This window comes from Strix aluco, chromosome 1 (genome assembly GCF_031877795.1).
Source record: "Strix aluco isolate bStrAlu1 chromosome 1, bStrAlu1.hap1, whole genome shotgun sequence".
Lineage (NCBI taxonomy): Eukaryota > Metazoa > Chordata > Aves > Strigiformes > Strigidae > Strix > Strix aluco.
The window spans coordinates 109,563,314-109,700,992 of record NC_133931.1 but is presented as its reverse complement, the minus strand read 5'-3'; the positions used below and the strand labels follow the sequence as shown (position 1 = coordinate 109,700,992).

Below are 137,679 nucleotides of genomic sequence, written 5' to 3'. Positions count from 1 at the left end.
TTGGGATGCCTGGGGGAGGGATGGAGGGAGGAGCTTGGTTGGTCTTCTGACAGCAATAAATGATTTTGTGATCTCACTGGAAAGACTGTAAAAAAGGAAAAAGTGTGTGGGTGATACTTTTGGAGAATAACCTCCTAATATCAATCAATTATTTTCTTTCTGCTAAAATTATAGTTACATTTATTAAAAGCAAAGAGATTTTTTTTTGTTCAATAATAAATTTATATGTAAAACCATATGAAAGCAAAAGCTGTCCTGTTTCACGTTTCATTCTGAGGTTTTAACCAGCTGAACTTTCTGGCATACATTAAACATTGGCACAAAATTTGTGCTTCATTAAAAGCTTTTAGTTATAAATTAGACCTACATATTACTGTTTTTCATTCCTTAATTTCTATTTTTTATTATCCCCAGGCTATGATTTATGTTGCTTATATCTTACAAAGACAAAATCTCAAAGTCAAATATATTATCTCTTACATAAAAGATCAGAGCCCAAAATACATTCAATATCACATTATGCTATTAAAACATACAAACCTTGTTTGAGCAAAATAAAAATGACAACATTTATCCTCATATCTGAAATTGCTTATATTTATTTAAATAAAAGTTAAGTATAAAGCCTGCAGCAACAGGTATTGGATAGTAACAGATATACATTAATGGTAAGTCCTATTGCTAAGTACACTTATTTTTCTTACAGTTACATCAATAGAACCCATTACCATCCAAAATTTTTTTACTCTTTATTGGGTAGATTCTAAACCTTTCCTATAGTCTTTCCTGATGATAAGAGAGTTACTATGAGTTTTGCTGGAAAAATTCTACCGAAGGAACTACGCTGTCCTTAAAAGCCAGGCAGCCCTAATGCATGCAAACAGAAAAACAATTGTGATCAAACACTTTGCTTGATAGGTATCATCAGAAAGGAAACAACTAAAGATGGTTTTAAAGAAATAAAACGCTAAGTGTTTCGTGATGTAAGCAACTATAAGCCATTTTAAGTTCCAGTGTAAGTTATTTTTCCAGAAAGCAATAGCATGTTCTTGAGACAAGTTCAATTAAGAGAACAGAATTTTAAAGATCAGTAAAGCACCTTTCTATAATGGCACTGTATCCGCTACAGTCAAAAGCAGCCACATTTATAATGCTATACCTATACTGCTGTACCAGCCAGTATCACTAAATACAAAAAAGGTCTTTACCTGGATGTACTTTTTCTGCTGTATCTTCTTCATCAACCTGTCCCTGTGAAAAACAGGGCACACAGAGTAAAGACAGAGTTGGGTTGCACTCCTCTGCCCTTTTTGCATGCTGTAATATCTATCGTCAGAAAATAGGAAGGCATGGAAAACAACGAGATTTTTATCTGTAGCTGTTAAAAGAAAGCCTCAGAACTTGCAGCTAACAGCAAAACATTTAGACAAGTAACTTTTCTTGTGCTACTATGTAAAATTTACTTTCTCCTATTAGGAAGGCAGTTTCTTAAAGCAGTGGGGAGGGGGCAGAAAACTAGCTTTATAGTAAGAACATTGTTTTCTTCCCAGTTTCATTCATTATCCCTCAATATAATGAAAAAAAAAGACCAAAAAAGCTGAAGTTTAACAACAAAAAGATAGTGTTTGTTATAGAAACTTACTGACTCTGTTAACTTAGTCACCATGTTCTTGACATGGATCTGTCTCTTCCATTAACTGCAAAGTATAGCACTCTTTCCTTTTTATTGCAGAGCACAAGACAAATATTTTTTCTTGGTAGCATTAGTACACCACCATTAGTCTAATGACTAAGAGTTTGCAGATGTCAAGAGCTGAAAAAACAGATTTTTGCATAATTAAATGCATTTTGTGACTGTGCTGTAACTCTAAACACTAGATGCTGCTTTAAATTACTGATCAGATAAATACAGTCATTAAAGATATCAAGGCATTTGACAGTTCATGAACACTGCATGACCTTCTTATCCTCAAATTCTATACAGCCGCCTCCTCTGCTAGTTTCTATTGACTGAGAAACACTCTGTGGTATAAACCTAGAAATCTGTGTCTCCTATATTCAGTCAGATAACAGACACACAATGCGTGCCTCTGTCTTACAGGGAGAAGGGTTCATACAAGATTTGTCTACCTATTCTTCCCATTTATAGGAATGAGGCTGCTATTTAAGTTGCTAACAAATTCAGCACAATTTCCCTCCTTTTCCTATCTGACTGGGACCTTCCCTCAATACCTCACTGACCAGGGACACCCTGAAATATGTAAGCCTGAAATTCAGATCATTGAGAACCTAATCCTTCTTCTCACTACATCCCCCTTTAAGATAAATCTGTATCTTTAAGATACTATGTATATAATTGGCTAAAATTGCAAGATGGACACAAGATACCAGATGGATACAAGAAGGAATGGAACTTAAATGTCAAACAAATAAGTCACTATCGTCAACTGATGTATCTGTAAACCTAATTTTGAAATTTGTATACTGATCTATTCAATAGTCTCTCTATTATTCACACAAGACTCATGCATAGAAAGTTAGAGTAAAAAAGTGTTTTACAGAGAGAAAACAAACACATTTATCAGAAATTAAATTAAAAAATCATTACTTTACTTACATGCTAAAAACATCTAGCAACTTCAACCATAATAGCTGGAAGGAAAATTACTCGAGCCTGAGAAAGACATTTCATATTTTCAAAAAATGGATCCTGCAAAACAAAGCCTCTATTGATTCTGATATATCGTTTGACTGTTTTAATTTAAGATTCTCACAGAGACAAATCATGACTGCTAATTACGGAGCTTTTTGCACTTTCTGGTTATGGTTCACTGTCCATTAGTTCACACCAACCACAAGTGATTCTGAGACAAATATGGTGATGCAAATGATCCTCCATTAGGATCAGCAAACACAAACCACTGTTTCACAAAGAAAACTTCACAAAACCCAGAAAATTCAACTGTGCACATACGAGCAAATAGGTATGAACAGAGACATCAAAATACCCTCTTGAAGGCAAAATCTCAATCTCTGGAAAGCAGGGAATGGAAATCCCAGATGGAGCACCGGTATGGCATATTTTTGCCTTCCTAACACATGCAATGAAAAAAATTTTCCCATTAACTTTGGAGATAAAAATAAACAGTTCCTCCTCATTAATGCAACTTTGCAAAATTTGGTAAACCTGCATAAGTGATACCATGACAGACAGAACTTCTCAATAGAAAATCTTAGCTTTTCTACATTAAGAATCTGATCTTCTCTTAAACCCTCAAGTCTGCACACTGCCCTGGAGCAACAGTGCTATATACAAATTTTCAGAGGACAAACCATATTGTTTCCTTGCCTCTGCTCGGAACAGAATTATCCCTCATCAGTGCCTGGGAAAGTTGTTCTGCTTTTGGTGCAACGGCTCTTCAGCTGACCTTCTGCAGGACAGCCACATGACAGCAACATGGAACACACAGATAGAATTGCACAAATGTGGTCCCCCTGACGACTGCATTTGTCATGGCACTGATGCCAAATACAACAAAACTAAGTACACTTTCTCATCTAGATATCTGGAATCTTTTAGGGAAACAAGCTTGAGTGCTTAAAAGGAAGACAAGCTACTTAAAACCATCTTGGCTATGTCTTTCAGGTAAGTATCTTTGAAAAATGTGGTACGGGATAAAACAGTCATCAATTGTACTCAATCATTCAAATAAGAAGCGAAGACCTGGCTTGATCACATCATAAGGACTTACAGATGAATGAGAGCTTTAATAGTGGATGGCTCTTCAATGCAACAAACAGAAGCTGAAAGTCAGATAAATGTGGACCAAAAAAAGGGCACATGTATTTAACAGGATGGACAACTAAGTACTGAAACAACACTTGTGGCCTTCTCAAATATTCAAAATCATTAGTGTTTGATTACATTAGACCTTAATTTTCTAATCCCCACCTAGCTCTATATACACACATACACAGTTTGAGAACTGATAGCAGATTTTCATATTATGGTATTTTTGTATAACATGTATTTAGAGCAGTATAACAGTTACTAACCCTGATGGTTACAGCTCATAAATGGTATTTCTTGCAAGTTTATGTAATGGAGGCAGCTCATTGCTCAGCAATAAAATTTCATACTCCTTGGTAATTCAAGCATTTGCATCACATACACTTGCAATGAAAATTATTTGCAGAGGTTTCTGTTTACTACAGCTTCAACTTCAGAGAATTTGCAATCCTCCCTCCTGTCTGTAACCTAAACTGGCATACAGGGAGAGGCACGCCCACAATTTGGGAAACACTACAACCTCTGACATACCACGTTAAGAGCTATCTCTAAATAATGCACATGTATTTATTACAATGCAAACTCAAATGCATCTTTCATGGGCTGAATTAATTCAGCTGCTGGCCAGAAGCTTCAGGATTCTCCTTAATTTCAAGACCTGGATGAGGTTCCAGGAATGTCTCTTATAAAATATCATATCCCCAGAACAAAAGTAAAATGGGACAGCAGGCTAAAGGAAAAGTAGTGGCAAAATAAATCTTTTTTATACTTGGAATGCAGAATAACTAAATATTTCATATACAATAAAACCAAAACCAACACACACACACAGAAACATATTATACAAAATATCTAAAGGCATGAGTCTGTCACAGAAAAAATGAGGGGTTCTGGCTTACAGACAACTCTGAGATAAACTACGGGTGTACTCCAATCCCTCTTAGAAAATAATCTAACAGTGTAAATAGATGATGTATTTATCAAAATAATAATTTATATGATTGCCATTTCCCTTTTTTCATGCTGCACAATGAAATAAGAAGTCACACAGACATGAAACTTGGTATTTGGTAAATAGCTAATTGGCTTTATAGAATAACAGGAAATAGCTTTTATGGTAAGTACACATTAAATGCATTGTTACACAAAGTAGCTTTCTGCTTAATGACCTAATGTGCACTGCATGAGTCTGAAAATTAGCTTCAAGTTCAAGTTATTCCATCTGTTTCTTTTTAGTGTTCTGAAAAACAGTATTAGTATTATTGAAGCATTTTATATTTCTCAAAAGTAAGATGCTAAGAGCATGCAAAATAATACTACTACAATCTCTGAAAGATTTCCAGCATTTCTGATTAAATCTTGCTAACATAGTTTATTCCTGAAGTCTCACCTTTTATTGTATGGCTCCAAACACAACCATAAAATGAAAAATCAAAGCGCACTAGCAAAGATTGAGCCATTTGGTTTCAAACCTATTTCTTACTGTAGCTCCCTGTAAGATTAAAGTCTAGCAACTGGTAAATATTAAGTAATACTAAAGAGCTTTGCAAATTAAAAACAAACCATATATGCCAGTGAACTAGAACACAGTATTTAGTAGTTAGATTAATGGGAGAAAGCAAATTTAAAGCAAAGTTAATGCTGAAATAATAATTTATCTCCTTTCTCCAAAGCCTCCTGGATTTCAGCTCTGTCTGTCCCTCCTCTCTAGCTAGCTGAGGTAATCTGATTTAACAAAATAGCTTGAAAATTTAGTTTCTTTCTTTGCTTCCAGCTGCCATCACACTGCTTCCATATCTCCTACCTGCAATAATTGGCAGTCATTAAAGATGTATATGTAGTCACTGTTTTGCTATCACATCTGCAGAGCCCTTTGCTCATACATGGCCCAGTTGCGACAGATGCTCAGACATGCCAACTGCCTTAGTGACTCAAGGAACTCTCTCTCACTCCTCTGTGCCAGTGGAAACACTAACTACTCATCCAGCAGTCAAAAATAGAGTGGTTGTAAACTCATTTTCAGTGTTTTTGGTTAGATTTCCACAAATATTTCCTCACTCTAAACAGTGCAAGAAAAATAATGCAGAAAGTCTGGGGATCTGTCTGACTCTCATCTAAAATCACAATTTTAATACAAATGACATTCTGCAGCCTTTCAGGGCTTAATCCAGCAGCACGAGGCAGTTACAGACACACCACTTCCAGAGAACCACAGCAGACTGCTCCTTGTCCACTGTTCTGAGAATGTATTTTTGTGGCTTTTACAGCAGATTTTGGACACAGAGGAGTCTAAAACAGTGAGCTGTATTACTTGAATGTCTTGCTTATGCAGACCCATAGAGTCTGATATCCCAGGAAAATTTAGTCACACAATTAAATTAAATAGGATTTAAGATCACCAAGTTTCACATCCCCTAAAATACAGACTAAATACAGTAATTTCAGTTACATCTGAGTCATGCCCATAAATTATATATAGGCTACAATACTTTTGGCTTCAAGCTATGTAGAACCTACCATGTCCTTTAGGGATTTTTTTCAGTGATTAGCTGGTCTTAAAATGCATGTCTTCTTCCTACCTTGAATTTATGTAGTTCTTATCACAACTAGAGAACCTATTACAGCTTTTCCTGGAGGATCAAAGAGGCCTTTGTTTATGAAAAACATTTTCTACTTCTAGTTGTATAACTGTATTTTTAAAAATGGGGTTGGAAGTGATGTGCTAAAGCCAGCTAGTTCACGCTTTAGCCTAAAACAGCATCAACTCTACTGATGTATTTCCTGGAGATATTTGTCTAGTCTCGTTTCAACAGATGGTGATTACAAAACCTTCCTATGCAACGTATTCCAGTGCTTCACTATTCTCACTGCCAAAAGAGGTTTTTCTTGTGCTTCATCTGAATTTCCTGAACTGCAATCTCAGCCTGTTACTTCTTGTTTCACTAATCATGGACATGAAGATGAGTCTATTCCACGTCTTCTTAATTATTTGAAAACTGCTATCATGTTTCCTTTCATCTTCTCTTCTGTAGGCAAAATCCATCTGAACTTTATATCGTAATTCATACTTCTCAGGCTCCAAATCATTCTTACAGCATATTTCTAAATCCTTTTAACATTTTCTTCGAATGCTGTCACTGTCAAACCTCACAAAGAAGGAATGGAGCAGCAGTCAGAAGCAGCCAGGAAGTTCTACAGCATTCTTGAACCTACCATTACTAAGGAAATATCATCTTTATACTCGTATTTATTACAATGATTATTCACCCAACATTTACATTCTGGGCATTTCCATCTTTACTTCCCTCCTTATCTCAACATCCTGGCTTCACTCCTGAGACCTGCTTCATTCTCCACCACTTCCTTTTTGGCTTAACAGATGTTTCTTCATGCTAATATTGTCAGAAATTCACAATTTAGCTAAAGATGATCAGATTTTCATGGAAATTGAAAAATAATCCCTAGGCTCTTATATACATCATGATCCTTCTATTCCAAACCCAAAAGCAAAGAGCTAACACTGCAAACTAGATCACCTTAGCACTTTCCTAAAACAACACAAACATGATGAAAGGCTGAAAGGTTTACTGCATAACAAAGAAAATCTTACCTACTTTTTTTGCATAATATTGTCTTTAGTTTGGGCTTGATAAACATACACACAGAAACCAGAAAATTATCGCTACTATAATACTCAATTTTTGGCAGTCCTCAGTAAACATGATCTTTGTTGGACTAGGTGATCTCCAGAGATCCCTTCCAACCGCAATGATTCCGTGATACAAAGGGATCACTGTACTTTTTTTTTCTCCTTAAAGTAATGAACTGTTGATGTGAAAGGTTGAAGAAACACCATATTACATATGTTAGTAGCAGCAACTATCCACAAAAAGCTCTTTCATGCACAAAAAAGGAGGAAAAGCAATTTTTAAATTACATAATAATGTAAAAAGGTAAGGTTCTCAGTCCAGAAACAAATTCAATTCTAAATTGAATGTACAAAAGATGATGACTGCCCTTGAAGACACAATATTAACATTACTAAATAAATAATCCATTGGTGATTATTAATAATGAAATGATGATTAGGGTTTATGAATGAAATTATTATTTCATTTTATCAAAGAATAACACAAAAATAAGAATTTCAATATCTTTAAGACAAAACAAGAAATTACTTTAAAGTATGCATGCAAATGATTGTGTTTTGAAAAGAAGTGAACCTCTTAATGGACTAATGCATGCTGAAATGTAGTAAGGCACTTTGCTCAGTATTTATTTACAGAGAAAACTTCACACTGCCTCATTGTTCTCCAGCCCAGAATCCAGTAAAATTACATACTTTATACATGACAGCATCTGAAACGCTTCGATGATTACCATTAGTCTGAAGCCAGTACACAACTAAACTCTGAACAAAAAAAGCCAAGCCTTAATTTTAGCTTTGAAAAAAAAGTTAAATTTATTAAACAATAAACGCATTTCACATTTGTCTTAGGAGATGCCTTAAATCATATGCTTCCCACTGCTGTGAACAAGATAAAATAGTAGAAATACTGCAGTTAAGGAAGGACACTGGTCAAGGCAGATCTCCTTTAAGAATCATACCCTCCACTTGTAACTGTGACCACGCATTCAGCAGTGCTAGGATATGTTTTGTATCAAAATAAGCAAAGTATAAATTAGCAGAAGTAATTGGCCATTATGTCTTCTACTTATGGTTGCAACTAGCATTGAACAAGAATAGTAATACCTGAATGTATCTTTTCTTATCACTTTGCATATTTTTTTCTCTCACAGCAACTTTTTTTTCCGCTAATTATTAGCACCTTTATTGTTCTCCCATAACAAAGCAACAACCAGTATAACAAAAAGGTGTGCGTAGAAGACAGTCCTGTGCACAACTTCATACAGATCCTCACCCAGAACGTGGTCGCTGCAGCAGCTGAACGCTTTTTGCATTAATGGATAAAGTGCCAAAGAGGTATTTAGGAGTTGGGGGTGGTGGGAGCACCTCTGGAAATCAGTATTGAATTTCATACCAACATACAACCACTTTCAGGAATCCTTTTTCATTAGACACAATAATACGATCTTCCCTGTTTCTCTAGGGGAGGTAGTCGAGTCAGTGCTACCTGCTCAGTGGGGCAGCCTCAAACAAGGCACAATGCAGGATCTCGCTTTTAACCACAGACCCGTAAAACGAAGGTGGTTTTACGCAAGGAGAGAAGAAGACACCCCGTGAGCGGGAGCACAGTCGGGGACGCACCCCCCAGCCTTTGTGGGAAAGGGCTGTGGGGGAGGCCGCTCTGTGGAAGACATGGCGAGGGCCGGGCCCACGCCCGGCCCCGCCCCCTCCGCTCGTTCCCCTTAGCGACACCTCGTGCGTGACGGCGGCCGCCCCGCCCCGCCCCGCCCCGCCCCGCCTCTCTGCGCGGGCTCGGGGCGGGGAGGGGGCGGGACTTCCGGGCCGGCTTGCCCTCCTCGGAAATGACATCGGAGTGTCAACATGCAAGATGGCCGCGCATCATCGGCAGAACACGGCGGGGCGGCGGAAAGTGCAGGTGAGGGCTCGGCAGGGCTCGGCGGGGGCTGCGGGGGGGGCGCGGCGGGTCCCCGGCACGGCCCGACCCGGTAGGAGGAGGGCAGCTGGTGGCGGCGAGGCGGAGCGCGGCCCGGGAGAGGGGCGGGGGAGGGGGAGGGGTCAGCGGGCGGGGGTGGCGGGGAGCGGCGGGAGGGCGCCGGGCCGGAGAGGGTGCCCCTCGGGGACGCTGCCGCCCGGCCCTGAGGGGCTGTGGCAGCGGCTGCTGTCAGCGGAGGGGGGCGCAGGGATTGGGGGTTTCTATGACAACGCAATCGCCTCCTTCCCTTTCCCAAGAGCACCGAGGTGAAGGGGAGACACCCACCACCCCCCCCAGTGGCGCTCCCCGACATCCACTAACGTCCATGGAGGGGGGCGAGTGGCTGCCCTCGGTACCGCGGCCTGACCGGCCGGCGGGGAAGAGGTGCTGCTTGCGGTCGGACGCGGTCAGGTTCCCCAGCCCAGAGCAGGCAGGGCCGAACCACCCCGCCCGGCTGCCCTTTCCAGCTCCGGTCAGCGTTTCTTAAAGGAAGACCGTGGCCTAGGCGGTCTGGGGGGTGTAAACCTCCTCAGCTCACCTGAGAGACGATCAGACCTCGTGGTGTGGGCTCGTATGTAGCTATGAGTATACTGTTGTAGCCTTGGTGCAGACTGGAATTACTGAGATATGTGTAACAAGATAAGACTCGTTAACAGTAACAGTCATGAAAATGGTTTCATTATGGTCTCAAACTTTTTTTGTTCTTGTTTGTGGTATTGCCATCACTTTAAACATTTTTACAGCTTTCACTATGGAAAAGATTTGATGCTTTATCAGTGTGCAAAGCTGCCAAGCTCTAGTGGCAATGCACGTTTCAACTGCATCTGTTCACTATGGTCAAAAGAAATACTGATTAAGTCTGAAATAGCATTAGGATCCTTCCAAACAGAGGTGGATTCGGTTTTTGAACACATCTTTTGCATTTATCACACAGAGAAAACATGCACTTCTTTGTAGCCTTTATTGTCTTTCATGGTTAAGATAAGCACTCTATCAGTACTATATAAAGAATTTCCCAGCCTACCAAAAACCCTAACATTTTTTAAAATACAAAGAATCCAAAATATAATATCCTTTTATTGACTTCATTGCCTGTGCCATAAACAAGTTTTTGCAGGGTGTTCCCCTAAGGAGGGGGATTTTATGATAACTAGATACTACTTTGATGTAGTCCTATTTCTTTATGAAGTATTATTTCCCTGAGCAACATTCATCAAAGAGTACGTTGTTTCCTTTTTTACTACCACATTCCTTTTCCATACATTACTTAGCTCAAAAGCTTGTGTTTACAAGTGGTTTTGTGCTGGTTTATGATGTCTTCTTTTCTCCTTTCGTTGTGTTATGTGATACTATTTTTTTTTTTCACTTCGTGTGTCTCAGCCAGTACATTGTAAGTCTAGATCTGCAGAGAATAACTTTGGTTATATTATAAGCATATATAAAGGCCTTGAGTAGAAGCTAGGTATGTTCTTGTGCTCTTATTATTTCATCTGCTTGGTTAGAGACGGGATTTTATTCATGTGATGGAATTCTAAGTGACTGTTTAGCCATCGGCCCCTGCTGGAAAGTTAAAACCACTAATGATTTACTGTGCTTCCCAATGTTTGAGCATTTAAGGTGCGGGGGGGTGGGGAATTTCTTCCAAACCTATGAGAGTGGGGGAAGAGGCTTTTTAAAAAAATACCTCATGGGCATGGAGGAACTTGATTCCTTACATGGCTGAAGTTTATGGAAATTGGAACTATTATTATCTTGGATGCACCTGTTTTACTGGTAAGCAGAACCATCCAAAATAGTTGGTTCAGGGTGCTTCTGCATATAATTGGAGGTTTATAAGAGTTTAATCAGAGTAGATGTTTTAGGCCTCAAAATAAATTCCATGCATGAAGAAAGGTATTTAAATGTAAGTCAGGCATTTGAAATGTCCAGTGGCAGTCTGTTGGTGTTTCTGAAGCTTAGCTGTGTGTGTCTGAAGGCTGCAGGAGTAAGGTTGTCTGATTTGGGAAGGGAGTGGGGATGCAGAGGTGTGTCAGACACTGTGTGATGGGAAGCAGTTTGCCATATGCTGTAGCTTTCAGATATGTTACTGTGAATTAAGCCAAGATATAGCCACTTTTCGGCAGGTGGCTTAAAGTAGCTGCCCTTGAGGGGCTGCATTGTAACTGCTCTCCCAAACTTGCTGCCTGGCCAGAAAAAATTTGTCCCCACACTCAAAACCTATTGACAAAACATGGGAGTTTTGCCATAAGGGATTCAGATTGGCATCTTTCTTATAAAATTACTGAATGATCTTTAAGTCCTTTTTGTCTTTAGGTCTTGTACAGAATAAGATCTATTTGCACTGACATTATTTATGCACTATTACTGCATTATGACAGCAAGTAGAAAGTAGTGAAACAACTTTACAATTAGAGAATATTTCAGCTACTGGTTTTGCTAATAGTGCCATTTATTAAAAGCACACTAGATTTTGTATGCTGTACCTTACTAGATTTTATATCTGTATTATTTTTATGTTTTATATATAATAAACATATTTATAAATTATATTTATTTTATATATAATACTTAAGCAAACGAATAGCCAGTAAGTTGATTCCATTGTAAAAGGATAAAATGAACTTCTTAATCCCTTCCATTACTTTTATTCTAGGTCCTGGAGCATCTGATAAAAATTCAAATATCAGTATGTTCTTAATTTGAAACTCATTATAAGGGATACATCTGGCCTACCAAGACACTAAGGCAATACTTTTTTTTTTTTTTTTTTTTTGGTGATTGAGTGCTGCTTCTCTTATTTTTTTGATGCAATTCATGACAGATCTTGTGGAATCTTTACAGTGATTTTGAGAAATACCAATTTTTTAATGGCTCACAATAGCATTTGTGTCTTTAAAATTTTTCTCTACTTGCAAACAAAGAATGACTGCCATCAGAGCTCGGCTGTTCACTGTTTCCTCCACCATGATGGTGTGGTGGTATTTTTAAAAGCAGATTCTACCCATCTATTAAGACAAAGTCTGTTATAAGACATGTAACGTAACAAGGGTAATAAGATTTCAGGTCAGCTGATACACTCATCCATGAAGGAAACACATCGTAGGTCCTTTAAGTCCTGTAAGAAATTCACTTGGCTTTGTGTGCTGAAATGTATCTGTTGACAGTAGCTTTATCTCTGGAGCTCTTAGATAGTCATTAAAATGATTAGTCTTGATCCATTTAGGGTACTGAATCCCATAAATTCTTTATAATGAGAGTGCATCACCTTGTAATGTTTGTGCACTGCTGCAGTGAAAGATCCTTACTCGTTATGGGGGTTTATAAAAGCTACAGCAGTATAAATGTAAAAGGCCTTGGTCGTTATTAAAATATTTGATATCCCACAAATCTTGCCCCTCCCAGACCATCACAGCAATAAAACGACTATGATCTATATCATAGTCATCATTATCTTTGTGGTTTGCAACTGACTTTGTGAATCAACACAATGAACAAAGCAGTAATGTGCTCTCGGTCTGCCCTGTTTGAAGTGAGTGCCAGTTGGTACTTAAAGGCGTAACTTTCTGGTGACCTTCACAGTCCTTTCCAGGCAGAATACAGTACCTTATCTAGAGCGATAAAGATGTGTATGCTGAGGGTCAGAGTTGAATTTTATCATGGCAATTTCTTCTCAGCCAAAGGCCTGTTGCTTTTATGTTGTTTAGATATGTGTGTGTACACATGTACTTGAATATATACTTTATATTTTTGTATTCGTTTGTATAGTTACTGTATTTGCTAATAGTTCATATATTTCTATACTCAGTGACACTCAAATTTAAAAAAACAACCAAACAAAAAACCACTTTCTGATTTTTTTTTTTTTTTTTTTTCCCAAAAGTAAGAATGTAATGGAGAACCACAGGTGGATTATCAGCAGTCTTCCCCAGTTCATCTTAGTGAACTTTTCGGTTTAGTGAACTTGCCTGCTGTCCACCACACTTACGAGTGTCAGGTCTTTTGAATCAAGTTGCTGATACTGATTCATTTTAAGTTTCCTGTGTTGACAGCCATTTCAACACCCTTTCAACAGAGTTTGTGGAATTCTTAGTTTGTCTCTCTGTGTTAATATATATTTAAAATATTTGAATACAAGCCTGGATGCTTCTGGTTTATACCCCTCTTTCTAAAAGGTTCTATGTGGTATATAGCAAATGTCTTGTGAGGTTATTTTTAGTTCAGCCATGTATTCTCTGTGTCTTGTTCTAGTTTTTTTAATATATAAGAAGTTTATTTCAGTCTCAATGACTGGTCTGCAAGAGTGGACCATTTAACTTTTTGTTTTGCATGAGAGAATAAATTTATTAAGTATGTCCAATGTAAGCAACTGACAGTTACTAGGATGTCATTAGGCCTCCAGTAAGAGTTGGAGAGTCCATTTTTATGCCATAGTCATAATTTTCAATTCATATTCTCTTCATGAAAAGTGGTTTGTCTTATCCTTACCTAACTGCTCAAATAGCAGTATTCATTTGAAATGTTGGTGTGGTATCCAATAAACTTGCTGACCACAAAATAGTTTTCTTTCATCTTAATTTTCTCCCCTTGTGCTTTTAGTATTAGAAATTTAAAAAATAATTTGAGTACATGCTTAATTTGGATTACGATCACCTTTATCATTGAAAAATGGCTGTCACTGTTTCTTCCCATGACATGCAGAAAACGTTCATTACCTATTCTTTATATAATAGGGATTTCTTTTCCTTCTTACTCTTATAGCTTAAATTTTTAAGACAGTTTATCAGGAAGGGTATACTATTCCTTCTGGGGGTGGAAAATAAAACTTCGTAGAATTGTAAGTCTGAGGAGAGACAAAGGTAACTGGTTGAATTCTATGAACAATAGCAGTTACTGCTGGGTAGTTTTGTAAGCGTCAAGCTTTTTTTGTTGTTTTGCTAGCTTTTTTTCCATCAAAGCTGTTGTGTCAAAAAAAAAAAAAGAAAAATAAATGGAACAGTAAGAAATAAGGTTTTAATCCTTTTTAATTCAGTTGTTACAGCAGAGTCATTTTGTCAAGTTTCTCACAGGAAGAAAGAAGAAAGATATATTTAATGTTGAACTGGTACTGAGATCTAGCATTTGCTCTCAGATCTACCACAGACTCATTAACCCTGAAACAATATAATTCCTCTCTTTATCTTAGTTCTCTTGGCAAGTATTGTTTATATTTTAAGAGATGTTTGACTAAATTCATGTGTGGAACTTATTAAAAGGAATAAAGGGCAAATTAAATTTGACCTTCATTTGTACATTTCAGTACCAGTGGTAGTGGGAAATGGTTGTGAGTCTTCCCCTGTCATGTCTTCGAATGAGGGAAAAACAGTGCCCAGTTGAGCTGACAGCTAGAGTTTCAAGGTCTCCTAGATGGAAATTTAAGTTATGCAAATTCCATTATAGACAAGTAAAAATTATTTTACTACATCTAATCTCTATGAGCTTTTTTCACTGCTAGTTTCTGTTAAGAACAATATTTCAATATTTAGTTCTTTATTTTAGCAAGAACATATTTTATCCATTGCATTTTAAGAAATTATGAAACAAATTTAATTCTGTTAAGATTAGTGTAGAAGGGTAACTGCCAATTTCCACAGTCCCATGAAAATATCAATCATATATGAAAAGTACCTTATTTACTAGAGTAAGCCACCATTTGCTTTTTTTGCATTTTTAAAATAGTTATTTATGGCTGTTCTTTACTTGAACTCCTGTAAATTAAGAAAGTAACATTATTGTGAGCAAAAAAACTCCTTAAAATGCTTGGGTGACTAACAGAGTTTGACAGTCTTATTTGTGAGTGGAATAAAGAGCTCTATATTATACCTGAAAATATAACAAATATGGGAGGTGACTGACAGAAGAGGAACAAATCAAAAAAACTGAGGACTTGTCAAAAAAATACCCTGCTAGCAGTGTGGAGAAGCAAGACCTGAAGGGCCCCTGCTGATCTTGAGTCTGACACTGTATTTCAGGAAGAGATTGTTCTCTCTAGTAACTAACATCAGATTTGATTTACTGACCTTTAGGTTTTGAATTCCTTTCATTTGTGTCTTACCTGCTCACACTTAGTGTTTTTAACTGAATATTTTCATTGGCTTTATTCAAAGAATTTGAAAGCACTGTGAATTCGATGGCTGTCCCTTTGCCTTGTGTATTGTATCATGTTAGACCTTGACTTTGTAACATGCTTTTACTCAAGTAGTCTGTGCAGGTCTTCTAGCAATGTAGACATGATATGATTGAGCCCAGGTGAGGAGTTGCACATACATCTTGTTCCCTGCATCACAGGGAGGAAAAAAAAAAAAAAAACCAAACAAAAAAAACCACCAAAAAACTTCAAGTATTTGAAGTGTTTTAACATAACACTGTTATGCGTGGTTGATGGTATCTTCTCTCAGTAACGTCTCTGAAGCTGTGTGTAGGCAGAGACTTGAGCATGGATAGAAAGAATATTATGGATGAGTCTGGAATGGGTGAGAGAAGCCGAGAGTGTTGAAAATTAGGAGAGAATCTGAAATTGGGAGGAAGAGCTGTGACTTTACAAGGACTGTGAGTGGCTAACAAAGACTGAGCAAGAAGTGCGTTAAGGGCATTGGAACATAACATAAATATAGTAAAGGACTTGTGGAATGGTAATGGAGCGTATTAAGGCAGAAGGATTCAGGAGTCTCTGAATTTTGATTTCTAGTGTTGGTCTATAGAGCTGTTGCAGCCATTTCTGAAACATAGGACTGTGTGCTTTCCAGAAGCATCGGTTCTCTCCTGCTCTGCTGCACTGGAATGGGATAATTTGGTTCAGGTATTGCCCACATTCACCAAATGGACCTATCGGTTCTTGTGGTATAGGATCTGAGATGCAATAAAATATTTCTTCAATGATAAGGACCACTGAACATTTTAATTTGTTGGTTTTATTTTGTGTAACTGAGATCCAATCTGGCAAACATTTTCTTTATACTGCTATAATGCAGTTATTGGAGTGAAAAATTGCTTTCAGATCTGTAGCCCAAGAATACTCCTTGAAAGTGTTTTCAAAACACTGGTACTTATGTATCCAAATGATTGGTGCTGCAGGCAGATTGGATTATACCAAGCCTAAAATTTTACCTTGTTGTTCTGATTATGTTTTACAGAGTCCGGGAAGAGGCATAGCTGGCAGCTTCCCCTCCTTTTCGCTAAGTGTGAAGGCTTTCCTCATAGTAATGCATAAACCCTGTGGAAACCCTGTGATCAGGAGAGATGCAGCACAGTGTGAATGGGGTAGCTCTGAAGAAACTGCAGTGCCTTTTAATTGTGTTTACTGAGCAGTAATAATGGAGAGTGCTGTAGCCTTTGCAGTATGTCTCCTTAAATTTCCTTTTAGTGTTTCTGAACAAAACAAATAACCTATATATACAGTACTGTCGCATGCAGAAGAACCTAAAGGAATATTTATCTGAAAGAACAGTAAATACTTGTGCTTATTATATTCGTGGGTAGTTTTTAAAAAAATAGTTTCAAAATAATAGCAGCACCTGAGATAGCTAGAATTTGTATCTGCAGTCTTTCAATGCTTTGTAATCCTTAGTAACCATATCCTCTCCCTTGTGAGTCTGGGAAATACTGTCATCCCAGCTATAGAAACTATGAAACCTACTTAGGAAATGAGGCACAGACTCGGTGTGTTGTCTAAGATCACTCAGAATATCTGCACAGAGCATGGAATTGAACTAAGGATTCTCTGACTCTAAGCTTGAGTTGTAATGATTAATAATCCTTTGGGCTCCAGTTCTAGCACTGCTGATTACTTCTGTATGATTCTTCTCCATTTTCAGGAGTGGGGAAAAATGACTGAGGTGGTGTTGGTAATTCTCAAACTCACAGACTTATTTAATGCTTGTGTAGCTTGTAATATTTTCTATCAGAGAACCTCACAATGATGAGCTTAGATGTTAGGATTTTACGGCCAAGTCAGTATCTTAATACTGTAATTGGATTTGTATAAATGTGTTTTAGGTCTCCTATGTGATTAGAGATGAAGTGGAGAAGTATAACCGAAACGGGGTAAATGCACTTCAGCTGGATCCAGCATTAAATAGACTCTTCACAGCAGGCCGAGACTCTATTATAAGGATATGGAGTGTCAATCAGCACAAGGTAGGTCATGAGGGATTCCTATGTCTAAACCTACTTTTTTCAAAGTTATACTAGTAAGCTGCCTACAGATGTACATCTGATACTGTTTTTAACAGCTGCCAACTACTATGATAGGAAAATCATTTTGATGTTGCTCGTGCTGTGGTATCTCACATAGCTGTATAGTTCTTTCACAAAAAGATTCTGGAATAGTGACTTCAAGCAACTCTGCATTAGGCAACTTCTGATCCATTTGAAGGTTGAAGAGGATCTGATAGTCACAATCTTTTCCGTTTGTGATGAGATCTTATAAACTTTTTTTTTCTTAATTTGCAGCAAGACCCTTATATAGCATCTATGGAACATCACACAGATTGGGTAAATGATATTGTGCTCTGCTGCAATGGTAAAACTCGTAAGTACTTAAATGTTTGGAAACTACAGTTTTCATAAATTGTGTACAAAAGTATATTATCTGCTGCCTTAATTATTTTCCATCTTTTTTTAGCATGTAAAATTAGTTTGTGATGTGTATTGTAAATTTGATAGTGTAAGCAAATGTTTTAATGAAAAATTAAATGCATATATAAACGATTCTTCTTATCTTTTTGAAAATTAGAGTAGTACAAATATACTTTAAAGTAATGTGTAAGCCATTAAAGTTTACTCTGTTCTTTCCAATTTAGTGATATCTGCTTCTTCGGATACTACTGTTAAAGTGTGGAATGCACATAAAGGATTTTGCATGTCAACACTAAGGACACATAAGGTGAAAAATATTATCTGTAAATACTGTATATTATCACTGACAATCTTATCACCTCAACTGGATAATGTTGTTGACTTTTGTTGTTATATTTACTTTATTGTAGGATTATGTGAAAGCCTTAGCATATGCAAAAGATAAAGAACTGGTAGCATCTGCCGGGCTGGACAGACAGATATTCCTCTGGGATGTAAATACTCTAACAGCACTGACTGCCTCAAATAACACCGTAACAAGTAGGTACCTAGGGAGGGGAGGCAAATGCAATGCGTTTTGAGTGGCATAGTTTGTGAGATCAATTTAAATCTATAGCTTCCTGTTTCTCTGTGTAGATAAAAAATGTGCAAGAACCTTTAAGGTGGTTTTAGTATGTAATCAGTCCATTTGTTGCATTATATAATAGCTGAAGATCTAGAGCAGCCAACAGTCATGGCATTTACAACAGAGGACAGGTTTCTCTGCACGCTTTCTCCTGAAACGTAATCTTCTGGTATTCTCTGAAACTTCATAGAGCGTTAGCTTGGGAAGCTTTTTGCTCTTCAACTAACGCATTACAGAAATTTTCCCTCAGGTTATTTGTCAGTGCCTTTTCTGTGTATTATAATTTGGGTTTGCTTTTATTGCATATATAGATGCTGCAAAAAAATGCAGTACAGCTCCTAAAGCAGGACCTGATAGATTTATCAAATTTATCTGTCAGAAGAATAAAGTAACTAGAAAAATTAGATTAAAAAACATGCAGAGTAATACTAAGCACTAATTACATGTGAGATCTAACTCACTAGATATTAGAAGGCAAGGGGAAACTGTCCATAGATTCTGCTTATCAGGGTTAATCCTTAAAGTCATCATCATCTTTTAGGAAGCAATCTGTCCTGCTTCTCTGTCCCAATACAGGCATTATAGTAAATTATGAGATCTTTCCCCATAGAGCAATTCCAACACCGCTTTCTTAGAATAGTCAGGATAGAGCTGGTTAAGTTTCTCTTCTGGGAAGTACGACACCAATCTTCAAGTTCAGTTAGATTTGATTGCTCAAGTGAATAACGTAAATCTGGGTCATCAGCATCCTGGTTTGTATTGGCTGTTTTACAGTATATTTTTTCAGAAAGAGGTCTAATTTGACCACAGCGTGTCTTGCTGCTTGTAGGTAGGTTGGAAAAATAGTACTCAAAGTGTCTGATTTCTTTCGTTTTATACTTAGTGTTTGATACATGTTTAAACACTAGCAGATTCTCAGATGTATGCATTGGGAAAGAGCGTACCATCTTGCTGCACTGCCACACTTGAATTTCTAATTAAGACTACTTGCTTCATTCATACATTAGGAATGACTCAAGAAAAATCTGCAAAACTAAAATTCAGAATTGGCACAACATACTCTGTAGAAATTTCAGGAATATGTGACTGTAAATAAAGAGGCAGGCACACAGTTGTTTTGATGGGTTTTTTGAATTACTGTTTTGGCTAATTCTGAAAGGTGTGTTAATTTTATGGATTTAGTAACTTCTAAAACCAAAGGTGCATCTGTTGGGCAGAACTGTCAGTTTTGCATTTGTTCCTTCTACAGGACTTTTTAATCCAAGTATAGCCTTATGCTGGCATGTCTCTGTAGCCTTCAGAAGAGAAATGGCTTCTAGTGAGCTGTGTTGCACTGCAGAATAGTATTGGGATGACACATGGCTGCATATAACTGAAGAGATTTACCTTATATTTCCCAGAAGTTTTCTTTCACTGAAAGTAGAATTATTTTATCACCAAACTTTGCTGATAACTGTAAGTTATTCTGTCTTCTGATTGAACAGGGAGTTTTTGAAGGAAGAATTTATTTGCTGGCTCACAGGAAAATTTGATTGTGGGGGAAAAAAAGATTTCTTGAACACTGCAACAGTGATACAGAACCTAAATGATTCAAGTGAATCATAAATGCGAGACAGGGAGTACTGAGGAGCTGATGCTTGTTTTGAGCCCAAGATCAAATGGAAGTAGAGACATTATCTCTTAAGATGACACAAATTTGCATTTCCAGAGTTAGAACAGTAATGCTTCATGAGGGGGAGGAAGGGGAAGCAGGAGAGTTGTTTTTCTTTCTTTCTAGTGCTCCCAGCTAACAGCATTTCTGTTAGGAAGAACATGGTGTGTGTCCTGGTTTTCCTCAGTTCTTTCAAACAATTATTTTTTCAGAGTGCAAATGAAGAATGTTCTTGTGCATTAATTTTCTATCTGATTACAGGGAAGTAATGTACACAAGTCAGCATTAAAAGGAAGCCTATTTTAAAAGATTCTCTCAGTCAGCATAGCTGTAACTTAAGTGGAGAGGTTTTGCTTTTGAGAGGTAGTCCCTTCCCAGAAGAGGGTGGAGTTGAGCTTTGCTTTTGTTCTGGCATAAATTTTGCTTCTGTACACTTAAGATTATTTCTTCCATTCCTGATGTCCAGCTTGTGATAAGTCTGTACATTATCCTTTCATAAATTATTGTGGCTGTTGAACAATGTGCTAATCTTCAAGAGTTTTTAGTTCTGCTTTTTGCCTTCAACTATCATCTGGGGACAGTGGAAGACTATCACTTTATTTTGGCTACAAATAATAGATTTCATTTGGAAGTTTACACTTGGATATCCATAGCTAGTGATTAAGAGGACCCTGAAGTAAAGCTGCATAATTCTTCCACTGTGACAGAACATTTATGACATTGGGTCACAAATACTGTGTTAGAAATTCATTTCCATAATATACATAAATCATTATATAAAGTTTCACATTTTTGCTGGCAGTACAGTTTGTTGCTATTCTCAGCCTTTTTAGCATACTGATCGTATGGTTTTGAGACTTGATGAAATGCCTAATGGTGCTCTCTGAATAGATGATTTTCATTTGCTGTGTCTGTGTTTTTCCTGGTTGAGGGATTGGTACTTTAATCTGTCCAAAAGTAGATTAGGCTAGATGGTACAGAATTCCTAAACTCTTATGGTAGTTGTGATGCTGAGGAGTTGCCATATGGTTTTCACAAACAGGGAGGTAGCACCCATGCTGAAGTAATGCATTTCAACACTGCAGTGTAACTTCAGTAATGCATCTCTGCTGAACTACAAGATATATAATGTAAAATTTTACTGCAACTTGGCTTGGAAAAAAACCTCTGTACTTAAATCCAAATGCTATGTATTATAAGATCACATAGAAGTATCATTCTCAAATAAAGTAATAGAGAAGAGCAACACTACCTTGATGGTCTTGGCACTGCATTATGGTGCCAAAAGGGCACCAGGATTGTATTGACTATAAGTCTGAGGAGTTACTTTGTTTTTATGCAGCAGTAGATTAAGACCTGGGATGGGGTTTTTGTAGCGGTATGCTGTCTATAGCCTTTCTTTTTTTGAAGGAACTCTATACATGGGGTGGAATGGCACTATTTTCATGGTTCAAAGGGTATTAAAATACCCTTCATTTTTGAGTAAGTGTGCTTTTCAAATGACAGCATTAAAATTGAAAATGTAAATTTTATTTTGAAATAGCTTCTTCCCTGAGTGGGAACAAAGACTCTATCTACAGCCTTGCAATGAATCAAATGGGAACAGTTATTGTATCAGGGTCCACTGAAAAGGTAAGCAAAAATCTGGTAAGGCTCATTCCACTTCAGTTCAAAGTTTAGTATAAAGAGCCAATTTTATTCATTTTCAATGTCAAGTCTGTAGCAGATTTTGTGTTTTTAATAGTGAGAATAGACACTGTTTTTAAGTGGGAGTGTAAGTGTAGGATACAAATACGTGGCTCAGTCTGAAGATGTATAGATCCATATAGCTTTAATACACAGAAGAGGCAATGAGATCATCTTGTGTAACCCTCTATCAGAGATCATTACATTTCACAGCAAGAGCTGTGATTTTGGGGACACATTACTCAGATGATTATAAAAACTGAAGCAGTTGCCACAGGTAAAAAAGGAGTGGTAGCAGCAATTTGTAAGACCTCTGCTGGATGTAAGAAATGAAGTGAGCTAATAAAGTTCAAGTGTCTCCAAGAGATAGCCCGTGCTCTTTGTTGCAAAGGAAGGTGAAACAGCCTAAAGTCCCCTGCAAGTTGCTTTTTTACCTAATCTAACCTTGAGAGAGTTTTTTTTCCAAGTTAATGTAAAAATAGGATACACCAGGGAAGTGTCCAAGATGATTCTCGGAATCTTTTTACCCACATCACACTGTCCTCTTTCCAGTCACTTCCATTCTTTAATTTCTTAAGAAGACAGAACAAGACAGAACAAATGAAATTAAAATCAAGCGAAGAAAATCACATCTGATTATTAGAGGTGCATAAGATCTAGTTAAGTCTATCTTGTTCTAATGAAATACATTTTTCAGTGATGGATGTCTGCGTGTTCAGAATAAGGGTCAATTTTATGAATAAAGGCTTAGTTTTCTGTAGAGAAAATGCATTGGTGGGAAGAATGATGTTAATGCCAGTTATCCAATGTCTATTTATGTAGGTTCTAAGAGTGTGGGATCCAAGAACTTGTGCAAAACTAATGAAACTCAAAGGGCACACGGACAATGTAAAAGCTTTGTTATTGAACAGAGATGGCACCCAGGTATGTGCTTTAACTTGAGACAAAAGCATTTTACTGAATGCAGAAATGTCATTAATCTTCTTCAATATAATTATTTTATGTCATAGATTACAGAAGGTAGCTTAACAAGTATTTTACTGATATTTAGTGATTAAGAGAGGGAGGCTAGTGGGTGAAAGCTCTGTTTTCTTACTGGTCCATCTAGGTGTGGAGGGGATGGTTTGCATAAAATGTCTGGAAATTGTGACTAGAGTTGTTAACCGCCAGTCTTTGTTTAGCACCGTCTTAATGGAAAAATATAACCATAAGAATTATGAAAGCTCTTTATGGAAAAAATATTTTAAAAGACTTAAATACCTGTTTGATTTAAGTATGATGGTTGTTGCTCAGTGTCTTTCAGGTAGCTCTGATGGGACTATCCGCCTGTGGTCCCTTGGGCAGCAGAGATGTATAGCCACATATCGAGTCCATGATGAAGGTGTTTGGGCTCTTCAGGTCAATGAAGCCTTCACTCATGTTTACTCAGGAGGAAGAGACAGAAAGATTTATTGTACAGATTTACGAAATCCTGATATCCGTGTGCTTATCTGTGAAGAAAAGGCACCAGTTCTTAAGGTAATTGAGTTTAATTCAGAGAATCACAGGACACTTGAGGTTGGAAGGGACCTCTGGAGGTCATCTGGTCCACCCCTTCTGCTCAATCAGGGTCACCTAGAGCCAATTGCCCAGGACCATGGCTTTTGAATATCTCCAAGGATAGAGACCTCACAATCCCTGTGGGCAACCTGTGCCTGTGCTCAGTCACCCTCACAGTATAAAAGTGTAATTGTATTGTGTGTTGTCTGATGGAGTAGTGGCTTGAAGTATGAGTTGATAGAAGAATGCACATTGAGTAACAAGTGTTTACTACACCACATCTTCAGTATATTGGCTTTGTCTCCTAAATTACATCTGAAATGTAATTGTCTGAAGAAGATAAATGCCTGGCAGCTACTCAAAGTATGCAAATTCAAATATTACTGAAACTGAATATGCTTCAGACATGAAAAGTTGGTTTTACCAGACTAGTACAGTTTTAAGAAACTAATCCAGCATTGCCAAGGCTTTAGACAAAAATGAATGTTTCCTAGCAGCAATATACATGCACAGGACTGTGTTAGAATATGTTGCTCATATGTTAGAATATGTACACTTATGGGAACCAGGAGTAAAATTTATCGTGGGTTTTTTGAACACCTAAACATGATGTTTTCTTAGCTGGAGAAAACTGCATGCACGAGTCTTGAGTCTTTTGAAGAGGCTGCTTGTTGGATTTTTTTTTTTTTCCCTCTCTAACTCTAGATGGCATGACCTTGGAACATGTAGGTGTATATGAGATTGAAACAGATACCAGTATATAAGCAATCCAGCTTTCCTTGTTGGTGAACTCTGGCTTAGTATGTTCAGATAAAATCCTGGATATATTAATGTAGTTTTGAAAAAGTCAGAATCTGGGAAATTTCAGTTCAAAATGGAAAACGAAAGCTATGGTCAGCTGTACGAAGATCAGAAGGAGTCTCTAATATCTTAGCTACGTTGATTTGTTATTGTCCAAGAAATCTAACAGCAAAGACAAACGTATAAAGTTCTGCTTTTTAATTAGTACAGACCTTCTTACATTCCCTTTTTAACCACGTGAAGTATCTGAATGCAAAGTAATTCAGAAAACATTCTACTTATCAAACTGTCTATTAAACAAGATTGCATCATGCTAGAAGCAACTTTAAATAGTGGGTCTTTAGACACACTGCATCTACTATTGTACAAGTCCAGAATTTAATTGTTGAATATTTGAAACAATTTCTCTCGAGTTTCAAAAATTGCAGCTTAGTTATTTTTCATTTAAACTTTGTATTTCTTTAGTAAACTGAAAGTAGTGCTGTTTCTGAGATACATCCAAGTATGGGAGCAGGTCTGCACAGAGCAAATATTAATTGAACAAAGGAAAATGTAAGTTAAGCGTGCCTGAAAATGTCTGTGGTTTCATTATTTAGATGGAACTTGATAGATCAGCTGATCCTCCTCCAGCACTTTGGGTCGCAACAACTAAATCCTCTGTGAATAAATGGGTAAGTTATATATTTTACACTCTGTGAACTCAATTAAGTAGTCATGGGATTTGCAGTCTTGGTTTGGGAACTGTTGGACTGTTGCTTGCAGTTTGACTGTTGACTTGCTATGATCTGTAAGCTTCCTTTAAAAAAAATCATAAAATGCTAATATTGAAATTAACCAAAAGACATTCAGCTTTGAATTGCTTCCTTTGCTATCTATTTATGCCACTTCAGAAATAAATTATCTTACTTGAAACTGGACAGTTAACATCTAAATAGCAGCAGTTGTTACAGATAAAAGCAAAGTTTATAGATTATTATGAATGTGTCATTATTTTGTTTCTTTCTTTAGACTTTGAAGGGAATCCATAATTTTAGAGCATCTGGAGATTATGATAATGATTGTACCAATCCTATACCACCCCTGTGTACACAGCCTGACCAAGTTATAAAAGGTAAACAGCTGTTTTCCAGAGTACCTTATAAAATCTGTTACATTAGCAGAAATGGTAGATCTTTAAGACTGGCTCACATGTTTAGGTACTTGATACTATGACTTCAACCAAAACAAAGACAATGTGATTATTGTCTGTCTAGTGTTAATTACAGTTAAAATAGCATTTATACCTTGGTGTTGTCCACACCTTACATAAACTAGTGAAACCAAAGAACAATCACATGTCGTGTTATACAGTTTAATTTAAGGTAATATTAGAAAAAAAATCACTGTAGTGACCTTAATTCTTGTTTGTTTGCTAGGGGGTGCTAGTATTATTCAGTGCCACATTCTTAACGACAAGAGACACATATTAACCAAAGACACAAATAATAATGTGGCATACTGGGATGTCTTGAAGGTAAGTATATATTTTTGGATTAAGCGTCTGTTGTTGGATGACTGATTATTTTGTACCTTTTTAATATATTTTTCTTAGTGTTTGAGATTCCTATGGTAGAAAGTAAGTCATCTTTCTGTCCCAAGACATAATGCAAAGATTGCTTTGGAGGAGGGGCCATTTCTGAGCTTTTCTGTATCTTTGCCTAACATAAGGCCGACATCTTCATTCACCTGAATTCAGTGAAGTATTGACATCTTCATTCACGTGAAATTCAGACCCTTGAATTTTCTTCTGAAAATACTAATTTTGTTTTGATTGGGTTTTGTTTCAGAGAGGGTTTGTAGAGGTCCACGGGCATGTCTGCCTGATGCTGTATGGAATAGCGTAAGGAAGCTTAGCCTGCAAAAGAGAAACCTGTGCTTCAGGTCCGGCTACAAACCCACAGATCCCAAGCGAGTATGTTGACTAGTCTGTGGATTATTCTGGGAGCGTGAACTCACCACATCCCTTGTTAGTTGTCAAGATAGCAGGCAGGAAGGCAGGACTCAAAGGAAAGTTAGCAGAAGGAAGTATGGCTCCCACCTAGAGATACTTGCTCCTGTGAGAAGAGAGACCTGACGTGGCATTTCTTTATCTTGATTTATCCAATGATTGGTCAGAGGAGGGAAAAGTGCAGAGAGAAAGGACTGAAATCCCAGATCAGTGAGATGGTCAGCATTTTCTTCTCTTGCAAAATCCTGTTTGAAATTCTAAATCTTTTTTTCATCTAGAACTATGCAGTGCTCTAGCAAAGATTCAGTAGTGAATTAAGGCGCACTCATCTAACTTCCTGAGTTGCTGACCAAAGTGAGGAAGAAGTGAATTAAATTGGAGAATGTAGATTTGTACTAAAAATTATCTAGATGACTTTTGTGGAAAAGTGAATAGCTTTTCTTTCTTTCAGTTTACAGTTGGTATATATTTAAGTACAGTGTTAGATCTTGGGACCAAAGTCAAATCCTAATGTTAATTTGTACGTTCATTCAATTCTTCTTCTCTTTTGTTAGTAATGCTTTCAGAAGCATCTCTTAGATATGTTTAAATACGTATTCACTTTAGAGATGGCATTACTTGCCAGGTCGAAGTGTCATCTTATGTGTAGGATCACTGCACTCTAAAGCTGAGACTCTTTACTGAGAATCCTGGAAGAAAAGAGGGAGGTCTTCTTACCTGTAGCTATGCTACAGGTACACTACACAAAGCTACACTTTGCTTCCTGTAACTTTTTGTGGATTTTGAGGAAATAAGCTTTGCAAGGTTACAGTCCTTAAGAGTTTGCTTAAAGCACATTTCAGGTTTCAGGACGACTCTGCAAGTGGATTACAAGAATTTGGATGTTAACGGACTTACTTGGGGACCTTTAAAAATAAAAGTATAAAATAAAACAGATAAACAGGAAAAAAGAATCTGCACACAAATTCACTCACTGCTGTTCCCATTGCAGTAGGTGAGTTGAATTTATTGCTGGATTTGCAGCAAATGTTGGTGTTTGAAGAATTGTACTGAAATATTGGTACTGATGGGAAGAAGAATGATAGAGGATGTTAGAAGAGAGCTATCTACTTGGTGATAGGGATAATGTGTTTGTTTAATGTTAAGTAATACATCCATACCTCTCCACTTGGCTTAATGCCACTACCTCAGGAAAAAAAAAAAAAAAAATAAAAATACTTACCACATAAACTATTGTTCAATTTTTTGAGAAAAATTTGAACCTTTAACTTGTGTGTTTCTGGACTGCAGTACTCATGGAGAAATCGTAAGTCGTACTCATTCCAAGTCTATATGAAAGCCAAGTAAAAGCTTTGAGGTGTTGATATGCCTCAATACCAGAATTCTAAAACTTGTGTGTTTCTTTTGGTGTACAGGCATGCAAAGTTGAAGACCTTGGGAAAGTAGATTTTGAAGAAGAAATTAAAAAGAGATTTAAAATGGTGTACGTGCCAAACTGGTTCTCGGTAGACTTGAAAACTGGGGTGAGATACAACTCCTAAATCTGTTGTTCTAATGTCATGTTTCATACATTTTCATGTACTGTTTGTTCAGAAAGGTTTTAGTGTGTTAAAACTTTTGAAGAACAATCATAATTTCTGTGATGGGTTATATTTATTTTGAAGCAAACCAAATTTTAACTCAGTTCTTAGTAATCTGAGTAACAGTTTTTGAAGTTTTCTTCCTCATGGTATCGTCATTTTAAGTCCACCAATACCAATTATGAATTAATACCATTTGGTAAACAAAGTATGCTATCATGCATTTAGAAATTCTTTGGTTTGTATTCCCAGCTAAGTGTAAACAAAATAAATTTATAGACTTGTTGAATACAAACCAACTATTGTATTCTTCTTCCTGGTGATCTTTTTTCAACAGATGTTGACAATTACTTTGGATGAAAGTGACTGCTTTGCAGCCTGGGTTTCAGCAAAGGATGCTGGATTTAGCAGTCCAGATGGTTCTGATCCAAAATGTAAGTTTTAACTAATATTAGTGTTTTATTGAGACAAAAAAGCAGAATAAATTCCAGTATTTATGTTTCAAAATATTCCAGTGCCACATATGTCAGTAGCTGGTTGGATTTTAGGGCTTGTTTTCTTGGGACTAAACTCTGCAGAGAATTCTGCAATGAAAATGTTTGCTTTTTTGTGAAACATTCCAGTCATGTTCAGGTTTTCCATTTAACTTAGTTTTAAACCTTCAAGAAGCAAAAGGGAAAAAATAATATTCATAATCTCAGAACCATTACCTAATCTAGAGAACGTTACAGCATGTGAGTGGTCCAACAGTAGTGATTCTAAAACCAGCTTTTTCTGAAAGATTGCAATGTATATCTCTGAGATTATGATAAGTAGATTTCTGTGCCCATAAAGAGTTTGGTTTGGGAACAGAACAACTCAAACTTTTAGAAAGTTTTCAGCTGTGGATCAAATGTAGAATAGATGCCAACAGTTTTTGCGTAACTGAAGGGAGTGTAGTGATAGGATGAGGCATAATGGTTTTAAACTGAAAGAGGGTAGATTTAGATTAGATAGATATAAGGAACAAATTCCTCAATGTGAGGGTGGTGAGACACTGGAACAGGTTGCCCAGAACAGCTGTGGCTGCCCAAGGCCAGGTTGGACGGGGCTTTGAGCAACTGGTCTAGTGGAAGGTGTCCCTGCCCATGGCAGGGGGGTTGGAACTAGTGATCTTTAAGGTCCCTTTCAACCCAAACCAGTCTGTGATTCTATGTAGTTCTACCTTGCTATGTCTTGACAGTAAACCTTGGAGGGCTTCTGCTACAAGCACTTCTGGAGTATTGGCCTAGAACACATATCAATCCAATGGATGAAGAAGAAAATGAAATAAATCATGGTTAGTATTTTAATATTTTCCTTTTTTAGGATTTGCTCATACATTCTGTTTGTTATTATTTCTGTTCTCTTCAACAGCTAAAACTTCACTTGCTGTCTTATACGTGTCTCTGCATGCATTATGGACTAATGTTTTTTTAATGCTTTTAAATTTGCTTTACACCAAAATCTGGAGTAGCTTTCTTCTGAAAGTATCAGCAAAAATATTAAAAACTCCAGTCCATAAAAAAGGAGGTGAATAGGTGATTCTGAGGTTACAGAAACATGATGCCTTGATGAAAAACAATTACTGGCAAAACTAAGGCTTGACTTGGAAAAGAAACAGCCTAGATAATGACATTGAAGAGCAATAGTTCAGTTATTTAACATTAGCCAGTATTCTCTTGACATAATTCCAATTTATTTCTAGGTATGAAAAACAATATAAACTAAAAGAAAGATTTATTAGGAAAAGATATATTCAATGGCTATTAGAATAATACATGGTGTAGGTCTATAGAAAACCATCTTAGAGTGGTGTTTTAAGGTAATAATCCTAAATTAATCAGGCATGAAATAAAAAGCACAGCTATGTAAAATGTGAGATAGTGGCTGAATTTGTGAGAATAAAAGAGAGTGTATAACTCCTAAGTTTGTGGATTATTTTGAAATCAATTCAACCCATATCAGAGTTCACTGAAAAGTTTTGTCTTTGGCAATTAAGAAATTACTTTCTACAGATAATGCAATTAAGGAATTCAGCAATATGTTGTCATTTTATGATGAAGATTGTGCCAAGAGTTAGCTACTTCCTTCTTTCAAAACTGACCTCTATGGAGGGTTACAGCACTTGGCAGGCTTTTTCGGATAAAGTTGCTGATTCTTATACTTCTGCGTATTGGCAGTCTGCAGCTTAAGAGCCAGACAGTATATGAGAAGTGTAACTTGGGCTTTTGTATTGTCGGAACACTGATGCTGCACTAATTATTTCTGTGAATAGATGTGGATTAGTGGAATGTTTAGAATCAGTCTTAATTTTCCCTTTTGAAAGTAACAATTAAGAAACTGACACTGAACAGTGACTAGTGTCCCTGTTGAACACTGAATTTGTGTAAAGAGACAAGAACTTAAATATACATATATATATATATATATGCAGTGTTGTTTCTTTCAATTGTTAACAGAACTGTTACGAAGAAATCTTTCAAACTATAGGATTTTTTCACTTGCTCTAACCAGTATTATATTAATCCCTGCTAATAGAGAATATGTTTTCTTTTTGGTTTCTTTGCTTGGTACAATTTTTGAGCTTTCTTTTACTACCTGTGTTACTGGTCAGAAAGCTAAAGAAATTCTTCATCTCATGAGACTATGCCATTTAAATTTCTTATGTTGCTTGAATTCACTATGATGTTCAAGTACAGTAATTAGATGCTGCAATGTAATCAAGATGATCTTTCCCAAGTGAAAGGAAGGCATCTAAATACTTCTGTATTGTGTTTCAAGATACCAGACTGACTAGGAGCTGCACTGTTCAAGAGGTGCATAAATAATGCGGATTTTTCTTTAATCTTATTCTATCCATCTGAGGTGGAATCAGGTTCTTCAGTGTTTGAAGACCGTACTGCTATAACTAGCTAAAAATAAATCGAATTTAGAATGCAGTAACTTCAAGGAAATGTGAGTCCAAGCTTTACTAGTACAGTATTTTGACATCTGGCAAATCCAGGTAGAAGAGCAAAGCTAACAAGCTTCAGAGTTCTGTACTGTCAGTGTAGAGGGGAAAAATAGTCTTGTCTCAGTGGAATCTCTTTAGTTGATTTCTAATATTAGTATTGTTCAGTTTGACAAATCCTCAGAATTCTGTTAAGGAACTGGAGAAAACTAGTATTCAGATTTTTGCTCATGAGCACTATTTCCCTTTTCTCAAAGGCTTTTGAAATAGGCCTTCCACAAACCTGTATTGATCTAATTACTCTCTAGTGTTCCCTTTTATATACTTGCTGTGTGTTGGAAATGGGGATTTTCTTGGGTTTTTATGAAGCTTATGATTTTGTTAGTTTATGAAACACGTTAGCTGTAGGTGGAAAAGACACCTTTTGGTCTACGTATACCCAATTTTAAGGCCTCATGCAGATTCACTGTTACGTATATTTCTTCCAACAGTGAATGGTGAGCAGGAGAACAGAGTCCAGAAAGGAAATGGATACTTTCAAGTGCCGCCACATACACCAGTTATTTTTGGTGAGGCTGGAGGACGCACTTTGTTCAGGTATAAACTCAACAGTGTAAATTCAGAGGCTAAACAATCACTTCCTTTGTGCAAGCAGAAATGTTATCAGAATGTAATACTTGCATCTGTTCTGTACTGTACATTCAAGACATGCCCTTGAGAGGCAAAATAAGCAGCTGTTAATGATAATTTTACATTGTCCAACTGAGTATGTGAGTTTGAACATCAACAAGGTGTGGGGGTTTTACAACAGTAAGAGATGTATATTGTTCTTAGTTGTACGTCATAGCTTTTTGCGTGCCCTCTTCCTGTGAACTGATTAACTGAACTTTGTTTTAGAATGAAATTGTGCTACTTTAGATTCTTGAGGAACTTCTCATATGGGTCTGTTGTGCTGGTCTTGGAGAATTAATGACTCAGGAGGTACTACTCACTAGAGAGTTGGTTTCTGCTCCCAGAATTATAGCTGGTGACCCATTAGAATGTCCTAAGCTCTGGCAGGTAGGAGCACAGGTTCTGTATTGTAATGTGTATATACTGATTATCCTTCTATTTCTTTTCATTCTACATTGTAAAGCCTAACTGTGATATATGATATGTCAGAGACGGTTTAATCATGCTGCAACACAAATGCCAAGCTTTCAAATACCGTGAAACATTTAATATTTACTGACATAGTGGATTGTAAAATTTGAGGGCTGGAGGATGTTTGATTTGTTGCTTTGTTTTCCAGGCTGAATAGGCCCAAAAACTATGTATCTTTCAGTCCATGAATTGGTCAGTAAAACACACGGTAGCCTTTTTTGGCTTTGAAAACTGTTTGGTTTTTTTCTGCAGCATCAATGTTTTTACATTGTAGCTGGGGCTTAATATTTGCATCCATTCTGTACTGGTGGATCTTAACATCTTATACAGTTTGTTCTCAAGAGAACACTGAAAAGACACCATTGGAGGGAGCAAGCCATGCTTATTAGGCCTAAAAGGTGGCTTGCAGGACTCTGACAAAATTCTTAGTTGGAATTTATAAAATTATATATGGCTTTGTTGCACCATTGTATATGTGCATTTCTCAAAATTGGTTTTATTCTTTCCATTTGGTGAGGGTTAGCAGGCGCTTTACATGCAAAGCTCTTTTTTCCCAAGCAGAAGAGAATTGGTTTATGCCAGGTGCCTTTCCCCTTCTCCTGACTGTTTTGTACTTCAACACACAAACATACACAATCCATGAACCAAGTAGTTTTTTTAATTTCTCTATGCCATAGCCTATAGTCCCCTGAGATACTTCTCCCTGTTTCTGCTCTAGGGATCTGTCTTCTCCTGCAGCTGCTTTTTCTGGTCTTTACAGAAAATACGTGATCACTGCCCCAATAACTTTGATGATGTGAAGGGTCAGTTGACCAAGTTCAAGCTCCCAGCCCATTAAAAGGGCAGGTCCTCTCCTGAAAGCTTTCTAATGCACATTACAATTGTTTTCATTTACAAAGGTTATTTCTGTATGTCTTAGGTTATTATGTCGGGATTCAGGTGGTGAAACTGAATCTATGCTTCTTAATGAAACTGTGCCACAATGGGTAATTGACATCACTGTGGATGTAAGTATTGTATACAGAGTTTGCTTTTTTGTTGTGGGGGTTTTTTTTTGAAGGTGAACTACAATTTTTTTTTTTAACTGTACAGGATCTGAAATGACATTTAAAATTTTTGCTCTGTTTGTATTTAAAATAAGTGGTCTCAATGTCTGTATTCAAGATCTTTTGAGATTGTTTTTTGATGTGTCCAGTTAAGGTATTTATCTCACTTTATTTTGACAGTCTTAGAAAAAGAATTCAAAGCACTGTGCATAATTGATATCCTTTTCAATTGCGGAGCTCAGGAACAGACAATGCTCTTCATATTGCTGCAGTCTTCTGACGCTATCTAATTTTCTTTGAAATAAATGATAATTTATATTCAAAAGCTAGATGATATGTGCATCATCTAAATTGAAGCATCTCAGCAGTGTGGGTAATTGGGAAGTTGGCTGTGGTGGTTATGTTGATTAAGAATCTCTCTTAGTTTTTTGATAATTAAAAGCTGAATATACTTCACATACCAGCTGGTAGAAATAGGAGCTGATAACAGTTCATCCTAAATTAACACTTTTCAAATTTGTTTCCTTCTAGAAAAATATGCCCAAATTCAATAAGATTCCCTTCTACCTCCAACCTCATTCATCATCAGGGGCAAAAACTCTAAAAAAGTAAGTAATGCATATTCGAATCTCAAAACTGCAGAAAGAGAATTTCAAGCTCAAAAAAACCCAAACTGTTTTGCCATAGAATTGTATTGTGCTTGATAAATATGTAAAAGTTTCTAGTCATTTAAGCAGCATCGCTCTGAAGCATTAAATTATATCAGAATATTTGAAAGAACTGTAGGTTAGATTTATTTTGGGCTTAGTGGGCAGTTGCTTAAGTTTATGCTAGAAAATGTCCAAGAACTAACTACTGAAATTAGACTTTCTTTTGTGGTATTTAATCAGAAAACAGAGGAACACTGTTACACTGTTCAGAACCATAGTTTTATGTTTCCTATTGCTAACAGTGATGAATATTAGCTTTTTAAAAGGAAAAGTCAGAAAACCTGACAGTAGGGAATGCAAGATGGTCTGCCTATTGCATTAGCTGTAACTGGGAGCTCTATAGGTTAGAAATCAGTGCAGGTCCTCAGATAGGAAGTCAGTATCATAGATAGTATGTCTACCATTTATATGCAACAATTTTTGGTGTTTTCCACAAATGTCTAGTTCCTCTAAGTCTTATTGAATTCTTCACATCAGAGACAATTTGTAACGGAGGAGCTTGATAGGCTTTTTGTGTACTTTGTGGAAAAACTGCTGTTGCTCATTACTTTAGAATGCCCTACTGTTAATGTAGTAGGGTGAACAGCATGTTCTGGCTTACCTCTTTTATTACTCCATATCCTCTGTCTTTCTCTGATTAAACCCTTTTTTACTGAAAGAATGAGGGTTGTGTACAATACTCTTCATCTAAGGTTTGATTTTAATCCAGTCTTTTGAATATTTTGCCACTTTTATGAGTCCCTTTTCCTGTGTGAGTCTTTCTTTGGATAAATAGCTGTTATGATTATGGTATTCTGGATGATCCTGATAATTTACTATTAAACTTATAAAGAGCTTATCTGTGTACTTGCATAGTTTGCTACAGATTAAGGTATTGTGAAGATAAGAAATACAGTTTCTCAAGTTTTTTCCTGACAAACTTCACTTTCCTTATATAGAGACCGACTGTCAGCAAGTGATATGCTTCAGGTGAGAAAAGTCATGGAACATGTGTATGAGAAAATCATAAACTTGGATAATGAGTCTCAGACAACTAGCTCTTCCAATAATGAAAAAGCAGGAGAACAAGAAAAAGAGGAGGACATTGCTGTGCTAGCAGAGGAGAAGATCGAACTTCTGTGCCAGGACCAGGTAAGTTACTTGGGCGTTTTAGCCTGTGAACAAGACCAATGTCTAGCAATGAATCAGTTGTGAATTTCTGAATACCGAGCTTGAAATATGCTATAGACTATCTGTTACCTTTAAAACTAAGTACGTGTTTTGACATCATTTTAACTTACTGCTGAGACAAGTTCGGGCAGCTGCAGATTGCCAGATGAAAGAACTTATATAGTATGCCTGTTTAATTTGGTCTGACTAGTAGCCTTTATAGGATTACTTACTCATTCTCAACAAATGGACTTAATACAATTCCATAGAGTTCCATTCCTAGCATTTTTTGAATGTTTTGAATTCTACATTTCTAGCAAAGTTTAAAATTTGTCCAAAATCATGAATTGTCTATTAAGTTTAATAAGTGCATGAAGATTAAATATTGAGGAGGTGGTTATAATATGAAGTTATACGTTAACATTGCTAAAATCTTTTTGTAATGTGTCAGGCTTACTTGCTAGTTGAAAAATCCAAACCTTTGCATGGTTCATCTTTGATGCCACGTCACCCATAAGATTGTTTTACCCAATAAAACCAGACTGTTTCATCTTTGAATTTCCGACAATCTAGCAGAGTTGTGGAATAAAAGATGAATTTTTACTGTTTAGGTTTTGGATCCAAATATGGACCTTCGAACTGTAAAGCACTTCATTTGGAAGAGTGGTGGTGATCTGACGCTTCATTATCGCCAGAAATCAACGTGAAGGGAGTGGTGGACCCAAATGGTTACTTATTTACTTGACCATACTGTACTGGTTCCAAGAGTAGTACTATAGAAGCCCACTGAACCCCTAAGGTAGATGAGACTTCTAATGACTCAGTATGGATGGAAAGTATACATTTAATTGAAGTGACTAATAGATCTGTAATATAGAGGAAAAAAATCTATATGACTTAAACTAAAGTCTGTCCTAGTCTCAGCCAGTGAGATGGGAAGTCCCTGAGTGGTTCGTGTTGTGTGAGGTGTACAGAGAACTGATGATAATCCAGTGCAGACTTTTGCTTCCTCCTTTTTGCTTTTGTTTTTCCAGAACATAATATCCTCATCTGCTCATGCTTGATATGAAACAGTTTTGGCAAACATTAGTCGCTGTGTTCACAATATAATTCAGAACTGCACATAAGGTATTTTTAGTACATTCCATTCATTAAGTTCCTACGATGATTTCTCACTCACTGAGGTTACTCAAAACATTTCTACCACTTAAAGAAATTTGGAAACGAAACCAGGTATTGTGTACTTGAAAGAATTGGCCCATTTAATTGCAAATGAAGGGTTAACATTAGACTTGTTTTAATACTGCAACTCAGTTGTTGCTTTAGAGAGCTGTTGACATGCAGAATAAGAACACTAGATAAATATTGTAGCAGGGTCAGTCCAATGATGCTGTGCATCATAATAGAGTGAACATGCTCTGCAGCAACTTAAAGAAATTTTTTTTTTTTTTTTAAATATATATAACTACTTCCTGCACTGTGTCCTAGGTGTTCTAGAGACACACTAGTCTAATTTTTGGTAACTGTGCTCCAAAACTATGTGACATTTTGTTAAAACTTCAAACCATTCTGAAAATAACTTCATATGTTTAATGTTAAACTTTAGAAACTTCTCAGCAGATTTCATATTCATGATATAAAAATACTTATTCTTCTTTTCCGAAGTTTTATATGCAGTTGTTCTTTTGTTATAGATTTATGTGGATCTTCTTTTCTCTGTTATTTCTAAAAATCTGTGACTGTCATAGACTCATAGTAGTCTTTTATAGAGTTTAACTTATTGGGGGGAGGGGGTAAAGGCATTTCAGCTTTTTGTGAGAAAATGTGGGGCTGTCCCAGAAAACCATTTGTAGCCAGAACAAATTGCAAATCCTCATAAAGAAATTGTGTAAAAATTACTCTTGTCTGAAGCAGAAGCACAAGTGCCTTCAAAGGGCAGTATATTATTCGAGTTTCTTCAGGAGACATATGCTCTTGCCCTTCCTGTATCTTGCTATCAAGGTTTAGGTTGAGGCCTAAAGAAAGTCCCAATAAATTATATTACTGGGATTGTATTGGTCAAACAAAAAGTAAAATATTTTTCATCGTATTTTATTTGGAAAAATAGTCAAATCATTACCTTCTGCACTCTTAACCTAGCTAAATAAACTCATTGCTTAAACAATATGGTTCAAACTAAGCTAGCATGTCTTTTTCCCTGTCTTTTGCGAGTCAGTTTCAGTTTTTAATCCCCATTTCTGTGTATGCTCAGTTTGACACAATTGTGCTATAACTGCGCATTTTTAGTGATATTTGTGAATTAAATGGTTAAACAGAACTGTAACTTTTATTGATAAATTGTCCTGACTTGTATTTATTAATAGCAAGGGTCTACGCTTGTTCCAATAGGCACTGTTTGGGTTTTTTTTCTGGCTGTCTTGCTGTCCCGTTGTATACATTGGAATTGCTCCCAGTGATTTTGTTTGAAATCAGCCAAGGTTGTAATTTTTCTTCTTTTTTTTCTTTCTAACCATCCCAAAACACAGTTTCAGGAAAGATTGACAGAAGAGTCTGCAATGCCAGAAGGGTAAATGATGTTTCACAGTTGTATAGAATAAAAGGTTTTAGTTAAAATATTTTCCTGTTGTTTTGTGTATTGGATCAATTACGCAGCTTTAGAGCTTGGCCCATTGTCATTTAATGGTTGTATTATAAAGGACTTCAGGGTCCTTTGAAGCTTCAAGTGATGGAATGGCTGAAGAAATGGCAATGCCTTAACAAAATGCCTTAAAGATGATCTTGTAATATTGTTGGATATAAGAATTTAGCAGGCATGCAAGCCTTAATGCAGGTTCTGAGATCCTGTTGAAGTGGAGAATGTGCTCGAGTAATGCTGTTTGCCTGGGCGGTACGTGCTTTGGTACTATGAAAATATTTTGTGCTAACACCAATGCAGTATATCAGAAAAGACAACCCTGCTACAAGTGACTCCGCATGCCAGTTGGCAGTGAGTTTTCTGGATGTGGAAAGGTTCTAGCCCTGGGAAACCAAGACTGAGTTTCCTGGTGCTGAAGATGCCAGCACAGAATACTCCAATCATTTGCTGTGGGGACTGTCAACTGGGCTGCTCTCGGAGAGGACGCAGTAATTCAGTGACCAAATGTGTTCCCAGAGACTCCCAGTGTCCATCTTGGATAGAGTGTCAAGTGAGAGGAGTTTTCTTGCTATTCCCTTTTAATTTCTGTCACCTTTTCTGGAATTGTGCTGTCTGTAAGAGTCCTGAAGGCAAAGAGCATGAGAGGCCGCTGCACAGCATTAAGGAGTTAAGGTGAGAGTCGCAGCTCACTGGGACACTGTGAACAGAGAGAGAGTTCCAGTTTGCCAGGATCATAGGAAAGGCTGCTGATGTGTAAAGGTTTTTTTTAATTTTCAAGTTCATAATGGAAAGGTGTTGTAAATCTAGTAGTTAGTAGTGTAACCTGTCTCCCAGAAAAGCAGTTAATTTGTCTCTGACAGGAAATTTTTTTTTCTCTTCAGGTGGGGTCGTGCTGAGAACAGGAGAGCTAGGCTCAGTAGTTGCAGCTGACATACTGTTTTAGGAAGAGAACTACCTGAAGAATTTAGCATTAACTTTTAGAAACACTAAAAGAATACTCAAAATAAGCCCTAGGCAGGAGATAATAATGTAGGTCTACCTCACTGCCAAGTGGTAGGAAAATAAGGGACTTGGACAATCGAACTAATAAATCCTGTATTCCATGGGAGAGTGGCAATCAGAGGCCTGACAGTGCACCCCTCGGTCACTCTTGAGCAGAGCAGTGTGGAGAGCTGCTCAGAGAACAGCTGTCCCGTGGTTCAGGTCCTGCAAGCTGAAGGGTGGGTGTCTGTTCAACATGTTGATCTGAGGGTTGCTGACTCAGAGAGAGACGTTGCTGAGGTGAGTTAGTGTGGAGGTGCCAGGGAAGGGGAGAGAATGTGTTTGTCAAAGGTAAAGGCATAGAGTGACTGTTAATGCATGAATTCAGTTACAGTACTCCAAATTTTGGCCAGTACATTACACCAAGGTATAACTTTTTCTTTCACAGAATACCTGTTTGAATCAAACTTCATCCCTAGAAATTTCTTGAATGTGACGTTTGGCATCAATCTTTTAGCACATGATCTTACATTTGTAGATGTGCTGATGGCTCCTGAACAGAGCCAGGTGGAGTTACCACACAGCTAGGTAACAGACCTGTTAAAAGCACATGCACACTTAAATATCAAGAAAGTGATTGGCTAAAGTCGTTTCCTGTACTGTGTGGTGGAGGTCTTTCTGTAAGCAGCTGTACAAACAACATGCAGACCAAAGGACTGATAGAAACTGGGTGGGACATGCCCCATCTCAGGATATCGTGACACTGTTCTAGCCATCTTTTCCATGGGACTGTGAATGTTTAATTACTTTTTGTAGCTTAGAAATATAATTTAAACCAAACAATTACTTTGAAATTACTGTTACAGCAGAACCAGTGCAAATTAGTGTTGCCTAAGGCAAAAGCAAGGAGGGAGGATGTGTGGGCATTAGTGGCAATGTCCAGGAAGTAACAGATTAACACAGTCAAAGCAAATGCAATGAGTAACCTGTAGCTGCCTTCGCTTAACAGCCAGAGGCAGTGGTGCCTGGTTCTTTCATAATTGTTTGGAGGTGAAAATACTTGCCCAGTTTTGCCCAATATTTACGGTTATGGGGGAAGATGGCGAAGGGTAAGGGTGCTGAGGGGAATGCTGAATTCAAGGCTTCTCCCTGGGAGGCTGCCTCTGCTGCTTTCCATTTCTGCTAAATTTGTGATGCAGGAGCATAGGAGTGCTAGAATAGCTGAAGTCTCCTGCTTCCCCAGTTAGTGCTGTAATCCTTAGTGCTAGGTGAGATTAAATTCTGAACCCCCAAGCAGCTGGAAATGTGTCGTTCAAGCGCATCAGCACACATGTGAGTGATGTGATCTCTGCTCAGTGTTGCAGTCTGTCTTCCTGCAGCGTTTCTCAGTTACAGCTAAGAGGAATTCAGTCAAGGGTGACGACTCGGATAAGCAGCTTCTGAACATAGCCTAGAGCAGTACAGCAGAAGATTCAGTGGCTTGTCAAGCCTGCTGTGAAACTTTAAGAGGGAAAACGAAGTCATCACTGCCTGAATTTGGTATTTCAACAGTTCTTGCCAGTAGTTGTTCACCTTAAAGCCACTAAATGCATTCCTTCACACATTCAAGTTCAGCTGGAATTAGTTCAGCATCCCTATTGCTGTTAAGAATGAGATTTGCATGTTTAGCTCAAGGAAATAACCATCCTAATCATGATTATTGGGGGTTAGGATCGTTCCTTGGACAGGGTTATTGCTGTCCAAACTTCCCATGAATCAATTTAATTCAGAAGGGAGGGCTTGGTCCAGCCCCCTCAAGTCAGCCTTGCTTGGGGCAAGGCTTGATCAGGTTGCTCAGACCTTTGAGCAGAGTTGTGTCTGGGTGGAGGGAGGGCCCGTGGCCTCGCTGAGTGCCCAGCCTGTGTTTAACCACCACCAGCAGCAGCAGGCAGGCGCTCTGGCTCACCGGGGTTAGCAGAGGCAGGGCTTTGCCTAATCCTTGCTGTAATACTTGAGCTCCCCGTGGCCTCTTTGGATATAATGTCTGCCAGACGCCTGTCCTCAGGCTTGGCTATTAAATGTTGGAGAGCAGCTCGCGTCTGGAAGCTTATCCTACTGTGTCTGGCCCTACCAAACTGCTGTGCAGTGTCACGCTCTAAAGTTAGTACAAGGCCTCTAAGGTGACATCCTCATCCCTTTGTCTGTTTTGCCCTCCCTGAGATACTGCTGAGATAAGCCACCTTCTGTCTGCAAAAGAACTACCACTGTCAGGTTTATAGATGCCCTCGAAGTTTACAGAAGCAAACAAGGTAGCGTACAGCTCTCCTTCTCCTCTGGAAACAGTAGCTGTTTGGGACAGCACCTGATTGTGTGTAGGTTGGTTTGTTTCAAATCCCAAATACAAAAGTGGACCATTCAAGCCCCTTCACTCAAAGATAGCTCTGTCTTCCACAGCCATTCTACTTGTTTCAGGCCAACATTTATTTATTTAATTTCAGAACTGGCCTATCCTCATAGGCCTTGTGAGGTATATTTCTTAAAGCAGTAGTACCTGGTCAATGCCTTCCTGAATTTTCCTCAAATTAAGGTGGCAGCTGCAGCAAGATAGTCTCAAATGCTCCAGCTTGGTCTGCAGCACAGAGAGGGGATGGCTCTCCTGCTGTCTGTGCTTGCAGCATCAGCAGAATTGCATCCTCTCTCAATCCAGCCACTCTCAAAGGAGCTGCTATGACCTTTCTAAGACTTTATTTTGAAACTAAGAAATTCGAATCAGCTTTCTCACTTCTGTACCCACAAGTAAAACTACTTTCTACTTCTCTTTGTTTCAGCAGGGAGGTAGCTTCATGTATCTCAAATGGTAGACTCCAAGTTGTCAAGAGAAAAGGAATTTGATGAGGAGGTTAAACTCTTCACCTCATTTAGCATTTAAATGATAAAATTATAGGTTAGGAGAATACAACATGCTAGAGGTTTAATGCTCTAGTTTTCTAAATATGTATGTTAGACCACTGTTCATTTGGATGTTCTGAAAAAGAGTCAAGTCTTCATAAATATATGAAGACTCCCCCCCTCCCCTTCCAGGAGCCAATTAACACAAAGTGGGCCGGACACAGACTGCTGTAAGCATTAAACCATTTATTACTGTGACATCTGAAATTTAGTGTGAGTTTTGGCTTACACTAAATTAACTGCTCTTAGAAGTGTGCTTATGGTACAGCATCACTTAAATGAGCTACTACCAGTTTAAAACCAGTGTTGACAAAGGTGTAAGACTAGAAACAGTCCTAAATAAACAACACCAAAAAACCAAAAACATCACCTAGATGTCTTCAGTCAGCAGGCTCTGAGGCCCAACAAACTTACCCATAGTTTAAATGACATTTATTTGTAGTGTTTGGCTGTTCAACAGTCAGTTGGCAAAAGAAAAGAGGAAATTTATTTCAGTAGTAAAGGAAAAAAAAAAAATCTGTTGACAATTAACTGACCATTTAGCAGACTAGATTTCAAATCTCTTAGTTCTACTCCCTGCAGTTAGTGCATTCTTCTTAAAAGCAAAATATATTTTGACTATCCTGTTCAGAGCTACTGCATTTTATGTGAAAACAGTATTTAAAGGACAGATTTTATGTAAGGGTATACTCATCTGAGGACCCCTCTTGTGTTGCAACTTTGCCTGCACCCTTTTGCTGAAGCTGAGCTGTCCTGGGCAAATCTGTGTGACCCAGACCCCCCTCCTGCACTGTTACTAGATTTCAGCCTAGATCGCTTGCTGATCTCCATCAGGCACAATGTAGAAACAGATCAGGAGACAGGGCAGAGAAAAGGAAATTGGATAATATGGTGCTAAATATAATCTAGTTTATAGCTTGCACACACCCCAACCTTGTACCCCATTTTCTTAATTTATGAAGTATTTTTATCACACTGTACCAGCTATAGTGAAGTTATTCCCAATCAGCAGCTTTAAAATGCCATGATAAATCACTGCCCTGAGGGATATTAAAAAAAAAAAACCCATGTAGCTTCTGAATGTACTAGCAAACATGAAATAAACAATGAAAGCAATCTGAAGACAACTGTAAACAAAACAAAGCTACAAGAAGCAAGGATGCTGCTGCACTAATATGTTCCATCATCCTGTCTCAAACTTATAATGATTTGTATAAAAATAGAAGTGGGCAAATAGAAAAGCACAACTAAAGAAAAGTTCTTTCTCTGTCACTACAGAAACTAAAGACATATTCAACTCCACCAAAAAGGTTAAACACAGGGGCCTGACTTAATCTTTGACAACGGTTTGTTTCAAGCAGCCATCACACTTTCCCCCACAATTCCCCCCACCCCCCCCCTTTTTTTTTTTTAATAGAGACATCACTAAATTGTTGAAGTGAATGACAGGACCCACCAACATGATGTTGACCTGTCTCTGTGTTGCAACTTCAAACCATGGTACTTCCTTTCCTGCAAATGTAGTTGTACAGAAGGCACATGAATAACTGTTACAGAGAAGGGACTCAACTCCAAAACAAGAAAAATGACAAGTTTGCAGAGTAGTAAGTAGGAATAAAGATATCTTGGGGTAGGAAATGCCTTGAAAGTCACAAGAACTGTTTAACTGAGCTGTACCATTAGAAAAAGCTTTCCAGCAAGTCAAAACCATAAATATTTTTTTAATGCCATTAATCATCCTGATAAAATCATCACCAAGTGTCACTGTTCAGGTAGGGTACCTTCATAAATACATTCAAGAACATTTGTAAGCAAATACAAATTCAGGAATTTGACATCTGGCCAGTCTCCAACTTGTTTCTGCATTAGTTTCTCCATTAATTTGGTGATTTTGGACAGCATTCAAAGTTCAAGCACAGATCAATCCATTAAACAATGATTGGAAGAGACAGTAGGATATGTATTTCATGTGATTTTTTTTATAATACTGTCTACACTAACAAAATAGAATAACTAATTCTTTCAAGATCAGAAAAATATTCCAAGCTGTAGTATTACAGCATATGACAGTCTGTAAACAAAAGCAGCATCATTTCACTCATGATCTTGTGCAGTTGCTTCTTCTTTCTGTTCACATGCTGCTTCATCATCTGCTTTCACCAGGGTAGTGGTTAACGAGCTCTCAATACTGTTTAAGAGCACCTTTGTTTCTTGGTTATCCAGATCAGTTCCTAGTGTTGTTTTTGAAGAAATTTCATTAGGAAAAGCAAAAGAAGGTAATGATGGAACTGAAGGCAGTAGGTTGTCCAACTCGGGCTGCTTGACTGAGCCTTCAGAATACATGGTTACATCTTCAGGGTCCAAAGCTGGGGCATTGTCTGGAAAGTGGAAGTAAGTTTGTAAAAAACCCAGAAACTGTCAGACTAACAGTGCCTCTAGATACCATATGTCTAGAAAAGTCAGCTTGAATGAGATGCCACATACAGACAGACACATAACCAGATTCACAACTGTCAAGTACATGGGCTGTGTTTATTCAGTTCTCCCCAAATCCAGAAAACCTGATGGTGCAAGCAGGTTTTTAAGAGACCATGAACCATGTGGTCTGCTGTATTCTTATGCTAGAGATGTTTTATTTTGTGTTACAACTCTTAGTCACCCCACCTTTTAAAAGGGAAAGGCATCCATAATGTGAAGATTATCTTTTTTAAATAGACAAGTCACTATTAAGATGACTGCAATTTTGTTTTCACTTTACAACTGTGAAGACAAGCCTGTGGTACAAAAGTTCGTTTACACTGATTTTAGAAATACCTACTTTTAAGGTCAATTTAAATTTGAATCATCAACATTTTCATTTAAAGAAAAAGACACACATTCCAAAGTCTTATAAAAAAGCCCATCAGGTTTTTTTGTCCACTTCTACACCTGATTTCTGCTATTTTTTCCATCTCATTTTAGCCAATCCCCTTTCTGATTTTTCTTAAAATTGGCTTATTTCCAAAAAGCATGATATTGTTGAGCAGGCACAAGTTGATGCCACTCCAGAAATCAGGTCAAAGGCCTAAAGGAAATCTTGAATACACTTACCAAAATAAGCAGAAGCGTCATTGTTCAACATTAACTTTTCAGTGCCTTCTAAAACATCTGCTGCTGGCATGTTGAAGGAGGCAGATGAAGACATGCTGGACACTTTTGTTAAGTTAGTGAGTTCAGGAAATGAAATACCAGACATATCTAGAAATCCTGAAGGAGAAAGCAAATATTACAGTACTGTTTTAGATATAACACAAAATTCTAGTTTCAAAAAGCTATGTTACATCCAGACTGAAGTCAGTGAAGTCCCCTCCCTGCAAATAAATTTAACCTAAATGTTAGCTGACATCGGTGGAAAGACTTCTGCTGAATGTTAAGCTCCGTCAGGTTCACAGTACCCAAATTCTACAGCTCTAAAATCCAGTGAAGTCAAAAACTTCAAGGAAAACCAACCACAAATGCTCACAGTTCTGCATTTAAGTCTCAAACTTGTTTAAGACCTTCTTCATTTATTTAGATGTCCTCTAAAGAATTGCTGAAAAAAGCACCTAAGAAAATGTACCTGGATCCATAACTCTCTGGAGAGGGGGAGGAGGAGAAAGGGAGCTTTCTAGTGAATGACCACTCATTTCTTGATCTGTGGAATGATCCAAGTTCATAACTACTTCAGAGTTGTCACTCTCAGAAGTGGGTGCCAATAACAGAGTCTGGAATAACACAATAGGAAGGAAAAGCATCTTTTTATATTGAAAGCTTCACCTGAAGATAAATTTCCTATGAAAGCATTCACCCTCAGTCTCCAAGTACACCAATTCAGAGAGAACCTGTGATGCTGAAACTGATAGTCAAACCACTGATGAGGACATGTTCCAATGTAGCCTTTTAAAGCCAGTATGTTCTTAGAAGAACAGTCCATACTTAATTCTTGTAGGTGTATTTTATTTCCTAGTGAGCAGGGTGTTCTTCTAATGTGATTCTCATTGACCGATACAGCTGAAGTACACAAGTCTTCAAACTAGGAAGAAAATATCTGGCAAAAATTTCCATCAGCCAACACTGGTGATCTGTCATCTGCTCAGCATCATCTGCTCAGCATCATCTGCTCAGCATCATCTGCTCAGCATCATCTGCTCTCACCTTCCTTCCACCTAACTCCAGTTCATTCAAGCAAAGTTCTATGCTGTGCTCAAATACACTGTATTATGAGTGTTCCAACAAGTAGAAAATTTTGAAACTCCAGAGGACATGCCAGAGTTGTGAACGTATTTCTAACATACCTCTGTGTAACCATTAGTAGATGGTACAGGAGTTCCAGCTTCTGGTAGGGGTGAGGGTGGCTTGCTTTCTGGCTTTTTCTTTGATATTATAGACTGTGTTGGAATTCTGTGCAAATAGCCATATCCAATACCACATCCTAAACTGTATGAGAAAAGTAAAACAAGACTTAAAAAAAAGCGTTCTTAACAAAACTAGTAGCATTTTAAATTTTGACTTTTGAAAACAATAAGTTTCAGTCTTTATAGCAAGAAATACCTACCTGCAAAAATCATTTCACTCATAGTACTCAAGGAACACTCTGCAATTGACATTTAAACATACATAGCTTAGCTTTCAGCTGATTATATCTTTACAAATATATAATCTGATTTGATGTGGATTTTTTCTTGCTTTAACTGAATGACTACAAGAATGTAGCTAGTGAATCTGCTACTGGGGAAGTCAACACAGGTTTTGCCACTGGTTTCAACTCAGGATTAGATCCAGAACATGCCTAATACCTAGCTCTAAGCTAGCTTTTTTTTATGGAAAGATGAACAGTTTTGGGTGACAAGTGTAAGGAAACAAGGCTTAACTTGAAAACAACAAGCTGTAATCAATAGTAATAATACTTTTAACAGGAGCTCATTTACAGTGAGTGTATAACCTGTCATCAGCCAGTGACTGTCTGGAGATCAGTACCTTCCTTCTCCACCCCAAGCTCCATTGGGAGTCACAACTACCTCTCGAATGGAATCTGTTTCAGTGCTATAAACCATCAGCTTCAGCGGCTTCCCCTCATGGGATTCAATCAGTGAAAAGAAATCCTCTGACTAAGGAAAAAAAGAGAGTAGTAGTTAAACTCAAATGTGCAAGACGAGCTGAAAGCAAGTTTGCATTTTACATAGTTATTTACTTCAACATGAGATATTAAAAACCGAGTGACAGACTAAAACTCACTAGTGTAGTTTGAACTTTAGGGGCAACTTTTGTTTTATTACCACATTAAAAAAAAAAAGATTATGTTTACCTTAACCATAAAGCATCTGTTAATCATCAACTTTCTCAAAACTCCCAAACACTATCCCCATACATTTGACTTACACACAATTAGATTTATAAAATACCAAACCATACAACATGCACTTGGCAAGCATGAAGACAAATGTTACTCGAAGGAACAGGCACCCTACCTCCTGAAGAATCTGATCAGATCCAACTATGTAGTCAGTGTACGGCTGGAGACCAGCGAGAGCTGCAGGAGACGCAGGTTCAACATCCTGCGAAAGAATGGTATGTGTTATCTGCACTTGCAGCAGGATACGCTACCCCAAAATCAAAAAGGAAAACTCACTCCAAAACCAACAGACGGAAAGAACATTTTGTTTATGGGACAAAATAGAAGTCCTTGAACAGTCTACATCTAGGTGCAACATCTTGTAAAACATGCTGAGTAAGAAAGACCAGATGCTACCAATTCAACATGAGACACTCTGAAAGTGTCGAGAAGTTGCATTTATTTAAACAACCAGAATTGTAACAAACAGTCTTTCCTATTCAGTTCTACTCTTTCAGCTCTGCCTCTTAATTTTAAAATAATTTTTTGGTGCTTTTTGTAACATTACTAGTTTAATGAAGTTTAACCAACACAGACACATCAATCAGACCAGAATCTTTTTGCTTTTGCCATTGATGAGGTTCAACATAAGACAAAAAAGCCTTCTCCCCATCACACACTATTTGGTCCAGTGGGAATGGAGTTAATTTTTTTCATAGTGACAGGCAACACAGTCACCCACTGCTTGTCCCTATTCAAAGGGCTCAGACAAACCTTCAAGACTGTGTTCCCTTCTGTGTGAATTCAGCATTGTACTTCTACATACAAGTGACTTATAAACATTATACTTTAAAACAAGGTTGTATGAACACTATCGAGCACCAAAGAATTCTCTCTCACCAAAACATGCCACACATGTTCATTGGCTCCCTGGAAACTGCAGAACCTCACGCTGGCTCCAAGAAGACCTTGTCCTCCCCACATGTTACTGGGGATCACCTCCACCTCTCTTATTTTCATTGTTTTGATATTATACACCTCAAGCTTCACTGCTTTTTCAGCATTTGCCTTCAGCAGATCTTTCAACATATTGTTTTCTTTATTCTGTAGAGCACAGAAAGAGATACACGATTAACATTATTTCTAGTTGCACCTATAACACAGATGTCACGCTTGTGGCGGAATTTGAATACAAAGAACTAAAACCATCGAAGCTTAGGCTCTGTGTTTCATGATCAGTCCCAGTAGTTCGATTTTCTTTTAGTAGAAAGAAGTCAGTACTGTCAGCTCAAGTCCCTTTTACATAAGTACTTACTGTTTCATCATTTACATTCCTGTTCTCAGCAATGATGCCTAACAATAAGCAGCAACATTTTTTCAAGCCTCTGATCCCAGTCCTTATCCAATAACCCTTCAAAGTCATTGCAAATTGACTGAAAGGACAGACCCTGGGAGCCGCTTAGAGAACTATCATTATTTCTGTCATGTTAAAAAAATAAGTGATCTTCCACCAAAAGATCATTTTTGATGATTTACCATTATAATTATCACTTCCAGAAAGACACCTCCACTAATAAAAGCAAGACAAACTTAATGAATTCAGGTTGTATGTAGCCAGAGCGAAGCACTCAGCCAAAGCTGTGAGCTCTTTAAACAAACAAACAAACAAACAAAAACCAAAACCCAAACCAAAGTCAATATACAGCAACTCTGTTCCCAGTCTTAAGGTATAAGCAGACAGCCTATGATTCTTTTTCATGTTTTATCAAATGTTGAAACAAATTTGTTTAAACAAATGTTGAGCTCTTACCATTGACTCACCAATTCAGTATTCACCTTGTGGCAGAAAATATGGATGCATGAGTAATATCATAAAAATTGTGTTAATCTGTTAAGTTAAAGTGACTAAATGCATAAATAAGCCTCTTTCCTCAAATTTGGATCCACAGAGAGGAGACTTTAACACCACCACGTTTTACTTTACCTTTTTAATGCCATATACAATGTCCAATATGAAAAGCTTTCGTTACTGCAACAGCTTTGGCCTCTACCTTTTATCATTACAATAACCATATTTTATGCAGGGGAAAAAAAACAAACAAACAAACAAAACCCAATAAAATCATCTGAGGCTTACAAGCCTAGTGTGTCCTATGGCAATGATGAAATCAAAGAAAGGTTCCAGTCCTCCTTGTTGAGCTGGGGAGTTTTCCTGAACCTGCAAAACATACATTTTATTTTTATTATACATTGATCTCTAGTTACATAAAGTGATAGTGTTAATCTTTACACTTGATTCAGTATTTACTTTTGTGTTGAACCAGAGATGAGATACCAAATGACTTGGGAAGCAGCCTGCAATTGTGAACTTAGTTTTATAAAACTATGAACAACAGGTATCCAAATTAAGCTGTAAAAAACAGGTTTTGAACCCCATACAAGACACAAATATTGTGATTCAGAAGGCATAGCATGGAATTATTAAATACTGAAGACTCTGGAGAAGGGCTTAGTTTTCAAAATGCTGCTTCAGGATTTTCTTCCATGCTACTAATAGCCTAAGTACATCGAGAGTCCCCAATTACATCACAGCCATTTTTTACATAAACACAATTTACAGCACATCAGAATAGGAACACTTAAGAGAGTATGCCACAAATGCATGGCTAACCACAAGTACTGGCCAAGAAGATTGCCATCACTTACAAAAGATTCATAAGAAATAAGAGTTGCAACATCTCAATTTCACTATAAGTAAGTTATTGTAAAACAGATGTAATAAATATTGAGAATACCTATTAAAATACATCCACACCAGGGTAAAACCCACCAAGAGTTACACAGAACTTAAGAGACGCAGAACATACCCAAAGTATACTAACAAAGCAACATGACATTAAAGGGAACCATCGCAAACGTGCTAACAGTTTGCACAGCTTCTAACTCTACTTCTGGTTAACTCAGCAGCACAGTCCTTAACCTGCAATATATTTGACTCCTGAAAGCCACCCCACAATTTAAGTGCTAAGTTACAACCCATGCATCATCTAAACTAAGAAGTTCATGGCTAGCAAAGTTAAAACTGCTACATCTTACACTTGGTCTTGTGTTAACAAACTGATATATTTATTTTTTAAACAGATAAATCTGTATCAGTGTCGGGGCTTTTGCTGACATAACTGCCTGTACAAGTTATAAAATATACATCAGTAATAGCATGGTTACTCCAGCAAAAGCTTTTAGAGCAAAAAAAGAAATCATGCTTTATTATTAAACAGTCAAGACTGACCACTGTAACCTCAACCGGAGTAGGAAGTATTAACTTTCATCGCAACCCTAAATTGCATCAAAAGCAAACAGCCAGCTTATAATGAACCAAAGGTTAAAAAGGTTAAAAAAAGTTTACTCTAAATCCTAATCTAAATAGCATGAAAGAAACCTTACAATGAAACTACACATAACACAGTGTCAAGGCTGAAAATGTACACAAAAAAAAGTACATGGAAGTTATTACGGAGCTCGTAACATTGTTGTTCAGATATCTAAGAGCCATACAGATTCCCTCATGGAGCTGTAAGTTGCAAAAAAATCCTGCAGTATTTGGTTTTCAAAATGACATCATATGAAAAGTTGCATGAATTACTTGGAGAGAAAAAAAAATTACTTTGTCTTCTACATACTGCAGATCAGCAAAATCATCCTTCAGTACAGAAAACTGAGCCGTATCCTGCACTTGACGTAACAGGAGGAGGCACTGCATGACCAACAGTCATTTCTGATGGAGTTTTAACTCCGTTAAGGAGACTGACAAAAGCACATTACGTAACAACGCTGGTACCCTAAACGCATCTTGTGACAGAGAAACACAAGCTGCTGATGAAGTGGAAAGCAGCATGTGGCAACAACGTTTCCAACTCTTATTTCAGGGAGGAAGACGACCAACTAAATGAAATGATAACTTATGCAACAACTGGTATCTGCAATACCTCCGCCTATTTTTAAGCTCCAAGACATTCATTTAAACCAACGTGCGTGCAAAAAATTTGCCAGACGGAGGAGTTACAACAAATCTGCATCTACATACGGCGCCTGTGAGAAGTAGCCCCTCAAGAAAATACTGGCTGGAGCAGGAATTAACCCCCAGCCAAGATGCTCTAAGATCCGCAGAGAGATTAATCAAATCTTCTTCAAGTGAAGGGAATTTGGAGGGAAGCAGGCAGGGAGGGCTATACCACTCTTAAACTATTTACAATTCCTCGGAAGACGCGCAAAAGGCTCCCCTCGGCTGTCCGGCAGCCAAGACATCGCGCGTCGAGGTTCCGAGCCCGGTGAAGCCGCCGGGGCGAGTGCCCACTGCCCGCCGGGCGCGGTGCGGCCACTCCTCCCTGCCGTCGTGGCAGTTCCCTGGAAGGAGCCATCAGGTGGTGGCCAGGGAGCCCGGGGCCGACAGGCCCGCCGCCCCGAGCCCGCCGCGCTCTCCCGCCACGTGCTCGGCCTCCCCGAGCCGCCACAGGCAGGACAGGGGGAAGCGGGACCCCGCGCCCCGGCGGACTTGGCCCCAGGACCCGCCGCCCCTCACGGGCCCCCCCACCCTCCTCCCCACGAAATCACCCTCGCGGGCCGGTCGGCGGCCACCTCACCCCGTGTACGTGGAAGCCCTCGGCACCGCCGTCGGGAGCCTCGGAGCTCGAGCCCAGCCCCATGCCCACCGCCGCGGGACGGGACGGGACGGGACGGGACGGAGCGCTCAGGCAGCAGCGGCGGCAACAAGCATCGCCCTCGCGCCGCGCCCTCAGCGGACGGCGTCGCAGGCCTGAGCAAGCGAGCGCCGAGCGCAGCGCCCGCGCACGGCGGGAGGAGATGGGAGCCGGGCTCCATTCTGCTCCCTGCCGGCCCGGCGGGGCGCGTGACGCCGCCATGCCCCCAGCGACGGGGGAGGGGCGGGGGAAGCGAGGCGTGGCTGCGGGAGGGCGGGGCGCGAGCCGCGGGGGCTCTCCACGGGCGCTGGGCGGGAAACGGCGGAGCGGCCTCTGGGGTTAGCGATGAGGGGTCGCTGAGCCTTGCTGGGGCTCGGCTGCCCCGCTGAGCCACCGAGTCACAGCTCTGAGCCGCGCTGCGGCTGCCCCCCGCCTCCTCGGAGGTAGGCAGAGACCGAGGCGCCGCTCCCGGGCAGGGAAGGCCGGCAGTCGGGTGGGCCCCCGGCCTGCCCCCGGCCTGCCCCCGACCTGCCCTCGGCCGCCTCGACCTGCTTCTGTTTGAAATGCTGAGCGGGATGCTGCCTGCTGAGCCGGGGCAGCCCCTCCAGCAGCCAGCGTGCAGCGAACGGCAGTGTAGGTCTCAGAGCCTGTTTGTTTTGGGTTTTTTTTGGCAGAAACAGACTCACTTATAAATTGATTTCTTTTTCACTTGTATTTTTACAAATCTCTGAAAAAAATTGTTCTCATTCTAACGGCCTTTAAAAAATTATACTTCTGTTACTGTAATCCAGAAAGAGATTATTATTTTTTACCAATATCTACTTTGCACATTTCAAAAGAGCAAGTGTTTCTGTTCCGTTCCTCCCTGTAGGTATATTTTATGTATTGTGCTCAAGAAAATATTTCCACCAGCGGAGACAGTGCAGCATTAGAGCTGAAGAAGCAAATTAATGGGCCAGTATTGTTGTTTTTCAAGACGTAGGGAGCCTTGTGTTTAGATAATTATTAAGAAGTGGTGATATTTCCATTCCCCTGGAATTTCATATCTGCTCCGCTATGTTCTACTTAGGATGAATTCTTCTGATTCTGCCTTTAACTCATTAACAGAAAAGTTGCTAAAGTTTTCAGAGTAACAGTAATAATTTGAAGCATTACTATATTGATAAAGTGCCAGTTTTATTTCCTGCATGAGTACTTTCATTCCAGTCTAAAAGCATTCATTTTACTAAAACTGGTAGTTACTGCTCTCACCTCCGAAATGTCATTTTTCCAAAGGATCCATCACATAAGTTCTGTGGTCCAAGTGTGATGCATAAAGCCAGAATAGAAAAAAGCCTGCTTTCTCTGTCCTCTGCCTTTGCTTCCCAGTGAAATTCTTAAATTCCCTGTCACTTCAATAGCAATTTATGCTTGAAAGCCATAAACACTGGCTCGTTTTTCTCCAGGGAAAGACCGGGATATTCTCAGGAGCCCTTTTAATTAACTTTTTTCCAGTGTTATCTCTAAGCTGTGATTGCAGGTCCGTGCATCGCATTCATTGAGCATATGGTAGAATATGGTAGAAGTGTTGTCTGAAAAGCGAATTCGTCGCCCGGTGTGCAATAGGTCAATAATCACACACACTCAGGAGAGACATTGCTTATTTATTTTAGGGTTGCGCAAGCCTAGGTGCTCGGTGGTTTCCCACAAATCAAGCACACCAACGGGACTTTTCGTGCTATATTTATACAGAAAACTTGCAGAGTTAGTAATTTTCCAAGTCCATCCTCTCTATGATGACTGGTTAGTAATTTACATACAATTATAATACTGCTGACACAATACTTCTACGCATGCTCAGGGAAAGGGTCTTCTTGACCTATAGGTGTGATTTTTATTATTATAATGAGGGTAGTTCAGCTAAGGATACGTGGACCTTGAGTTTGCTTGCCAAGTTGGCAATGTGCCCTCTGCAAGGTCTGGTTGCTCCAGGATGTCCTTGCTCAAAGGTGGCTACCTACTTGTTCTTCTGATTAGGGATGCCTTTGGCTTTAACATATACAAAGAACATCCTTCTTGACCTAAGCATAATATTGTTACATTGTTCTAAAAGTTTAACCTTCAACAGAAGTGCATGTAAGAATTCAGAAAAAATAAAATTATGCCAAACATTTTTGTGTGTTTCCTGCTGTTTGGGAACCTTATCACATAATTATAGTTTTTCTTAAATTCCTTTTCTTCAGAACGTCTTTTATAACAGGTGTGCCAATGAAAAACTGCAGTGTTGGCCATGTAATTGTATTTCTACAAGTAATAGAAATAAGAAATCTTTCTTCAGACATAGGTGCCAGAGCAGAGAGTCTGATCCCAGTATAAAATGAGTACCCCGGAAATATAAGACCATAGCAAAAAAAGTGGACTGGAAAGTACCAAATAACTTATTTTTAAAAAATGATTCTAGTAGAGATCTGAAGTCTGCAAGCTTCTGTCAACAAAGTAATAGAAACTATAACAAATAATATAATAAATAATTGTTTTAGTAGATACCTGAGTATTATATTCTTGGGAAGAGTCAGTGTGGCTCTTACAAAGGGATGTCCTGTCTCACACATCTGTTGGAGTTCCTAAAGGTGTTAACAGACAGAAAGGAGTGATCTGGTTGCTTAGATTTCAAAAAGTCCCTTATCAAATCTTTATCAAGGGCTTTTAAGGGAACTAAGCAGCAACACCATAAGTAAAATATTTTTATTTTGGTGAGTGGTTAAAAGATAAGAAATAGATGATAGGAGTGAGTGATCGTTGCGTGGAAAGATCATCCAAAGAGTTATCCAGAAAACCCGTTTAGACCCTGCTTTTCTTCATATTCTAAAAGTCCTGGAAAAAGAGATAAACAGTGAGATGACAAAGTGTACTGATGTCATGGAATTATTCAGAATAGCAAAACTAAGGATCAACTGAAGAACTGCAGAAGGATCTTAAAAGATTAGGTGGTCAATAAAACCAGAGTTATAATCAAGTGCTGATAAGCATAAAATGATACATGTGGGGAAAAATCCTGACTAATTCCACACGTGAAACAGAGGGCTCTCAGCTCTTTGGCAACAGTCTGAAGTGAGATCTAGAGGTTACAAAGTGTCATTTCAGAAATCACAAATAACCAAAAAGCAAATCCGTTATTGAGAACTATGAGGAAAACAATGGAGACTAACAAGAGAGGACATTGTTGAATTACTGTATAAACTCACAGTTTTCCCACATCTTGTCCTCCCTTTAAAAGAAAATAAAAAATAGCAGAAATAGGAAATCTTGAAAAAGGGCAGCAGCAATGATTAAAGGTCTCACTAGTTACCATATAGGGAATGATTAAGTAAACCAGGGCTTTTTCATTTGAAAGAGACAGTTGAAGAGAGGATGTGCTGTAAACTCATTTGTGATATGGAAAGGGTAGTCAGGAATTGAGTGTTTGCTCTCTTTCAATTTAATAACAAGGGAGGGAACTGTTGAGAAATTATGAGGGCGCACATTCAAAGTAAGCAAAAGGAGGTGATTTTTCACTTAACAGTTGAGTTCTGCAGCTCCCTACTGTGCTGTGAGACTGTGATGCCAAGAGTTTATTTAGAAGGAGGCAGTGGGCAAGTTCATGGAAGAAAAAGCTGGGGAGGGCCAGTAAGTACACAGAAACCAGTACAACGAAAGATATTTTCTGAGCTGAAGCCATCTGAAGGCCGGGAGGCTGTTTGAGGCAAGTATGCTTTACATGTGTCATAATCTCAGTCTCTAAAGCTCTTGCTTTAGAGCAGCTGTTGCAGGTTGAGAGCGGGCGAGATGTAGCTTTGGTCTGACTCAACACAGCTGTTCTTAATGCTCATAGCTCGTTATTTCTTGCTATTCAACAGAGTTTACAAAGCTATGAAGGAACATGCATGTACTGAAAGTAGTTTATTGTGATAGAGCATGGAAAAGAAACAAACTACCTGGCTAGACTGTGGCTCTGAGTTCATTTATACAAATAACTTTTTAAGTAATTGCTAATAACATCTGGATCAACCATCCATCTGCAATGTCTCTGCTGGTCAAATACAAGGTGCTATCTTACAGTTAGGAAAAGCCAGAAAGAACCATTCTGATGTGTTATTGTGTTGCCTTTTGGAATTTATGCACACAAAAGGTGTCAAAATATAGGTAAGGGGGTTTTTCCCCTGTACTTTTACATATTATATACTCTGCAATAGTACACCGAATTTTGCAATACATTAGTCCAGTGTTTCATTCATTTATCCAGGTTAAATTAGGAGTTGTAGAACAAAGGAAATCTAGGGGTGATTTGATAAATATAGGTATGTTTTAAGTAATATTTTGTCTAATTTGCTAAATAAACTAGTATCAAAAGTAGTGCTGCTGTCACTAGAATTACTGAAAAAAAATCTAATCTTCCCTGGACAACTCTTTTGCAACACATTTTGGTTTATTTAGAAAAATACTTTAGCTCGCGTTTATTCAACACTTAAGCAGTACTTGTATATTCAATTTGTTAACTTATTTGAAGCTCAGAGACTTCACTAAATTGTTAAACAACAGCATTGCATAGCAGAATTCATCGTGATCACATTATGGTATTCTTATGTAGAGAAATCAAGTTTTATTTTCATGTAGCTACCTTGAAGATGATTCTGTGCTACACTAAAGGTTTATTTTGACTAGTTGCATGGGTGTTTCTAGAACATCAGCACAAGAGTATTTCAGACACTAGAGGAGAATACTAACTAGTAGCTATTTCTTCTTTTAGAGGTAATAAATTTTAGGAATACAAGGATCCTAAAAGACACAGAACACTTGCAGCTCACATGGGAGCAACCTGAGGTTCAGCAGCAGTTGGACTGAGCTGAAGTCCCGTACAAGGTAATGGGAGGTTTGCAGTCTGTATCAGTGAAGACCTGTATATTATTTTTCAGTGTGCCTTTGTGCAAAAATAATTAATATTTAAAAGATATAATTTCTAAAGGAGAAAAGCTTACTAATTTACTTTCCTATCTGGCAAATGCTGAACAATTTTTATTTCAGTAACACAATCTGAGAAGCTACCTACATGTGTGTTTCAAGGAATAGGAGGCTTGTTTCATTTGACTGTCATTACATGACTTTTCAAAATTTAACACATTTAGTACATTTTTATTTGAATATTTGTTTCTAAATTGTGAAGCTGGTTTAAAGCTGGAAAACAAAAGAAACAGGAAAAATACAGGGACTAATGAATCATATTATGCCGGAATGTTTTTATGGCGAATGAATAAAAATGATGAAGGACTTGACAGAATGCTGCAAATGTCTCCTGGATCTGGAGAAGTAGTGTGTAAATGGTATTTCATCCACAACAAGGCAGAATTTCTCACTATTTAAAAAGCTAAATGAGATCATCAGATTTTTAACCAAATATAAGAAAATATAAATATGCAAAAACTAATGTATACTGTACCTAAGATTATAATTATCTAGATTACATTTCTTGTTTACTACAAAATCTGAGAAAAGTCTTTTGTTTTTTTAGTGGATATTTCTACATTAATCCAAAACGCTTTTTCTAGTGAGGAAGAATGTGTTTTTTCTCTACAGTGGGAAAATAAAATAATGGTTGGGGGTAAAACTTTCATCAGGTTTACTTACATTTGGTTGTAACTTTGGAACCACTTTGATGTAATTATATGCCAGAGGCAAGGAGTCTGGAATTAAAAGGCTTTCTGAACAGGTCTTACAGACTACTCTACTAAGAGGCAAATCCTGACCTACTGAATTTCAAGCCTCTTCTTCCTGTGTTTCTTTCTGTGATTCTTCTTTCCTCCTGAATTGTGTCATACAGGAAAGAGTCTGCATTTAAAAGAGTTTCTGAAAATATACAAGAAGAGGACTGTCTGGTCATGTCTCTGACACTGTACAAAGGTTACCTACCTGCATGTTGATATCATCAACTGGTGGATGAAAACTGTTGTCAAATTTCTTAGTAAATACTTTTTGAAATCTTACTTTTTAAATTTTATTCTGTTAATTGTGTATTAGTGAAAGTAGGATTGTATTATTGTTAGCAAATGGCTAAGAGTTATTTTTTAGGCATTCTCCAAAATACTTTGTCAACAAAGGATTTTTCTTTCATAATAATGTCAGTACATGATAAAAAACAGCTAATTGGTAATGCAAGGTTAAGAACATAACAATTGGCAGGTCATTAGAAATATATTCTGATTGTTACAGGTCTTCAAACCACTAGAAATAATGCAGTGTTACGACATTTTCACACAATGATATCTATAGAAGGTCTTTGTTTTTGCAGATACTGAATTTTGAAAGAAATGTCATTTGTTATTCATGGTAATGGAGCAAAAACAATGTAATATGGATCTGACAGATTCTGCAGAGTAGTGTAAACTTTAACTGCTTGTTTTTCAAAGCTCTTTGTATGCTTAGCAATTACAGCTTGCTTGCAGTATCAGTCTTTTCTAAAGTTTCCTGTGTAAATGAAAGTTGATATATGAAATGCATGCTGACCATTAAAATATGTTTAGATATACAGATATAGTATAAAAAGCTGCATCTGAGTTAGTCATAGGTTCCTTTTTTTCAATCAGTGGGGAAAAAGAGGCACTTCTCAGTGGAAGCTCTTATAATTAAGGATTTCTTATCATCATTGTACAAGTAATTGTTCAGTATTGCAGAAGAATTGCGTAGTGTGAATAAAGATCTTTGGCCTCTTTCAGGACTGTTTTCTGTAGAACTCATCAGGAATTATAAAGGGGTAAACATTCAAATTCAGAATTTCAAAGGAGGAAATGTTTTTAAATATTAACTGTCTGAACTCAGTAAACTTCAGAAGCGAGCTTGAAATTCAGAGGAAATTCTATGAATGAGTTTAATTAGTTAAAAAAATCAAGAATAATGAAAAATGTTAATGGAAGATTAGTTCTTTGTTCATTATCAATACAAAATATTTGTGTAATGATACGCCTATAATAAATTTTAAGATTATCAAAGAAGTTGACCCTAAACAAGCAGTAACATTTTGGTCAAAATAATTGGAAATATGAACTAAGCATTACTGAGGACAGATTACAGAAATTCATTATTCAAAAATAAGAGGAAAACCATCTAGTAGATCAAACCTCTTTACACTGCATTTTTTTAAGGAGATTAATTTCATCTTGAATTTGTGCAGATGATTTACAGGACCTTTATTGTCCTGAAAAAGTGGTTTTGTCCATCTCTTAAAGATGCTGAACTTACTTCAAAAGATGCATTTTATTGCTCTATCTGTTTTGAAAAAAGTAAACTTGACTTTGAGTTCGAAACTACTTGATGGCAGTATTATTGTCCTTGGTGGAATAGTGCTTATTTGGGTGGTGTTCAGGTCAACATTAAGATGTCTGTATAATGCCTACAGTCCTAATTCTTTTGCTTAAACACAGGTGTTCAGCTGAGATGCTTTAGGGTACTTGAGAAATCTGAACCAGACTGTTAGTTGTTACACACGAATGTCAGGATACGAGTGCCTTTCTGAAACAGTATCTGAAAGCGAGGTGAGGTACTGTATGGCATCTCAGATGGTGCAGGACAGCTATGTGCAGGTAAATGACTTGAGCTTTAGGTGTCAAAGCTCCTATTATAGTCATGGAGGTGTAGAAAGAGGAGAATTGTTCAGCTTACCTGAAGTAGAGACCTACATTAAGTCAGTCAACAGCACTGTAGACTCTATTGACCGTACTGGGTCACCTGTCTGCACTGGGCAGCTACTGCAGTTTGTGGCAGCCTAGCGTGCTGGACATCGGCAGGGTGTAAGGACCGAGCGCTTTCCTCTTCTAGCTGGCTAAACCAACAAATCCAGATCTGGACCGCAATCCGAGACTGGGCACAGACATAGCTGTCACGCTGCTGTGGTGTAGCACAGGCTGGGGCTGGTGTAAAGCCTCAGCTTAAAAGCAGGTCCCAAGGGAAGGGGGTGGCAAGTCCTCATTTCAAATACTTTGTGGGATCTCCAGGGGCGCTAGATGCCAATGTGTGAGCAATTGGATTTAGTCCTGAATGATTATATATCTGACAAGATTATCCACTTCACTGGCAAATATTAATAAATCTGTCAAGTTCTTCAGTCATATTTGCTTATACCTCTTTGAAGACATGGACAGGATGCTCATGAACAGACATTCTGAAAGCAGTTGTCTCCAGAACAATGATAAGTCAGCATTTTCATATATACATCATACATTAAAAATTTAAACAGTCATTACCTTGTCAACAGTATCACCTCTTCAGAATCTGTAAAGGATTGAATCTTGCAACCTCGGAGAAGCATAAATAAAGATATTTCTATACATAGAAATTGCCAGGCAGAGGCAAGGGTTCAGTTGTATCCAGTTTTGTGGATTTTGGTATACTAGTGTGTTTCAAGCTCCCTCTTGTATTCCTAAGAGATAATTTCCATTTAATATAAATAACATATTGATGTTCACTGGTAAAGGAAGTTTTGGTGTTTCCAAAGCTCTAGAGTGCAACTAAATTTAGCATAGCTGCATAGCATAACGTGTTTAGTAGTCTTATTTTTCTTATTACTGAGACTTGCAGAAACCAAGCAATAATTCTTTTGTCTCCATTACTGTACCAGCATGCCAGTGCTATCACAACTGCTCGGGTGGGTAGGCGGAGGTATTTCCTGTACAAACAGAGCTCTTGGAAATGTTCCAGCATTTAAGCTCCACTGCTTGATGAAGGAGCAGGTTAACTGCATTAATAGCAGCCAAGCAGTAATACAGTCATCAGCAAATTGAAATAACTTGAATAGTGTTTGGATGAAGTTACCTCAAAGCTTCAGAAGTGAATGGGTCTCCCATTGAATCACAGCATGGTTGAGGTTGGGACTTCTGGAGGCCATCTGGTCCAACCCCAGCGCTCAAGTAGGGCTGCCTAGAGCCAGTTGCCCAGGACCATATCTAGACACAGGCTCTATATCAGACTGCCAGCCCAGTGAGGATGTGTCAGATATTCTGGTGCACTTAAAATGGCTGTATAAGTCTATGTTTATGTGACCAAGTCACTCCCAAGGGAGTCTAAAGAGGGCAAGCTGATTAACTCTTTAGGCTTCAGCCCCCTTATCATCTTTGCAGCCCCTTACTGGACTTGTTCCAGTATATGAAAGCTTTTCTTGCATTGGGGAGCACAGAACTGGACACAGTACTCCAGTGATGGAGTCTAACAGCTGCTGAATAGAGAAGGACAATTACTTCCCTTGACCTAGCTAATTCAGCCCAACATGGAAGGCTTTATTTCCTACATGGGCTCACTGCTGACTCATAATTTGTTGTTCACCACGACTCCCAGATCCTTTTCTGCAGAGCTGCCTTCCAGCCAGTCATCCCCCAGCTTACACTGTTGCCTGTGTTTTTTCCATCCCAGAGGCAGGACTTTGCATTTGCCTTTGTTGAACTTCAGGAGGTTTATACCAGCCCATTTCCAGACTGTTTACATCTCTCTGTTCCTCCAGAATATCAACCGTTTCCCTGGTTGGATAATATGTGCAAATTTCATGGGAGAGCACTCTTATCTCATCAGCCAGATCGTTAATAAAGATATTGAACAGTATTGACCTGAGGCATGCCACTAGTAAATGGCCACAATTGACCTGACAATCCACCTCTTCACCTTATTATTTAGTCTTCCAGTCCGTATGTCACCAATTTGGCTATAAGGATTCTGTGGGAGACTGTTAAAGGCCTTGCTACAGTTGAGAAGATGTACAACATCCATTGCTGTCCTCCTATCTACACAGCCAGTCATCTCATCATGGAAGGCAATTAGATTGGCCAGGTGCAGTTTTCCCTTGCTAAATCCGTACTGGCTGATCTCAATCACCTTCTTGTCCTTCAGGTGGCAGGAACTGACTTTAAGGAGTATTCATGCCATAACCTCCCTTTCCCCCGATCTGCAATGTTGAAGATGATTGTGATACTGTGCCTTTTTACCTCTCCTGGTTGTTGTCTGAAAGATGATAGAGAGTGTTATGAAGTGGTAGGTAGCTGCCAATGGTGCTGCAAATGGAGCCCAGAACAGGTGGTACCAGGATGCTCCATCCGTCTGTCCAGGTGTTCTCCAGCCAGCCACCCCTGCCTCTACCCTGCTCCTCCTGGCCGTGGAAGCAGGTTTGACTCTTACAGTATGGTCAGAACAAATGGGTTTGATTTACTGTCCTGCTCCAGCTGCAACAAACAAAACCCTCAGCACTGGTGACATGATTTTCATACGTTGTTATCCCTTTTCCTGTTTCTTGACCCTACTTTTTGCCACCTTTGTACCTCCCTTTCTTTAACCCAGTCTTATCTCCTTATTACTTTTTCTCCATTGGTTCCAGTTTTGCTACATCCATAACTTTATTTGGTATTTCTGATGCCGTTACCTAGGCTTTATGTCGAATCACTGATAGACTTAACTCAGTGCTGTTGGCCTTGCAAGGTTCTGCTCCACAAAAAGGTCCTCAATGCTCCCCTCCCGTTAACTGTGAGGGCCAGCCATTTCTCCTGTAACTCCCTGTGAACCCCCTGCAAAATCCAGCCATTCCTCGTGGCATTATCTGTAACCTTTGTCAGCTTCTCACACTGTTATCATGCCTGACGTTTTTGATGGCACATCCAGTCCATGTCCAGATGTGTTCCATGTGCTGTTCAGTTAGCTTTGTTAGCTTATATAATATGGCTGGGGAACCCTAAGAATGCAGTCACAGAAACAGACACTCTGCCCTGGCTCCTCCCGGGGCTGTCACAGGTGGGCCGTTAGCCCCCTGGGCTGGGCATGAAGCCTGTCATCAAGAGTCAACAGGGCAGGTTCTCCAGACCATCTTTGGTCTAAGGGGGACTACGTCCTGGGGGACACGTAATGGGATGAAGTGTTTGGGGATTTTGCAAGATTTACCATGAGATGTTAAGTGAAGGAACTATATGATGGGGAAAGGGAGGGATCAAAGTGGTTTGGGGACGAACAAGCATGGGAAGGTAGAAGTATAAGGAGATAAAAGGGGTTGGTCACCTGTAAACAGGCTGCTGATCGGTACGCTCATCTAGCCATGCCCTGTGTCTCATTAGCACAGTCTCATTAAACTCAATTTCTAATGATTCTCCTGTATGAGGGGCTCTCTGCGATGTCTATATGAAGGTCTAAGTGCCAGCAACTGGGATGGGGACCATGGGTCATAGGTGCTTGTGTGTCTGTGGTGCCAGCAGCTGGAGCGAGTGAGAGTGCGTATGTCAGTGTGTGGCAAATATTAAGCCAGATTAGTGCATGAATAGGATAAATTGTGTAGGAGACAGGTATATATGTGTGTGTTTCTGTGAGTGAGAAACTGATTTCATATTAGAAATACATTTATGAATCCATCAAAGATTGAGCAGGAATTTCAATGTAAACATAGTTCTTTTAATACAGTTCACCTGCCTGCAGAGACAGCACCATTCCAGACACCATTTGAAGTCCATACTGACTTTACTGTGATGCACTGAAAATAGGTAACTTTTATATATTGAGAATTATCCTTTGATAAAAAGCAGTGCTACAATCAGGATGTATTCACTGCAGTGGTGGAATTCATAGCTGCATTTACCCCCAGGTAAGGATTTTAAGAAAAGAGTTCATTGAAGTGAACTTAAGAGAGGAAAGGGCCGAGCCAGGAATTGAGGAAAAGCATCTGTTCACTAGGAAAAGACATGATATTTCAATGGATGGTTAGTTATTTAACTGTATTCTCGTTCATCCACACTTACATATGAAACATGCTTGGAAGAAAAAAATATTGACATTATAGTCCAATGGCCATGCCTTCCCCACAGGCACAGGTCAGGTTGCACAAGTCTAGTTAATATGTCGTTTATGCAAAATGGAAGAGCTTCAGTGGGCAATGTCTGAAAGAGATTTATCTATTAATACCGGTCTGGCTTTTAAGGACACAAATATGGTGGTAGGAGAGTTGAAATGAGTTCTCTGTTTCAGACCAAGAAAAGGTGATTTAAATGCAGATGTCCACTCCTCAGGTGGATGCCCAAACAACACACAGACATGAAAGAAACTGTTTGGAAAAAATGTCAGAAATTGTTGCAATTGTTATTTCATTTTTGTGAATCTTTCTTACACTGTTCATCATTGCTACAGACTTCTGAAATACAACAGAAAATGCTGAAAGGTGCCACGTTGAAGCAGCCAGCATCAGTATGTTCTCAGAAGAAACTGGCAGCACTGATTAACATCCAGCACTATCTCTGTCAGAAGGACTATGTACAAGTTACTGAAAGCTATAAAAATGTGTTAATATATACTCCAACAGCCACTAAATAAAGTATTTTTTTTAAATCTCAAACAACATCTCATTCGTAGTATCTATATACAAGGTAAGTGAGAGGAATTGTTCTGTTAGTGTCATGTCCTCAAAAATATAGAAAGGGAAATATTTATTGATTTTTCAAAACCGTAGAATTACCATGGGTGAATTCTTAAGCCATATTTCTGACAGCTGAATGGAATAAGAACCAAAAAGGAACATGAACACAAAAAGGAAATACAGCCATGTTAGCCATTTTTCTACTTATTTATTAATTCAATAAAATGTATCACACTGAAAAATATTTAAACTTTCATGTATAGTAGAGTAAATCATCAGAAGAGAGTATCATATTACAAATGTAAAAATCAGGTCACACTCACAACAAAGAGAATTGCTCAGATATGGTTTTCTACTCACAGTAAAAGCTAGTTCTTAAAGCATGTAAAGTATTGGTTTGGAAAAACTCTCATTTACATTTGTGAATGCTTGATTCTCAGGGCCATTAACTGGCAGAAAATAGCATTGAATTAGATATGAATTCCATCTAGGTTTTTCCTGAGAATTAATGGTATGCAACATATTACAAGCTTTAATGTCAAGCAAACACATGCAGATTCATTTAAACAGAACTATTAACATTTTCCAGGATTATACTGATTTTCAAAGTGGCCATCTTATTATCTGTATTTTACTTCCTCCATGTTTTCTCTAGTTGTTTATTCATAATGTCAGCCCCATGACTTCAGATAATTAATGATGCACAAGAAAAATCAGTAAATAATATCCTTTGCTGATTATTCATAATTACTTAAATACTGCAATAGTTGTCTAATGGGGAAATTTATCTTTGATTTAATTATAAAAGTAATTGAAATTTTGTTGGAAAAAATTCATCTCCTCTGTTTCTCTCTTCTATGATAGAACTCAGCAGAGAGAAAATAAGAGGCTCTTGATACTTATTAATATTGTTATCTAAATACTTCATTTTTAATTACTTCTTATTTTCTCAGATAATACTGAAGTTGGCTTATTTTAATTTGGATGTCTGATTGTCAAGATCCAATAACTGTTTTCCTAGTCTACACACCAGCACACTATTTCTACATGAAAGTACTAATAATAAAATTGCTGGCATGATAGTTTTCCATCATTAAATTTTTTCCAAAAAATGTCATAGAAAAGGAGTGATGTAATGATGAAAATTAGAGATCTGTATCTCCCAAATGTAGTCTTTGTAGGACAGAGGAATTATTCACTCTATACACATGTATGAAAATAGAAGAAATGTTTGCATTTTGTGGGTAATTATATGCCGAAGTGGTGACATTGATCCACCCATTACAGTGTGACAACTAGCGATGGGTTTGGACCTCTCACTTCCTAAAAAGTGGAAATGTCCCACATGTTTTTTGGTATGGTAATGATTAATTCTTTTATTATGTATTCTGATAATATTTAAAAGAACTAAATTTGGAATATTGTTTAATGCCAGTTCATATGTAGGGCTTTCTATTTGTGCATCTCCTTTCATTTTTACAAGTTTTTATCTGCTGGATGATGGCAGATCTCATGTGCAGGAAACAGAAGTGTGAACAAGCAATAAACCTTTACTAGAATGTTGTGGAAAAATCACCAGGTATATAACATAAATAAACTCAAAGAATAAATAAGCTTACAGATTGTGCGTTTGTTCAGATTTACACTCTTAAGTTTTAAAAAACTAACTCATGAAAATGTGAAAACTCTGTTTTCTTAATTTCACCTACAAAATTTCTCCCTTCTGAGTAAAATCCAGGATTTGTCAGGACTTTCTGTAGTATGGTATATAGAATATGCATAGATCTGAAGTTTTCTGGAAGAGCTTTCTACTTCAAGAAGCTGGAAATGTTAGCAGCATCTGGATTCTTTTTGTTTCTGTGGCTCTGCCATTATTTCTTCCCAAGAGATAAGCAGTATTGCTGTATCTTATTAATTACAGCCCCCAAAACAAAACAAAAAAATTCTGCATGATTTAAGTCAATATTTAAATTCTGCCAGATTTGAAAGCATCCAAGTTAGTGGAAGGTAGAGATAAAACGTACTTTATTGCTTTATAATTTTTAGGTAACTTTTCAGCCCTGGAAAGATTAGTTGATTTGCTAAGAAGTGGTAACCTTGATAAAACTACATTTTTATTTGAAATGGTAAAGAAACGTGATTATTTTTGGAACCTGACTATAACTAGTGCAAAGGACTCTACTGCTGGTAGGGCATGCAAAGGAATATTTGTGCATTTTTGATTTTCAGAGCAGTACTGCAGAACCTCTGTGCAGTTTATGTGACTGCTTTAAGGCTCAGCTTGTTAAATGTTATTGCTTCATGTGCACAGAAATGAAACTAGTGTTTTCAAATTTGCTTATAAGTTAGAGCTGGTAAAAATACAAACTTCTTAATAGGTCAAGACTTCTTTTGGAAAACACTGGAGCATGAAGATGGGGAAAACTATATATAGTGAAACAAAGTACTTCAAATAGAAAAGTATGTTGGTTTGAATATATCAACTGCAGATACTTAACACAAGAACTTTGATTGTAAATAGTCCTCCATCTGCAAACGTTAGGAGATAAATCCTGCCTTAAATTATTCCAGTGAGCCTGGATTCTGCCCAAGATCTTTTTCTATAATGTAGTCAGTAACAGAGTTCAAATATGTTCTGTAACATACTGTAGAAAGCACCTGTTTATTTTGGGGATCTCAAAACATGTTCTATACATTTATGTTGTATACATGACCTCTATATTCTACAAATGTGGGGTTTTACACATTTTCCAGTCATATATATAAGTCAAGGTAGTTCTTAGTCTACTTTTTGGCTTTAGATCTTTTTGGCATTTGGCTTTAAAATGAGAGATTATAATTATAGAGTTTAAAATCTAATACATATCTGTAAATGGTATATCAAAATACAGTTGAACAAAACTAATTTGGACTATACAATCAATCTAGTAGTGAGAATTCTTCTTTTCCTTTTACTGAATAATGCAGAATACACAAGCCCAAATTGTTTGTAACTGGAATCTGTTTAACTTACATCTTTGGTGATTTCTTTATGACTTGGTTGCTCAGAGTAGGAATCTACAGGTGTAAGCGAATGGGATGTGTTAAATATGTGAAGACACAATAGAGAGTATATGTCACAGATCTTTCAGCCTGCACTGGACTGTCTTTGTGGCACTGAATGAAAAAGTTAATAAAATTTTCATTAAGTAGATGTGCAATTTTTTTACTTCTGAATGTTGATGTCTAACTGCATGATACAAATTCAAGCACCTTAAGAACTTGCTGTACTGAAATGGGAAATTCCTTCTCTTCCTCCTGCCTTGCTTCTTGACACATGGTCTCACCTGCTTCTTTGCACAGGCTGTGAAAATCATCCAATTCTGTACTTGCCTGATTCAGCTTTCTAAAGCGACAGAGAAATAACCAGCAAAAGTATAAATGTATTTTCCTCGCGTTAGTGAATCAAATAATTTTACCATGTGAGAGGAAAAGTTCCAGAGCTCAAGGCAAATGAGGACCTTGTTGCCAGGAATAGAGGGATAACAAGTCACTTTTTTTTTGTAGCAACAAGGTGTTAGAGCAGCTCAACCCTATATCTAACATTACCCTTGGCACAGCTGATGGAGCTTGCCTGATCATCAGTTTTGAGCTATGTGAGTACCCATAACTGGAGAGCGCATGAGCCAATACTCTAATGCTCTATGCTACTCTAATGAATTATCTTTGCCAGTTGCTTGAAGGGGTTCCTTCCAGAACACAGCTGTTAAAGGGAATGCTGTTCTTTATCAGTATTGCTCGTCACTATTTTATTTGTCATTATCACCGTAGTACAGGTGTATATTTGTGGATTGTGTTAAACAACATAGTTAACATCTGGCACGACCCATCTATTCTCTTGCTTACTGTTTCACAAAGGGACATTGTGCATTTAGTAGAGCTTGTGGTTTTGCTAGGATTTCAGGGTGAGAGTGAGAGCATCAACTTTGACGTTTAAGGCAGAAGTCTGGATAAATGTAGGCATCTGTGTCCCAGAGAGAGATTTGAATTGGCAGGTTTCCAGCAACACGTACCATTGACAGAGTTTAAATTCATTCAGTACCGAAGTAAAAGTACTTCATTCATTGCAGAAGCACTCTTTGTCTAAGCATATAAACAGAAACTAGGTACTTAAGCAGTCATGATTCAATCCGAGAGTTGTGCTCCTTGGGGAAAAGTAAACAAACCATTCTTCTCAAGGGTTAACTTCTTCCTTGGCAGAGTTTATCTGGTTTGTGCCTGATTTGCCTTTTTTTAAATGGTTGATTTTGCATTAATCTGTGCATCAGAACTGTCAAACACGTGATCTGTAAAGCTGTAAGAACTGTGAAGCTATAAATGAAAGGATATCATATGTATGAGAAAACATGTACCTCCATCAATATATTATAAAATAAGTTAAACATCTATCTGAAGAAATTCATACACATTGTTTATGTTTGTATACAGATGTATGCTTACTGCAAATATTTCAAAATTCTCTTTTTCTAAAAATACTTTTTCATGGTGCTTTATATACATAAATATGGTAACTTCATATTGAGATTGATTGCCCTCTACTCTTTTCAAACAGGCACATGGGACAATCTAATCAAGCTCTGAGATAATTTAACAAAGTTAGAAAGGACAGTGACTGGTGCCAGAGAGCTATCAATAATATGATTCAGATTTGTCTAAATCCTCTTGGACTTTGGCTCTTCATGTGCCACATTGCCACAACTTTTCTGACAGAGTGTTTATAACTTGTAGAAGTGATTTTTCTGCTCTGGTGAACTTAGCCATTCCTTCCATCATTTGGGTTAAGACTACATTCCTGAGCAATGCTCTGTCTCTTATCAAATCCAAGACTTCTCCTTGTAGGGATATCTGCAAGGTAGGTTGGCTGCTGTCTTGAGGTTTTCCTGTGCATTTTCGTTTAATTGTCAAGTACAGCACCCTTTTGTAGAGTCCTTTATCAATGCTTAAACCAAGTTCTTACACTCTGCAGAAGACTAATTTGATTCAACACTTTCAATGAGTTAGTTATCCCATTATTCTCCAGGGAGAGAACAATGTACCATTGTTGCCTCAATCCCCTGAAAATTTACAGTGTTCTCTTACCTTCAGTCACTGCAAGCTCTTCAAGAACAGCATGAACCTATTAGAAGCTGGCAGTACTGACAGTAGCACTGTGCTTTGTGTTTGAGGACCTTGGCATAGCCTTTAGCACCAAAACAAGCATTCTGAGTTCTTGCTCAAGATGTGAAAGCCATCTTCTCTGTGCTTTCCATTCCATCTTTCTGCATCAGCACATGTTCAGTGAAAAGTTGTCAGCTCTGTTACTTCAGACAAGTAGGTGTTCAGCATCATATCCTGAAGTTGCACAATTCAGTTTGAGCCTCTGTTCTCCTGCAGTCCTTCTTCTTGAATTTCTCAGGGCAGGAAGGGGATTCCAGTTTGAATTTGCTTCTGCTGCAGGTGAACGTCTTACCTGGAAATATCAAAACCCATCTAAAAATAGTTCAAGGGCAAGGTTCCTAATAGCTATTTGCTAGTATTAAAGAATAGAGGAGGCTGGGAAACCACTGAGGATTTAAGTAACTTGAACACAGTAATTCAGAAACTGTTATTAAAGTTTGTCATTGGTAATCCTCATTAGGAAGACTGGCTTACTATCTTCTTCTCTCAGTCAGGTTGACTATGTTTGTTTACCATGGGTCAGAACCATATCCAGTAGAGACCTCTGTTGCTCAATTGCTTTGCAGCATCCAGGCTTACAAAAGAGGCATCTGGACAGAGTTTCAGTTGACAAAAAAATTTGTTCTGAGTCTATTAGTAAATCAAATGGGTGGTACTCATTCTTTATTCCTGAGTCCAACTGGCAAGACACATCTAATGTCCATGTGATTAAACTCTTTCATCTCTGAACCAGAGTGTGTGCAACCCAGTTGCCTATTGAAATTGTTCCTGGCCCATATTATGCATTAAAATGTGACCAAGTATTGTCTGAGACTATGGTGGCTGACATGGGGCAAAACCACACCAGGAATTGTGCAAACAGTTTCACAATATAGACAGCAGAAGGAAATGCCAAGCCCTTAGCTCTGGTGCAGTTTATTTCTTGCCATAGAAGGAGCTTTGGGTCTGAACATAAATGTAGGAAAGTTCCCTTTGAGCCAGCTAAGCCTCTGGAGTTCTGGCTTTGACTTGGGCTTGGTGATATTGAAGATGCAGAGCATGGAGTCGGTCAGTGTACCAACTCTCCTGATCACTTCTTCAGTTGATCAGCATGAATATGTCACTTCTGCAGAAAGTCCGGAGTTTTCTTTATCAATGGCAAACATGGAGAAGGGATGTGTCAGAATGCCTTTCAAATTATCTTTGCTACCCTAGTTAATAGTCACGGTTGCCTCCTTGCCTGGTTGGAAGGTTCATCCCAGTGATCTGAAAGCTCAAATTTGTCATGCTTGGGAATATCATAAAGCCCTACGTGAAGAAAATCCATCAAACAAACATAGTAACAGATAATATCACTGCTATAATATCAATAAAAGAAGTACTGCAAGGTTCCCATCTTCTTTACCAGCAAGCTTTTAGCATCAAGTTTATCAGTGACTTAGTTGTCAAAAGCTTCAAACATAGTAATGAAAGTGCTAATTTAAAGCTGATGACCACGAAATGGGAAATGGTGGAAGAAGGGATGGACAATTGTATCCTAAGCAACGTAGCTCAAGGAAAGATGAAGAGCAAGGGCCTGAGCAGCAGGCCCAATGGATACAGCCCCAGCTGAGGCTTCTCAGTTTGGTTTTTTTTCTCATTTTCTCACAAGGTAGCAGTTTCCACAGAAGTCTGATCCAAGGTTGCAGCTCCACTATATCAGAGCTGACCCTGAACACAGGCAGCTGAACACCAGGAGGTGTGAGGACACTGTTGCAGCATCTGCTGTTGCACTCACAACCCTTGCCAAGCAGGGTTTGCCAGTAGACATTCAGCTGATCCTAGTCTGGCCAAGGACCTTCTGGTTTGAGGGTATCCAGTGAGTCCAAGAACCCTGCCCTTCCTTCCAGATCTTCTTGTACTTGTTTCAGGCCAGAATTGTGGTCCCAGGCTCTGCTGTCCCTGTTTAATGGTGTTGGTGTTGGTTGCCCTTCTGGATGAGAGCACACCTGCAACTTCTCAGCAAGAAAAATTCTGATCCTCAGTCAAAAATTGTTTTGCTGTGCATCCAAGTACACATGATCATCAACTGCTGTCATCTCAGATGCTTTTGTCCATTTGGCTGAAATACCAGGCACTGCAAATACAGTTAATTGAAGCTAAACTAGATGGGCATCTCCACCAACCAGTTGTGAATACTTAGCCATGACTTTGACATTGACAAATGGAGGCATTCAGTCTTTTTCTGCTCTTTATGTTGAGTTTCCTGAAATTGGCTGGAATTCTATTCTTTAAGATATGTTTTTGTATGTATATTCCTACATCTCTTGCTTTGAGGCCATAAGCATTTTTCCAGAAATTCTGATACTGAGAGAAACAGGTATTTGTAGGGTGTGTACCTTTCTTTTTACACCATCATGAATGACATGAGAAAGAAGAAAAGAGGGAAAATAGAGGAGGGTACCTTGTAGGTATCCCATGTGCATACTACTGAGATAAAAATTTGTCAGTCTTGAGTGAGTGAATATACGTACAGGAAAAGCACGAATGTACATATTGACAACACACTTAGAAATAGATCTAGAGTATTAATATCTAACCATTCCTTTTTTTAACATCTTTTCATTTTAAAGATAAAAGAAAATGTAGCACTTCTGAAAACTTCCATGCTTCCAAGACCTGGAGTAAGATGAAATTAGCTATAGAACAGGTATGCAAATAGTAGCAGTGTAAGGTGATTAATTTTTAGCTTGGGAAACAGTGTGATTTATGAGATATTTAGAAAAACAAATGCATAAGCACTCTGTTTACATATGGGGTAGTTAGAATTTTTAGACAAAGATGCATATTGCTTTTTATTAGTCACTATTTGAGAAACTAGGAAGTACCATATAGAATTTAATGTTACAGTAATTTAGATAAGAAGGAAGTGGCATAACAGGGTGTAAGAACAGCAGAAAAATTATTAAAGAAGTTTTGTCCTTGTTTGCAAGAGAGCCTAAATCAGCTAAAGATGTTACAGAAATACAGTTTAGTGGCTACTACAGACATATGCAATGTAGAAAATGCTCTCAGTGTACTTGCAGAAATGGCAAAAAATTAGGTAAAAAATTCTTTAGATCTTTTCATACACATTCCTTTCTGTTATAAATTGATAATAGACTTCCACTTTGCTTTTTTACCTGTTTTTTCTTCACAATGAATAGCATTTTCTTCTTAACTTGAAGCTAAAATCTTTGAAATTAAATTAATAAGCATATTAAAATTACTATATATGAATGTGTTTACTACTCTTTTCTACGTTGAGTATGGTCTAAAAGAGACAGAGTGCATGCTATTTATCTTGTACTTTTTTCTCTTTACTTAAGGTCAAGGTGAACTTTGCCAGTAAACACACTGGGTGAGATTCTGATGTCATTAATACTAAGCTTTTCCATTGATTTCAGTGGAGTTAAGCGTACCAGTATTTATAGAGCTTCATAGACTAATTTTTCTAAAGCATACAGTTTATTTGCTTATAGAAAATCACACCCATAACTCCTAAGAGTTATGAAAACTGTGGATTTCAGTAAACTGCTCTTTAGTGCAACAGTTACTTAAAAAACTTAAAGAGATTGAATTATATACTGAGTGTTCTACAGAATCCAGAGGCAAGATCAAGCTACTATGCTGTTAAAAGTAAATAAATAGCACATTATTTCTCAAGACTTACCCTTTCAGTTCTGTGTTGTGCATAAATAATTTGCATTATTCATGTTTTGCTCCTTTCCCAAGATTTTCAATATAGTCAAATCAATACTGGGAAATAGCAGTGCGAAACTACAACTAGCTGAACACTCTGGTCCTGATCCAGCAAAATATTTATCTACATGCTTCCCCTGCACGAATGTGTGTACTTAATTATTTTAATAAAACTATGTGAATGCTCAAAACTAATCATCAACCATTAAACGTATTAAAGTGAGTAATGTATTTTGCTACTTAAAGGAGCCCTTTGACCTTGATTTGTTTAGCAGTGTTTTGAATCATTAAGAGTTGAATCATCCAAATTCTTCATACTGCACTGAGGAAACATGTCACATTGACAGCACCCAGCTGTAAAAGGTTATTCCTGGAAATGGTATCTTTGCCTGTAACACCAGAGATGGTTTTCCTTTTGTATCTTCTGTGCCCAATGACAAGGTGAAAAGCTTTTACGGGTGTTTTAATTATAAGAACTTTTGATTCATATATTCCATCTAGTTTGTCAATGATATGTTGTTCTAATATAAAGATTTCATATATAAATTCTACTATATTATGAGATTCTAGGAGCCTGTCTGTAGGTATTTGGGTGCAAGGTAAAAAGGTAAAAGTGTGGGTATATGTTCCGTGTTTTTTAATGCTGTATCGGGAGTTTACTATAAATGGCAGAACTGAGGGCTATTCCACAGTCTGTTAACAACCTGTTTGGTTTTGAATTAGCTTTTTGTAACATGACAGTGCAAGATACGATATGATCACTAACCTATGAAGGGAGATTGCTGTAATTCATGTGATTTATATTTTCTTAGAAGGAAAGCATTCAAATTATGACAGTGACCCAAGCCCATGAGATACTTAAAACAGACTGCCAAGGCCAGAACTCAACTAAAACAATTAGCAGAAATAAACTGGGTGTTGTCAGAAAAAATGGAGTGCTAGTTGCTGCTCATCTCCCAGTTCATCAGTCCTTATGTACTGTTTTACTCTCCAAATGAAACATGTACTAAAGCAATAACACATAGTCCCGAGGACTTGTGCCAGCACCTGGACTCTGAAAAGCAAGTGATGTGACATGGTCCTCTTCTGTGAGTGCAATACCTGTGACCATGTCAGCCCTCATTTCCCAGCCCTGGGTAGTGTAAGCCCACCCAGTGTGGCACTTCACTTGCAAACTGGATAAGGATCCAAGGTGCGTTTTTTCCTTGAAGCTCTCTTTTTGGGGGTTTCCTAACACAATGTACACATGAATTCAATTAAAATGTCCAGATAGAAAAAAATTGTACCACAGGTCACATGTTCATTATCTTAATGTTTTCTGGGATATCCTATTTTAACTCTAAATCTGTTGTGATACCAGCTCTGAAGTGCTGTTTTAATCTCAGATTAAACTCAAGAAGCTATACTGGTGGTAAACAACTATTTTTTCTGCATCTCTTGAAGTCTTCAAACTCACCTTCAGTTACCTAAAGAATGAGAGATATGTGGAGGTGATAGAAGTTTGTCATGATGTAAGAAGTCATTCAAAGAACTTTGAATTACATCACGAGAAAAATAGTTTTAAATTTATTATTAACTGTCTTTTTTTTAACTAGGTTTTGACACTCTCTCCAGGTTATCCAAAGATTCAAGATTTTAGAAAAGGCACAAGCAGCAATCAAACCCTAAAAATGAGATATTAATACAAAATGTTTAGCTATTAGAGATGTCAGTAAACACTAGATATATAAAAATAAGTTGAGTAAAATATGTATTTTAGACTTTTTAATTAACATAAAATTAAAGTTTTCACTTTTTAAAGAACCACGTGGGATGACAGCTGTTTAAGAAAAGACTAAGATGACTCAGACATGAACACTAAAGTCTGTGTGTGTTCAACAAGGGAGAGCTTTAGGTTCACCAGCAGGGGACATTGCATTTATCATAGCTGTATTATAAAGATGATTCAATTTAAAAGACAGTGAGTACCAGACCCTCTCTCTTGCAGCCACTTATATTATTTGCTCAGGCTGAAAGCCCCCCGAAGTGGCAGTAATTTGGATTGATCAATTTTAAACATCATTTGCCTGCCTGGATGGTGCAGAAAGGTTTTAAATAAAACCAGTAAGACTGTCATATGCAGTAGTCTGTGTTAAGGACATTACAAGACCTGCCATCTCCAGCAGCCTCCAGGACCCAGGTTTTCTCTGGCTCAGCTGCTGGAGCCTGGTCTGGTGTGCCCTCAGTGGGAACACTGGGCCCTTATACCTGCTATATGATCTGCTACTTGCCATCTAGTCCAGCTTGGTTGTCCTGCACAGCCTCCTTGAATACCCTAATCCTCAACTTCATCTTCTTTTTCGTTCTTATCAGTAGCACCATCCAGGTTAGCTCTCTCCAAAGCTCAGCCTGTAGTTCCTTAATGGCCCATCAGTTATGGTCTGGAGATTTTTGGTCTTCATCATCATCTTAATTATCCCTTGTCTACCAGGTTTGTGTCTCTGTGTTTTGTTTACCCCTTTCCCTTTTTCTTGTTATCCCCTCTGAACTAAAAAGGTCCCTGATCTTGTAACTTTAATGAAGCAGATGCTCTTACATTACATGTACCCTCAACAGTCTGTATATCAAACTTCTCTAAAAATCACTTTTAGAGTAGAGTTTATGTGCGCATTATAATTTACCCACACCTCAGGTGCCTAATAAATTTATCAGGTAGCATTTTTCATGTATGTGTACATCACAGCATATACTAACGCTAGTGCTACTCAGTCACTTGCCCTTTCCATCAAACATCATCACATGAAACATCAGTAAATATGGGTTGTGTGTGCATTCTATGAGACCAACCTTAAATTTAATAAACATTTTTATCATTAAAGTGAATATACAGTCATTACCTCATGTCATTTTACATGTCCAGTGTTGAAATGTGAAGTTTTCTCACTTACTATTTTTATGTTTCTTTCTTCCTGAGCATTTCTTTTGAGTCAGATATATTTTTAGATGAACCTTCAAAGATATGCTTCTGGATACTGTGTGGTCTGACAAATTAGCCATTTCATATCATGCTTACCTTTTTACAGCTCAATGGTACTCATACTGAAACAAAGACTTCATCCTGTAGCAATAAAAAGAGGAGGAAATAGTGAAGTCATTTGTCCCTTTATCCTCATTTATTGATGATTAAGGACACTGTAGTATAATTAAGACCTGTACATTCGATTAATGCTTTGTCAGTGTTTTCAGGATAGTGTATCCATAGACTTCTTAACTTACATAACAGAAGGGTTTCTGCTCATGTTGTCCTAACTTGGTGCCAATTGAGTATAAGCTAGGAATATTTATGGGTTTATTAGTGTGTTGATCAACTCAACCTCAGATATGAAAGAGAAGGAATATAGAGACAAAATAATGAAAAAGGTAATACTTTGCATGCATTGGAAGGAATCTTCTCTTGTCCTACTAAATACATTTAAAACTATCTCTGTTGAGAAGGGGAGCATGTGATTTATATTAGCGCATACTTAACAATGTGCTTAATACTGTCCTGAATGGAGATATTGAATTGCTGCTATACAGAAGAAAGGGAACCTTGGCATTTGCACTGCAAAAATAAAACTGAGGCTTTCATTTCTAGAGACGTATAAATAAAGATATATGCAGAGCTGAACTATGTCATGCCAAAGATACATCTAGCCAGTAGCCTAGTGACAATGGCCAATAGCAGATGCTTAGGAAAGGCGTGTAAGAGCAGAGCAGACATAAAGCTGCACAGTAAACCCTCCCAATGTCTGGAAGTCAGTTTGTGCTTTAGGGCCTCCCTGAAAGATGACTATATCCTCATCTTTGTGTTCAGTAGCTCCCAATGGATCTCATCAAGTTCACCCAAATCTCCTTATTTGCTTGTACAGTCCTGGAATCTTTCCCCACCATCCATCTTATTCCTCACAACCTCCCTTATCCTTTCCATCACTCCTAAAATAATCTACTCACTCAGAAAATGCTGCTGTCATCAAAATATTTAATTCTGATGCTCTGAGAGCAAGGACAAAAAGGCTATATACTAATTAACTAAACAGTGCCAGAGCACTAATTAACTAAACAATACTAGAGCACCAATTAACTAAACAGTGCTAGAACACCAACTCAGACATTGTCCTGCTTTTTCTGTACAGTTAAATGTTAGTACAGTCTATCATAACACTGTTTTGCACCAGCCCACACTCCTCATAGCAACTTTCATGTGTAGTTTGGAAAGTTAGTATGGATGAGAGATGTTGCTCTCAAACCATGCTCCACAGACAGCGTGGATGAGACCTCTCTGGTTTTATAAAAGAGTTTTGCCATATGGACACAAACAGGGCCACCTGGGTTGGCTTTGTGGTGTGAATGACGTCCCATTTTGATTACTGGTAAAGACTTGAAGCACAGAAATTCATTTTTTGCCTACACTTGTGAGAAACCCTAAGCAGCTCTGGCTTGAGATGGTGCCTCAAAGAGGAAGAGTCCTGGACTCCAATTCCAGGACCGTTCATGGTCTGAAAAAAATTTCATAGCCCCAGGAGGGTTATGGGCCTCTGAGATTTATCAGTAGGTGAGATGTTGTGTTTTGGATGGCAGCTCTAGACTCTGGCATCTCAAGCCAAGCTTCACAATTGGAGCTCCATGGTAAAGCTGCAGTACCGAAAACTAATCAGCCTTCTCATTGCCATTAATGCTAATCTGCATGTTTTTTCTTTTCCTTCCCTTACAATTAAGGTTCTAACTCATAAATTCAAATTTTCACCCTGACAAGTGCTTGTACATGGAACAGCTTCCCAATCCCAATGCTCAAACTCCTCTCTCTCCATTCACATATGTCGCTTAGGTTCACCTTTTCCACAAACCATATATGTAGAGTCCAGACAAAAACACAGACAGTCCCTCAAGAGCTCTATGCTAAAACAATGCCTGAAGTGGAAGAATTCTGAAAACAGCTGTAATTCATCATCCTCAGTGTAATTTATTTCTCCTTTGGGCATTACAACACAGCCCAACATCAAAGCCACTCAGCTGCAGAATGATTATGATACCATGAGCATTGCTGTGGAGTACAGATTATGGACAACTACTCAAGCTAAACGGCATGATGTCCAAAAGGAGAATAAACAAACAACAGTGTTCTACAACTGAGTTATATGTAGGGAACATATAAAGTCTTTGGAAAAATAAATTAGCAATAGAAAATGAGTGAGTCTGCCAGGTCTAACAAGGATGATGAATGTAGTGAAAGTGAGTGAAGAGACTGTTTGTCTAGGAGGCCACTTGCTGACATCCTAGCCAAAACTAACTGCAACTAAAAATGATCTATGATGTAAGGGGGAAAAAAGTGTTCAATGACTTAAAGAAGGTCTCAGTGCTGAAATATCACACTGAACTTTTTATAACTTCCAGTGAAATAAAAATGATTTGTTAAAGAGGGCTGTTGGGATGATATGGAAAAGGTCCTGGTTCTACTGTGTCCATTCCATGGACAGTGGATCCCATTGGCATACCTGGGTGGATGATCCTTGCTATCCTCTCTAGTTAATTTCCTTAACTCTTCTATTTTTTACTTGACAATTGGTCTGTGGCTGCAGTTCAAGTTGAAGATGAGCTTTACTTCCCACCCGTTGATGGCCTGTGTGTTGAAGAGGATTTCCCCTGATCATGGGAACAAGTCTCTGAGTTTCTGCTAGCTATAGGCATTTCTTTTTTTCTTCCTCACTGGACATGTAAAGCGGGGCTGTATTTTACATTTAACTGGAGATCTTATACATCTGCTATGCTCCTGGATAGATGCCTTAAACCATTAAAGAGATATGAATCATGATGCTCCACAAGTATAAAATGGTTAGGGGACTGCAGTTAATGGGGATATAAAAAAGCAAAACATACTTCCCCCTAGAATAAAGTTATCCATTACAAAGGCTTCTACATTTTCTTCTGAAGTGCTCCATCAAGGCCACTGTCAAAGATGGGATGCAGATCTTGGTAATATTACCTGGTGCCTTCCCTACCTACTGCCTGTCCCAGGATGCCGGAAAGCAGCTTGGCAGAAAAGGACCTGGGGATCCTGGTGGACACCAAATCAAACGTGATCCAGCAGTGTGCCCTTGCCACAAAGAAGGCAAATGGTATCCTGAGCTGCATAAGGCAAAGCATGACCAGCAGGTCAAGGGAGGTGATCATTCCCCTCAGCACTGGAGAGGCTACACCTGGAGTACGGGGTCCAGTTCTGGGCTCCCCGGTACCAAACAGACATGAACATACTGGAGAGAGTCCAGCAAAGGGCCACAAAGATGATGAAGGGACTGGAGCACCTCTCCTATGAGGAATGTCTGAGAGAGCTGGGACAGTTCAGCCTGGAGGAGGGGAAGGTCAGGGAGGATCTAATCAATGTGCATAAATACCTGAAGGGAGGGTGCAAAGAGGATGGAGTCAGGCATCAGTGATGCCAAGTGACTGGACCAGAGGCTGTGGGCACAAACTGAAACTTAGGTGGTTCCCTCTGAACATCAGGAAACGCTTTTCTACTGTGAGGGTGCCTGAGCACTGGCAGAGCTTGTCCAGGGAGGTTGTGAAGTCTCTATCCTTGGACATATTCAAAAGCCATCTGGACCAGATCTCAGTGGCCTTGCTTGAGCATGGGAGTTGGACCAGATAACCTCCAGACCTGCAACCTCAACTATTCTGTGATTATGGGACCTTTTCCATTCCTCAGAGATAGCCCAGGTTTCTTCCAGCTACAGCATCCCCCTTGGCCATAGCCCACCTCCCTACCTACCCTCTTGCCACTGAGAGCCAGCATTTTGGGGCAGGCAGAGCAGAACTCATTCAGCAGGGAGGAGGGAGCAGAAAAGAATCCTAAAAAAGGGTCAGCATGTTCAGCCAAGGTCAGTTTAATACGTCCAGCCAAGGTTGAAACACCCTCAGTGGTTACGCTTCTCCCTGTTTGCTATTGCTCTTTTTATCTAGTTGACAAAGATCAGTTCATGTTACATGGAGTAGCAGACAGCTGGACTGATAGATAAATTTCTTACAAGGGAATACAACATGTGCATCAACGATTTCTAGTCTGAAGTGTTGGCTTCTTGAGCCTGGTTTTGCACTGCTTTGTTTTTGACTTGATCTGAGAACACTTCGAATTTATCAGGTTTTTTTCTGCTTCATGGCCCTGTGGGAACTATGCAGTGTGGAGGTGTTTGTGTAACCTTGGGCTCTACCTTGAACAGTTTGCTGCTCCCCCTTTTTTTCCACATAGAGAACATTTTTCATCAGATCAGTTTAATGAGTTATGAGTATAGATAAATTGTATTAATCACAAATTTAGACAGCTTCTTATCAGATATTTTAGTATAAAAAGAGTTCGTCTTGGGAAAAACGCTACCACTTCATTAAAGATGCTTCAGTTTCTGCTTCTTCTTAGTTGCCTGGGTAAGTTGCAATTGAAATATTTGAGCTGGGAAAGGGCGAACCTCTCAACCTCTAAGAGGTGCAAATTAGAGCATATCATTTTTCTCTCTGCAGTTACTGTGCTAGGGCAAAACCTAATGTGGACATATTTATTCTGGTGGGAAGGAGTTTTCTCTATTGCGGGAACAAGATCTCCATAAGAAAGATCTAATAGTTCTCTGAGAGAGGGGAACGGAAACCTACAACCTGAAAGAAAGGGGATTTAGGTTGGTCCACAACCACCTGGCAGTTAGGATGGGGTTGTATGGAGTACGGGAAACAAGTCAATTTATACGAAAGCTTTGCATCTTGAAGCCTGTTTATGGTATTTTTCAACCATGGAGGCTTTAAAGAGCCTCCAGGATGGAGAGCAATCACAGTGTCACCACGTGCGAGTCTCAATCACTTGATCTTTCAGACCTGCTTAGCTGGCTGCCCTGCACAGCACAAGTCTGTTGCTGGCAGTAACCCGAGATGACTGATGCTGTTTAGAAATCCACATGACAAACTGCACTCCTTTTTTTGTGTGGTTAGGCGCAATCTCTGGAAGTCCCCTAAGGGATACTCTTCAAGAGGATGTGCTGACAGGGCGAATAATTGGTGGCCATGAGGCTGACCCACACAGCTGGAAGTGGCAGGTAAAGCTGGTGTCTTATACTTGGAAGAAGCCTTATACTTGAAAAAACAGTGAGAAAATGACAGCTTCTGCTGTCCAAAGCCACACACACTGTTTCTGCAGAGGCACAGCATGGCTTGGGTGTAAAATATGTTGTCATTTGATCCAGGTATCGCTTCAGATTGCCTATCCTGACTACCCGGGGTACTACTCTCACATTTGCGGTGGAACCCTTATCACCGGCAAATGGGTCATGACTGCAGCCCATTGCTTCAGCATGTGAGTAGGATAAAAAGCATTAAAATTCTTGTTCTGCTCCTCATTTGTGCTGCAGACAGGAGCCAGACCCTTCTCACCCTCTGAGCTGTTCCTTGCACAGCTGGACATCTTACTGCACACTTAATCAAGGGAACTGGAAAACTCTGTTTGCCTTAGTCTTGATTTTACATATTAATTACTGACTTTCTGGGAGTGGAAATCAAGCTGATTGCTGATTTGCATAAGAGGAGGTGCATCTGCATAAATGTGAGCATTTTGAAGGGGTTTGCATCCTGAGAAACCTGCAGAGATGGAGAGATTGTACAAAAGGCGTGTTTCCTAGCTCACAGGCCATGTTGTACAATTTGCTCTGCATCATGTCTAACATGCACCACCTAAATGATACAACATGACACCAATAAGCGAACACTCCTCTTTAATTACTCATGCCTTTAGTGAATGTACTTACAATAAAGTGTAACATGCTGATCCTTCACACTCTGTTTGAGACAGATGCAGAGGTGCAAAATGAAGGTTCTCGTTCAAGACCAACCTCAGCACTGTTAGCTGATGCTGCACCTTCACTTGTTTTGCCAGCAAACCGCAAGCAGCATTTGCCTAGTTCATAAGACCATTTAGCTACAGTCCATTGAAAATCTGCCGGTGGAAGGTGCTTTACAAATTACTACATTGGTGGAAGGTCTCAGTGGTGCAGGAATTACACTACAAAGCTAGCTGTGGGGAGTGTTTTTTACATTTCATTTACATTACATTTACATTCATCACATATTCTGTGATTCATTTTCAGGCCAGAAGGATCAACCTACCGAGTGGTTCTGGGTGAGCATGATCTCTTGCAGGAGGATGGCACTGAGTACGCTATTGATGTGGATAGAGTCTTCATTAACGAAGGCTGGAATCCCAATAACATCGCCAATGGGTAATTATTTTGGATATCATCAGGCGGTTGAATGGTACTTAGCACCTTGTCCCACTAGCGTTTATGTGTATATTCAGTCCAGTTTCCAGTGAGGTTGGATTTGTGGGAAGCACTGGAAGATGGTGCAATGGAGATTTCCCAAATGACCTCCTCTCTTGGAGGTGTTACATGGTGTCTATGTGGATGATCTCCGTCCTGTTTTGCCCAAGATGGGGGAAGGATGGGCCTCACAGATGAATCCAGGATGTACAGCAGATTCAGGAGCTTGCCAGCAGTCACACCACTGTTTATATCTGATGAAGGAAAGCCAACAAGGAAATGCTGACAGATTGTCTTAAACCGCCCCTCAGAGGCATGCTTGTCAACTCAGGGTCCACTGAAATTCACTCTGAGGTTGGGTGCCTCCAAAGAAGTGAAGATTTTGGGGGGGTGTTAGTCTTTATCAGTCTGTACCATGACCTCTTCTCTCTTAGTTGCTCATATTTTCCTGTTGCCTGTGATAGCTATAAGGATTAATTAATGATGTTTGCAAGGTGCTACTCTATCATCATGCCAGAGGCTAGAGACCTGTATAAGTGACAAAATGTGAGTGAGGACATATGGTTTATGATAATTCAGGATTTTTGGTAAAGAGTCTTTTACCTGTACCCCATTTCAGCTATGACATTGCCCTGCTGCGCCTCAGTTCTCCTGCCTATGACAATGGGTTTGTTGAGCTGGGACTGCTTCCATCTGAAGGAGACATTTTGCCCAATGACTATCCCTGCTATATTACTGGATGGGGCGCAACTAGTGGTAAGTAAGGGTGAAGGAGGAGTGTTGAGGGTCCCTCCTGGTTTCAGAGGGACCACCATGCAGATAAGGCTGAACAAGGCAGGGTGTGGGCTTCCTTCCTCAACTGCTGGAGCTTCTGAACCAAAATCTCACCCTTTCTTTGCCAGTGGATGGCAGCGTCCCAGACAGACTGCAGGAGGTGATGATGCCAATTGTTGACCATAAGATCTGCTCCCAGGATGACTGGTGGGGATCTCAAGCAAAAGTCACTATGATCTGTGCAGGTGGAGATGGCGTGAGGGCTGGATGCAGTGTAAGATCTGTTATTATAAGAGGATTTTCAAGATCCTCTCTTTCTCTTTCCTTCCTATCTGACCTTGCTTTTCCTTCAGCTGGGACCTGGTTTTGCTATTTCTTCACCTGCAATAGCTCTGCTTCAAATCCTGGCCCCCTTGCTGCTTTGTGCTGAATATCTTCTAAACCAGACTGCACCACATTCCTCCAGGTCCCCACAGAGCAGCCAGCAGAGAGAAAACCTCCAAATCCTCAGGGTGTATCTCTTCCCTCTGATTTTGGAGGGGAGATTTGCCCTTTATTCCAGCAGCATGTCCCATTGACCAGCTCCGGGGGACTAGGTTGAGACTTTGTCAGTCCCCTCTGCCCTCATCCAAAGGATGAAGCTGCACGGTAGTCTTACCACTCCTCCAATGTTGCTGTCATGTTGCGCCCCAGACCAGGCAGTGTTCCCCACTGCTTGTCACCCCTCTCCTGCCCAGCCGCTCTGCTTACAACAGCTGAGGTTGCTGCAAGTTTTGGCTGTGTCCAACTGCACCATCTAGCCCAGGTTAGGTGGAAAAGGAAGATCCTGTGAGGTTCCCTTTATCCCAGGGACTCCAGGTGGCCCCAGGTGGTAAGGAGGTTTGGCATGTGAAGGCAGGTGATACCAGTTACCTCTGCCCATATTCCCTTCCCTACAGAGGTGGCTTCTGGTGAAAGTAAACATGCAGAGCCCTGAAAAAATAATGGACAAATATGTAACATATTTGATTATGTAAATATATGAATATAGTAAAATATAGAAATAAAACAGGTTATATAATTATACATAGTAAAATTATAGGTATGGTATAATTATAAATCTATAGATGATTAGTGTATTTTTTGGTGTGGTTTAATTACGGCAGGACCTTGTTACAAACCGGGTTCTGAGCCAAGCAAGAGCCTTTATCTTCTCATATATTTTAACTCAAATTGCTTTCTTTTTCACCACCTTAACTTCCTGGGACCCTTTGAATATACTTGTTTGCAAAGCACAAGGGGAGCAGTATTTCCCTTCTACCTGTTTCCTTGTAGCTGGAGAGTACACTGATTTTTTAACGGAGATGCTGTGCAGGTGGACCTTGCTGGGAAGGATTGCATGTGATGCAACGTGCCCTGGACCATTTGCTTACAGTCACTATATTTGCAATGGTGGTGGTAAATGAGGGTTTCAGCCCTTCCCGGGATGTGTATGTGTATATATGAGTGTGTGTCTGTGCGTGTAGACTAAGATAACAAATAGTCTGATCTTTGCAACACCTTGGTAGGTGCTGGGTAGTCTCTGCTCCCATGCTGCTGGAGAGCAGTCAGCTCTTTGCAAAGTAAGCAGCACAAATTTTTACTTTCATGTTCAGAACAGTGATTAACTAACTAGCGCTCCTTAGTCCTATCCAGTCATTCCTCAATTGCTCAGATAATTCGGCTTAATATGTTCCTCTCCTTCCTCTGATCCAGGGGGACTCTGGGGGCCCTCTCAACTGTTACAAAGATGGTCACTGGCAAGTCCATGGGATTGTCAGTTTTGGGCTAGTTCCTTACTGTAACACCTACAAGAAGCCCACAGTCTTCACACGTGTATCAGCCTACGTGGACTGGATCCGCAATGTAAGTTGCTTAGTGCCTGCGAGGTAACCTGACGCATCTTCTGTGAAGGCAAGGGAGTGCCAGAGTGATTGGAGTCTTTAATTTATTAAACTGTTAAGAGTTGAACTGGGGGATCTGGGGAGATCTAAAATCAGGATATTTGGTGCTACTTTTGGTGTACTCAAACAATTTTAAGGAAGGAGCTGCTGCCTTATAGCTGAAATGTTCTGCTGAGGACCACAGAAAAAATTCAAGCCAGGCAGGAGCTGGGCTTCATGTCCAAAAAATTACCATCCCCATTCACACAGACAGAACCTTACTCCAGGAAACCACTGAAGGAATTAGCTGGCCGATGAATGGGAAATGCAGTAGACATAAAGCATCTCTACAAGTGCAAGTCCTGCAGTGCCGCACTATGCACTTTCAGCTTTACATTTGACAATGAGCAATGAACTCTTTGCTCCCAGAAATAATGTCTGGCACAAGAAGCAGCTGTTTCCCAGGCACAGGTGGTGGTTCTGTAGAAATGCCAATGTAAACCATGCTGGAAAGAATGGTGGGGAGAGATATTTTAAATCACTGCACATAACAGGGAGGCTACTGCAGTCCATAAACCTTTCTGGGTGGGAACAGGTCATTGGAGCAGTCCCCTGTCCCAGCTGGGAACAAACCCTGCTTCAGAGCACTTACACGTGATGGAGACATGCATTATTCTGGCTCTGTACTGAATTCACTTCTCTTTTGTTTTCCAGATTATAACGGATAATGGGGGTTACTAGAGAAGGATCGACTGGTGCATGAATATGAGAAGAGCTAGAATGAAGTATCTCTGCTCATTAACCCTTCTCTCATCCCTTCTACACCTCTTTGGGCTATTGATAGAAAAATTTGGCTAAGAGTATAATAAAATATCAGTGATTACAACCTATTGCTGTGTTTGCTCGGCCTTAGGCACAGGTTCAGACCCAGTCAGCAGGGAAGGAGGCTCCAGCAAATGCTGCAGCCTGTAAAGACAATATAAACTGATGACGGTGTCCTTAACTTGGGGCTGGGCTGTGGGCAGCAAGCACAGCTCTTCAGGGCTGTCAATTTAGCACCAAACCCACCCTGCAGAAAATGACCACGATGAGATTTTTTGGCTGAGGGATTCCACAGGGATAACCCCACCAGTGGCAAAGGTGGTCAGCTTGGTGCTTGCAAGTTGGTGGGAGCAGAGCAATGGTGTGACGCTGCTGGGCACAAGTATAAACTGGGAGAGGAGTGGCTAGAGAGCAGCCCCGCAGAAATGGATCTGGGGGTGCTGGTCAGCAGCGGGCTCAGTATGAGTCAGCGCTGTGCCCTGGCAGCCAAGAGGGCAAACTGCATCCTGGAGTGCATCAAACACAGCATGACCATCTGGTCAAAACTGGTGATTATCCCACTGTATTCAGTGTTGGTGCTAACTCACCTTGAATATTGTGCACAGTTCTGGGCCCCACAATTTAAGAAGGAAGTTAAGGTCCTTGAATGAGTCCAGAGGAGGGTGACAAAGCTGGTCAAAGGGCTGGAAGGAATATCCTAAGAGGAGCTGCTAAGGACTTTGGGTTTGTCTAGTTTGGAGAAAAGGAGGCTGAGGGGAGACTCACTGCTCCCTACAGCTACCTGAGGAGGGGAAGTGGAGAGGGAGGTGTTGAGCTCTTCTCCCTGGGATCCAGTGATAGGACGCATGGGAATGATTCAAAGCTGTGCCAAGGGAGTTGCCGACTGGACATTAGGAAGCATTTCTTTACCAAGAGGGTGGTCAAACCCTGGAACAGGCTTCCTAGAGAGGTGGCTGATGCCCCAAACCTGTCAGTGTTTAAGAGGCACTTGGTCAATGCCCTTAAAAACATGCTTTAACTTTTGGTCAGCCCTGAAATGGTCAGGCAGCTGGACTAGATGATCGTTGTAGGTCCCTTCCAGCTGAAATTATTCTATTCTATTCTATTCTATTCTATTCTATTCTATTCTATTCTATTCTATTCTATTCTATTCTATTCTATTCTATTCTATTCTATAGCAGCAGGCAGATATTTGCTTGCAGAACTGGGTTCTCTTTATATTTCTAAACAAACAGCTTCAATACAGCACTGCTTATACAGAGGGCAACTGCCTCAAGTATACAGGCAAACTCAACTGGTAGAAAGTACAATCCATCTTATTCTTAAATTCACTCTGTGCAGGATGTTTATTTTTTAAATTCATTATCTAAGACTAAGTGCATAGAAAAGGGAATTTCTAGGGTGCTTTTCTAGTGAGGAAGCAATAAATTCAGTGTAAAATAATCTCCTGTGCCGTTAGGCATGCAGGGACCTGTACTCCAGCCAGCCAGGCAAGCCTATCTGCAGTGTAAAACTTTTCCAAATAAAAGCCACGTTCCTATTAGACACACAACAGGGTAATAAAGGGAGGGAAGGAGGAAGAGAGGGAGATGTACATGCACAATAAAGCAAGATTTGTCTTTTGATGAACTACAAAACCATCTTCTAGGAATACATGGGGAATCCCACAACCTTCCCTCTCCTCCTTTTGCTGTGTATAAGATGAGCATTTATGAATGAAGGATTTTGATTTGGCTCTTTTTCCATTTTACACTACTTATGTTCCATCTTTCCTAAAGCCTGCACACACCTAGGGCATAGCAGTATTTTTTGCAAAACCCTCTGTTTTTTGGGAATGCACATTTCTTCTCTCGAAAAGCCACTAGAGGGCATTGGCAAACCAAAGGAATAACCAATCCGGTTATCACTGACTGCTAAAGAAGTTTTGTGGGCCGAGAATGATAAAATGGCATGTACACAGCCTTGAACTCTGTCCTTCGTGTTTGCTTGCAGACACACAGATAAGCAATGACACACAGGAGCTGCTTTTCTCTGCCGTTATCCAGAGGTCTGACTTGCAAACAGATAAATCTTCCTTATTACGGCAAGCACAAATGAAAATGAAACCAGTGGTGCTTTCTTTAAGGCTTGTAAAGGAGTGGAGTCCCAGCTGTATTTTTAGCTCTCTGCTTTACTGAACTGCACTTGGCAGTGTCTCCTGGGTGCTCAGTAGTTTGGCAATTCTCTTCTGACAAGTTAAAAAAACCCTGAATCTCAGCTTTCCTGCCCCTTAATATTGCTGAATGGTTCTTGCTCATTTTAAGACAGCATGTGTGATTTCTGCTGCTACATCAAGTTCAAATATTTAACTTCTCCTGAAAGAGCCTGGATCTGTTAGGCTCAGTGATGGAGTAATGTCCCTTATAAGAGCGCTTAGCAGCCAAGTGATGGGAGCATGCTGGCATCTGAGATCTTGGCCTGACTACATTCAAGCTTTTCCCTTTGAGTTTCAGAAGGAATTAAAAAGACATAGATCAAAGATTTTGGGAAATTAGATTTTTAAAGGGAGCCCCTCAAACAGCTTCAAAAAATTACTCAGATGCTGAGAAGTGAAGTATTAGCGTGTCTGGTGGTTTTGCAGTGTCTGATGCCTGGGCTGGGGGTCTAACTCTCTGCTCAGTGCATGGGCCACAGGGGGATTTGGGGATGTCACATGAGGTCCCAAATTCTCATCAGTCTCCATCCCTGGCCTGGGCTGAGCAGAACTGGGAACTGTTGAGGCCATTCCTGCTCCCTGGGCCAAAAGCACTCCTGGGACCAAGTTTGTTAGCAATTTAATCAGTATGAGTGTGCCTTGCCACAGCCCAAAACACCACAACCATCCCCTGTTCATCCCCTGACGTGACAGCAGTGATAGGCTACACCTGTTTCTGCCCGAAGCCATGCAACTGCCCTGGTCTCCACGGGGCAGCTGTGACCATCGTGTGCTTGAAACCTCTTGTCACAAGCTGCTCTGAAAGCCAGGCTGGACATTACTCCTTTAAATTCTTCCTCCACATGAGCAAGACCTGGACCTGTTGCTGCAACAGCCAAGAGGAGAAACATCAAGCTGCACTGGCAGGAGCAGGAGAATCAGGTGCTGGAGACGTACAGCTCTAATTCAGGGTCATTATCACGTCCCCAGTGCCAAGAGGAGTGTTTCTTTCCACGTTTTGATGACAGGAACAGCTTGTGCTTCTCAACCATGATTTATTGCATAGGATAAGAGAGAGATGATAGCCTGGCAGCACGTGGACAGGGTACATGTGCTTCTCCTATGCCTCATTTACCTCTTACTATCCAAGAGCCATGTTAGAACTACTTGTTCGCCAGAGCTGCTGTGCAAAGCTGTGATCCCAGGAGCACCCCTCAGGAAGCCTATGGAAAATGCTGTGTTTCATGCAGGTTTTACTGTGTGAAGATACTAGGTGTCACAGTGATATAACATCCAATAGCATTGGGAAAACATGGCTGGGCACAGTACTGTAATGCTCATACATAATGGTCCCATCCTTTTCTCCAAAGCTGGGCTGTGAGGATGCAGCTAAACCGGGGAACAAACTAGATTTTGAAAAACTGGTGCTCCCTACATCTTTATGGGGAGCAGAAAAAGGAGCCAGCTGTGGCAACAGGACACTTATCTCTTGAGGGTGGTCCCATCAGGTGTAGGGTGCTCCAGTGAGGTGTAGGAATGGCTACTTGAGCTATTTGGGGAGGTAAGGCTGCAGATGCTGTGAAACACAGCTTGGGGGTGCAGGGATAAAATACAATGGTCAGTGCCATTAGGGATATCTGAGGACATCCCATCCTATCCTGCTGCGTCAAAGGGGCAGAGCTCTCCTGAGGTCCCTTGTCATCTCCACCAGCCCCATGGGGATGTCTTCATACCCTTAAGCATCTCAGCTGGCCCAAAACACAACAAAGCTGGGGAGCTTTAAAGTCACACAGAGATAAGCTCAGCAATGGGACCTTCAGACACACCACAGCTGAATAGAGATGTTCTAGTTATAGACATCTCCTCATCCAAATAGTACTCTGGGCTGCTATACTTTATCAGAATAACCCCTAAAATCTCTAGTTGAAATTATATCACTATGTCACCCAATCATTCCCTTGCTCACTTGCAGACAAAAATGATGGGTATTTGGGAGTATGACTACAATGGGCTCCCTTGCCTCCTGACAGCTATTCAACCTTAATTACCAGAAAGCACTTTGGGATGTTTTCACTATGAAAAACACTTCAGGACCAATAACTTCTCATCCCTATTTATTTCAAAGTAGTACCAAAGTATTTATTTCCAGGGAAGTGTAATAGATAACAGTTTCCTACACAGGGTATCTCACCGGAGCAGGTTTATTTTGGAGGGAGATCCTTTTATGTTGTTCATTCTGGTGTCACGATTCTCCTGTAATGTTTTACCCTGGTGTGTGGCTTGTGTGGTCCCCAGGGAATCAGGTCCCCAAGCCATCTGGGGCTTTTCAGCCTCCTTGGCTGGACTGACCTGGAAGTAGTCACAGCCTTCACACTCATGCCAAAGTATTTCAGCTCTGTTGGTCCCAGATATTCTCCCTTTGGTGGGTTGAGCCTACTGATGTGATGGAGCCAGGGCATGTCCAGCCACAGTCATTTTGGTCCCTCACTCAGCTTCCCTGGCCAAAATGTAGGTGCATCTCTGGGGGGTTTTGAGCATTTACCTTCTGGAGATGGTTTCCTCCAGCTGTGGATGCGTGTGCTAGGCCAGGTGAAGAAACACAACCAAGCCCCGGGACATCCCCACCTCTCCTCCACACCCAAGCCGGCCATTTAAGCCTTATTTTGCTGGTTTTTAATATGATATTTCAGTGAGATACATGGTGTCTTTGGTGCCACAGAGGAGGACAAGCATTGCCGAAGAGCAATTTGGGCAGCACTGAGAGGCTGGGAGAAGGAGGCAGCTGCCCAGTAGATGGCAATACTGCCATTCACTCAGCAGCAGGTTTAGAGGATTAAAACAAGCTGCTGGAAACTGTGGATTAAGCATCACCGAAAACTCTTAGTGGTCATAGCTGTGAAGGAGAAAACTTAGTTCTCTCTTTTAACTGCTTACCTGAAGTCTCACTTTAGCCAGCGCTCTGGCAACACAGGAATTTTTGCTGTTTTACACAGGGAAGACACCAAAGCCAGAATACTTAAATTTATTCAGTGCATTAACATCATCTGTTTCCCCAGATACTGAGGACTCACAGCTCCTCCAGAGATTATGACCACAGAGGGGCCCTCACATGGTGCAGAAATCAAGCTGCTTTTATTTTGCTATGTAATTTGGGTTGATTTGGTGGAGAGGACACTTCCTTATAGTGCTATGAGCATTTCTGTGACGTTGAACGTCGTTACCTCAAAGAATAAGGAATAACAGCTGAACTTTTTTTCCCCATCCCATAGCATTGACAGACTAAAACTCAAATGGGCCACAGGAATGTGTCGATGATTGCCAATTCTGCAGTGCCTATTTTATAGGAAAGCCAAGGTGATCTCTGAGTTAAAAATCTCAGCACCTACAAGCTCAATCCTATGGAAAATGCACGTACATGGGCAGAGAAAGTGCCTGTTACAGTGACCGAAGTCTTGAAGCCAGCAGGGATGCAGAGGTATCACCTGGAATGCTTTTATTGCCTTTGCAGAAGGCTTGAGGCAACCTTACACCCTGTAGTGTCATGCTGCTTGGTCACACAGTGCAAACCTGCCTTTTTCTTCAATCAACCAGACACATGATGAGAAAAGGTTTTTTTTCCCAACGCTCCTGCCTCCAAAGCAGGCATAAGCCCTTTGCATGCAGGATCTGGCCCTACGGAAATGCCCCTGCTGCTGCAGAGCCAACACCCCTGACCGTGCCTTGCCCTGGACCTCCTGGGTTGTTTTTTTTTTCTCTGACAGAGATAAAGTCCATCCTACCCGTCATTCTATAGCTGTTTCTGCAGAGAAAAGTCCTTGGGTGTCTCATTCCCGCATGGCGCCAGGTCTGGCGGAGCCAAGCCTCGTGTCACAGCCCGTCTCCACCGGCCGTGGGTCGTCAAATGACTCATCCTTTTTCCGGAGGCTGCTCTGCCACTCGGAGAGAATTGCTTTTTAGTCTGGTGGCTGCACGCATGGTTCAACTCTTGTAGACACCTAAAAATGAAACGAAAGTGGGCGATGAGTAATTCTGTGCCTCTAGGTGTTACAAGCAAGGCATACAGGGTGGCTGTATGGAGGTAAAAAAGAAAATAAATGAAAATAAAAGAGGGTGATGAAGCCCTAAGCAAGGTGGGAAGTACACAGACAGGTTTAATTGGGGTCAGTGAATCACCCAGTCCCAGGGATGGGAAGGAGCACCACTGCCTGCTGTCAAATGGGGTGTGTGTCCCAGCTCTCTGTCACCAGACTGGGGCACATCCATCCTCGTGTGTGCAGAAAGTCAGCTTGCCTCAACCCTGCCATGGCCAGGGAGCAAATTGAGGGTTGCACCTGTGTAGGTTTCACCCCTTTTAAGATGCAGCCCTGTAAAAGTTGAGTGGCCATAGCTTTAACATCAGCACCTTTCAGAGAGACAATCCCCAGCCAGCTGGGGAAAATCCTCCAGGGCTTCTCCTGCCTTGCTCTTCAAAGTAAACATGAACTCGCCTTGGCACAAAGAGGCTGTGATAAACTCTGCAATTTCCCCATGGAGATGCCTGTGCCGGAGGCTGGTTGATGGGATTCAGCACCTTGGGGATGTTTCAGCACTGTCCCTTGTCCCCTGGCCACCACGATGCCCTTTGCTGGGGCACAGTGCAAAGTCATCACTGTGAGCTGAAAACCCACCAGTGAGGCAGCTGGAGCCATATGCTGGGGGCTCTTCCCCTCCCAATCAGAAAATAATTAATATAAGAGGGAATCATAGGCATAAACCCCATAAAAGAAAAAAGAAAACACAACTAAACACATCCTTCTGGTGGGGAAACTGGAGTCAGGCTTCACTGCATGTTGCAGAACAGCCACAGATGGGCCTCTTTCAGTATTGCTGTTTTTACGGCCCAGCAAATAATTTGTAACAAATAGTTTATTCAATTAATTGAGCTTCTCTGCTCTGGGGGCAGATGGCAACCTTTAAAAATGGATTCCCGGTGGAAAACTAGACAATGGCATTCTTAGGCCAACTTCCTTTGCTTTCAGGTCAATGCCAGTGGTTATGATTTATGCCTGTGCTGCCAGATGCAAGCCCATGGGACAGGTGTGCATTTCCCCATCCAGGTTTCTGGGATTTATTCAGCTTTTCTGTTGCACCATGGGCTGGCTCACATCCTCACCCTCTTATTTCCCTGCTGCTGCCAGGACCAAGCGTATTTTCTCTGCTTTTCCCCTGTGGTGCAAGATCATGGTGATGCTTCTTCTTGGCTGCAACCTTCCAGGTCCCAGGGGTGCCATGGGGTGATAAGAAACAGTTTTTAGCCCATGAGTGAAAGAGGATTCCCAAGATTTCTCCTATATGTTCCTTGGTGATGGAGATGCTGCCATCATCACTGTCTTTTCCATTGTCCCGTGGACAGGGGCAGCCACCATCCACAAGCCAAGATGTTGCATCACATTTTTGCCCTCAAATTAATTAAGCAAATCACCAAAAAGGTCCCTTCTAGTTCCAGCCCTGGGAAAAACCAGTCTTGCCAGCCCAGACTCTCCCAGCCAAAATGTGCCAGTTCAGCTTAAAATTTGAAAGCAGAGGCTGGCACTGGGTGCTTATCTGTGAAGAAACCTGTCTCTGGATGAACTCAGAGGGACTTTTGGGCACACCTCATGCATCTCCAGCTGCCCCAAGATTCTCTCCCATGTGCTTTGCTAGTGTTCCCCGCTACGTTTCAGTGTCACGGTGACATGAAGGCTGTGATGGACCTGGGGACACCTTGGAGGCTACCTGGGAAGTCCTCCCCTTTGCGTACTCAGCTGCTGTGCATGAAGCAGGGCTCTGCAGGGATGGATGAGCTGCCTCGGTTCCATGCCTCCTCCAGGCAGTAGGTCCCCTTCGCTCTGGGGACCGACCCTATGGCTGGTTTCCCACTATGGGACTGGCCCCATGCTGGTGTTGAGCCTTCCAAGCTCCCCACGTGCCTTTCCCCAATGCAAGGGCATGGGGATGCTCTTCCATGGGCTGCTTTTGGGGGTGGGTGAGAAAAGCAGTGGGCATCCCCAAGCTCAGGAGAAGCCTCTTGGAGGACACCAGGCTGGGACAAGGACTGCTTCTGCCCTGGTAGGATGCTTTCATCTCAAAACTTGGGGTGGGAATCCCAGGGCATCCATTAGCTTCAAAAAGGAGTCAAAAAAGCCAAAAACAAAAAAGGGACAACTATGACATATAATGCAGCGTACACACTCGTCATCCAAATTTTTGAGCCACAGTAAAGGATAAACAGGGTGAAGATGCTGCCGTATTCAAAATTCTTTTATTGAAAGTGTAATGGAAATTTCTTCATATTGCTTTGATGAAATGAGAGACAGCAGCTGTAGACAAATATGCTTTTTTATAAACAAATGCAAATGGATAAGGTAAAAATAAAGCATTTTTTTTAACTTGTACCTTTAAGCAACATAATCACAATATATACACAAAGAAAGCTAAAATAAAGCTATGTTGAAACCAAACTGTTTCAATCAATACATTAGATAATTACAGATTGTGTCAATAAATACCCAGCTTTTAAACTGTTTAACAGGCAACTTTTTACACAGATACCGAGAAGAAAAAAAAATTATATATTTACAATTCAGTGCCCTGGAAAAAAAAAAGATAAAAAAATCTTTTTTTTTTTTTTGGCACCAACACAAATAAAAAGAATAAATTATAGAAAAAATCCACAAAGGCAGGCGTCTATCCCTGTCATTCATTTAAAAAAAATGTTGTGTATATATATAAAATATATACATATATAGACATACATATTTGTATATATATGGATATATTATATATATATAAAAACACATATATATGCAGAAAACCTAGGAATGTTATAAAATATATTAGTGCCAATAAATACAGAACGGTACCAGACTTTCAACTGTCAGTAATTTTGATGCAGTCTGAAGGATAGAAACTACCACCTAGGAGATAACTGAAGGGGATTTTTCAGTCTAAAGAAACGACGACAACAAAAAATAATAATATTATATATATATATATCTCTCCAGAAAATCCTCCATCTGCCAGTAGTATTCCTACAGTCGCCCTCCTGCCCAGCGGGGAGGTCCCCGGGGGCGATGCTTCGCAGGAGGATGTGGCAGCGAGCGTGGGCGAGCACCCGCTCACAGCCGCGGCAGGTCAGCTCGGCTTCTAAGTTGACCGGCTCAATACCAGAGAAGATGTAAAATTAAATAGTAATAATAATGATTTTAAAAAAACCAAACAACCCAGCCTTTGTCATATTCGTACACCAGAAGTTTCCTAAACTGCCAGCAGGTTTGCACGAGGCACCTGTCAAATAGCAGGTACCCAAAAGCACCATCCCTGTCATCGGGGATATAAACAGTTCAGCCAATGGAAAAATCCTTAAATCCGTATTTTGGGGTTTTCCCCCCCCCCATTTGGGTGCCTCTGCACACCCCAGGAGCTCCTCCCAGCACGCCGCTCTCAGGGCAGCAGGGCTGGGATGTCAGAGCTGCCACCTCCTCCCAGTGTTGGTAACGCCAGGAATCACTTGAATCACCAAATCTCACATTTTTGAAAGCGGGAGTTAAAGCCGGTAGGTTTTAAAGCCTTTTGTTTTTTTTTAATAACGCTGGCGTAGGCACTTAGTGTATCACTGACATACAGATTTTATGTCCAATTACATCTCACGGCCAAATAGTGTCATGTTCTCAGACTGATTTAAATAGCAAAAGGCCAAGAGGGCCTCCAATATCCTTCCTAAACATGATTTCTCTCATTTTAAAACACAAAAGCCTTCAAGTTTTTCAGCTTTGTTTTCAGGAATTAGTTTTTCTTCCCTCTAAAACTGTACTCAAAGGATAAATAACCCCATAACCTTCATATCCATCTATTTTACTTGATTTACCCGATTTACCTATATAAAAATAAATAGTATAAACAGTCTGACCCACTAGACTTTGGAGCTGTGATACCCTTGACGTTGGGATGTCCTACGGAGCACTTGCTGAGGAACATGAGCACAGTGTTGCTGTTGTTCGTTTTGCTCTCCCAAAGCACCCCCCAGGGCTGCAAAGGTCCTTCTTATTACATATCCCCCCCGCCACCACTGTTAACAGTTCCTCTGCATATTCAGGCACCATAATTGATTGGAAAAGGTCTCATGGCCAAATCCTTTGGAAATTCAATAAATTATGAAATAACTTATGAAAAGGGTTGGGGTTTTTTTGTTTAAATAAGAGTTAGTTCATATTTCTTGAATAGTTGAAGGTTTTGCTTGTTTTGCTCTCCATAGTGATATCATGGAGATGGATATCAGACACCACCATCATATCTGCTAGAGGGCTGATAGAAACCAAAGGATGTTGTATGAACATTTCCCCCACCCCCCTCCTCCCACCCATTTGCATTCAGCTCTTTTAGAAATGTGAAGTGAAGACCAAACATCCAACATTTTTCAGACTCAGAGAAAACAGGGTCATCTTTAGGATGGGTGCTGCTGAAGACCTGATTGCCCTTCCAGGTCACTGATAAACCACAGTGCTATTCATGTACTACAGATAGGAAATAAATAAATACAGATATATTATGCAAAAAAATATGATTGTACACATAATACATCTGAGGTATTACCAATTTAAATAAGGTTTCATGCTAGTTCAAGCTTCGGTGGCTAGTTAAATTCTGGAATTTGCAATAAATAGATGAAGAATGATTATGTATATAGTGTATGGATCACTTCTGTAAACCTTGTCTGATTAAACGTAAGAGGGTGTTGGGCTAACTCTTACGCAAACCACAAATTTTCACAATAAATACAGCTTCAAAAAGTTGTCTTAAGAAGTTCCTGCAACACTGAAACGTTTCTAGAAGGGGCTGTGTGTACGACTGGCAACATTAGCGAGGAGTATTTCTCAACAGGTCTTTTCATACAAAACACAAAGAAATTCATACATGAAAGTCTTTTTTCCCTCCCTCCCCACCCCATCATGAAAGTTTAGAAATTTTTGCACAAACAGTGAGAGAACTGATTGTAGCTGCAGTATGTCAAAACGTCCATGTTCTATAAAGACCAAAAATAGTTTGCTTAGAAAGTTTTTTTGTTTGTTTTTTTCCTCCTTATTTTTGAGTAGCACATCATCCTTTCAGTGAAAGTTTGCCTGTCCGACTGTTCTTCAGTTTTCCTTCTGGCGCCGGTCCTTGCCACCCAAGCCACATGGGTGTTTCACACTTTCACTGTCTCCATCAGCGATGACTTGATGGCATCCTCCAAAAGTTGATTGTCTGTGAAAGGGGCCGGGGTTTCGGGGACAGATTCGGACAAACCAATGAGGGACTCCAAGAAACAGGAGCCCTGATCTCCAGCTTGTGGGAAGCCAGGGAAATTAGGCAACTGAAACTGTAACGCTGAGAAGTTATCAAGGTTCTCATACTCCTTTAAGGAGTTGTAAAGGGGTCCCAAGTTATAGTCTGAGAAGGACTGGAAGAAATCCAAGGAGTCAGAGGAAAGGCTGAGGTCGGCGTAGCTCTTGGAGCAGGGCTCAGCTGGGGATGAGGCGCAGCAGGACAGCCCATCGCACCGCGCGTGGGCAGCATCCTCCAGCAAACCGCCGCCATCCTGGTTGGCGTTCTCGTCCAGGCACTCAGAGAGGTGGGACAAGTGGCCAGGGACAGGCTTGGCCTCGCCGCTGTGGTCCTCGATGAAGAAGTCGGTGGGATGGAAGCAACTCAGGTCATCCTGGCCGTGGCCCCCCTCTTCCTCAGCATCCGAGTCGTTGAAATGGAGGATGCGTGCCAAGCCGTCGTCATCCACATCCGACTGGGATTTGTCGGAGGGGAGGCTCTCATAGGACTCCTCCAGGTCCTCGCTGGGATGGGAGGAGATGGAGGAGTCCGTCATGTCGCTGCTGCAGCTGTTCTCCCCCAGGGCCTCCAGGTCGGGGCTGAACTGGAAGGCAGGTGCCAGCGGCACCGCACGCTCCTCCAAGGAGCCCTTCCCCACTGCGCATCCCAGCGACGGGAGCCTCTCCCGAAAAGGGGGCTCTGCTTCCGCCACCTTCTCGCTGCTCTGCTGCTGCTTCTCCAGCTCCAGCTTCATGATGGTGTGGATGAAGTGGGTCTGCACACGGGCCTGATTGAACTCGATCCTGCCCTCGGTGTTGCCGCAGCCATCCTTGGTGCAGCCACATGGGAAGGAGGTGTGATCCATCTGGCATGGGGATAAGCAGAGTTGGGAGGGTTAGGACCAAATTCAGCGGCAGAAAATCGAAACTGCCCATGACTCACCCACCCTGAGAAACCACGTAACGGCTGAGGGGTTTAAAAGCAGACTGAAAAAACAAAAATATTAAAAGACACCCTGCTCTTTTGAAGGGTTGTCATAAAAAAAAGTTGGATTTCAGTACAACTGAAGAAAGTTTAAAAGCTCCAAAAAAAGCAAAATATAACGCTCCAAAAGGAGACATAAGGGGGGAAACAGGAGTTTTTATATATTGCACCATGGTATTTAATACCTGATCCATATCGTGAGCTTTTGCCCCTTGCCAAGATAAGGACAAGTTGCCCAAGAAGCACCTGCAGCACCTTTATGTCCCCCTTGGCAGCAGCCACTAGAGGGGGGCTGTGTCACACACATGGAGCACCCATCTGCCTGTGAACACCCACCCTACACCACCCCCAGCCTGCAACCACGGCATGGAGGGAGCAAGCGGCACTCAGAAGAGGGAATATGGCTCCCCAAACACAGCTGGGCAGGCATCTGTAAAAACTGAAATGAAAAATATAACAACCTAATTGAATACAGAGGGATTATCCCACTTTGCAGGTGGTCTGCATAGCAAGCTGTGGGCTGATGCTCAGCTGACACTCCCACATTTGCCTGAGAGCACTGGGAGTTGTGACACACACCAAGGGAAAATAAAATTAAAAATAAAACTAGGGGGAGGAAAAAAAATTGCAGCCTTGCATGAGAAGCAAGAAGCTTTAGTTTGCGAAGACATTCCCACGTGGCCCATCTTCAACGGGAGACCAAGCAGGTACAGGTCTCGTGGGGATGGACAGGATGGGTGCATTCACGCTGCAGGCTCGGGCACATCCCCACTGCTGCAGTGGCAGTACAGGGACAGCTGCATGTGTGATTTGGGAAGTGGAGGCTTTCGAGCAGCGTCTCCCTTGCCACCTGGGGAGCATCTCCAAAAGCTTTTCTTGCCTGCTTTGCTCCGAGCGCGGTGGGAACAGATGCATTTTACAGGCTGCTCTAACTTTGTCCTGCTTGCTCAAAACCCCTCTGCTTTAACATACACATAAGAGGGAGTCACGACTTTTCCCCCATGCCCAGAGGCAAGAGTAGTACCTGACATTTAATGCCCGCCAAGCTGCAGCTGCAGGTCTCTGGGTCACAGACCTCCCGGCAGTCGCAACCACAGTCCTCCCGGGACAAGCGGATGTTGTGCAGCTCCCGCTTCTCCTCCTTGTCGATCTTCTTCACCCCCACGGCTTTCAGCAGTGCGCGTCTCTTCTTGGCGGGGTAGGGCTGGAGGAAGAAGCCATCCTCCAGGTCCACGTTGCTGACATCAATGTCATCGTCGGAGATGTCTTCAATGGTGAGCTGGTTGGCCTCCTCCGACTCCTTCGTGCCGTTCATGGTTAGCTAAGGACAAAAAATGGGCAAAGCATTAGGGACCTGTTGCAGACACAGCACCATCAGCACCCCCAGGCCAGGAGAAACAAGAAAGGAAAGATCTGCCCCCTATGGTGGCTGACCCCAGGATCATCATCTGTGTCAGAGCCCCCAAACACCTGACAGACACCTGACATGTGGAGTTCAATATCTTTTTCATCACTTTTCAAAGGTGGAGAACTGAGCTGAAAGCCCCACATCAGAGCCTGTGTTTTTTGGACACACAAACAGGGTTAAGGACCGATGCCCCCAGGTCTCAGAGAGGCTCCTACTAAAAACTGGACATTAACTAATGATATCCACCAGCTGCTCACCAATCCAGCCCCATGCTCCTACTCACTTTCCATTTCAATGCTTCCAACTTCTCCTCTTTTAATTTCTCTTCGAGTTTCTCCCGACGAATATTTTCCTGCTCCTTTGAAAACTCTGCTAGCGTGAACTGCCGGGAGGAGCTGTGTTTGCTCACCATCCCCAGGGTACAGCCCCCACGACTAGGCACGCTCGTGAACCCCTGGCAGCGTGGGAAGTAAAACACAGTGACCCGGTCAAACTCCACATTGTTCTTCTTTAGTCGCTTGCATTTCTTCAGGATAGACGTGGCTAAAAATGGGGGAAGAAAAAAAAGCACAAAGTTAGTACTGCCATCCTGCAGACAGGATAGAAATATTACAAAAACAGGCCATAAATATTACAAACTTGCAATTACTCTCTCAACAGGGAGATGATGGGACAGGGTTACAGCATTGCTTGATGGCTTCTGGTGTTTCAGGATCTAATGCTTCAAAGGTGGGATGAGGATAGAGAGGAAACTAAGCCAAGTCTCGATGCACTGGAGTCACTGATCAGATTCAACCCTAAGAAACGGCTGCTGCTTCTCCTTCCCGCTTGACTTCCTCCAGGAAACATACATTTGCTTATTCTTCACGTGCAGCAGAGCATAACGAACAAGTAACAAACCATCCTACATGCCTGTCTTTCTCTAAACCCAAGCACCCTGCCCCACGTCCCAGAGCTCATGGTCTGCTCCGGGGATGTCAGAACACCAACACTCCAGTGCTGTGTGGCTCCACTTTTTGTGGCAGGGCAGAAAATAGCCGAAATGGCTGTTTTTCTGGTACTTCCTTTCACCATTCACTGGAGGAACTATGAATCTATAGTTTATTCTCAAGAAACTCATTTGAGAGCAGCTGCAAAGATGCTAATCTTTATGCAGGTGATCCCAGGGTAAACATAGCAGTACATGACTCTGGTTTATCTTAAACTGCTGAAACATGCTACACACCATTTAAAGCAGAGCCTCTCCAGAGATACCTGGTTCTGCACATTTGCATGTGCAAACGTAGCAGATGGAGGTGGACTAATTAGCCAGGGCAGTTTCAGAGTCAAAGAGTTTCCACGAAGTAGCTGGCCATGGAAAGCAAAGCAAAATGCAGCAATATGGGGTTACAGAGATGCTTTTTCTGCTGCATGAGCACGTCAAGAATGAAAGTCAGCTATGCACAAATTCAGTCGTGGGGTTTTTCAGTCCCATTCTCTGCTGGTGCATGGATATGGTTGCCACCATGGAGAATATGGGAAAACAATAACCCAGAAAGGATGGATGACTCCCGCAGAGCTGGGATCCAAGCCCCACACTTGGAATGGCAGAGGCACAGGCAGCCCTTCTACGGGAGTCAACTATGGGACTGCCGAAAACCCAAGGGGCTCGGTTTGGCTGGACCCAAAGGCTGGGAAAGTGTGAGACCGGGCAGTTAGCTGCACCCACATTTCACAAGTCTCGTTTGCCGAAATATAGCATTTCAGTTTCATACGAAAAAAAAAATAGCGTTCACCCAGCTGCGTCAGCAGCTTCTGCTAAATAGCTGGGGGTTTCACACTGGGCTCTGCAGTCACTTTGATGATATCTTTGCACTGCACGTTGCATTTTCATAATAACCTTGACTCAATCTTCTAAAACATTAGCTCTTTATCAAAAGGCAAGTTAACCACCGCGATCATCTATCAGATAAGCTGCTGCACTTTGGCATTTGCTTCTCTCTCCCCGCACCCCTCCTCCGAAATTGTTTTCCCATTCCTGACCCTTTTCCAATTGAGCCAGAGAATACAAGAAGTTCATTGTTTTGTCACAAAACCTGGGAAGACAAGCAAGAATGAGACTCTTTATTATTACAAGACTTCTAAAGCCTTTTCAGCCCACTGCATGTTTGTGTATGTCTACCAAGTGGACCTTAACTGCTACATACTGTGGGTGATCAGTATAATTTACTAGGTTGGACTATTACTCCTCTGTGAAGATGTTCCCCTATTGTATTTTTTATTTTTCCCTTCACATGCCAGATAAAGGATTTTACAACCTTGTCTTCTGTGTGTTTTCTTAAAAGCTCTCAAAACTGACATTGCTGGAAAAACAAAATAGCATTTATCTGTACTAACAGCAGAGGCAATGTCAAACGTGTCATGTTCTTTGGCAAAGTACCCAACTTAGGAAATGAGTTCTGAAATGGTAATTACGCTACTGCTTAATCATTTTTAAAAACTAGTGTTATGGCCTTTGCTGTCTGTTTAGTTTTTGCCTATGGAATGGCTTGACAGGGGATTGAGGGATGGCAGGATGGTTCTACAGCACTGGCTTGGAGGCACCTGCATGCCTCTGCACACCCAGGTCCTTCAGTTTCTACTCCTGGAAATTTGGACTTTAGCAAAAACATTATAAAGGAATGATAAATGCTGGAAGGACGGGCTGAGGAAGATTACCCTGAGGAAACCTACAAGATAAATTGGTGTAACGACAGGGAGCTGGCATTACAGCCGCTGCCACCCCTAAAGCTGTGCTCCAAGGGGGTCTCTGCATGGTGATAACCCACAACCACGCTACAAAAAACCCATGCAGAGGGATGTCTGATCCCAGGAAAGGGGCTGCTGGAGATACTCACGGGTGAAGCTGGGCGTTAAGGCAGAGCTGGGCTTGGGCTCTCCATGGGAGCTCTCCTCATCCGACTCCCAGCCTGAGGACGCAGAGGAGGAGAGGGGGGAGCAGGAGGAGGAGGAGCAGTAGGTACTGTCATCCCCCAGCTCTTCATACTTCCTTTTCAATACTCCACTCATGGTGATACTGTATTTTTCATATAACTGGAAAACAAAGGAGAAAAGCAAAATAAAGCAAGGGAAATACCAGCAGTTTCTGGTGATGAGCAGAATGACTTTAACCTCCAGCAAGGCTTCTCTACCAGGTCCACCTGGCCACGCAGGTATGATTCCCAAAAAGTGCTCCACCAAAGAAACACACCTTACTGCCTTCGCTGTGCACACCTGCTGAATTTCTCTCATTTTACAATGCTGCAGAAAAACAAACTATAACAGACAACAAACTGTTCAGAAACCAATTCAATCAACACAAATGTTATCAAACAATAAGTATTACATTTTGCTTACTAATTCTTTTACGTTAACTCCTTATCCAGATCGCTTTCTATGCAGTTACAGCTTTAACGTCTTGCTAATTACAAAAATAAGCCAGTTTGCAGAGAACAATCTGTTGGCATGATTTACTTGCTACAGCCCCCTGGGGGAACAGACTTATTAAATGAAGCACTGAAATACAAATATATCAACTGTGAAGAACAGCCCTTCTCCTCGCAGTGCCTTTCATAGTCAGTCCCCCATTCAATAAGCTATTCTTGTTTAGGCTGGGTTATGTATCAAGCATAGTAGCAATTAAAAACAACGCAGATAATTAAAAACAAAGGAGCTCTGTACTTGCCTAGACTCCTAAATTTCCTGCATGCTTTCCCCCTGCTCATCTTAAAGAAAAAAAGAAAACACAAAAATAACTTTGCTGCATCTTTTAACCTTTGCTTTTATAAAGTTTGTGGGGTTTTTTGTCTCCTGAAATTGCACAGAAACTACTCCACCTATAGTAGATCAGAGGCCACCCAACCTGGGATGCTCTTGCATAGACGATGGACTGTTTCTCCTTTTAGACACCGGCAACACTACACCAGATGCTCCCGCTTCTGCAGAAGTGGGCGCCAGCTTATTTTGAAGCCAGTGAGCCATACCCAAAGCTGAGAACCAGGCTGCTGCTGGAGGAGTGACTTGCTTTGACCCCATCCCACCAGATGGTAAGGCAGAACCACAGTGGGAGAGATGCAGCCCCAGCCCAGCCCAGCAACTCCCTCCAGCAAGGAGGGGAGAGCCCCAGCTATGTGGGATGCTACCAGCCACCCTGGTGCTTCAATAAATCCAGAGGTAATACACAAAACCTAGAGAATCCCTAAGATTCAGATGGTGCTGGGACAGACACATACAGCCCCGGAACAGTGACACTGCAGGTACAGGGGGTGTCAGACACCCAATCCCTGTCCCCTCCCGCCAGCTGAAACTCCTCCACCAGCCAAATTTGTTCTTTGTAACCATAGCACTTTCTCACCCTCTTTTGCATGTCTGAAGTTAATTTAAGTCTCTGAAAAAGAAAAAAACTCACTAAACCCGCCCTCCTGACAGCCCTGAGCAGGCGGCACAGAAACCACAGCAGCTTCAAAACCTCCCAACGATGGGATTTGCAATATCTCGACAGCACCACACAGTAACACATAGCAGGACGGGAGCACACGCCGTGCCTTCAAAGCCCTGTGCCAGCCCACGTTAATTATGTTTACCAACAGCTTCCCAGGAGACAACAGTCCCCTAAAGGGTCAAAAAAATCCCTGGATGAAGCAGTTCCTCGGCCGAAGAAGTTAATCATCCACTGCAATACACGCCTATGGGGCCAGCACATCCACCACGGCTCCCTGAACCTGGGGGCTGGGGAGAGGCAATCCCCTCCATCCCTCCCCCTCCTCCACCACAGAGCTGCAGGTGGTTTTGCCACGGAGGGGCTGTTGTTTTTTTGGCCTTAATCCAAAACAGATGGGGAGAAGGTGGATTTGGCCACCCTCCAGCCCCGGCAGCACATGTCCTACCTGACACCTGGATTAACCCCTTTCCTGTCTGTGCCCCACAAAAGCAGAGCTCCCAGGCAAGCCAGGATGCCCAAACCAGCTACCTGGCTGCATTCACAAATCTTTTTTTTTTTTTTTTTTGTGCCTTCTGCTCTGTCTCACATTTGCTTTAAGAAACACCCGGGAGCAAAGAAACCCTCCAAATCCATGGCAGGGGTCCGAATCAAAGCCTGGGCTGCAGCTAGATGTTTGCTCATCCCAACTGACCCCATCATCCACCCAGAGCAGCCAAAAACTTTGCAAAAAAATCCCAAACTTGGCTTGAAAGAACATCAGTTCACACCGCAGAGCAACCACTCACTGCTCCAAAGGCCACCGCCAATGTTGCCAGTGAAGGATGCCTCTGTCTAGCCAAGGGAGGGAGAAAACAGCTCCCCAAAAAGCCCATAGGATACACGTCCAATGGCAAATGCCCTCAGAGATGCAGTGTGGACCACATCCAAGCCTCGTGGGAGACACTGGGGAGTGGTGGAGCAGCCAAGATCACACCGCTGAAACAGGGATAACTCACAGGCCCGGACCAAAAAGAAAACCCCCATGGCATTCATTTCTACTGGGATTTACCTGGTCTGCAGGACTCCCAGAGAAACAAGAAGCTGGATATCACAATGCTGCAGAGCAATGCAGCTCTGATGCTCCCGTCACCTGTAAACGCAACAGCGCCCATCATGAGCCATGTCACCTCCCCCCAAGCCACACAGCAAGAAAAAATGAAGCATTTTCCTCAAGCAAGCTAACCAAATTAACACAAACACCAAGCCAGAGCCAAGGCAAGCTGTGTATAAGATGGTGCAATTTTATTATTTTTTTTTTAAATACTATCATCGCCAATCTGTCTGGCAGAAGGATGAATGGAGGTGTGTGCATCTCCCATCCATAAGAATAAGCCAAATGCATAAAAAAAACCCCCACCCTTTGGCACACTGTCTTATTCAAAACACCTATTGTTTTGCTAACGCAAAGTAGGTGTCATGCAAACATGATTCTCAATTAATGGGAAAAAGCTGGTGAACCTGTTGCCCACCACCTAAAACACATTCTTTTTTCCCTGTAACGCCTTCTTTCTCTTTGCTGATTTATGCCTGCGACGTTTTCCACGTCAAGTTTTTAAATCCTTCTCAGGACCTATACACGGTGTAAAGGGGCTGCACCCATTGGTGTCTGCCTGTATCCATCCCAAAAAAATCCTCCAGACAGGGGTTTCGCTGTCAAGGAAAAGACGACCCTCCTCTCCCCTCCTTGCCCCGGCACTTGGGAGCAGAATTCACTCCAGGGATTTGGATGCTGCCTTGATAGCCATGTCGCTGAAACTGCGGGCCGCTCAGCCAAAAAAATCCAGAGGCCAATTCAGACGCAGTGAGGATATTTTAACTGCAGTAATTCTGCAAGTAATCTTAAATCCACATTGATGTCTTACAAAGAGGTTGCAAAAATGCGCACAGCAGCATGAAAAAAAAATAACATATATATATGTATCTGTGCTTGCCATTGCAAATCTCTGCAGGCACCACTGAGCACAGGATTTTACCACCTTCTCCTTGTCTTTTTTTTTTTTTTTTTACATAACCTGAAATAAAATAATCCTATCTTCCTTTTAGTTGCCAAAAAAGACATTCTGTTCTTGGCTAAGACTTCTTACTCATCTATTTTACTGAAAACAGCTTTTGGAACAAGTACATAATGCAATGGATCAAACCCGCAGGAATTCCTCTCTGGCACCAGAACTCCCACTATCCTGGGAATACTTTCTAACAAATATTTAGCCCAGATGTGCATTCCTTTCTTTTTCTCTCCCTCTTTTTTTTTAAAAAAAAGCATTAAAGTTGGGGGGGGGGGGGGGAGGTGGCTGTCTAGTTGGGGGGAAGGGAATCAAATCTGCAAAGTCCCATTTCTGGTGCTTGGCAAGTTGCAGGGTAAAGCCCTAATACACTGGAATGCGAGGAATTAATGTTTTAACTATCCTCCTCTTGGACGACGTCTCAACAGTAAATATTTCGAGTCATTTAGATTTAAGAAGGTTTGGCATTTGTTTAGCCAAGCACAGAGGAAGGCAACTAAAACCCCCACCAGTGTCCAGTTAATCTATTTATAAGAGACTGCACAAAGAGGCATCATGGTTTTGTGCAGAAGCATGGAGAGATGTTTCAGCGTTATATTTGGGGCTGTATATGTGCTTTGCACTGGGCAGTGCAAGCAAGGCAAAGGAAATTTCTCCCAGCAAGTCCAGTGGCTGCATTTGCTTGTGCCACAACTCCCATGGTATTGCAGGAGAACGCCTACGAGCAAGGATATTTTAAATTTTGGGGTTTCCGTTGGTGGAATATCCTAAAGAATGGAAGGATCCCAAATCTGTGCATGAGCTATTGAAAGCAAACTTTCTCCTGCAAAGCAATTTGGGTTTAAAAAAAAAAAAAAAAAAAAAACCAAACCAAACACCGAAGAACCCCCAAACCTCAGAGCAATGCAGTAGGAGTATTTATTTTCCAGTGACTTTCTGAGCTGGTTTGACAACTTTACAAGCACAGCCATCTGCCTGCAGCCCGGGAAGCCAAGGTGGACTCTTCCCGGCACACCAGGACGAGAGCTCGGGCACCGGGAGCGAGTTAACAACTCTACTGAGCCGTGAGTCACAGCAGCTCCCACTCCCTCCCCCAGAGCCGCAGTGGCTGTGCAGGTCTAGCAGGAGTAAATATTAGTGTAAAAAACACCACCACATAGTTGAGCCAGGTACGACTCTGAATGTGACTTGTAGAGCAAACCGGGAGGAGTTTCTGGGGTCAGTGTTTATTTTGCACATCGCTGTTTATTGCTGGTCTGGCGACCTTGGTGCGAGTATCACCAATAACTGGTGCGGAGCTGAGCTTCCCATTGAGCTATCCCAGATATTTGATGTCTAACAGCAGCGGTGATTCCAGTAACGCCTCTGGGTTACTTAATAATCACATTGCTATCAACACTGATTCACTGCTCGTTCATTTAACTATTTTAATTCTTTGCATATTTACTTAAGTGGTTTCCCCAGCGCCACTGTGATAGCCTCCACGATGACACCACTTCCCAATTTCGGGGCTGACCGGGGCCAAGGCAAGCGGGATCATCCCGTTGGGAGCCTCTGGGGGACAGTCCCACGCGTGTTCCCAGCCACGCAAGCTGTGCTCTCCAGTTCAGACCAGATTATTTTCACCCAGCTGGGTCTAAGGTTTCATAACCTTGCTCCGGTTAAAAATAGCCTCTGCCTACTATGCAACAGCAAAACCCAAAGTACCCCGTGCCACGGAGTAGGAGCATGAATCAGTTCATAGCACCACGAGTTTATTCTCCTGCCAGAGACTGAACAGGCAAAATGCCTACCCCGGGAAGAGCATCAGAAGCGTTTACTCCATCTACTAATTTTCAGAAGGCCACAAAGAAAAAGGTTTCTCAGATTTTTCTATCATCAAGCCCTTATTTCTCCCTGACAGCTTGAAAGGTAAATAAGAAACATTAGCCAATACATTAAAGGTTATCTGACACAGCCCAAATGAAACGAGGTTCAAACATACTCAGCGCAGATTGTGCTGTAATAAATATGAAAACAGCGAAGTGTGCTTTGTCTAGGAAAATCCTCTATTTGATTACATCTCATGAATAATTCACACCAGGTTTCCATATTTGTCCTCCTGTAGGTACACGCTGTGCATTACCTTGCCTGCTATATATACGCACGCATTTCCTGCGCTGAATTATTAAAGGCTTGCTGGGAGCTGCAGAGTCTTTCTGCGCAGAGAACAAAACTCACCATCCCGAAAATAAACCCCCCAACCTTGACAGGCCTTATCCGCAAACTGCTCAGCAGAGGAAAAATAAAAAATTCTCGCGGGAAAAAAAAAAAAAAAAAAAAAACCAACACAATTGCTGATGAGTTCTCTGTAACAAATGACACGACTTTGACGTTTGTAAATGGCCGTGAGGGTTTTCTCTCCATCCCACCGAGGCGTTGGCATTACAGGCCGGGCTGCTTTAGGAAAGGGCTGTCCCTATGTGTCAGCCTCTTCCTACAGCGACATTATGTAACTCGGAGGTGACAGACACTTTGGAGGATGCCGGGGGACACACACACAAGCAGGGGAAAAAAACCCAAAACACCGAGAAAACTTAGTAGTTTTGGGTTTGAGGTTTTTCGTTGTTTGTTTTTTTTTCCTCAGGTGCGCTGTAAAAGCGCCGGTTTTTACTTTCGCGAGGCGGCGGGGCCCTGCTCCCCGTCCGTCGGTGGGTCCATCCGTGCGCCGGTCGGTAGGTGTTGCTGTAGCGACGGGAAAGCATCCCCAGCCGGGTAGAGCCGGGAAAGAGCGAGCCGGCAGGGCTCCCCCCGCCCCCCCCGCCTTTCTTTCAACATCAGAAAATTGGAACCGCAGCCGTAAAGATGGAGCGGAGCCTTAACTGACAAGGGGAAAACTCCGCGCTACTCCAAATTATTATATAGGTATTTCTATGTATATAGAGCACAACGTTTTCTGTCGACGGGAAAGTGCAGGAGCAGCAAAGCTCCCCCCCCACCCCGGGGAGCGCGGTCCCGCTGCCCCCGGCCCCCCACCCCCAGCCGCAGCCCCGCCGGGCTCCCCTCGCCCCCGGGCAGACGCAGCCCGGCCAGACGGCGCCGCTGCGGCGCGCCTGCCCGGGTCTGGACGGCGGGGAACCGAGACGGAGCCCCCCGACGGCGGGGCACCGCGCCGGGATCGGACCCGGACCCCCCGACGGCCGAGCACCGCGCCGGACACTGCACCGACCCCCGCGGCGAGCAAGCACCGACCTGGCTCGGACCCCGGACCCCCCGACGGCCGAGCACCGCGCCGGACACTGACCGGCCCCCGACCCGCAGTCCCGGCCGGCGGAGCACCGAGCCTCCCCCGCGGCGGACTCCCCCCCAAGCCCCGCTCCCCGCGGCCGCTGCCGCCCTCCAGCCCCATCCCCCTGCCGGCGCCGGCTGCCCCCCCGCGGGCCCTACCTGCGGCGGCGGCGGGTCTCGGCGCGGCGGCTCCGGCTGCAGCGGCGGTGCCTGGCGCGGCGCCTCCCGCTCTGCCGCTGCCGGGGCCGGGGCTGACGCCGCGCCGCGCCGCGCTGCCCTTTTTCGTCAGTGGAAAACTCCGGGCTCTGACGCAGGCGGTGACAGGCGCGGGGCCGGCGCGCGCCCGGCCCGCCCGGCTTCCTGCCCCCTCCCCGGGCGGGGCGCTGAGTCAGGGCCTCGGGGACGCCCCGCCCCGCCCCGCCCGCCGGTGCCGCCCCCAGCACCGCGCTGAGGCCGGCGGGAGGGGGACCCTGGAGGGGTTGGGGATCCACAGGGTGTCGGGCACCCCCAGGCACAGCTTGGACCCCGCAATGGATTTGGGTCCCACGGGGGGTTGGGGACCCACAGGGGGTCAGGGACCCCGAGGCACAGCTTGGACCCCACAGTGCATTTTGGTCTCACAGCGGGTTGGGACTGCCAAGCAGACATTGACTCCATAATGGGTTTGGGTGCCTCAAGGTGTTCAGAGCCCACAAAGGGTTGGGGAACCACAGGCAAGGATTGGACCCTAAAACAGGGCATCAAAGGAGATTTGGGCCCCACAAGGGGTTTGAGACCCACAGGAAGTTTGAGACCCACAAACAGGCTTGGCCTCTGAAAGGGATTTGGACCCCACAAAGGGTTTGGGTCCCCACATGGGCTTGAAGACCCACAGGCAAGGCTTGGACCTCAAAGCAGATTTGGGTCTCACAGAGGGCTAGGGAGCCCCAAGCAGGCATTGACCCCATAAGAGGTTTGGATGCTTCAAGGTGTTCAAAGCCCACAATGGGGTCGGGGAACCATAGACAAGATTTGGACCCCGAAACAGATTTGGCCATCACAGCGGGTTTGGGACCCACAAGTAGGTTTAATCCCTGAAAGGGATTTGGACCCCACAAAGGGTTTGGGTCCCTACATGGGATTTGGGACCCACAGGAACAACTTAGACCCCAGAATGGACGTGGGTGACTCAAGGGATGGAGGACCCACAAGCAGGCTTGAACTCCAAAATGCATTTGGGTCCCACAGGGGGTTTGGGACCCACAAGCTCAGCTTGTACCCCAAAATGGATTTGGGCCCACAAGCAGGCATAGCCCTTGCAAGGGATTTGGATCCTTCAAGGAGTTTTCTTCCTCACAAGGCATTTGGGACCCACAGGCAAAGCTTGGATCCGAGAACATATTTGGGCCCCACAGTGGGTTAGGGTCCCACATGGGTTTTTGGACCTATGACCATGGGATGATCTCTGAAAAGGGTTGGAGCACCACAAGGTGTTTGAGACTCACAAACAGGCTGGGCCCTGAAAGGGATTTGGGTCCCACAACGTCTTCAAGACCCACAAGCCTCCGAAAGGGATTTGTGCCTTGCAGAGTGCCAGGGACCCACAGACAGCCTTGGACCCCAAAACAGATTTGGGCCCCAGAACAGTTTTGGGCCCTATGAAGAATTTGGGACACATAAGCAAGGCTTGGAGCCCAAAACGAATTTGGGTCCCACAGGGATTTGGAACCCCTGAGCAAAGTTTGACCCTAACAAAGGGATCTGGGCCCTATAAGGGGTTTGGGTCCCACAGGAGAGGCTTAGCCTCCACAAGGGATTGGGATCCAAAAGCAGGGCTTGGCCCACAATCAAGAACTGGCCCCTGAAAGAGTTTTGGCCCCACAAAGTGGTTGGGATCCAGAAGCAAGGTTTGGTCCTCAAAAGGGTTTCTCAACACCAAGGGGATTTGGCACCTACACAAAAGGCTTGGCACCCAAAAGGGATTTGGGCCCTACAGGGGTTTGTGGCACCACAAGCAAGGCTTGGACCCCAAAAGGGGTTTTGGTCCCATGAGGGGTTTGGGATACACAAGCAGAGTTTGGACTCCAAAAGGTATTTTCCCCCCTCCCCAAAATGCATAGCAGCCAGACTTGGGCCCTGAAGGGAATTTTGGACCCACAGGGATTCGATCCCAAAAAGTTGTTTGGGCCCTACAGGCAAAGGTTGATCCCTCAAGGGGATTTGGGCCCCCCAAAGGAACTTGGGGCCCATGGCAAGGGTTGACCACCAAAATAGGTTTGAGCCCCACAAGCAAGAGTTGTCCCCCAAAGGGGTTCTCTGAAAGTGACTTTGGCCCTTTAAGCGAGGCTTAAAGGCCCCACAAGCAAGAGACACAATGTTTTGGGGAGTTTGTTTCCCAGCATGGCTGGATTGGGGGGGATGTCCTGGAGTCTGCAGCAGGTCACCCCCCAGCTCTGGTCACTGCAGTGTTCAGCTGAGGATCTCCACATGCTTCCCACTGACCACCAGGAGCTTTCAGAGAGCTGCGCCACTGGGACTAAACCCCTTGCAGTGGTAGGCGAGGTGCAGGCTGACCTGGCATCGCTCAATTTTGTTACTTGGCTGGATTTTCACCCCACAAGCTGGAGCTGAGCCAACAGCCAGTGTCATGGTCAGAGTTCCCGGGCTATGAAGCTGCCTGCTCTTGGGACTTCTCTTCAAAATGTAGCCTTGCTGTACCCCACAGGGTTTGGGTAGAACCAAGCTGCAGGAGTCCCTGTGTAGGACCAAGTCCACGGAGGTGAGAGGACTTGTCTCCTCTGGCTCCATGGAGGAGCCTGAAGATGGCCAGACCAGGGTCTCCTCAACTCCATCTCTGCATCCAGCCTCTAAGGGGCTGCTCACCCTCTTCCTACGCTGAAGTCCCGCTTAGATCCTTCTCTTGCCATAGCTTCAAGTCAAGATCAGACGGAGTCAAGTTGGATTTGTCTTGGCCAAGAAGGTGGACAAGGTTGGACTGGGGTGTAAAGGGATTTCCCCAAGCACCGTAGCCCCATGCTCCATTGTGAGCCCCTTAGCTCCCAGACACTTCCCACACTGCTACGAGTCAGGGTGCTGGTACCTCTTTCCAGGAATATTATTTTACTTGTAAACCTCTTGGGCTGCCTTTCATCTTTTTTCTTTCTTTTTTGTAACACAGGTGTCTCTTTGGAAGGTGCCTGGTCTGACCATGAAGAGTGGAGAAGACGAGGTAAGAGCTTTGATATGGTACAGCTCTTTTAGACTAGACCGCTGTGAAAGTCTCACCCTTAGTCCTTTCACCAGTGAAAACTTTCAAACTCTGGGGCTAAAACGTTGGAAAAAAAAATAATAATCTGATGCTGAAAAAGGTCCTCTTCAGCGCCAAAGCCACAGCCAGTGTGATACCACCATGCGAAGTAGTGCCACAAGGATTTTTGCTTCTGGTCTTACCGCAGTGTGTGTCAGCGATTCCCATGGAGAGGACAGTCCCGCTGGTCACCCTAACGGCACCACTGCAAGGGCAGCAAACTGTAGTGGCATGCGAGGGTGGACTGAGAACATCTTCAAGCCGATTTTGCTGCTGTATTTGTTGCAAGTCCATAACCCCGTGGTTGCCCCACACTTCTCATCTCCAGGTGCTTCACCCCCGTGTCTCTCCTCCCTGTGTCTCTCTCCCCAGCCCATGAAACAACGGTGACAGGTCCCAGGCGTACAGGAGCACAGGGGGAATGAGTTAAGAGTTTACTTCAAAGATGCAGATATTGCGGAGGAAATATGTAATTTCAGATGGTGCCCTGATGACGGGTGGGTGCTGTCTTTGAGGTATGATGGCTTTCCTGAATATGCCGATGCACAGTGCTCGATCACCAAAGGAGCGGTTTTCCTGAGGTTTCGTTTACCATGTTTGGACATGGCCGTGATTAATATTTCCTGACAGGAAGACGTCATATGTGCAGGCTTTCCTCTTCAGGGTTTGGGTCGAGGGTGACCAAGTTCAGGTTATACACTGGCTCCTCACTTCCTCCGCCTCAGAGACTACACCCCAGCCGGCTGCTGCCTCCCCGCCAACCCACCAGCCCCCCTCTCTGCAGCTGCAGTCGCCCATTGCTGAGCCCAAAATGGGTCCTGGCGCCAGTGAGGCCTCACCGCACAAGCCCAAGGGACCTGGAGAGCTTCAGTGTGACGGGACCAGGACATAATATCCCCCACCTCTATGCTGTGCCTGTGAGATGAAGGGAGGGTCGTTTCTCACCATCCCCGAGCTGAGTTTGGCATGAAACCCAGGGTATGAAGGAAAGGGGATATCCTGGAAAACGCTTGGTAATGTTGCCAGCGACCTCTGGGTCACAACATTTTCTCTCTTGCTTTTATTAGTTTTAATGAAAGTAAAGCCACTGTGAGGTAGAGTCCCATGCAGGGTAGAAATTATTTAGCGATTCAATCAGGTGATGAACATTTCTGACCCTGAACTGCCCATACTTGCGTGTGTGTGAAAGAGAAAGGGGGAGTTGAAACAAAACTTTCTAAGTCTTCTTTTTGCAGCACCATTTTTTTTGTTTTAAAATCAACCTAAAAGCACTACTACATAAATAAGTGGAAGCTTACACAGAAGGATAAATATCCCTCAACCAGTATAAGATGTTTTCCTGTGTGGGTTGAATGAAATATTTCAGTTTGACTCAATGTTGTTGCATCTCCAAGCCTCCTTCCTCTAACAAGTGAATTCAAGAGAGAGGGGGGAAAAAAACCCAAATCTGTTTCACTTTAACCTGAGCCAGGTTGGTTTGGTTTTTAACACATCTTTTTCATCTCTCAAGGAACATCCTCATCTCCCTGTGCAGCTGGAGCGGCTCACAGCCCCTGTGCCCAGGAAAGCCCTCGTTCCTTTGGCAAAGGCTGCTGGCAGCACTGGCCCCGAGCTGGTTTCCCTGGCCGGGCGCCATGCAAGTACTGCTCCGGCGGGAGGAAATTCCCTGCTGACCGGCCGTGGCAGGGATAAGTGGCCTGGCAGAGAGCAGCAGCGGCAGACCAAGCGCAGGGAGCTGGGAGCCCAGTGGGAGAGGACTGAAGGAGGATGCTGCATGATACACAGGGTGGCAAGATAAGAGGCGTGAGCTGGACAAACTCTGGATGTCAAGATCTTCGCTGCTTGTTTTGTGCTTGCCCTGCAGCAGGAGAAGCACTTTCCCTGAGTTTAAAAGCCTTTTGGTTCTTTAGGGATGGATAAATCAAGAATATCTGGGCTTGGAGATATGAATTTTTTTCCTAGTTTTACATGCACGTCCCAAGCACGGTTCTGAAAGGGTTTTTCAGCTGTATCTGACTGTGGACGTGTTGCTGGGTACTGTAGCAACCCATCTGAGAATAAAGATATGGGGGACACGGGGAAAGAAACCACCACTGAACCAAACCCGCTTGAGCAATCACATGTCCGCCACCTGGCCCCGTGGCCCCGACTCGCCCCATGGCCCCAACTCATCCTGTTTCACATTCAGATAAAATGTACGCTTAGCTTTTATAATGTGTTGTGCAATTGCAGTGAACTGCTGCGGCTGCTCATGGGCTGCCTGTCTTGGTTCCAGGGCTCCTTCCCACCCCATGATTCTGAAACACAAGCTGAACAAGGGCATTGAGTTGTTTTGGTTTTTTATCCCCTGAAAGATGGATATAAAAGTGGCAAATCAAAGACTTTGCTTCAGCCGAACTCTGGGCTATTCACCTACACTGGGAACCGTGGGAGGGTTGCAACTGTGCTGGGACAGCCTTGGGTGAGTGAGACTGGCCATGAAGATGTTATAGAAGGTGTCCTGTGGCTTCCTCATTGATCTTACACCACCACAACTCCATCAGCTTCTGGAAGCTGCTCCTGATCTGAGCTGATGCTGGAAGACAGTCAGATCTATAGCATTTAAGGCCCTATATGCTGTGCTGTTATATACTGCTGGGTAATTATTTATGCATTTACTGAAATGTGCTTTCTTCATGCATTTTGCTATGCTGTCAATCCTCGATAGGGATAGGGACATCGTAATTCGGTGCTCTCCTAAATGTACAGGCACCTTGTACGCTTGAAAGAGATGGAGAATATGACCTATTTGCTGGGGAGCACTGATGTAATTGTTACATCCCCAACAAACACGCAAAAATCATCAACCTGAGCGAGTAAGTGTTAATTTAAAATGCAGGCATGAAATGGGAATTGTGAAAGTGCCGTGTAGTTTCAGCCACTTACTAGCAATGGTTATTGGCAAGGAAAATATGTATGACAAAAAAACCCAGCTGAATTCAAGTGGGGCACCTGTGTCCTCAATTAACCTAACTAATAGTTAACTTCGGTGTCAACAGAAACCCTCGCACCAGGATTTGGAGGTGGGAAATACATGAGTACTGTGTTTTTCACTCCTTGACATTTTGCGAGTCGTCTGTTTTAGCGCTAAAACGTCTCAAGTGATGGGACTGTTGCAATTTCTCTTTCAAGGGTATCGCTCTTGCACAATAATTAAATCTCCGGCTTTCAAGCGTAATTGCCAATGACAGTACCTCTGAAGTTGCTTTTTATGCTTGACTGTTCTATCTCCTGGCAGAAAGGGCTTCTGGAAAAATAAAAAAGCCAGGGAAGATTTGTGAATGGCAGCAAAGACAAGAAGCAGCAATACATCCTTCCCCCCAAGTAGGGACAACAACTATCCCTAAACATTGAAGCTATCCAAAATACGTTGCAGTCCTGGATGCCTAACGGGCCCTGAAGGAAATGGTAGCTTACAGTACAGCTCCATCATTACCAGGCTTGTTGGAAAACGGTAATTTTTCAGCACTAGGACCTGTCTCCTGTTCCAGGTTGGTAATTGGTGATGTTGGCAGAGAGCCAGGCACCACTCGCAGCTCTGTCTTGAGAGGACAAAAACCTCCATTACTTTATGCTCTCTAATTCTCCCAAGGTGTGCTGCTGTCTATCAATAGAGTCGCCATGAGGTAATAGAAATTACAAACCTCCTCAGACTTATTTGTCTGAAAGCGTTTCTTGTAAAAATAATTATGTGAGTCTCCGGAACTGTGGTACATGAGAATGGCAAAAGAGAAAGTTTGCAAATTAAAATGCAACAAAAGGCTCTTTATCATAAACTACGAGGGAGACTGGGCAAGAGGGTTCTTTCCTTTGGGGTGGCTGGTGGCAGCTTTTAGCGAGAAAAAGCAATTTTTGTTGTCTGTTTGTCACTTTGCAGTGAAGCTGCTTTAGACCCAGACCTGGGTAGGGTGATGATTTGTCCAGGCACCACTTTGAGTTCATTCCCTACCCTTGCCACGGTCTCTCCCTGCAAGCTTTGATAAGTCACTGCCGTGTCACTTTGGTGGCTTATGATGGGGACATCACAAGTCCGGTCTCACTTGCTTTGCCTGGCTGGGGACAGGGCTTTGCCTTCAGGCCCCCGCCAGCCCCTGCCCTCCTTGCAAGAGGCATACTAAAACCTTCATTGCACCCTGTTCTTAACCAGCAAGACACCATCCAGAGCAAACATATTTGCAGTGATGTGACAGACGAGCTCTGGAGGAAATTGATGCAAAGTTTGAGTGAATGGGCTGGACTGTGAATGGGAACATCTGGGGCATCCACACACCTGCCCTGGCAACTACCAGGGGTGAAGCCTCCAATGCAGGAGAGGGCTGGATGCCTCTGGAGGGCTGCAGTGTCTCCTTAGGCCACTGCAAGTGCTTGTTTCAGAGCAGAGAAACCAGGATCTGAAGCCATTAAAAATAACAATATGTCTAGAGCTCAGTTTTCTCCTCTAAAGAAGGTTTTGCAAGCCCACAGTATGGGGAGAGCCATTACTTCCCCCGGGCAGCTTTTGTGATACCTGAGATGGACTGAAACAGCAGTAAAATACGTGCATAAATCATATACATACAAGTAAATATGCGTGCATCTCTATATATTTAACTTGATTGAATTCACAGCAAATTTCACAACAAAAAATGCTGCTCCCATGTCACCAAGAGCAGGAGCAACATTTGGTGGCTGCAGCAGCCATGGGTGACACTTCAGTACTTTCTTCTCGGTGCTGGTGCTTATTTGAAAATGGAAGTTACCAAAAGGGCATCAGGTCTCCATTTGTGTGCTGGCTTTATCTGTGAGCTGTCACTATCCTTCTGATGTTTGCAGGATGACCAGGGTCGCCAGGTTTTAGCGTCAGATCCTGGCAGCATGGAAAATTTGCTCTGAAAAGGGTAAGAGCGTGGAATTAGGTACAGAAAGTTAATTATTATTTGTCTTTGCTGGTGCTTTATGGGCTTGGTGACAGGTCACACTCCTGAAGTTCTTGTGATCAACATTGGGGCTTCTAAGCCAAATTCACATCTACTGTAAAGCTGTTTAACTCCCAGCAAGGCCACTGACATAGCTGCCATGTCCGGGGGTCTCGGTGATCCCCAGTGTGACTGTGCCACGCTCATTGCTCCCTGGGGAGCAGGACCTGGCTCTTACCCCCAGTTTTACCAGTGGGAAACAGAGGCATCAAGCTGGGGACATCCTTTTGGAGAAGGATGGGCACAGGCACGAGGTTTTGAGGCTGAGCCAGCTATTGCCAAGCTCCTCTGATATCTGATAACAGGGACTCTGAATTACCCTGTGCTCAGGTATTTCTACAGGAATCCTAAACCCTTACTGCAGGCATCTACTGAACACATGTACTTAGGCAGGGCAAGCACTGCCCTGCAAGGTGGAAGCTGCATGAGAAAACTACCATTTACTAGTTTATGGCAAAATATTAATCCTTTGGTAATTTCATTGCCAGCCAGAACAGGCGACCTTTCAAATCTGAAGGCCTGACCCCAGAGGACCTGGGAGCATCCACCTCCCCTACCATCTGCAGCAAGGAGCCAATTGCATCAGTTTTGCTCAAGCAATTTGTGACCAATCTGGGCTTTTCCTCTTTGCCTTCCCTGAAGATGCTGGCACGCCAGCACGCTGTGCTTATCTCAAAATGCTTTTGAGCTCTGGCTCCTGTTCATGGAGCAGCAGGCTGCTGTGCTTTAAAAGGTTACGCAGCTCTCAGCCCCCTGCTATGGAGTCTGCGGGAGGCGATTCCTGCTGCTGTGAGCTCAAACTGCGGCTGTGCCCCCACCGTCTCAGCGCCCACCCACCCTTGTGTGGGGAGCAGAGGGCAGAGACTGCAGCACAGGCAGACCTCCTGCCTCACTGGGGCCTGCTCTGTCAGAGCCATTAGCCTCCTCGCTATATATTTTAAAAATGGGAAGTTTTAATGAACCTCTATCATTGGGGGACAGCAAACAGTATGGTGGTGGTGGCAGTGTGAATCAGGTCTGGTCTGGGGAGCAATGGTGTGCTGATCTGGCCTCGTGTCCCTGCATGAGGGGACATCTTGCTTTTCTGGGATGTTCGCCATCAAAAGTATGTACATCTCCTAAAGTCTGCAGTACTAACAGTCCTGGAGGACAAAATCTTCTAACTGACACAGCACCCCATTAGCTGTGCAAAGGTGTTAGGGACCCGGACAGCCCCACAAAGTAACCCCTCCCCAGCATAGCAGGGAGGTTGATTTGGGCTTTGATGTATCTCACACCACCTGAAGGCTATTTTCCCCAACCATCTATTGAAAATCAAATAATCTGTGCTTCTGCCCCTTTCCCCAAAGAGTAAAAATGAAAATGTAAGACATATGTATACACACAGATACACTTATTAACATATGTATGTATACATGGTGGTGACATCTCTGGGTGGTAGAAACCTCTATAAGACAAGAAGATAAATGATTGACACCCCATTTAACAAGAAGCAGAGCGGGAGAAAGGGAGATGAACATTGTCCTGCTGGGGCCAAAATAAGAGAAACTTGGCCAGGTCCAGCCTAAACACAACCGTGCTGCAATTCAGAGAGGATTCAGGAAGGGCAATAAACATGGGTTCTTTTGGTTTCCATTCTGGTTTTCGAGCTCCTAAACATTTGCACATGCAAGCTTTTCTCCTCAGCTGTGACAGCTGCAAAAATGAGCACTCTCTTCCAAACGAAAGCCAAGATTACCATGTAATAACTTGACCCCAGGACACAGACTTCTAAGAAAAGTACCAAAAATATGGCAGTTCCCCTGTATCAGCAATATGCACATGCGTGTCCAGACATGGGATTTAGCAGAAGGCTTTGGTAAGCCAGCATTTGCTACATGCAGTCTCGAGGGCAATGAAAAGAGGAGGCTTTTTGTTTCAAAAAATGCACTTCATTTTATTTTTGAAATTAATTTACTCAAGACAACAGAAAGAAGACAACAATAATAGTGTAAAAAAGGAGGCTGAGTTTAATTCAAAATGTTAATATTGCAGGAGGCCTGAAACAGCTTCTTAGGACTCAACTTATCCCCACAGGTGTGATTTTCTGTTCATCCATCAACCTGAGGAATCTCTTCCCTGCCTGGCTCTGCCCACAGTGCGGTCGAAGTTGTATCACGCACCTTGGAGAGCATCACAGCTTTAACTCCACAGAAAAACACTGCAGGGGAGAAATAGTTTTTGAAGTCAAGCATTATAATTTACTAACAGGTTTATTAAAATCTTATTAGAAGATTATTTTTTAAAGTCCGTTTTACACAGCCGTTGCCCTTCTGCTGCTGTCTAATCCTGGAAAATCTCCATGAATGAGTCATTTGCACTCACTATTACACCCTCTTATTATAAACCTGTGTTTGCGTTTGCTTCAAATAGTATCAATAAAGTCATAATAGTGCCATAATATCTCACACACCTCCCCTTTTGGAGTCTCTTTTTCCATTGGATGAGAGGCATCTCAGTGTGCTTTCATGGGATGGTTCTGGTGTGCAGGGCTAAGGGATCATTTTGTTTGGAAATAGCCTACAACTTCATTCCTCCTGTCCTGATCCTTATGAAGAGGCTTTTAGTGCATATTTTTTGGATTTGGTAGGTCGGAGACCCATTGTTGAGGGTCAAGAATTTGCAAAGGATGTCCCTGCTTCCTAAAGACAACCTCAGGCAACCAATTGCCGTTATCCACGTGCTTGCATGTCATTACAGAGAAGATATCTGGCAGTAGTACGTCAGGAATATCTGAAAACCACCATGTTTGTTTGTTTGTTTTTGTTATCCGAAGGCTATTGAGTGTTAAATGTGACTTCAAGGGCTACGATCCTTGCATCTTTGCCTTGTTTGGCTTCAGGTCATGATGTTCCTACTTCCATGCAACCATTAAAAAGAGGGAGAAGGAGAACCTGATACAAGGACATTCATTTCTGGAGCAGTGTTGGTTAGCAGGAGGTGCAAACACTGTCATATAATAATAAAAAAAATTATTGGTAGGTATAGAGTGTGGTTTGGTCACAGCTTTCATTCCCAGCAGTGTCCTCTCTCTTTACCAGTTGGTGAGTTTCACTATCGCTTTGGTGATGCAGTCACTGCACCACGTTCAAAGCCCCAGGGATGCAGCAAATCATCCTCCTCCTCCTCTTACTCACCTGGGTGGACTGATGGGGACAGGGACATGTGAGGAAGCTGCCCTGTCTCTAGAAGGGCTCTCCCTTGTTGTGCAAGCCATGTTCTCCTGGCACCCCGGAGCGACCCTTTCCTCTGGGACAGTTGGCCAGGAGTCCAGGGAAGAGATTTGCTCTGAATGTAACTACAGGAGGGGAAAAAAAAAAGTACATTCAAGGTTTAAAATTGCACTTGCTGCAGGGGATGTTTCCATTGGCAGTCGGAGTCACCAGAACCGGTGCAAATGATTCAAAACATTTTGTTAAATGAAGTTCTTAGATGATGTCAGAGCTGAGGCTGCTTTAGCAAAACCAAAAAAGAAGGAAGGTCGAAACCAAAAAGAAGAAAAAAAATTACACCATTTGACAGGGAGGGATTAGGAGCTTAAAATTATATTTATAGGCTATCCAAATATTTGAAAGCTTGGAAATTCATAGTTCCAGTGCTTTAGCTCAGCTCTAGAGTCCTGCCAGCCTCTTAGTGTAAGTCACGCAATGCAGCCAGCTGGGCTGGACTCACTAAATTCATGAAGCCTATTTTCTGTTATCCAGCCCTGGCTCCCATTTCCTACAGGCTCACAAACAAATCCCACTGCCTTTGTGTGCCTCAGTTTCCCCCTCTGTCAAATACAATTCTGTCCTCCACCATAAAGCTTTTTGAGATTTGGCACCAAGAAGAGCAGGGGAGCGTTTTAGTCTTCTCTCTCCCGTAATGTGTGGGTCCTGATGAAATAGCAAACTGATCATTCAAAGATCAACAGCAGTTCTTTGCGTGACCTATTTTTACACCATTCATTTCTGTCGGACACAGAAACCCCATGGCTGAGGACAACGCTGTTGAGATGCTGTTTTCTTTTATGGCTATCACACCTGCTTGTTTCTCCAGAGCTGTGCAAAATAACCACATCTTTGTCACGGCTCTCCTAGCCCACTTCATCTTTATTGATTAATAGGTCATCATCCTCTTTTAGTGAAAACATAACCATACCCACGGCTAAAGGATTCAGATATCACCGATGGGAAGATTACAGCCTCTTAGTCTTGAACATGAAGAGTGAGATGGACTGTCAGAACAAGAGCACTTGTTAAGAGGAAAATCAATGGTAAGCTATTCGGGGAGGAAAAAAAAAAAATCCCAGCCACCACAAATGCATTAAACACAGGCTTCAGTGCTCCAGCTTTGTATAAGCCCAAATTAAACGTGACCATAATAAACTGTTTACTTTCCTTGGGTTTACCCAGTAGAAAGGAGATTCCAGTTTGCTGTAATGCCTGTGACAGTACAAGTGTTGGGTCTAGTTTGTGGTAATATGGTTGCTATTATTAAGTTTTGTTAGAAAATACTTCAATACTTTCCCTTCCTTTCTTTGGGAAAGTAAATCAGCTAATCGTAAAATGTTAGTCAGGGCTGTAATCTTGACCAGTTACATCCTCGCTGAGGAGTTGTGGTGTCTCAGGAGGGTTTGTGAGATGGGGAGATGGGGTGTCCTGCCCTTTCTCTTCCCTTCCTTCCCCCTGTTTCACTTTGCTAAAATCCCATGCTGGGACTGAAGGGACATTCATGCAAATCTTAGGCACATTCCTTAGCCTAGTGTCTTCTTGATGCCTCGGGCAGTGCTTTTCTTCTCATCCCCCACTATTTGTAAGCTTCCCCCAGCAGGGACTTACATGAACATCCAGCCTTGAGCATCAGGGAGGGATCAAAATCCTATACTCTGCAGGCAGCCAGTGATGTACAGAGTACTTGTTTCACCCGTGGTTTTAAGACAATGATGCTGCTGTGAGTTTCTGAGCAAGGGTGCATTTAAGCATGGGTGACCCTGCAGCTCTGCTCTCTCTCTGGAGCCAGGCTCGCTGTAACCAGCCACTTTTACCGGTCACCAGAGAGACACAGAGTTAACAATAAATAATGAAAAAGAACTAGATTTCCTTTGTTATGCAGCTCATTGAATGAGGTTTCCCACATCTGCAGAACTCACCACATCTTTTATGAGATTTGACTGTCAGCAAGATGTTATGAATCCCAGATGTTAAAATATAGATTTATTTATAACTCAGAGCTTATAATAGAGCACTCAGAAAGATTGTATCCAGCCCCTCTCCTCAAAAGATCTTCCTGAAATAAAAGGCTTAGCTTTTATTATTTTTTAATTATTCTTGCTACATGATTTATCTTTTGTATTACCTCTTTAAATGTCCTTTAATTGCTGGGGCTTTAGGACTGGTGTGCATTGTGCTTCAGAGAGCACTAGGCCATGGAGAGCTGACCACTGACTCTCCCATCCCAAGCGAGATTGCTGCTGTTTGGAGGCTGGAGGGCAAATTGGGGAGAGGGGTGGCATAGGGGGAAATTCAGCCTCAGGACTTCCTTGGCAAAGCCATTGGTTGAAGGCACAGTCAGCTCCAGGCACCTGTGAAATTTGGAGCTGGAGGTGTTCAGTATCTATTGCAGCTCGGAGGAAATGCTCTGGTCAATAAAAAAGTGGTTCCTCACAGCTGGTGACCATTACGCCAAACACAGCGTTGGACATGCCACAGCTGCTATTCTGCCGGAAGATGGAAATGTTTTTGGAACTGCTTTTGGAGCATTTGTTCCATTAATGCTTTCTCCCTCCCTCCTCCTGCCCCTTATTTTTCAAATCGCTGCAAGAAATACCCACAAGTGAAAGAGGATGGGGCCTTCCATGGGCAAAGGCTACTCTGAGGGTTGGGGTGCAAATATTCCTCTGAATTCATACTCCAGCAACACTTCCAGGTCCCAAACAAAGCTTGCAGTGCTCGAAGCTGTGCACCTGCATGCAATAAGAGACACGCTTCACAACGATCCCACGCTGTAGACAAAGAGGACAGGTCTGAAGGGAAGTATAAAGAGTCTTGTTTTGCACGAGGAACAGAAAGTCAGTGATTTTACTCCAGTTCACACAAGAAGCTGGCGGCAGCCTCAGGAGTCATGAGACAAGTTCTTGAGGCAGCGGTGTCCGAAAGCAGCCCTCCTTCCCATCCTCCCTGCTCCCTGCCACCTACCCCTGCCATGGCAGCCGGTGCTGCCATCTTGTTCAGGGACCATGTCTAGATTTAGGAAACCCTGTCTCCCATTTCTCCCCCTTTCTTTTTTCAAGCTAGGTCATTTCCTAGATCCAGTTAGGAGAATGGCTTTGGTGCAGAGATAGCAGAGAGCATGTGGCCAAGTGCGACCACGCCATCCACCCCTTGGATGCCATCACTGCAGCCTTTAAAGATCAAACCCACTGTCCACACTGCAAAGCTGAAAGCCTGCAAAAGTGCTCCTAGACTGTGTCCAGCCCCTTCCAGCTTGCAAGCGATGGCCTGGAGCAAGGTCGACGCATGGGATCCCAAGCTCCAGTTGCCAGGCTAAGGGCCAGCTGGACAGACAGAAAGCATGAAGCCTGTGAGCCCTGCTGAGCTTAGCTTTGCTCTCATGCCTCACCAGGTCCATGTTTCACTAGAGAAGTGGTGGCTTTCTGCAGCCTTCCCTCTTGGGCTGGGCAGTTTGTAATTTTAAAGGCAAAGCAGAAAGGAGGATGCCTTGAAACTGTACTTCAAGGCAGGCCTCCCACACCCTGAGATTTGCAGAGTTGGAAACCCGAACCTTATCTGCATCACACCAGCGATGAACTGACGGAAAGGCAGGAAATTGGCTGTCAGTGCTGACACTACACAAATCTCATGGTGCTGCAAGGAGGAACAGCAACTGGGTAACTGGAAGAAACTACCTGGGCTTGGCATTTCCTGGCTGCTGGGAGATGGTACGGAGAGGACCAGACCTCTGGTGTAAATCAGCACAGCTCCTTTAGTGCCTGAAGAGAAAAATCTTTGGAGGGAGTTTATGGGACGCTCACCAGCTTGTAAATATTTTTTTGGCATATCAATTTGTGTGTCATGAGATTTAAAACCTTCATCACCCTAATGTTTTCCATCCCATAGAGAACTCTGATCTGAATATGATATGCACTTGAGAAAGTTTGCCAGTAGTGTGATGTTACTAAACTTGTGAAATGCCTCTCTTAACCACAATATTATGCATTTTCCAAGCCACATACCTATCTATTACAAGGTCTTTCAGATAGAGTTATAGACAGACTGTGGGTCATGAGATCCTGACCTTGGTGTGTTTTTACTCCCTTCTTCTCATGAATTAACTCCTGAACTATTGACTCTCCATTGAATGGATAGCAGAGTTCAGCCACATTTTACATGCAAGCTTTTACATCCTGTATCTCAACAACTACAAGCCCCAAGGACGAGTAAATACTTCAACCTCAGCCATAAAATTGATGTGTTGCAAAATGAACAAAATGGGTTTAGTAACTTACAAGGGAGATACCATCAAGTCCATAATGAGCCAGAACTGAGAGTTATCCTGTCCCTCTCAGCAGTGTGGCTGGGAGAGCTGGGAGTAGATCACCCCTTTGCAGGTACTCAGTTTATGCCTTATATCTTCTTTAATAAAAGTAAAATCTACCTGTGGTTCTGTCAGATCTCAGCCTCATGAGCCCCCCTGAAAGGAAAAGATTGACTTAAGAATCACAAGACTTGCAAGGACAATAATGAACTTTTAAGTTCTCTCCTTGCCTTCTGGTTTTTGAGTCTGCAGATCACTCCCTGCTAGGTTAGTGAGCTTTCCTCCACAAGCAGAAAGGCAAAAAAATCATCAATAAATCATAGAGTTCCCAAGATCTTGGGAAGCACAAAAAAAGCAATAAAAACACAGAAATCATTCAAATTGCCAGTACCACATTAACAGGATCAGCAACCACACTCTGCTGCTGTAGCAGGGTGCAGATGAGCATGGTAAATGTGACTATAGCTGCAGATCGAACCCCTATTTTGTCATTAAATAATAGAAGGCCCCTAAAACATAGCATATAACACTGGCATATTAGAAGCTGTACAAGCTATTTCTACATTGCACGTCCTAGTGAGCAGAGTCCTTAAGAAGCTGAAATTTAAAAACTAAAAATAAAAGCTGCAGTTTTCTTTAGAGTTGGAGGTCAGATGGAAAACATAGTTTAAGATCTGGTAAAGAAGTTCTCTTTAATATTCGAAAGTTGCTTGGCTGAGGAGTGAAATAGCTTCATATATTCCCAAGGCTCCATAGCCAGCCTGGCTCTGAAAAACACCCCTCTGTGCTCCTCTGACATCAAAGATGAAAAGTTTGAAGCTTTTCATGCTGATTCTTCATGTCTAACTGAAAATTAAAACACAACATCCATCTCCCCACTCCAAAATACAATAGAGGCAGTGGTGGCATATTAATAAATATTCTCATTAGAAAAGATTATGAAGAAATAGTAGGCTGAACCTCAAAGCACAATATTTCCATCATCTTGGCAGGGAAAAGACACTGATATGCAATGCCAGATTAAACTGCAAAGGGGAACAGAGTGGGATTGAACCCACCTGGTGTGACACAAGGGTGGTAGGGAGCTGGAGAGATGTGTAGGATGGCTTTGCCTGCCTTCCTGTGTGATCTCTGTCAGCTATAAACAGGGCAATAACACTTCCCTATCCCAGACATGGCTTATCAGGAGAGGTCGGCAATAGATGAACTCAGGTCACATTCAGGCTGCCTACACATATCGTCACTGGGGCACCTTTGCTGCAGAGATCAAAGAGGCTGTCTGCTACCCCAGGCTGGAAGACTGGTTCCTGCTTCCTCATAGACCCTGTGGAGGAAGGTGATGGCAACACTTGAATTAGTCTTGGTAGTAGGTGGTCTGAATGCTCTAGTAACTAACCAGAACCTGGGCACAGGATCAAACAACTCTCCCATGATCACCAATAAGGTAGCTCATTTCCTGGCATGATTTTTAACCCATGCAAACTGTCAGGCTCCTATCTGGGCCTGGTTCAGGGCATTGCATGGGCCAGGATATGTGACATCATAAGCAAGACCACTATGTGGGGTTTGTGGAAGGGGGCAGGAAGGAGGTAACTGTATGGATATGAGCTGTGTCATGGGTAATGATATGTATATGCACCATGTCCTAGTATTCATCCTTAGGGCCAGAAAAAAGTCTGGGACAAGCTGTCCCTGATTGGTCTGCTGCTGTAGCCCCACCCAGCATGGGCTTCCAAGTCCTCTGACTGGAGTCAAAGATGAGCCCTAAATATTAAAAAAAGGAAAATAGGTAGCTAAATGGTAACCATCACATTTAGCCAAGTATCAGTTCAGATATGGCTCCTAATGCCTAGAGCCTTCCTTGAGCTATGGCCAGTCACATCAAACTCCCTTCCCCACCTAAAAGTCCTTTGTCAAAACTGATGTCTTGGTTCCCTATAAAAGCTCAAGGTAAGAAAAAAAAAAAAGAAAGAGAAATGGGGGAGATTAATATCTTGTGTCTCTGAGTGGAGATCATGGCTATGTGAGTTTGGGACGTCAGGCATTTGCCTGAGATTTCAGACTGCCCCACTCACATCCATTCTGTGTGCTCAGGCCATCCATATAGCACATTTGCAGCAGTCTGACAAGCCCAGGATATTCATGTGCTGTATATTCTTTTCTTTTCCAGGAAATCCTGTGAGAATCCTACAAAGCGGGAGTAATAAAATATGCATCGTACATCAGTGTTCACTGAACGCATTAGCCTTTGCTGCACTTCATCTCCCTTCTTGCTCTCTCTCTGTCCTGACTAGAAACTCCTTAGGACACGGAGTGTGCCCCTGAGTCCTTAATATTTGAAGGATGCTCTGGAAGGCCCAGCTTGTGGGCATGTCTTGGTCCTCACATGGCTCCATTGAAGCTGGCTGGGCTGTCTGAAGAGGGAAAGGTTTAAGCAAGATGACAAAAAGTGGCTCCTGTACTTCAAGGCTTGATTCTGCACTTCAATTTCCACGGGGAGAGAAGATGCTAGGAAAACAGGGAGAAGAAACAATGAAAGCACATCAGGGAGGACATGCTACATGATGAATATCTGGATTCATCTTGTAGGCAGAGGCTGTTCTGAAGGTTAACTCTCACTGTATAAGGAGCATTCACATTGGAAATGTCCTCTCAGAAGGATGATAGAAGATTTTAAGACACATATACAGGGCAAAGTTTATTGAGATTGCAAAGCAAATCAGAGTCCTCTCCAGTGGAAGAAGAAGAACCTAAAACTAAGAAAGATGAAGTATGAGTCTGTTATAAGATGCTTCCAGACTTTGGTTTAACATTTTCACATAAGTTTGCTTCCATCATTTGCCCACAGTCAATCACCCATTTAATAAAATTTATTTTACCAGTAAATCTAAATATCTAAACTTTCTTCCATTCAGCTGAAATCCACTACAGAAACACCTGGGTTTGCATTACAAGAGGTTTCCCCTTCCTTCTTTGCATCCTGCGATGGTCTAGTGACATAGAATTTCCCTTTTCTTCCAAAGCAAAGCAGCTCTATTGGAATCAGTGCTGAGAACGAGAAAATAAGATGGTTTACATGGATATCAGGTGCAACCCACCCAGACCCTGCTTACCTAATCAAAAACACAGCAGCTCATACTAAAATTTGCTTGGTCCTGACTGAAGAGTTTGGAAAGGCCCCTCTCAATGTCTGCCATCAAAAATCTACTGTCTTTGCTCTGAGCTCAGCTGGCTGAAAAACTCCAGGGCTCTTCAGAAAGTGCTGTCAACTGGACATGTGTGCTGCGATAGAGAAATAGGTCAGAGCCATCATGTTATGGTCTGATTTTCAGTGTGCAGCCAAAGGCATTTTTGTGACTGAGTGTTTACATGCATGAAAAAATGCAGGATTAACCTCAGAGACGCTGCAATTATCACTGGCTGGCTCATGTCTTTTTGGTAGCACAGGAGTCCTTCGGTCATGGTGCTTCCTGGAAACAGAGCTAAATGTCCCACGACTGGTTGCGGGTAAGTGCCTAAAGCATATTTAGCCACGACAAAGCTCTTGGACATAAAGGAGAGCTCTTCAAAGGTGCAAAGGGAAACCTAACTCCTCTTGAATTTCCTGCTTTGGAAAATCTATCTAGCCATAGTATTTTTTGCTTGACGGGCAAACTTGGGCTCAAGTTTCTCCTTTTTAAAATAAGCTTGACAAACTAATTAATTAAAAAAATCTAGCTATCATGTTGTACTCTCGCTTGTGACACAGTAACCAATAGTGCATTAATAGATAAATTTATCTGAGCTCAGTGGGAAGTTCGTGTATACCTGGTTTACATTAAATAGTAGGTCAACATAGTGAAGTATAAAATTAATCACACAAGCAAGTCTGATCAGGACTAGAGAAAACAGTAAAGTGATTAAGTATGTCATTAATTGATAACTCAGAAGAGCCAGACTAGAGGACACCACAGAATTATTCCAAATTTATTTTCTCTGCTCTCTTTAAGTGTTCCATTTGGATGAGCCCATCTGGGGATTCAGAATCTGGCTAATTCCAGCAGGGCATGAAAGGCAAAATGACAAAACACAGTGGAGACAATTTCCATGACCTGGCAGATAGAGACTGACCTGCAGAAAAACTGATTTAGCTGTGAATTTTCAGGCAGCTGATTGCTTTGATCCTGGCCTTCTGTCCAAAGTCTAGGAGGCAGAGTAGGTTGCTTTATGGTCTTTTAGGTATCTCCAGGATCCTGGGCAAATATAAAACCAGTAGATTTATATTTTTTTTAGATCTATTAATTGTAAGACCTGGAGGAAATTATTCTTGTTTTATGATTCAAATATATATATTTTAGAAAAAAAGATATCTGATCTGCTTTTTTTAAAAAAATCTATGGATGGAAAATCAAATACAAACCTCAGAAAAAGGTTCCTGTAGTTGATAGTTTTCATTGCTGAAAAATGTGTATCTTCTTTCTAGTATGAATTTGTCCAGCTTAAATGTTTTGATGTCTGATCTTATTATGCCCATATCAGGTAAACAGAATATCCTTCTGTCATTTTTTGATGACTTACCAGAGTCAAGTCATTCCGTAGTTGTTTCCTTGCTTTTCTAGACATCTTGAGGGCCCTTTAAGCCTTTCAGTGTAGGCCATATATATCCAAATCCTTTTATCACTCCTGTGACTCTCTCCAATTTATTAGTATTTCTTCAACTGCAGAAGTACAACTGAGTCAAATCTTGCATCTGTCAGATCTATGCCAGATGCATAGATTTGGTTTTTACCTTCAGGATCCCTCTAAACCCCTGGAAGATGTTCTCCAACATCTCTGCTTCCTGGGGCACTGTTCTATACAGTAAATGTGCACAGAATGTCTTCACTCCTCAAAGGATAAATGTACTATATATATTGAATATAGTTTGACTGCAATGAACATAACAAGCAGTCAAGGGTACCCACTACCCTGACCTCGTCTTTCTTTGGCAGTCCCCCATCATTTGCAAACACTAGTAATGTGTTTCTCTCCAGAGTTTTCATTAAAAAGGTTAAAGTGTAAGGCCAAAAACTGAACTCTGCAAAGTACCACTAGAAGCACAAGAGCTCAGTGAACTGTCTCCTGTTACAATTAGGGTTTGAGATCTATCAAATGTCTAGTTCTTAACAGATTTTACATATGCCAAGTGGATTTAATCAGCTTAAAATACCCTGTGCTAGCGATACCTTTATAAAGTGCCAACTCTATTAACACTGTTGTCACTATCAACAGTGAAAAGGTAAGTTTAGTTTGACAGGATCTCCTTTCCATGAACTGGTGCTGATTGGTATTGACTACATTACTGTCTTTATTAATATAGAAAATTTGAACTGATGTAGTTATCAGCAGTTTATTATTGTGCTAGGATTGATACAGTCTCCAATTCTAACTCACAGGCACCCTGGAAATAATGAAATTCAATACTAATAGCCCTTGGGTAGCTTGGTGAAAATCCTGGGGTTCAAGTTATCCATTTAGCTTTAGTCACTTGCTGCTTAATGACCACAACAAGTATTCGCAGAGTGGAGGTATTTAATTTTCAACACATAATAAGACTCTATCACTGGACTTTTTCACCAATACAGTACAGAGATATTTACTGAACAATTCTTCCCTCTGTCCTTTTGCTTCCTTTATCAATATCTTACTATTTCTGACTTCTCATTTATACTTATTGTTAAAATCAGCTTTCTCTTTCTTCTGAATGTGTTGTGTTTGACTCTGTGTGCGGATACCCAGACATTACCCTATAGGTAGTGTATATACATTCCTCCACCTGGGTCAGTGCCTCAGTTGTGGGGTTCTGGGGAAAGAGCAAAATATGCTCCACCGAATTTGTCTTATTTCTTTCACCTTCTTTTGTCTTGTAACTGATATCAGCCTTAGGAAACTAGCCATTTTAAGCAGCTCAACATGCAGGTAATATGCACACGTGTATATGTGTACATACATGTGGATTTTCTTCTCAATCTGCTGATTTAGATGTACATATTAGAAAATAGACATATTCCCTCTTCAATCCCTGCTTCTGTTTAGTTCGGTCAGTAAAGGAGTAGCTAGAGATGTCTTAGGAAGATAAGGGAACTGGGCTGCGGGAGCTGTAAAAGCCAAGCATCTGTTGGAAAGCAGGACTTTCCCCCACGGCAGAAGCTGATGCTGGATACCTGCCAGCTTCTCCTTCCTTCCCACACCAGGATTTTTTCAGCTGTCCCTGCAGCAACAGCGGTAGTAGCTTTAACTCGGAGAAAAGGAAAAGGGCTCAGAGGTATCTCAGAGGGGTATTTTCCCTACTCCCATGTGTCAGTGGGAACTACAGGGAAGCTTCTTAGAGCAACTTCAATGTTAGAAGTGAGATTCCTATAAATACACTTTTTCTTACCTGACAAAATACTTGTCCTCTAACTCAGAGAGCATTGTATCTCCATGGAGAAGGAGCTTCAGAAGAAGACCAGATTAATTACAGGTATGATCTAAAGGTTCAAGGTGCATTGGCATGGTTTTTCACACCCAAGGGGCAAACCAAAATCAACATTTGGTGTAACAGAGTGTCCTTCCTTTGGAAGAATCAGTACTGGGGTGGCCAGTGTGGGGCTCTTGGGTTGCGTGCGTGAGCATCTCCTCTGGTCCATATGGTACCTGAGATATGTCTTGTGGTTCTTGGTCCTAGGCAGATTTTGGTACACAGATTATGAAGCCAGCTGTACTAGCCAAAAATCCAGAAACAGTATGAGGTCATCTTTGTGAAGGATGGGTGAGCCAAGGAGATGAAGAGCCCTGCTCTGAACCCTAAACTTCAGCTGCTGTTAAAACCACTCTGAGGTCTGTTACTTCTAAGCTTGGGCCCTCCAGGAGCAGTCATACATATTCCCTCTTTATTATAGCAAGAGGAAGGGATCTTCTGGAGAAGGCACCAACCTGGGGCTATTCAACCCAGCTCTTGAATAAAGACCTTATCTGTTCAACATACCTGAATGTAACCACCCATGTTAAGCCAGTGTGATCCCTCTCAGGGCAGCAATGGGAGCTCAGACTTGTAGCTGACCTACGTGTAGTCTAGACAATAAACTTAATGAAATGGCTAAATTTATATTTTTTGACTGTGAGCTGAATCTTATCCCATGATGCCTTGTTCTAAGCCACAGTTTACACTTGGACTATCATCTCTACAGGCCATGGCCAAGACACCCTGTTATTCTGAGTACAACCCTTCAAAGACCTCTGCTATCTGAAGGGGTCTCACCACACCTTGCTGTCCTCTCCCCTTCTTATGCTTTCCATGGGTTCCTGACTCCTGCTTATTTTGGAAAAATCCACATTTCTCAGGAGTCCCAGACTAGCTTCAAGCCCCTCTGATTTCAGCTGGACTTGGATCCCAGCCCATCTATATAGGATACGTCAGCTGATGCTGCTTGCGTTTTACCAATTACCTTGGCCTTAGCAGACTGGAAGCATCAATATTTGACACAATATGGGGGGACAGCCTCAATTCATGGTAACACTTAATGAACGTTCAAAGAGCTCTCCTAAGCCATTAAGTGTCATCAGTAACGTCAACAAAAAGGTCAGCAAACTCTGTGGGCTAAGCTCTGACCTTCTGGATATCTCACAATTTCCCAATGCTCTTGTACTGCGACAACAGTGATACATTAACTTGATATGTTTACTCAGGTTTGGCCTGAGGAACCTCTACAGCTATTTATCTTCTGCCATTCCTTTTCTTGTTAGACTTGGGAAGAAACTCAATTTTCAGAGATTTCTATTGTTGTTGTAAAAGTTAATTTGCTCTGATGCAAAGCAAGCCAGGCAGAGTGAGCTGTGACTCTTTTTCTTCCTTGCTGTCTGCCTGTCTGGCATCACTTTCTCTTGTAAACTGGGCTCTTAAGTGGAGACAGTGCATCCAAGGTAAGGATATTACCTCAAACCTCCTCTCTATAAATAGGCCTGGCTGCCGCCCCAAGGTTGCTCGTTCTGCTGTCAGAATATGGCTAAATGGCCACTTACAAATTCCAACATGTGCTTGATATGGAGATTACAGCTGCTATCCAAAACAAAGGAGCTTTCTCTTCTCGCAACATGCTGCTCCCTTTATGAGGCAGTTTGGAAAACTCCTATCTCTTGAGAGGGTTTAATCTATGCCCTGGTTCTTCTTTTGTGTGAGGACAACACAGCTTCCTCCAGACCTAAGTGAAACGAGGACCCTTGAGTGTCTGCTGGAATGTGTTTGCTGTCCTGAAAATCACAGTGGAGGAAAGGTTTGATCCCTGGGGTTTCACCTGTGGAGCAAAATGCAAATATGCAGAGTTATGTCAGCACAACATAGGATGACAGAGTGTGGGGATGCCAACCTGGACCCCAACATGACCTTGGTGCAAGAGTGTGGCATTGCCCCCATATGCCCAGGAACCTTCACCCAAAGGAAAGATGCTTGGTTTGGTCTCAGGACCATACTAATGTGCCAGTGGTGGTGGCGAGGGTGTCTGTGAGTTGCAATTAGCTGAGGGTGGCTAATGAATATTGGTTGGCACAAAAAGGTCACATTTTGCAAAGAAAATAATTTGTTAAATGCTCCTGCACAGATTGCGTTTTCTTACAGTAGTTTTAACAGCGGCAAAGAAAACTATGCTTTTCTCTTACTTTGTTCTTACACTACTTTTTCCTGCTTGAGGCATTTTGCAAAGGAAATGGGAATGGCCGCGCTCATTTGATGGATGTGGGAACTGAGAGATCAGGAGAAGGGATGTTTCCTCCTGCCCGCCAGCAAGTCCAGGCAGGGTTTGGAGCCGACTGTCCTGATGTGCATCCTCTGACAGAGGAGAGCTTTCCTCACACTGACATGCCACAGCAAAATATGAGCATGACAGAGCAGCAGCTCCTAAACATTTGGAAAGCCTTGTCTTTGCTGGTGTGGTGGGGCTGAAGCATGGCTAACCCAGAAACAACTTCTCTTTGAGTTCTAACAATGGAATTTGGGCCTAATTTATTCATGTATGCTTGGCTGGCATCTCCAGCTGCCATTGTGTCTCCACAAAAAAATATAATTAACTTTCTCCTAGGCAGCCACAAGGCAGATGGCCATCATGGGCTTGGCAACAGCAAGCCAGATGGCATGGTGAAGGTAGTGGCTGAGGGGTGGCTGTGTTCCCCCACCTACCAACTTTGCTACAGGAGTTGGGTAAATTCTGTGGGTGGCCAGTATTTATATTTGCTTGTAAATTATGGCCCGCAAAATGCTAAATGAGTCTGTCTGCAACCTCAGAGCACAGCCTGGCTCCTGTGACCACAGTTTGAGTCTCACAAGTGGAGTCATGCTCACCTCCCAGCTACAAAAGAGCCCTTTGTGCATTTTCTCCTGCTCCTCTCAAGCTCTGCACTTCTCAGCTACTCCACTGTCCTGGTCCATGCCTCAGCCTCATTACTTCTAGCTATGCTGATGCTTGTGACTCAGCTGGACTCTCTTTCAACTACCTAGAACTCTTAGCTATCAATCAAGACACCTACCACTCCTCTCCTGCCATATGCTCTTCTCCTTTCTTGACATCTCCAGAACTTTTCTCCTCACCCACCTGCCATTTGGTTGCATGTCTCATGGAAAACATTACCCGGGCAATGCTTCCTCACTCTCACCACTGAAGTTCCTTGTTCTGGTAGAAGGAAGATGTGGCTCTCGGTGATGGGAATGCTGATGGTCTACCCATGTTTCAGCCTTCACCTGCAAGTCAATGTCAGAAGCAGCCGACACCTCTCTCCACCTGTGACATCCTAAGGGAGGATATGGATAGTGTGCACAGCCTGAGTCACTAAACAAGGATTGCCATCATTTTAGAAAGGCAGGACTCATCTTTCAGGTTCTGATCATATTGTCTTCAGCACTCAGCCTGGAATGCTTCCATGTCCTCATTTCCCCCACTTGCTGTGACTGTATCAGTCCCTCAACCTTGCCACATTACATGAGAAGGAAACCTCAGCTCATGTCTGCGACCGTAAGCTTCATTTCCTCCCCGCTGCACTCATTTCCCAGCAATGGTGACAAGCAGCTTCAATTTACTGGCTCCAAGGGATTTTTATTTTGAATGTTTTATGCAAGCTAGAATGTGGCTGCAGCCAGGGGCAGGGCTCTGGTCCCGGGGGCCGTGACATCTCCACCGTCCCCAGCATGGCCGTAGGTGTGGGAAGGCTGCAGAGGTTCTTGGTGTGAATAAACATTCAAAGGGATGCCGCTTGTCTCACGCTAATGCAGCTCTCATTAGCTGATGATTTTTGATGGAGATGTGTGTGCACCAATGGGAGATTACCAGGATAGAAGTAATTAAAAAAAAGTTCCTTTCAGCATGTTATAATCATTCTGAATTATTAAACAGGACAGAATTTTTAAAGTCTAATTCACTTTTCCATTATTTATGCTGTCTGCTTCAGTTTTACCCCATCTTTTGAGAGGTATGAATTCACCAGAAAGTTTCACTTTCAGGTTGTGACGCTGCCAGTGTTGGAGACTGCCAAGGCTGCAATACTGCTTATTTAAAAAGCTTGGGATGGGGCTGCATCTTTTCCCCTTTCCATGTACAACATTTTAGTTTCAAGCCACTTTTAGCACTGCACCTACAAGCCAAGGAATTTTTCCAGTTGCAGCAAAAGGCCATTAAGGATCAGAGAAAAAGTCAGCACAGCAAAGGTCCAGGGTAGGGAGCAGCACATGGGCAGATCTGTCCTGCAGTAGGTATGTGATCAAACAGATAAGCCTGCAACCCAGTGCTGTCTTCCAGCCCTTGCTAATACATCCCAGCTCTAGCAGCAATCTTCGCTTCTTAAATGCTCTGAAACAAAAGGGTTTTAAACCATAATTTACTGTTTCTTTTTTTGACATATTTCTAAATCAGTTCAATATGGTCTTGAACCGCTAAACTAAAGTGTTTGACTTGCTTCCAAATCGAAGTGTTCATACAAAAAAAGGAGGGGGGGGTGGGGGGGGAGAGAGAGAAGAAAATGCAAGAAAAAGAGAAGTGCTCTGGTAGTTTAAATCAGTCAGCCCTGCACAGTGATTTAAAACCAGTGGAGCACTTCAAGTTTTCATAAGCACTTAGCTTTGGAAGCAGTCCGAGTCCTGAACACGTGCATTTGTGGAATCATTTACCATTATTAGAGAGTTTGAATGGTGCTTGAGCTCTCCCTCTGCCCTGATAAGCACTTAGATAGCCTATGATTAGTAGGGTGGTTTCAAGCTTGTGCACAGTTGAGAGTGATTATTTTAAAGCGTGCCATCGCCTGTCCCTATCTCCAAAGATCTGAGATTTTCCAAATTCACTAATTCCTTCAGCTCATCTGAATGGAAATTACTAACTAGACGTAGTTACCTCAGTGCAATTTACAGCATGTGTCACAGAGAATAATAAATGTTTGCAACCAGGGCAGATGGAGCAATAATGTGCATGCCATAGAGCACTCCTGTGCTGGGTAAGACCTGTTATTAAGATATGTGATTGTAGAGCCTCTGTGCTCTAGCCGCAGACTGGGAAATTCTGGTTTTGGATGCCCCAAAGTTTCCTTAAGCTGGAAAGGGCAGAAGGACAGTAGTTGACATTCCCATGTGTTTTTCTGTATTGTATTGCATAGCATTGATGGACAATACTTGGTTAACCCAAGTCCAGATTCTTGCACCGGCATGTAGGAAGTCAACGAGGTTGTAAGATGAAGCTGTGCAAAGAGCTGACCTCTCAGGTCTGCTGGCTGAACTAAGTTAGAAAAATTGTAAGAATTTAGGTTGTCTAAGGATGGAAATGTTTTGCTTTTCTGAGCTAAGCAAAAACCTGAAAGAAATAATCCTGTTTCTTGGTTTTTTTACTTGTAAGCTTTTTGGTTGCTAACTGTACACAAATTTCGAAATAAAATTCTGATGCAATAAGAAAAATTGAAATGCTTTAACTTGAAATCATCTCAGCAATTTCCCTCAGGTCTTTTTGCCGAGGTGGTAAAACCAGCAGAATATGCAAACCCAAATTCCTAGTTTTCCATGGAAATTTTTGACTAGCTAAAAAACACATGGTCCAGTATAAAAGCAATATAAAATGCCCAAATTTGTGCATGAAGCAAGCTGGGTTTGTGACGGCTGCTCTGCAGTCCAGCTCCCTGTGAGACAAGGCTTTGCAGAAACCCAGAGCTCTGCTGCTGCTGGTAGGGAAGATGACGGGAGTTTGAACTTTCGAGAGGGTCCCTAGATTCCTCCATGTGGAAAATCAGAACAATCTGCTGGCAAAGAGGTCAAACTGGAGGCATACGAAAGATAATCCCACCCCTGCCTTCTCCCAGACATGCAGCCAATGGTCTCCAGCGCCCTGGCCTGCTCCCGAGCTCCCCCAGCGTATCTCAAGACATCACAAGCTGGCTTGTCTCTAAAAAGAAAAAAGAGGGAGCTTTCCCTGGCAAACAAACGATGGGAGTGGTGATGCCCTCCCTGTCTCTGGGACCACCGAGCCCCCCATGCAGGGGGTAATCTCTGTACTATCCAGCAGGTTATTATGTGCTATAAGGGTCCTACAGCCAGGCTTGGGACCCCAGCCTGCTCTAGGTCTTTGTTGGGTGTCTCTTCATGATAGCTCTGCTCTT

At 41.7% G+C, this 137,679-nt stretch overlaps 4 protein-coding genes across 6 annotated transcripts; 2 read left to right on the top strand and 2 right to left on the bottom strand.

Moving 5' to 3' along the window:
* The first annotated feature begins 9,290 nt into the window (after positions 1-9,290).
* Positions 9,291-37,527, top strand: WDR48 (WD repeat domain 48). 3 transcript variants are annotated; one of them, XM_074830915.1, is made up of 19 exons: positions 9,291-9,354; positions 17,443-17,583; positions 17,899-17,977; positions 18,249-18,331; positions 18,435-18,564; positions 21,844-21,932; positions 22,809-22,910; positions 23,280-23,504; positions 24,923-24,997; positions 25,335-25,437; positions 25,742-25,839; positions 27,729-27,836; positions 28,231-28,327; positions 29,116-29,211; positions 31,356-31,461; positions 32,927-33,014; positions 33,585-33,661; positions 34,702-34,894; positions 35,524-37,527. In XM_074830915.1, the coding sequence occupies exons 1-19, from the start codon at positions 9,307-9,309 to the stop codon at positions 35,617-35,619; spliced, it is 2,034 nt and encodes a 677-aa protein (XP_074687016.1). In that variant the 5' UTR covers positions 9,291-9,306; the 3' UTR covers positions 35,620-37,527. The 3 variants fall into 3 exon arrangements, with proteins under 3 accessions (XP_074687016.1, XP_074687034.1, XP_074687025.1); XM_074830924.1 differs by lacking the exon at positions 9,291-9,354 and adding an exon at positions 16,764-16,784; XM_074830933.1 differs by lacking the exons at positions 33,585-33,661; positions 34,702-34,894; positions 35,524-37,527 and having other exon boundaries at positions 31,762-33,014.
* A 4,095-nt stretch (positions 37,528-41,622) lies between these two features.
* On the bottom strand, positions 41,623-51,594 carry GORASP1 (golgi reassembly stacking protein 1). Its single transcript, XM_074830902.1, has 9 exons — positions 51,447-51,594; positions 48,944-49,024; positions 47,707-47,910; positions 46,943-47,029; positions 46,452-46,582; positions 45,770-45,911; positions 45,055-45,199; positions 44,547-44,702; positions 41,623-43,834 (listed from the first exon to the last, which is right to left on the bottom strand). The coding sequence occupies exons 1-9, from the start codon at positions 51,507-51,509 to the stop codon at positions 43,551-43,553; spliced, it is 1,293 nt and encodes a 430-aa protein (XP_074687003.1). The 5' UTR covers positions 51,510-51,594; the 3' UTR covers positions 41,623-43,550.
* A 7,405-nt stretch (positions 51,595-58,999) lies between these two features.
* LOC141916810 (elastase-1-like) lies at positions 59,000-85,495 on the top strand. Its single transcript, XM_074809975.1, has 7 exons — positions 59,000-59,092; positions 81,012-81,121; positions 81,909-82,040; positions 82,699-82,835; positions 82,982-83,127; positions 84,588-84,737; positions 85,469-85,495. Exons 1-7 carry the CDS (start codon positions 59,000-59,002, stop codon positions 85,493-85,495), a joined length of 795 nt encoding a protein of 264 aa, XP_074666076.1.
* Positions 85,496-94,010: 8,515 nt separating this feature from the next.
* Positions 94,011-109,473, bottom strand: CSRNP1 (cysteine and serine rich nuclear protein 1). The gene is made up of 5 exons (XM_074830895.1): positions 109,390-109,473; positions 102,339-102,534; positions 99,746-100,005; positions 99,079-99,375; positions 94,011-97,935 (listed from the first exon to the last, which is right to left on the bottom strand). The coding sequence occupies exons 2-5, from the start codon at positions 102,508-102,510 to the stop codon at positions 96,952-96,954; spliced, it is 1,713 nt and encodes a 570-aa protein (XP_074686996.1). The 5' UTR covers positions 102,511-102,534; positions 109,390-109,473; the 3' UTR covers positions 94,011-96,951.
* Between the last annotated feature and the right edge of the window lie 28,206 nt (positions 109,474-137,679).

What these genes read in the sequence shown, in the direction of transcription:
- WDR48 (XM_074830915.1), top strand. Translation starts at nt 9,307, where the DNA reads ATGGCCGCGCATCATCGGCAGAACACGGCGGGGCGGCGGAAAGTGCAG. An exon ending in TGAACAGAGATGGCACCCAG is followed by an intron (nt 22,911 to 23,279) that starts GTATGTGCTTTA and finishes GTTGTTGCTCAG; the next exon opens with TGTCTTTCAGGTAGCTCTGA. An exon ending in AAAAGGCACCAGTTCTTAAG is followed by an intron (nt 23,505 to 24,922) that starts GTAATTGAGTTT and finishes TTCATTATTTAG; the next exon opens with ATGGAACTTGATAGATCAGC.
- GORASP1 (XM_074830902.1), bottom strand. Translation starts at nt 51,509, where the DNA reads ATGGGGCTGGGCTCGAGCTCCGAGGCTCCCGACGGCGGTGCCGAGGGC. An exon ending in AACATGTGTGGCATGTTTTG is followed by an intron (nt 47,030 to 47,706) that starts GTGAGAGAGAAT and finishes ATTCTTTCGCAG; the next exon opens with GATGTTGAACCTGCGTCTCC. An exon ending in CTACTAATGGTTACACAGAG is followed by an intron (nt 45,200 to 45,769) that starts GTATGTTAGAAA and finishes GTGTTATTCCAG; the next exon opens with ACTCTGTTATTGGCACCCAC.
- LOC141916810 (XM_074809975.1), top strand. Translation starts at nt 59,000, where the DNA reads ATGTCAGGATACGAGTGCCTTTCTGAAACAGTATCTGAAAGCGAGGTG. An exon ending in TGCAGGACAGCTATGTGCAG is followed by an intron (nt 59,093 to 81,011) that starts GTAAATGACTTG and finishes CATTTGATCCAG; the next exon opens with GTATCGCTTCAGATTGCCTA. An exon ending in CCCAATAACATCGCCAATGG is followed by an intron (nt 82,041 to 82,698) that starts GTAATTATTTTG and finishes ACCCCATTTCAG; the next exon opens with CTATGACATTGCCCTGCTGC.
- CSRNP1 (XM_074830895.1), bottom strand. Translation starts at nt 102,510, where the DNA reads ATGAGTGGAGTATTGAAAAGGAAGTATGAAGAGCTGGGGGATGACAGT. An exon ending in CTTAACGCCCAGCTTCACCC is followed by an intron (nt 100,006 to 102,338) that starts GTGAGTATCTCC and finishes CCCCATTTTTAG; the next exon opens with CCACGTCTATCCTGAAGAAA. An exon ending in TGGCGGGCATTAAATGTCAG is followed by an intron (nt 97,936 to 99,078) that starts GTACTACTCTTG and finishes TCCCCATGCCAG; the next exon opens with ATGGATCACACCTCCTTCCC.